Raw genomic sequence first — 121,896 nt, 5'->3', positions numbered from 1 at the left:
ACTACTGTGGTACCTCAGGTTAAGTACTTAATTCGTTCTGGAGGTCCGTACTTAACCTGAAACTGTTCTTAACCTGAAGCACCACTTTAGCTAATTGGGCCTCCTGCTGCTGCTGCGCCGCCAGAGCACGATTTCGGTTCTCATCCTGAAGCACTATTTCTGGGTTAGCAGAGTCTGTAACCTGAAGCGTATGTAACCTGAAGTGTATGTAACCCGAGGTACCACCGTATTTGGGGTTGTTGCTTTTGTTTACCTCCAAGCTGCCTTGGAGACCAATTTGAGCAAAAAAGAGGTAAAAATACAAGTAGGCTGTATAAAGCAATATTAATTTCTGGAGTGGCACCCCCTCCAAAAAAAATCTTTGGCACCTGAAAGTCTAGATTTACTGTCATAAGATTCCATGTGTTTCATTACAGCACACAAAGCATCAGCTTGAGTGACAGCTTTATGCATAAAGAAAAGAACGACACTCTGCACTTGCTCAGAGGTCCTCTCTTCTTATTTCTAGGTCTCAATCTTGGTGCTTAAAAGTGGATAGGCAAGGGGAAGTATAACTTCATTTGTATTTTAAGGGGATATGATATTGTTGTTATATTGTAATGTAACTACAGGAGCAGGAATTGATAAATTGACAGCTGATGGATAATGGGAAATAAAAAATAATACAAATTAAAAAATAATTGCAGATTGTATATATGGACTGAAATGTGAGTTAGAGATAAATATACAATATTTATGCAAGGGGGAAAACTAGGGATGCATCTAGGAGGAGGAAGCTATTTTGGCAATTTTTTATTAAATTTGATTTAATTTGGCACTGATCTGTTAAAAAATTGGAAAACTAATAAATATTATTTGGCAAAAAAAGAGAGGCTCCGGGCCTGAAATCCGGGTCCAACGAAGCCCTGCGCAAAGGAGGACTGAGTCCCAGCACCTCGCTTTTTAGAAACCAAGCCCCGAGGGAGAAGGGAGGGCGTAGGTGGGGGGGGGGCGGATCTCGGCGCGGAAAAGCGGGACGGCGGTGTGACTGCAACCCCCTTTACCTGGGAGTAAGCTCCGTTGAATTCAACAGGGCTTACTTCCGAGGAGAGGGGGCTCGGATCGCGCGCCGAGGTGGCGACCGTCTCCCCTCCGGCCTCCGCCGGCCGGGGAGCCGCTCACTCGCTCCCTCTCCCGCAGACCCGGGGGGCGCGGCTGGGGCTGGCGCTGAGCCGCTGGGGGCGGGCCGGGGGGCGGGCCGTCTCGCCGGGCCGGAGGGGGCGAGCTGGCGGCGGCGGCTGGGGTGCCGGAGTCGCTAGCTGCAGCTCCTCTCGGACGCACCAAAGGCGCACCATGGGCTCCGCTCGCTCCCCGACGGCGCTCCCTCTGCGCGGCCTCGTGCTGGGGCTCTTTCTGCTCGCCTGCTCAGGTAAGGGGGCCGGGGAAGACCCCCGATCGCGGCGCAGCTGGCGGCGGCGAAGGCTGCTTCTGCCAGCCGGGAATGGGAAGGGAAAGCGGGAGCCCGGGCGCGCGCGCCCCGGGGTGAGAAGAAAGAAAGAGACCGAGCGCAGCCGCCGGGAATGGCAGCGCAGCTCGCCCGGGATCTCCCTGCGCTTTCGGAAACCCCCTTCCCCAAAACACCTCTTTGCCCACCGAGGAAGCTTCCCCGGTCTTAATTCCTCAACCTCCGCGCGTTTAAGCGTCGGATCCACCTGCTCTTCTCCGCAAGTCCCTCTCTGCCCAAGTTTCTGGCAACTTTTACGCGTCCGCGGGAGGAAAGATTTGGTGGCGAAGAGGGGTGGGGGGGTCGCCTTGCACCTGCGATCTGCCCCCCTATTTTTGGAAGCATCCAGCCTGCCACCTCGCCCCGCAGAAAGGTCTCTTTTCTTTCTCCGTGCGTTGCGTTTTGTGGCAGATGATCCTTCTTTTCTACCCGATCCCTTTTAGCCAACCACCTTTCGGGACCAGGAAAGGCGCCATGCGTTCTCTTCTCCAATCCCAGCGAAGAGAGAGCCCCAAATGAATGGGGCGGGGTGGTGGGGTTGGCGGCGGCCAGGTTCAGTTCTAGGGGAGGTGGAGAGGAGGGGGGGGGGAACCTAGTAGATCAGGGTGGGGTGCAGGGGCTGGGAATAGTTCTCTGTGTTACTGGTTAGGTATCTCTTCTTTGCAAGGAATTCAGCTTAGTAGTTGGAAAAGTCTGGGGTTGGGGTGTAAGCGTCTCCTAATGGGGACCAGTCAAAGACCCCATCTGTGCCTGCCTTCTCCATCCTCCCCTCTGACACCACCCGCATTCTGCACCACCTCTCCAATTAATATGCCACAGAGCCCCTTGGCAAGATCTAGGGTCCCCCTTGGGGTCACCGCAACATAAAGTGTGTGACCCCCTTCTTTCTCCCCCCCCCCAACTCTCTGCGCTTCCATCTTCCCAGGACTGCTGCTGTTCCCTGCTCCCCCCCACCCCACTCATATCCTCCCCATTCTCTCTTGGCACCGATCCCCGTTTCCTGGCACTCTTTCTTGCTCAGCGGTGACTTGACCGTTCTTAAGTGACTCATGGGCAGGGTGAGGTGATTTGGAACGTAATTAAGGGAGGAAAAATAATGTGCGCGTTCCTTACCCCCCCCCCCGTCAAATACAGAAGAGGAAATGTGGAGAAGGATGCCATCCTGGACTCAGTTGCACCTCTTTTCGTCCACACACACACCAGATGGTGCTATTTTATTCCAGGCTAATTTAACCTGGAATAAATCCTGAAGCCCGGTTCTGTGCACATTCTTGCTCGCTTGTAGTAGGAAGCTTGCATTTAAAAAGCCCACCCTTAAAACCTCAGCCATCTGGATTATGAAAGGTGTTTAGTCCTTATCATCTCAAAAAAAAGCTGTTTTGAGTGCTCTCTGGAGCATGAGGATTAATACAGAAGAGTGCCTCTGGGCATGTGCAGAGTTTAAAAAATATATCTAAGGAACCGCTCAGCCCACCTTTACATATTTGGGATTAGGACACTGAGCTCAGAGGGTGTGGCTTTTACACAGGGGTGAGATCAAGCACCTCTAATTCTTGCTACTTGAAAAAAATAAACCAAAAACTACAGTCCTCCTCATTGGCTTTCAGTCTTCCTCATTGGAACTGTAGCAAAGAATGGCTCTAGCGGCCTGAGATTCAGAAAACAAGCTCTGCAGAGCCTTTTCGCTTGGGTTCAAAGTTACCCCTCAAGTACACTTTCCTCCCCCACTCCCTTTCAAATCATTTTTTTTGGGGGGGGGGCCTTTCTCTCAGGACACTGGGTTTTGCCCCACCCTGCCAACACCCCCTGAGTCATGACCTCCTCACGTTGGATTTTGTAGATGCTAGAGGCTGGCACACAGGGAAGGATGTTTATACAATCTGCTCTTAGGGAGGCGGATGGGCTCGGATGCTGGAATGGTGCTGGGTTGGGTGTGGAGGCCTCTGCTGGAATGAGGCAGGGGGTGCCCAGAAGAGTGGAGGAGGAGGAGGTGTAACTCAGTTGTAAGTCTCCCCCAGTCCCCTTCCCCCATCTTGGAGTACTGGGAGGGATGCTCTTACCCAAACAAGACTCAGCTCGCTGTTTGCTCAGCCCCAGCCTCTTTGCATTCCTGGTCCCCTGCGTTAGCTTTTCCCAGCCTCCTGGGCTCTTCAAGAACCGCTCCCTTTACCCCTCCGAGCAGTGGCTGAGATTGCTGCTCCAAGGCACCTCTGCCTCACCCCAGGCGGAGGCAACAGCAAGCACCTTGGGAGAGGATTTTGGGGGGTGTCCCTCTAGTCCCCCCCCCTTCCCATCCAGAGCACCCTTTAGAAAAGGAGGTGTTCTGAGACTTGAGCCCCTGTGAAAACCACATATCCGGTTATTATCAGTCGGTAAGCTTCTTTTATGGCAGGCCCCTTTAAGAACCCATTTTGTAAAGTGCTTAATTCATCTGATCTGGCGAGCTTAGTCTGGGCATCCTTCATAATCTTGAAGTATTTTCTCCAGGCCCAGAAGTATGAGATCAGGGTGGCTCTCCTGGTTTCCTGACTGGTGGGGAGGGAAAAAAGAGAAGTCACTCTGCACATGCTCACTACAGCCATCGCCACCATGTTCCAGAATTCAATCTTGGCTGAGATTTCAGTTCTCACGCAGCCCCTCTTTAGGCGTATCCTCCTCCTCCTCCTTCAAAGATTTTTACCCTTTTGTGTACATAAGAGCCACGAAAATCAATAAATTACAGCAATTAAAGCCTCTCCAGGTACAATTTCAGCAACTACAGCAGCCAGAACATTAAAAAAGGAGGGCAGAGAAGTCAATATCGATAGCAAATGCCAGGATAAACAGAAAGGTCTTTAACTGCCTGCGAAAGCAGCCCATTGCCACGGCTTTGCTGATTTCCATTGGTAGCTCATCTGCAAAACGGGTGCCACCACAGATAAGGCCATCCTCTGAACCCCTGGCCAACCAGGCTTCAGGAAACGGGGGTCCGGTCTGGAGGGCTTCACGCATAGATCACCCTGAGCTGTGTTGGGAAAGGTGATCTTGGAGAGAGCCTTGTCCCAAACTCTTTCAGATCTTTATAGGTCAAAACACGCACCTTAAATTGGATCTGTGGCAGCTAGCTGGCAGCCACGCCCTGGGTGGCATAATGTGTACTGGGCACGATTCCTGGTTTCTCTTATCAGCGTTCGCAGCTTCAAATGACAAGGGACCGAGATAAGGAGTTTCATTTACTTCAGTTTAAATTAATATCGGCAACTGCCTTTTGGATTTAAGGCTGCATTTTAAGAGTGTGTGTGTGTGTTTTATTAATGCATGCTGTCTTAGTGGTGTAGGATATTTATTACAAATTACATGAATATATACTTTTTAAAACAAATGTCTTATTGTATAAAATGGGAGGCATTAACTAAGAGTTCCAAATGCAATGCTATATGCTTAAAATGCATTAGTTGCTCGTGACGCCCATTGTAAATCTCCTTGCACTCTGCTAATGGTGAGCATCAAGGAGCTGTGCAGACAGAATTGTGGCATCAGCGCATGGGGTGAGGAGGGTTTTATCTAGTCCCCTGATTACTAATGGGGTGCAGACGTGCTGTGAAATCATCCCCAGCTACTGTGTAGAAGCAGTGCAGATGGCCAGCTCCCCATGAGGCCGTATATCTGCCCTAATAAGTCCCAACTTGCTGAATTGAGGTGGTTAAAGAGGTAAGGAGATTTGATTTCTTGCAGATGCAGGGGTCCCTGTCCTTGTTCATGGTGATGAGGGGCAGGATAAAGGGAGGAGAATAAAGAAACTGCAAAGCTCAAAAGCGTGATGCAGAAATTGGGTGTCGTGTTCTCCAGCGGTGCGCTCATACAAGCCTAAACGGGCTCCTCGACTGTGGTGCGTGTAGCATCGTGGAAGAAGCCTTGAGCCCTTGAGGGGGTAGATAGTTGTTTTTGCTCCCGCTGCTTCATTTTTTAAGCCTGCAGTTTACAGCTGCTGTGTTGTTTTTACGCCGTTGCGTTTTTATGACGGTTTTGGTGGGTGGGTTTGAACTACGTTGTGGATTCCTAACATTCTTACGGGAAGGCAGCATAAATAAATTGTTGTGGGAATTTCTGGCTTGTTTTTTTAAAAATGAGTTTCTAGTCCTCATGGAGGTGGAGAAAAATTTAAGAGTCGAAGGAGGGACTAGCTTGCAATTGGCTTCTCAGTAGTTATTTTCTTGCTTTCTTTATGCTGCTTCTCCTTTTTAGAAGTAGCTGCTCTGCTTACCCCGAACCCCACAATTCGGTCACTCGGTCTTCTGACCAGTGCCTCTCCTCACCTATAGTTTGGAAGAAAAGAGTGGAGAAAGAAAATGAGATTTGCAACCCAGTTTGTTTGTTCTGAAGTGAGTCCCCTGTGCTCAGTGAAACGTATTCCCAGGTAAATGTGCGTAGAACTGCAGCCTCCGTGTCTATTTTGGTTCTCAAGAGGATGGAAAGTTAGGAGTCAGATACCAAGCTGACAGATCTCTGCCTGGGGAGATGGTGGCGCTTGGATTCTGCGAGATGCCTCTTCCAGGCTCAGCCTCAGGGCATTGTGAATGAGACCGGTGTGAGCCTGCTGCCTTTTGCCCAGCCCATGTGTGTGACATTTGAGGTGTGAAAATTGCCTTGGCTCACTGCGTAATGAAACAAGACTCGGAGCAGCTTTCCACAAGTGGCATGAAGGATGCTAGAAATAATTGCCTCTGCATGGGAGCCGTGCATGGAGCACACCATGTCCTGCTGGGAGCTGCAAGCAGAGTGCATGCATGGCCACATTCGCACCAACCGTTGAAAGTGCTATGATACCACTTTAAACTCCGGGAGCTGCAGTTTGTTAGGGGCACCGAGATTTGTCAGGAGACCCCTGTTCCCCTCCCGGAGCTATAATTCCCAGAGAGGTTTTAACCGTCAATCCCTCTACACAGTGAACTTTGGGAACTGTATCTCCCTGAGGGGAACAAGCCATAACAAATGGCAACTCCCAGAATCCTTTGGGTGGGGAACCACGGCTGCTTAAAGCCCTTTAAACATGGTGCGCATGGGGCCTGTGTGTGGCAGCGAGGGGTCAGGCAGTCGTGGCAGCTCTTCCACACAAACAGCTTGCCTCATGGGCTGACCCTCACGCCCAAAGAAGCCCGGGTGCCGCAGGCCCATCATGGCTCCCTCAGCGATGGGGCTACGTTTTTGTCCATTCGGGGGCACCTCTCATTTCTTTTCCAAATCCTGCCCGCTTGCTTCACATCCGCACAAACGCTCTCCCCTGCCAGAGAGAAAATGTGCCTGCCAGGAGGCGGCTAAGCGGTGCCGGTGACAGAATATGCCGCTCTTGTGTGCCAGCCGTGGCACTCACAGTGCCATGCTGCCAACTCTGGGCTCTCTTCCTCCACCTTCTCCCCCTCAGCCTGATTCCCTGATAACATCTCTTATATCCCTGAGCCAGAGAGAGGGAAGACAACCGGTCTGGCCACTTCAAGGGGCCCTCAAAGCCCAGAGCAGCGGCTGGGGGCTGGGCGGCTGTCCTTGCAGAAGGGGAGTTGCCAAATCCGCCCTTCAGGCCTACCTAAGGGGGCAGCGCCCCGTCCCCTATTCCCTTGGCAACCGTCCTCTGCTTTGTTCCCCTGCCTTTCCCATCAAGGCCTCTCAAAGCCCCTTTATGCGGTGGCTTCTGTGGTTTCAGGTGTGTTGAGGCCTGTTCCGTCCCACAAGGAACGCCTTTCATTGAAAGGCACCTGCCCGGCTTCCTTCCTCCCTGGGGCAAGGCCTGTTTTCGTTCCCCTGCTGTCTTTCTCTGCCTCTCCCTTCCCGGCGCCCATTTCTCTCTCTCTCTTTCTTTCCCCCTCCGTTTCTCTCGCTCTGCCTGACTCCTTCTTCGCCCGTCCATCCCCTTCGCCGCATTGTGTTTATCTGACCAAGCGTGTAAACTTCTCTTCAAATCGCAGGCTAGAAATTAATGTGCGTGATTCCTCCCCTTCAAACACACATGCGTTTATCCGTGGAAGAGCCTGGGCAAAGATTGTCCGGTAAACTCAATCAGAAAGGACACTTGACGTGTGTATTTTGACTTCTGGAGCGCTTTTGTGCGCGAACTGGGCTTTGTGTGCTGCTTCTTCTAAGTAGCCATGCTGTCGCAGGGAACCCCAGGGTCCTGAAAATCCTGTTCCCAGACCTATGGTCTAAAGGCTCTGCTAGAAATTGACCCTGGAACCTTTTATTTTAAAACGCTAAGGCTAAATGCGGAGGCAGGTGTCTCTGAGCACGTGCAGAGTGCCTTTATCTTATCCATAGCTTGCAGGTTTTGCAAGGTTTTGGGAGCCGTGGTTGATAAGCGGTTTGAAGCCACCACACAGAAATATTTGCGTTGTCTTCTCAGAGCTGCGGAAAGAACCCAGGAGTTCTGGCTTTGATTTTTCCCCCGCTTGGAGCTCCCCTTCTTGCTCCTCCTCCTGCTCTCAAATTCCTGAAAGTTCCCTCTTCCTTTGCTCTATTTGGCAGCTCCCACACCAGGCAAACTCCAGTTCTCCCCCATGTTAATTAGCTGGCTTCATTAAGCGTGTCTGCAGGCGCCCCAGCCCGGCTGGGATGCTGAGCTGATGCACTGCCCTGGGAGCCAGGGAGATAAACAATGTGCCCAGCAGCACCGCCTTGCCTTTCATCCTTAGACTGGCACTGTGGGGTGGGGTGGGGTGGGGAGAAAGCTCAGAAAGTCCTTGCTCTAGCACCAGCTTGTGGTTATTTCTAGACCCCGGGGCTTTTTTTAGCTCCTCTGGGGATTTGGGGCTTATCCCCCCAGGCAGCTCTGGGCTGGAGCTATTCATAGCTGGGCATTTGGTCTGTGGGAGCTGGGAAAGAAAGCGTCCCTCGCTGTCATTTGCTCTGAACGTGACGCTGAAGAGCAAAGGAACTTTGTCGGATTCCAGCCCCCTTGCTCCCACCCTCTGGAATCCATGTGCCGAACATAGCATGCATGCTACCTGGCGTGCCCTGGATCCGCGGGAAAGCTGCGCCACGGGACTTGGTGTGCGCATGCAAACCGCAGGAGAGTCTGTGGCGCAGACACACATGTCACTACATGTACTTAGAAACATGCTTAGGTATGTGCCACAGGGGACGTTTGCTGTGGGTGTGTGCATGTTCTGCGCTTGATTTTTAAAAAAGCAAAAGCTCTTCCGAGGCAATCCGGATTCTGCAAGAGGATGAGCTGAATTCTGCGACCTGTGTACATTATACACATTAAGTAAATATTAAATCATGCTTCCCCGATCTTGCAGAATTTACTTTGCAGAATTGTGCAGAATTGACTTTGCAGAATTGTGCAGAATTGTGCTTCCTCTATGTCACACAGAGGAAGAGAAATCTGCCAGGCGCTGAAATTTACAACACATTAAAACGTGAAATAAAACAACCCGGAATAAAACAAGTTCAAGCTACCAGGAAAATATTTCAGATCCTTCTTAATAATAATAATAATAATAATAATAATACAGTGGTACCTCAGGTTACATACGCTTCAGGTTACATACGCTTCAGGTTACATACGCTTCAGGTTACAGACTCTGCTAACCCAGAAATAGTGCTTCAGGTTAAGAACTCTGCTTCAGGATAAGAACAGAAATCGGGCAGCGGGAGGCCCCATTAGCTAAAGTGGTGCTTCAGGTTAAGAACAGTTTCAGGTTAAGTACGGCCCTCCAGAACGAATTAAGTACCACTGTAATAATAATTTATTATTTATACCCCACCCACCTGGCTGGGCTTCCCCAGCCAACCTGATCCACAGACATTGCCAGGGAGTAATGATGCAGAACATCGCCTGCATTTTTATTTTTTTAAAAGCTGATTTCTGCAGATCAGTTGTTGCTAGAGGCATGGGGCAACTATCCCGAACCTGGTGTGGGTGGCTTCCAACAAAATATTAAAATACAGTAATGCATCAAACATTAAAAGCTTCCCTAAACAGGGCTGCCTTCAGATGTCTTCTAAAAGTCTGGTAGTTGTTGTTCCCTTTGACATCTGGTGGGAGGGCGTTCCACAGGGCGGGCGCCACTACCGAGAAGGCCCTCTGCCTGGTTCCCTGTAACTTAACTTCTTTAAGTGACATGTTGCTTTCTCCCTATTTATTTAACTACTTATCTTATAGAGCTGCCCCACAGCAAAAGGGCTCTCGGAAGGCAATGTGGGGTAGTGGTTAGAGTGTCGGACTCAGACCTGGGGGATGAGAGTTCAAATCTCCACTCAGTCCTGACACTCACGAAGTCCGTCACAGCCTCTTGACCTACCTTGCAGGGTCGTTGTGGGGGATTAACCGAGGAGAGGGACAAACTATGAACCCCTTGGGGAAAGGGGGGGGGAGAGAGAAAATGCAATGAATAAGCTCTTCTCCTTACCTGCTTAAGATCGCCAGAGGGCCAGCCAGATGGAGATTTCAGTTGCCAACCTGGCACCCAGAGATCTCCACGTGGTCGCAATTGGACCAGCGCCAGTAGCAAATTGGATAATTTCTAACACCCCATCAGGACCAGTAGCTCTGATGCTGCAATGCCGGAGGCTGCATCCAGCATTTCTTTGGTTGCACATGCTGTCAGGATGGGAGTCCCCAAACTTCCTCTCTCCTTGCTAAGTGAACTTTTCTAAGCCTGCTTTGTTCAGCAGCTGTTGCTAAGTAAACTGGGGAACTCACTATCTCCAGCCTTCCATCCAGCCTCCCCTTGACCTTCTTGCCATCTAGCCAAGATGTTTCTCTTCCACCATGCATCTGGCCTCTCAGGTTCAGTTTTTTAGCAAATCGACCTTTTTATTTGCACTGCATTTCTACGCTGCTCCCTTTTCTTGTTTTATTGATTGCCAACATGTTACAAATTGATTTTGCAGTTTTTAAAAACTGTTGTTAGCTACTCTGTGATTGCAACAGAAAATCAGCTCAAATAAAAGCGAGCCAAAGAATAAATATGAACATTGCAATATGTTTTTGTGCCAAAGCTGGACACCCTTCCTAACTGGCGCTGTTAGGGCTAGGGTGATGGTGAGAATTGCTCCTCTGGTGAGAATTCACCCTTTTCTAGATCAGGTGTAATATTATAGACTTGATTACGTGTGTGTGGTGGGGGAGAGTGGGCAGGAAAATGGAGGGATGGGTCTGTGGACTGCAAAACTGATTTCAGCTGCAGAACTGATTTCTTGCTTGTCCTTGGAATTATAGTGTTGTCGAGTTGGGAGGGACCCCAAGGTCATCTAGTTCAACCGCCTGCAATGCAGCTGTCCCTTGGTGGGCTCGAACCACTGACCTTCTGGTTAACAGCCAGACACACTGACCCATGGCGCTTTTGCCTGCACATCTGGTTTCCTTACATACCACATCAAGCTTTCTTTCCCTCTAGGCTGTGTGTGTATATGTGTGCAAGCATGATATTATCGTTATTCTTGTTATAAAAATCTTAATTTTATGGCAAGGAAATCTGGTTTCTGTAGAAGTGGAAATAAAAATCAATTGATTGGCACCCATTTTTATTTTCAGTTCTACAGAAACCAGATTTTTTTTTTAAAAAAAATTATACATATTTTATTATTTCTTTATTGTGTATTACGCCTTTCTCCCAAAGCAGGGCCCAAGAATAAATTAAGCAGATGCAACTTTAGAGTGGGGAAAAATCAAAGAAAGAACCCTATTAAACAAATAAGTACAGTGGTACCTCAGGTTAAGTACTTCCGGAGGTCCGTTCTTAACCTGAAACTGTTCTTAACCTGAAGACCATTTTAGCTAATGGGGCCTCCCGCTGCCGCCGCCAGAGCACAATTTCTGTTCTCATCCTGAAGCAAAGTTCTTAACCTGAAGCACTATTTCTGGGTTAGCGGAGTGTGTAACCTGAAGCGCATGTAACCTGAGGTACCACTGTAAATCGATCGTGCATTGTGCGATTTACGCAAAAAGATACACATGCATGTCTTCATTTTTGTTTTCAAGTGTCCAGATATTCAAGGCATCATTTCATATTCTTTCAAAGAGGACCGGGAAAATGATGGAGAGGCAGCTATGGAAATCCAGTTTCTGTAGAACTGGAAATAAAAATGGGTGCAAATCAATTGGTTTGCACCCGTTTTTATTTATTATTTCCCTAATGTGTATCACCCCTTTCTCCCAATGCAGGGCCCAAGAATAAATTAAGCAGATGCAACTTTAGAGTGGGGAAAAATCAAATAAGGAACCCTATCAAACAAATAAGTAAAACTATCATGCATTGTGCGATTGACGCAGAAAGATGCACATGCATGTCTTCATTTTTGTTTGCAAGGGCCCAGATATTCAAGGCATCATTTCATATTCTTTCATAGAGGACCGGGAAAATGATGGGGAGGAGCTATAGGACACTGTGGGGGAGGGAGGAAGCCTGTAGGTTATCATGGTTGGATACTAGGAAAGATAAAACAATGCGAGGGGGACTGAAGTTTGCCTCTTGATCTTTGGTACCTCTTCATATACTGCAAGGCTTCTCACCAGCCACGAGGGCTAGCCAGTTTTCTTTAACAAAGGAGGGAGGGAGAATCCCAGGATGCCAAGTCTTGAGCCGGCTGCCCAGCGCTGCAGTTGCAAGCCCAAATCCCAGTGGCGCAGAAACGTCGCGTTCTTTCTGCTCCCATTAGTCCTTGGCTGCTCGTCTTCCTCTGGGTTCTTCCTCCTTCTCCCTCGCCCCCCCCGCTCTTCCTCCCCCCCTCCCTGTTTTTATTCCTTGGTTGTCCCTGGCTCCTTTTTCATGGCAGGCCACAGCTGTTCCCTGGGTCAGCGGCACCTGTTACTGTTTAATCAGCCTCCCCTTTCTCAGTAACTCCTTCGTCTCCGCCACATACCCCCCGGGACGACGTGGAACCCACAAGGCTAGCAAGGGAGATCCCTCCCTCTGGGGATCTGCAAATAGAGAACGGCCTGTGTGATCCACTTCTAGGACTTCATCAGGATCCTCCCCTTTTGCTCTTTTTAGAAGTGACTAAATAGCCGTGCTTCTCAAGTCGCTAGGAGGCATGACATAGAAACATGTGCATGGCCTCAGGATATGTCCTTGGAATCCTGCACCTTCTCTCCTTCTGCCCCATGTTTCTTCTTTTCCTTTCCAGAAGTGGAATTCAGGTGCCTTTTGAAAATCAAACTGTTTCAGCAGGCCTTTGGCCTTGTTGGCTGATGATCAGCGTTCGAAACTCTCACTGTTTTAGGCGCATTTTGGGAGCATCATCAGCGCAAGCAGTTTCTGAGCTCTGAGCTCAGTACTGCGCCTAAGATTTCAGATGAAAACTGCAGAGTGGAAGGAAAGGGGGACCTTTTTTTGCCTCCCCACTTCCAGCTACTCTCTGAAGACTGGAGAAGAGAGATTCTCTTAAAAATATTAGGGGGGTGGTCAGGGAAAGGACTAGACCATGTGAAAAATGAACACAATATTTTAGCTGTAGTTCACTCACTTTCAACTTTGTATTCTTCTTCTAAAAAAGCTCACCTAGACATTCCTTTGTTGTGCCCATAACCTAGGTTTAAGCTGCCATATAGCCCCTAGCTTTCATATCTCACTTTCTAACACGGATGATGATATATTTATTCCTCGTGCCCCAAGAAGTCTCTTATCTAAGTGGCTGTTTTGCATTTAATTTTTGTGGGGTTTTCCTGGTGCATGTGTGAGAGAGAGAGGAAGAGAGAGAATTGTTCTGTACGCCATTCTGGGAGGCTGAGAAGCAGAAACAGACAGGCGACATCAATATTCTAAGTAAATAAATAAGCGTGCTGCTGGGCTCCCCAGCATCCTGCCTGACGGAGCTGTGTCCTAAACGCCTTTTCATGCTGTGACTGCAAGTCAGCTACTTGTAGACGTCTCCTGGCTATGCATGTGGCGGGGACAGGAATCACCACTCTTTATGTGTTTCTCTGTTCTGTCCCTCCTCCTCCTCCTCCTGTGACATGAAACCATATCAAGGTGCATGTTCAGAACAGCTAGCTTAACCCATGAAGCTGCTTTAGGGTAGGTCTGACCATCTCAGCACTCCTCTGGAGATTTGTTTGGCTAATAAAGAGTTAACACCAACTCACTCGGTGTGATTTACTGCGGCTCGCTTCACAGGCAGACGTCTTCTCCATCAGCCTTCCTCAACTGGGCGCCCTCCCAGCTATTTTGGACTATGACCACTCCTATTCCTTGGAGGAATTGTGGGAAATGGATTAAATCAACGAACACCTGGAGGGCACCAGGTTGGGGGCAGCTTTTCTACACCACCTGCTACCTGATCCTTGTAAACTGGAAATGCCAGGGATTTAAATGGACTGTGCCAGCTTGTACTCCCTACCACTGAGTTGTGACTGCCCCCTCTTAAGTTTAAGGGACACGGGTGGCGCTGTGGGTTAAACCACAGAGCCTAGGATTTGCCAATCAGAAGGTCGGCGGTTTGAATCCCTGCGACGGGGTGAGCTCCCGTTGCTCGGTCCCTGCTCCTGCCAACCTAGCAGTTCGAAAGCACGTCAAAGTGCAAGTAGATAAATAGGTACCACTCCGGCAGGAAGGTAAACGCCGTTTCCGTGCGCTGCTCTGGTTCGCCAGAAGCAGCTTAGTCATGCTGGCCACATGACCCGGAAGCTGTACGCCGGCTCCCTCGGCCAATAAAGCAAGATGAGCGCCGCAACCCCAGAGTCGGCCACGACTGGACCTAATGGTCAGGGGTCTTTACCTCTCAAAACCTTTCGATGAACTCTTGCCCGATGGGAATCATTGCAGTGACTTCTCCCACATGCCACCCTTGCAACTTTAATATATCTGCGTGTAAGCGGCTGGCTAGGAAAACCTGGAGGAATTACATGTTGCAATTTAACTAAATCTTCTGCTGCTGCAGCAGCAGCTCCCTGTTTGGAAGCCGAGTCATGTTTACGGTCTCTCTTTCATTCCCCTAATGCATTAAGACGCCGCGGCCAAGAAGGTTCGGAGAAACCGCAAGCCAAGCATGCCTTTCCATCTCGGTCCCATCCATTAGGAGCCTTCCCTCCAATTGGCTGATTAACCTGCAGATTATATGGTTTCAAGCTTTTCAAGGCCAGATAATATGGAGGAGTCCTAATCCGTGTTTGCAATTGGGGTGGTAATTCTGGATTAATTAACACAGAGCAGGAGAGTGTGACATTGAGGTTGCTAACAAATGCTTCCTCCTTGTTGATGTTTTCCAGCAACAGGTTTTCGTCATTGCTTTGTTTATGTGACAACTTGTTCTTCCTCCAAATTTGAGGATGTGTCTTCTGCTTGGCCAGAGAGGTGTTGTCCAGTCTCTGTCCCCTTTATCAGCTTTGCGTCCCCCCACAAAAAAAGGACTTGTTTGGGATGATAGCAGCTTGATGGGCAGGAAAAGCAGAGCATAAACGCTTTAGCGAATACATTAATGTTCAGTGGCAAGCATCTAAGCCACCCAGATTGTTTCTCTTTGCTTTGGAGAGAGTCTGTTTTCGTTCTGCGTTTCACACTACAGAGGTGTAGGGGCTACGCAGTGGCAAAGAAGAGCAGTTCCCTTCTGACGGTCTCCTTGTTTATCGTGGGATCTGTTGCTCTGCTGTGGCTATCGATTAGTTCCTGGGCTCAGTCCAAAGGGCTGCTTTTGATCTCTAAAGTCATTTATGGCTCAGGTCCAGCGTATCTCAGGGACCTGGGCTCCTCATATGAACCAGCCCAAGCCCTTTGTCAGAGGCCCTTCTCTGTGTGCCCCACCTGAGGGCTGTCACCTGGAGGATGGAGTGAGCTTGTCTTCTCCTGCTCCGGAGCGTAGGACCCGAAGCAATGGGTTCAAGTTACAAGAAAGGAGATTCCGACTCAACAAGAGGAAGAACTTTCTGGCAGCCAAAGCTGTTAAGACAGTGGAACGGATTCCCTCGGGAGGTTGTGGGCTCTCCTTCCTTGGAGGTTTTTAAGCAGAGTTTGGATGGCCATCTGTCATGGAGGCTTCAGTTGAGATTCCTTCATTGCAGGGGGTTGGACTAGATGACCCTCGGGTCCCTTCCAACTCTTATGATTCTATGTTTCTAAGTTTCAGAAAGCTGCAGTATGAGTTCTGACAGGAGTGAGGCCCTGTCAGCACATAACAACTCTGCTCAGAGAGCTGCACTGGTTTCTGATATAGGTAGGCAAACTAAGGCCCGGGGGCCGGATCCGGCCCAGTCACCTTCTAAATCTGGCCCACGGATGGTCCAGGAATCAGCGTGTTTTTACATGTGTAGAATGTGTCCTTTTCTTTAAAATGCATCTCTGGGTTATTTGTGGGACCTGCCTGATGTTTTTTACATGAGCAGAATGTGTGCTTTTATTTAAAATGCATCTCTGGGTTATTTATGGGGCATAGGAATTCGTTCATATATATTTTTTCAAAATATAGTCCGGCCCCCCACAAGGTCTGAGGGACAGTGGACTGACCCCCTGCTGAAAAAGTTTGCTAACTTCTGTGCTACCAGACCAAGTTCAGTGTGTTGCTATTAGTATATAAATCCCCACCTCTTCCCCTTGAAAACCGGCTCTTTAGTGCAAGTTCAGTTCCCCAGAGATGCAGATAAACCCTTTGTCATCTTTTAGGCAGCAGGCTAAGACCTTCCTGTTTCCCCATTAATGCCTTTGGTACGTTAATGTTGCATCTTTTTAATGAGGTGGGTAGAAGTGGTTGCTGGATTTTATTTTGTATGGCCGCTGACTTTTCCGTTTTTCCGCTTTTAAATTGCTCCGACGTGTTTCGTTGTGCCCAGCTGCTTTCGAGGCTTTTCAGTTGTATAAAGTGGACCGGAAAATGGAATAAACAGATAAATAACAGCAATAAGAACAGAAAGGGGCTGGGGATAATCAATACTGGGGAGTGAAAGAGGCACCGCACTCTGCACCAAAGCAAAGTGGATTCTGAGACTGGCATACGTGAAGCAAAACGCATTGTCAGCTGTTGTGCATCACATATCGAATCTCCTAGCCTTGAGGATCGACAAGGAACTAACTTCGCAGCGCCATAAATCCCTGCTCCCTAGAGATCCTGACCAGCCCCTACCCCAGCTTTTAAGACTTTGCTGGGCTCTGCCTGCACACTTGGAAGCATAAGCCTGCCTTTCCCCTGATATATAGCTATCTATTTTAAGCTGCTGCATTATGTCGCCATTTCAGAATATTTTAGCCCCTGTACCATGCAGTTAAGGAATATGCAGTTCTGGCTATGATGTCTGGGGCCCGATTGCATGTTTTGTGTCCATTCACGAGAGACGGAAGAGAAAAGCCCACTTTAGGGGTGAAGGTATAGGAAAACCTTGAACCTGCCTGGACAGCTCATTCGATTAGTATATGGTGTTGATAATGCCAAGGTTGCAGGTTTGATCCCCATATGGGACATATTCCTGCATTGCAGGGGGTTGGACTAGATGATCCTTAGGGTACCTTCTAACTCTGATTCTTTCCACTTGCCGCTGCTCCGCTCCCAGTTGTCTCTTCCAAAGATGTCCCCCCTTTTTTCTCTTTTGGAAAGAGCTTTCAAGCTGCAGTAACAGGCTTTTGTGTGTCTTGTGTAATTTGGCACTGACAAGAAAGGGGGGGGGGAAATGAGGCGGGGAGCTGACCTGGCTTTGGAAACTTTAGTTAAAAGAAAACCTCTCTTTTGGACGCAGGTTAGTATGTCGGAAGAGAGGGGTGATATGTCTGGATTATTGCATCACTTCCATGGCTCTCAGAGTTGGGACACTTACAACCTGACACTGTATTGTTTCGATTCCAATTCCCACCGGCACCAACCAACCAGCATGCCCAGTGGTCAGGAATGATGGGAATTGTAGTTCAGCAATACGTGAAAAAGGGACGCGGGTGGCGCTGTGGGTTAAACCACAGAGCCTAGGACTTGCTGATCAGAAGGTCGCTGGTTCAAATCCCCACGACGGGGTGAGCTCCCGTTGCTCGGTCCCTGCTCCTGCCAACCTAGCAGTTCGAAAACATGTCAAAAGTGCAAGTAGATAAATAGGTACAGCTCTGGCAGGAAGGTAAACGGCGTTTCTGTGCATTGCTCTGGTTCACCAGAAGTGGCTTAGTCATGCTGGCCATATGACCCGGAAGCTGTACGCCGGCTCCCTCGGCCAATAAAGCGAGATGAGCGCCGCAACCCCAGAGTCGGTCACGACTGGACCTAATGGTCAGGGGTCCCTTTACCGTTACCTTAATACGTGAAAAGTACCTAGTTCGCTATCCCTGCTGTAGGGGATGAATTCAGGTGGGGAGGAAGAAGGTCAAGATTTGCAACTGAGGTCCTTGGTTTCTTTTCCCACTTTTGGGAAGAGACCTGTAGGGTCTAAGGTGTGAATCTGCTTTGCATCAGGGCAGGAGTTAAGGATCACGTCTTTTTTTTCTTTTTTTCAAACCTGCCATCAAGGTGGGAGGTAGGACTCCTGGGTCCTCTTTTCCCCACTTCTGGGAGATCCATTATTTTTACTAAATGTTCACGCTTCAGGAGCTCTGTCTTCAATTAGCAAAAAGTGTGCTAGAGTTGCAGTTTTGTTTGTTCTGGTGAGGATGGGATTTCTTTCCCAAGTGCATTTCAATCTGTTTTGGCTCCAGTTTTGAAAATGTGCTTGGAGGCGTAGAGGAAAAAAACCTTCCTGTTTTCTTACGGATAGGATGGTTATCTGGAGAGTCCATAAAAGGTGGTAAAAGCTTGGCTGGAGTTGGCTGGACAGAGGTCAGGGCAGGAGAGATTAGGAACTTTCAGAGTTTGGGAAAAGGGGATTGTAGAAGCTAGCCGAGGCATTTGGGGCTCACTGAGAGGCAGTGTGGCATAGCGGTTAAAGCAGCTTTCCCCAGCATGGTGGCCTTTAGACGGTTTGGGCTAAAACTCCCATCAGGATGGGAACTGTAGTCCAAAACAGCTGGAGGGCACTTGGTTGGGGAAAGCTGGGCTAGAGTGCCAAACGAGAAATGACGAGACCCAAGTTCAAATCCTTCCCCAGTCACGAAACCTACCTCACAAGGTTGTTGTGAGTATCAAATTGTGTGTGCTGCCGGAGTGGAGGGTTGTGGAACAATGTGTGCTGACCGCCCTGAACTCCTTGGAGTGAAAGTGGGATAAAAATGTAATAAAAAACATTTCACCCCACATTTTCCTCCACGTTGGCAATGGTAAAAATTCTCTTTTTTGATGCAGGACACGGAGGCTGTACATTTGGAGCACAATCAATGCACACGTAAAGCCTTTAAACATACATAAAATCCCACCAAGAATCTAGGGAACTGTGGTTTCTTAAGGTTACTGGGAATTGTATATGTGAGGGGTGAGATTCTTAGAGGGGAGGCAGTGTGCTTTAAATGTCTGGTGCAACTGATAAAGTTAGATCAGGCATCAGCAAACTTTTTCAGCGGGGGGGCCGGTCCACTGTCCCTCAGACCTTGTGGGGGGCTGGACTATATTTGGGGGGGGGGGAATGAACGAATTCCTATGCCCCACAAATAACCCAGAGATGCATTTTAAATAAAAGCACACATTCTACTCATGTAAAAACACCAGGCAGGCCCCACAAATAACCCAGAGATGCATTTTAAAGAAAAGCACGCATTCTACTCATGTAAAAACATGCTGATTCCCAGACCGTCCATGGGCCAGATTTAGAAGGCAATTGGGCCAGATCCGGCCCCTGTGCCTTAGTTTGCCTACCCATGAGTTAGATTGTCCGCAGGGACTCGTTGCTTTTGCAAATCCCCCGCCCCTTTGCTTTCGCCTCTGCCCTGAGAGAAGTTGGCTATTCTTAGGAGACCCCTCCTCAATATGAATAAAGAGGCTGGCCTGGGTGCACGCCGGCCTCTTTCATCTGCCCTTCCCATGCCACTGCGGGCTGCGTCTGGCGCAGGCTCGGGGATTTGGGGTGGGTGTGGGCGAGGGGGCTCCCTTCCCGGCCTGGGAGTGTCCCCAGCACCAGCTGTCACTGGTCTGCGTCCCCTCTGCGGGAATCCCACTAACAAGGCTAATCTGTCACTCCGGCTTCTCTTCCCCGGCAGGGAAGGCCTAAGGGAGGACAGGGCAACCTGAACCCAGACAGGGCTGAGGGGGCTGGGGGTGGGAGAGAGAAAGATGGCCTGGTTGGGCTCAGATGGGACAGCTTTTGTGTGTGTGCCTCAGAGATGGGGCACCGTGGTCCCCCGGTCTGATATGGGGTGAGGCAGCTTCTGCAAGCAGACATTTTAAGCTAACCAGACAACCCTAACATAGCTTTTTGCAGTGGGAGGAGGTGGTGAGGAGTCACGGATTGGGGTTTGGCCAGAGCAGAGAAAGTTCCCTCAGAATTTGCTTTTAAAAACAAGTAAACAAAACCTTCAAGTGAAATGTAGGGGGCTGTTAAGCTGTCAGAAGTGGCTGGGTATTTACAGTTTGGATATGGTGGTGAGAGGAAATTTAAGAAAGGGGGGAAAAGCAATGCTTCGCCAAATTCTGGGAGAACTAGCACCGGATAAAATCCATTTAGCTGTTCTTTATATAGGGCAATGCGGCTTTAGATGGATGTTAAGATGCGCATTTCCTTATATTTTTGTTTTTCAAAGCACCAGGGGCTCATTTGACAACCAGGGTTCAGGGTCCCCCCCCCCCATTTTACCCTCACAACCACGCTACGAGGCCCACAACAGGCTTTTTTTGTTTGCAAATGTGCCCACTGGCCCCCTCAAAATGGTGATCCCTCGTGTAGCTGAATGTTCCCTTCTACATAAAAAATAAAATTCAAGAATGTGATAACTCCAAAAGCTAATCTGGTTGGAGGTGGCGGGGAGATGAAGAGATGAACACAAACATGGCTATGTGCACATTCCCAATGTGAAACTTGGCTGCTTCACTCTGTTCCTCAGTTTCAATGGAAGATGGTTTGGGGGCAGATGCATCAAAGTGCAGTGTTTCAAAAGAAACTGCAGGATAGAGAGGGAATATAGCAGTTATTTTGTGTGTACTGTGTTTCCAGAACAGTGGTGAGTGAACTCTGGATGCTGACTTAGGCTCCAAAATCTACGTAGTTTTTTCAGTGTTGGGAGTTAACACCTACCATCTCATTGTTCCGATGTGCATGAGGCTAATTTCCTTTGTGTAGTGGAGAGAGTGCCCCTAGGTACATGCAGAGTTCAGTTCCCTTGACGCAGCCACCACAGCCAGTCCTCACTCACCCAGGATCTTAGCAGGGCTAGGTTTCTCCACAAACAAAAGAGCCTTGGTGAATCTCGTTTTGCAAAGTTGGCAGCGTACAAAATGCGTTTCAAGGTCTTTTGCTTGCCCACACACATGGCTAGGAAGGGGGGGATTAACTGCGCACTATTTGCAAACATGTACATGTGCTCATACATTTGTTTGCATGCAGGCACGCAGAAGGGGGGCAGAAAACCATTTCCCCCCCAGTCAGTCACACTTTGGGTTCAGTGAGTTGTTACCAGAAGCACAAGCCTTCCTCTTCCGCCAAAGGGACACTTTTCAGCTGTAGAAGCTCACTTACAAGACGGACATTCTTCAAGGGACTGCCTTAAATCTAGCCTTTGCTTCTAAACCCAGCTGCTAAGATCTGAATCTGAGTGGCAAAACCCTTGCATGGTTCAGCATTTGAGTGAATGGGGCTTCCTTACCTTGCCCTTTCCCAGTCTCAGCTTTTGGGTGTAATGCCAGGAATCCTGGCTGGTTGAAAAACACATTGACAGTTGAGGTCGCTGCCTGTATGTTTTATCACTTGATCTTGTGTAGTTTTCATAAGTAAACATGCGAATTTGGCTCTCGTGATGAGTCAGAGCGCCGTTTCATCTAGCCCGGTGGTTTCCCCCTCTAAGCATCTCGGTCATTTTCTGCTTCAACTTGTCTTTCGAGTGATACCTATGCATTACCTGAACTTTGCTGTGTTGAAGTGGATTCTGGGCAGGTTTTTGTGCGAAGGTTTGGCTCACGCATGGCGTTTGTTGCAGACCTATTGAGTCTTGCTCTGGCCCTATGTAAATGGAAAGGTTGCCCTAGGCAGGAGTGTGTGAAATGACCGAGAGCTCATTTCTGAAAATAAATGCTCAGGCTGAGTGTGTGTTCATGTGTGCTGTGTTCTTTAATTTTAAGAGTGTGACTTGTCCACACTCCCCATTCTTCCCCATTCTTGTTTTGCATCTGGCTCCTCTTGGTGAATGAAGTAGATTCGACAAGCCTGGCATCTGCCCACCCCTTCCTCAGAGCACGCCAATACACCCTGAATCTCTCTCCATTGCAGAGGAATCAGAGAATCATCGAGTCGGGGGACCCCAAGGGACATCTAGTCCAACCCCCTGCAATGCAAGAACCTCAACTAAAGCATCCATGACAGATGGCCATCCAACCTCTGCCTAAACAACCTCCCAGGAGTTTCCCAGCCACAGTGTGAAAAGCCACAAGTCTAGCCTGGATCGCCATGTTCTCTGGCAGAGTTCCTTCCTGGTCTCGCTACCAGAGATATCTTTTAAAACAAAACAAAGCTTGGGGATGTTGCAAGCTGAGCCATGGGACTGTTTACCTACATGAGTAATGGTTCCTCTCCTATACAAGCGGAAGGGCCCATACATAGTTCAGTAGGAGGACATCTGCTTTGCATGTAGAAGGTCCCAAGTTCAATCCCTGGTATCTCTTGGTAGGGCTGGAAATGTCTCCCTTTCTGAACCTCCAGGGAGCTTTTCCTCATAGCTGGCAAGCGTCCCTTATTTGGTGGGACAGTCCCTTATCCCAGTGCCATGTCCCGGTGCTGTCCCTTATTGATGAGGCTTCGTTTGGCTGCTGGCTGGGCTTTCTGCCTTTGGCTCGGAGGGGCTCAGAGGTTGAACATACTTGTGCCTGGAAAATCCCTTATTTTGGCTGCTGATCCCTTATTTTCGAGGCTGCTGGCTTTCAAATCTGTAAGTTGACAGCTATGCTTCTGCCCTTCTGAGCCACGTGACCCAATGCTCTTAACTTCAAATAAAGCAGCTTCCAATAATAATAATAATAATAATAATAATAATAATAATTTATACCCTGGGGAGCACATGAACTTTCTCCCTGTAGTAGAGCGCAACGGCACCTTCCTCTGCCATGCTCTCAGTGCCGGCGAACTGAGAGGGAAGGAGGGAGATGTTCATGTTGCGAATGTGCTTTGCCACCACTCATACAAAGGCATGAAACCATGCATCCCAGTGGAGCCTTCTGCCTGGGCGCACCTGGTGTGCCACTATGGCCCTGTCTCCCTCACGGTGCGGACAGGAGACAAAGCGAGCGAGTGGCGCACGTCTAAGGCTGGCAGCTCACGTTTTTCTCACCATTATCTATACAGGCCTTTCGAGAATAACGTTCTTCCCACAGGGGAGCTCTTGAAAATCTCTTTCCCACCCTGCTTCTTCTATGCGCATGGCCCCAGGGGAAAGTGTGCTTCACAGGCCCGAACCAACAAGGCCCAGCCTGGCCAAAGAGCCTCTGGATGTGGGCCAGAGGTCCTCATTCTCGTCCTTTCTCAGTCACGATGGAAACAGCTGGTTGGCCTTCCCAAGTTTAATGTCCCCAAAATAAAATGAAATAATCCTCAGACAAAACGGGCCGGGCAGCGCACCCTGGGGACTAGAGAAAGGCGTGTGGGCCTGTATGGTTCCATACGGTTTTAGGCCGCTGGAGGCGCACCTCAGGTGGAGGGAAAATGGGTGTGTCTGTGTGTTTTTGATTCCTGGTGTCGACCATTCTTGTGAGGCATGGCATCACCCAAGCTTTGTTTTCCCTTCTGCAGGGTGGCAGCAAGCTGGCAAGCTGCCTTTTGGTACAGACTGCCAGTCGCTGGCATCTGTCTCAGTCTCCTTCCCACGAGAGACAGACTTGCACTCTGAACATCGGGCATGCAGGCAAACCCAATCCTAAGCCAAAGGGCATCCATTTTCAGGGTTGTTGTTATTGTTTTGGTAATGTTTGGTAATGTTTTGGTTGTTGTTTGTTTTGGTAATGTTTATTGTAGAATGTATTGTAGAAAAACAGAGCTTCACATCCACATTCAGTCGCAAGATACAGTCAGACAGGGGGTCTCTTCATAGCTCCATTGTTATCAGACATCGTAATATACCGATATATCGTGATGCTTAGCTGGTGATATATCGTGATGCTGAAAACCAGATATTGCCCAGCCCTAACTAACAAAGCACTGAAAGGAGGCAGGCGGGGGGGGGGGGGGGAAAGACACTGCCTTGTTTTCCATCAGTTAACCAAGTCGAAACTCACATATTATTATGTGCAAAGCCTGCTGAATGGTCTAAAATTTTAAAATATCTGTAAGCAATATAAATGAGAGACAGGGGAAGAGGGAGATTTTTAATTGCTTCGGTTAGGGCCATCAGTTTTCCACTACTGGGTTTAGAGGAGATTAATGTAACAATGCATATTTGCTGTTGTAGTTCAGCCTCGGCACCTCTGTGGCCGACAGTTGGTTCAGCTTCGGCAGCCACAATGTGAGCTGACAGGCGGCAGATAACCTGCCCATCTTATTTATACATAATTAACCTCATTTGCATACAATTAAGCATGTGCTCGGCGAGTGGAAGACTACAGCCGGTGGACATATTGCAACATTTCCGCGCCTGTCTTTTGTGTAATTTCTAGGCTGAGGCCAGGAGTGAGCTGTTGTTTATTTTCTTGTTGCTTAAGTGTGAGATTGCTGCACCTTCTCAAGCTCAGAGCAGTTACACCCCCCCACTCTGCAGTTGCTCATAATAAACCTATGTCACATTGGAGACAAGTGAGAAAATGGACGGTTTCAACTCTTTGCAAACGGAGGTCGCAAGTCTCCTTTTTTGCAAAGGCTTCCAGTCATATTTAACGGAGGCTGTGAGTCAGTGATTGTGAAGAAAGGTGAATGTAAACAAACAGAACATTTTTCACCTGGGCCAAGGCAAGGTATTTCTGCCAAAATGCCTTTCGTTGTTGGGGACAGGAGTGCCCTTCTTTCCACTGCCTTGCCCCAGCCAAAGTGAGGGTTTGTCAACTCAAACGTACCAATCCTAAGTTAACCTAAAGCATGGTTTGCAAACCCACTTCAAACTACAGTTTTGGATTCCAGTTTGCTGTCCAGTTGTGAGCCACGGTCTGTCAACTTGGACATTATGCCAAGCCATAGTTAAACTACAGTGAACCATGCTTTGAAGCTAAATTCAGCCAGAGTCATAAAGCTGTTGTCCCTAAACATTCAAAATCACAATGCTGTCTCTCAGCATTATAGGAGTGCATTATACATTTGAGGTTCTTCTGGGTTTTGATAATAAGGTGTTTACCCGAGTTGCATCTGCAACTCAGGAGGCTGAAAATTGGAGGGGAAATTGAGTTCTTTCCTCCTCTCACTGTTCCGCAACTAGAAAAGAAAACAAATTTCAAAGTGAAGAAATCAACTTGCTTAGTTTAGACAAACCTGTTAGTATGCCCCTATATGAGGACTGGATCACAGGACTTGCCTGTCACAGTCCTGATCTTGTGCATATCACTCATCTCACCATATGCAAGAGAGGAACGCTCAGTATTTTCTCGGCTCCATTTTGTCACTCGCTCCGGGGCAATTGCCTTCTCAGGAGCGTGTTTTAGCCTGCTGCAGGAAGGAGAATGGTAAGGGCTTGTTCTGTAACCATTCCTCCCCTTTCATCTCTTTTACCAAAGCTTCTGCTTCTCCTAAGAGAGAAACCCGAATTGGGTTTGCTCAGCATGTGCAGGGCTTGGGCATTTTAAAACAACAGCACGTGTTCTTTCTTTGAGAACTTGCCCCATGCCTTCATGTCTTTCTGCTGTGAATCACCCCTTCATACCTCAGCATGCAAAGCGGCATTATACAGAGAGTGATTATGGGTGTATCTACTCCAAAATGTTGCAGAACGCTCAAGAATGCTTGGCCTTGATTCATTATTTTTTTCTGATGTCCGATATTGAAGCTGTTTTGCCCAAGACCGGATTATTGCCCAAACTAACAAGGCCAAAGCCTCAGGGCTTTGGTTTTCATAAAATGGAGCTGGTGCATCAATTCGTTTTCTTCTCTAAATTTATCAACTAAAAGGCCTCTTCTCAATGGCCTGGCCAAGGGCCTGTGATATTTGGATAAATATGGGGCTGTTTTTAATGGTTTAAGCTGGTGCTGGGGAGAGGAGAGGAACTGTCTTCAGAGGTTATTCTTTCGGAGTGACCTAGGTTATGTTTTCTGTGAAGTTCCATTGGGCATAACAGAACTAAACGGGCTCGGCCCTGTATACCTGAAGGAGCGTCTCCACTCCCATCATTCAGCCCGTGCACTGAGGTGCAGCTTCGAGGGCCTTCTGGTGGTTCTCTCACTGTGAGAAGTGAAGCTACAGGGAAGCAGGCGGAGGGCCTTCTTGGTAGTGGCACTCGCCCTGTGGAACACCCTCCCAAATGTCAAAGAGATAAACAACTATTTGACTTTTAGGAGACATCCGAAGGCAGCCCTGTACAGGGAAGTTTTTAAATGTCTGATGTTTTATTGTGTGTTTAATATTTTGCTGGGAGCCACCCAGAGTGGCTGGGGCAACCCAGGCATATACATAATAAAATTATTATTATTATTATTGCACACCATTCTCTTGAAACCGAAACCACGTGTTTTCAGTGTTCCTAAAGGCTTAGGAGTGGCTACGAATCCCCACTTTCACACTGAGGTTGGAGACAGGGACCCCGTTGCAGAAATAGTAAGGGGTATTCGGGACACACATACCCTGTGCCCTGAACCATTACTCTACTGGTTGGGACCCAGGGAAAGAGAACGTTATGTGGTCCTGCCCATTCATCACCAGCCCCATGTCCCCTTATAAAGTGCAGTAGTTCTCCTCTGAGCTCCCAGAAGTTGGAGTGGAACAGAAACATCCGCCAAAAAGAGAGAGAAAAGGCTTAAGCACCAGGGGTATGAGGGGTGTGGGAGGATATTTGGGAATTTTTGGCCTTGAAGCTAAAATCTTTTTAAGTTGCCAGGCCAGCTGCTTATGCATCTCTTTGCCACAGGGTTGTTTGAGCTTTGCTGCTGGTCCTTTAGCACAAAGGCGTTTGCATCTGAATAATGCCAGGAGCTGAAAGCTTTGATTTGGCCTCTCTGTTCCTGCTGTGCTCTTAATTTCAATTTCATTTCCTCTTCTATCTGGGGGCACCTGTTTTCTCTTTCCCCATAAACATTCTAGGGTGGCAGCACTTAAATAATCCCCAGGGGTAGGCAGACTTCTAGAACCCCGGAATCTGCAAGGCAGAATTACGTGCAAAAGACTTGGAATTAAAGAACAGTGAACAGGATACCTGTGCTCAGGACCGCAGTACTTCAAGGACGGCTTATCTCTATATGAACCAACCCAGACCCTGCTATCATCATCTGAGGCCCTTCTTTGTGTGCCTCCTCCACGAGAGGTCAGGAGGGTGGCACCACGAGAACGGGGCCATTTCTGTGGTGGCTCCCCGTTTGTGGGATTCTCTCCCCAGGGAGGCTCGCCTGGAGCCTCCATTGCATATCTTTAGGCGCCAGGTGGAAACCAGGCCTTTGATTCTATGGCCTTTTAAATGTGTTTGTAGGAGGAGAGTTTTTGTCTTGTTTTTGTTTTATTATGTATTTTGTGTTCGCATTTTGTGTTTTCGTGTTGTGAACTGCCCCGTGAGCTCTGGATGAAGGGCGGTATACAAAATGTATTAAACAAGTAATAAATGACTCTGAGCACTTTCTCAGTCGAGGAAATTGCTTTTCGTACTGGAGCTAAATTTAGTTCACAAACCTTTCACATAAACTTCTGCTCCTTGCTGGCCTCCTTTTTTCTCCCCCACTTCAGCCACTTAATTTACACGGAAAAAGGCACTTTGTGGTTGCCGTTGTAAAACAATCATAATCCCTTGCAGCTCCTGGGCCGGAGTTTTATTTTGTTTTAATTTAATTCAGACTGGCTTTCGATGGCCAGAGAGATAGATTAGAGGGCATTGGCTTAGCAGTCGGCATGTTGTGATGTTACATTGCCACAATCCGCCCTGGGACCAGGTGGGTTGTCAATTGGAGAACTAATAAAGGCATTTGGACAGGTGCAGTTTATCTACATAATGGTTGACTTGGGCGGCCCAATCAACTCCCAGAAAACTGGTGGACCACGTGTTCTGCGTCATATCTACCAGCGGGCATTAACAAAACGGCAGTGTTGTGTTCCATGGCAATGCACAGGTTTGGGATGTAAAAAGCCTTTGGTTCAGTCCCTGATGAATCTCCAGGTAGGACTGGGAGAGACTTCCTGCTGGAAACCCTGGAGATCCACTGCTTCACGTTATAGACCGCACTAAACTAGATGGCTCAATAGCCTGACTTTCGTATTATGCAGTTTCCTAGATTTCCGTAGGCATGCATCTATGAAAGCTCAGAGCTCGCCCTCCTGCTGCAACAAGCTCCCCTCCTCCCTTGTCTCCCAGAACCAGGAGAGGCATGAAGAGGGTGGAGGAGAAATTAGCACCATGAAGGCGCAGTCTCAGATTGCTTGGGAAAAACTCCAAAGAGGAGGGAACCTAGGCAGCTGTGAGACGGCAGGGACCTTCAGCCTCCCCAACTGCTCCATAGGGACAAGACTTACCAAAGATGATTTGTTGTGCTTAGTAGACACACTTTTTTTCTCTCTGATAAAGTGTCCGGCTAGCTCAGGATTGTCTCACTAACAGGGACCTGCTTTCCAGAGTTTAAGGCAAGGGATGTTCTGAGCCTTACCTGGAGATTGCCAGGATTGAACCCGGCGCCTTTTACATACAAGACACATGCCATACCCCTGAGCTATGCCACGCCCCATCCCTCAGGAGGATTGTGGATTGCTGGAGGTGTTTCACACAAGGGATAGTTGTCCTGCAACACAAACATTCACCCCCCTTAGTAAGCAAGCTTTCCTTGCAAAACCTTAAGCAGCTGAGTGTAACCAAGAGGGGGGGGGGAGGCATTTGTGCGTTGTACCTCAGAGACAGTGATACCTCTGCCACCCCACTTTCAACCCTGGACACGCTTCCGCCTTCCCTTGGGCATTGTATTCATCCAGCATCCTTTAGACCTTGCAATCCCTCCCTGTCTCTGGGCCTTGTGCCTGCCTGCTCTGCAGTCTGAATAAGTTCCTTCCTTCCTTCCTTCCCAGAGAATCTTTTACAGAGGAGCTTATCATAGCCCTGTCTCTGCCTCTAACTTTGGGTACCCTTGGGGGGGGGTGCTTTGGTGGGGGGACTTGCTCCCTTCCTCCATCTGCCTTGGTTTGAGATGTTACGTGAAGACGAAGAGCCTTCTGTCTATGCACCAGGGTTTATGAATCAATCTCTTTTTCTTCCCTGGGTTTTCCCAGCTGGTTCCCTGGCGCTCAGCAGTTTTTGGGCATTCCGCCTTGCCAGAAGCGCCCCCCCTCCCTCTCCATTACCCGGCTGGGAGATGAAAGCTGGCTCTCTCCCCCCACCCCCTCATTTGGAGGGGCTTATCCTGGAACAAAGCCCTCAGCGCCAGCCTGGAATCCCAAGCAGCTGCCGGCTTGCTTGCTTCCTTGTGGGCCCTTTCATATCGCCAATTTCTCTCTCTCCTTTCACACCCCCCCAGTGCCAGATAGCTGCTTTAGTCCTCTTCTCTCTCTCTCCCCCCCCCCTGCCCCATATCAGCTCCTCCCAGCAATTCTCAATCAAGATTGCCTTAAGTGTAGCTAAAGGCATATAATATCTGATATTTGATGGAGGAAAAAGGGGCACGCTTCTCCTGTTTTGAGTGCATGAGAAATGCACAACATACAATGTAATAAAGCTCTCTCTGTGTGTCTTAGGTGTGTGTTAGGTGTTTGTGTGTGATGCTGCATGAACCAGTCCCCCTACAACGCACACACACAACGCTAAACTGTGGTTAACAGTGTTGTGATGAAAAGACCCATTGCTTAGTTCAGATGATCCCCTAACCATGGTTTGGAGGACTGGGGATAAACCATGGGCTCACACACTCCCCCTTCCCTTCTTCTGTGCAGCTTCACTTCCCCATTTCCTGTTTGGAGCTAACCATAGTTTGCTGTTTGGAGCTAACCATAGTTTGCCATGGCACCCGGCTCAGGAAACTATGGTTAGCTCCTGCTCTCCACTGTGCTGTTGCTTCTCTGCAAATTGGAAAGATGCAGTTTTGGTTCTGTGTGCGTTCGTGTGGATGTGCAGGAGTGCGAAAACCCTGTGTAGGCTTGCAGATTGTTGAGTTGCATATGAAAGGAGGAAAGGTGGTATACAGTGGTACCTCAGGTTAAGTACTTAATTCGTTCCGGAGGTCCGTACTTAACCTGAAACTGTTCTTAACCTGAAGCACCACTTTAGCTAATGGGGCCTCCTGCTGCCGCCGTGCCGCCGGAGCACGTTTTTTGTTCTCATCCTGAATCAAAATTCTTAACCTGAAGCACTATTTCTGGGTTACCAGAGTCTGTAACCTGAAGCATCTGTAACCTGAAGCGTATGTAACTTGAGGTACCACTGTATCTGGAAGGGTATTGATCATACAATCATCTGTAGCATCCATGACAAACGGTCACCCGCACTTTGCTTAAAAACCTCAAAGGAAAGTCCGTATAATAAAAATAGTAATATTTGGAGGGGTATTAATTAGTACACGCATACCAGCTACAATCCTATGTAGCACGGGAGGATTGAGTACAATTGTCAGGGTATCCTCGGACCCCACTTTACCAACTTTATTCTAGTAGTAAAACCGGAAGTTGCAGCAGCATACCTCTGGGACTTTAAGCTTAGAATTTGAAATTTCTCCTCAGGATGTTGCAAAGAACGTGGCTTCTGGATCAGAAGCATTAGGCGGTCTTGTGGTGGCCAGCGAGTGGAGAATAAAAGGATTGTGTTTTCCACTTAAAGCCAAGCTGCCCCAGCCCTTATCTGCTTCTAAGACACGGCAGCAGAGAGAGAGAGAGAACGAGCCATGGATATTTTTAGAACAGCTGAGGAAAGAGGAGCCGGGCATTCGGTGGTTCTGCTTTGCAGCTTAGAAACTTTCGAGGGCAAACTTCCCTTTGGAACCATTTCTCTCAACAGCGGTGGGGAAAACCGATGTTAGAAAACGTTGGTTGAGTTCTGTGGGGATCTGATGGTTTTCAACAGTTGTGGAGACCCCCAGCACTGCCCTCCTGCCCCTCAGGGGGTGAATGTCAAGGACCTTACTCTGCTGAACGCAGCATGTCTGCCTTTCCACATATTTGCAATTCCCAGAGTTGCTTGGGAAGAGAGGTGGATGGTTAAATTACCTTTGGAAGCGTAGTTCTGGGAGGGGAATACGGGGTCTCCTAAGAAACTCTCAGTGCTCTTAACAAACTACAGTTCCCAGGATTCTTTGGTGGAGGCTAGGGCCACATTCACGGCGTACGCTAAAATTTTATTTTATTTATTTATTACATTTATATGCCATCTTTATCTTCCAAGGATCTCAAGATTGTGTACGCGTTTCTCCTCCCCATTTCGTTTAATCCTCACAGCAACCCTGTTGTAAATCTCGCTCCTCATATCTCTGCAGCCACTTGCGGGGGTTTTTTTTAAAGCATGGAAGCCCTCCAGAGAAGTTGCCAGCGTTTTTAGTGGAAATCTGTCCTAATGTACATACATGTTCACAGGTTTGATAAATTACAGTCATACTTTTGAAGCCAAACACCTTGGCTCCCAAACAAATCGGCTCCCGAACGATCGAAACCCGAAAGTGAGTCTTCCGTTTTTCAAATGATTTTTGGAAGCTGAACGTCCGGCGCAACTTCCGCGGCTTCCGATTGGCTGCAGCAAACTCCTGCAGCCAATCGGAAGCCGCACTTTAGTTTTTGAACGGTTCCGGAAGTCAAACAGACTCCCGGAACGCATTCTGTTCAAAAACAGAACGCATTCTGTACACATTTGCCCAAGTGGTTTTCCTTACTATAATTAATGACTTTGTACACTTCGGTTGGTTGGAGAACTCTGCCGCAAAATTCAGAGAAGTGCAAATTTTGAAAGAATAGTCATGTTTTGAGAAGTGCAGATTTGGGGAATTTCTTGTTAAGATCAACATCAAATTTCTCCTTTCAGAATGGTCCCTGGTGATGACAGGGGCAAGGAGAGAATCTACTGAGGGCATTTATTTCACACACACACACACACACACACACACGAGGGATCTCACATGTTGTGAGAATCATAATTCTATACAGAACAAGTTTCACACCTTTCAAATCAAGGCATTTATAGGCCAGAGAGATGAATTGCATTCCCTTCAGAGGCCGTTTTACTTCCCTTTGGGAATGTTACCCATTGTGATAAAAGATGAGCTGCCAATTTCAATGTTTCTCCTCCTCCTCCTGTTGCCATGGATGGGGCAGAGGAAAGGGCCGCTGTTTACAAAAAAACAATAACAGCCCCGTGAAGGGGGGATGACCTGTTTGTTGAAAAGATAGGCTGGCGAAAGCTAAAGCTGCTGCTGTCACATAATAGATAAGAGCAAGTGCTGTGAGCCAGGAAGTACACGGTTCAGATTTCATCTCTGCTCTGAATTTATTAGATAGCTTTGGGCAAATAACCAACCACACACACCCTCCCCCCGCCCGGATATTTTTCTCTCCTCAGCCTCAACCTTTGCAATATGAGAATGAATGCCTGTCTTGCAGGATTTCACCGGCGAGGCCTGAGAGGAAGCACTTTGAAAAACACTTTGTGGGAGCTGCATAAATCCTAAAACACACTGCTGTTATTTGTTATTTAAAATGATGGGCGAGGGCCGTAGCTCAGGCGCAGAGCACTGCCCTTTCTTGTCGAAGGTTCAATTCCTGGCATCTCTGGGTCAGGGCTTGCCTGAAGGCCTGGAGACCTGCTGCCGGTCTGTGTAGGCAGCACTGAGGTAGATGGAACATTGGTCTGACTTGGTTTATTTACTTATTTATTGAATTTGCATTTTATTTATTTATTGTTACAGATAGGTAGCCGTGTTGGTCTGCCATAGTCTAAACAAAAAAAATTCCTTCCAGTAGCACCTTAAAGACCAACTAAGTCAGTTCTTGGTGTGAGCTTTCGTGTGCATGCACACTTCTTCAGATAGGGTTAGGGTCTTAATTGGTCTTTAAGGTGCTACTGGAAGGAATTTTTTTTGTTTTTATTTATTTCTTAACATTCTTATATTACATCGGTAAACGTTGTCATATTACATTACAGGACTTACTATAATATGATTTCCAACATGTATACATAAATTATATACAAATTTTATATACCTAGAAAGAAAATGAAACGAAAAAGGAGAAAGAACAAAGAGAAAAAACAAAAACAGTTCCTCAGCCCAAATCATATACATACCAACACACTAGACTTCTTGTCTTTCCCGTTTTATATTCCTTTTTTACAAATGAATATACTCTTATTATTGTATATTTCTTTACATATTATCTAATACATTCCTATATCAATATGTGCTCTTAGTCCTATTTCTGAACTCAGTCTCACTCCAACATCAATCAAATGCTAGCATAGATAGCGATCTTTTACTGTATTTTTGAACATATGTTTTATATCTATCCCACTTTTCTGTAAATTTTTGTTTTGAAATTTATCTCAGGGTATTTGTTAACTGCGCCATTTCAGCAAATTCTTGTAGCTTGTAATGTCAGTCCGTTATTGTCGGGGTTTCTTGTTCCTTCCACCCCTTTGCCACCAAAGTCCGAGCTGCGGCCGTTGCATGTAAGAATAAAGGCCTCCGAAGGTCTGACTTGGTTTAAGGCGGCTTCCCATGGATTTAAACCACAGGGTGAACTTTGAACATAAGGAGAACCTGCTGGGTCAAGCCTGCAGCCCGTCTAGTCCAGCATCCTGTTCTCACAGAGGCCGCCAGAAACAGAAACAGGCAAGCGAAAGAGCACTGTTCCCCCATGTAGTTTCCAGAAATTAGTATTCAGGAGTATTGCTGCCTCTGACCGTGGATGCAGAATATAGCCATCATGGGAAGAATCATAGAATTCTAGAGGTGGAAGGGACCCCGAGGGTCATCTATTCCAACCCCCTGCAATGCAGGGATATGCAGCTGTCCCGTACAGGGATCGAACCCGCAACCTTGGCATCATCAGCACCACGCTCTAACCAACTGAGCTATCAACAGCCTTATCCTCCGTTAAGCTGTCCAATCCTCTTTTAAGACCGTTATGTGGCCACAATAAAAGCATGTGTTTATGACTGCGATGTCCGAAAACGTGCTGTAATTAATTTTGGTGGTTAACGTTTTTGGGAAATTGAGTCTGTAACAAACGTGCCCCGTGAAAAAATGGTGGGCAGCACTGAGCACTTTGTGAGGATTACAGTGAATGATCTCTTGGCAACGACACAGCCGTTAAGATAGAGGTCAGCAACTGGTGGCCCCCAATCTGAATCCGGCCCCCCTAGAAGGAAGCCCAAAAGTTGCCAGCTTGGAGGCAAAATTACGGAATATGGAAGAACCATTGACGGTGCATATGGAGCTTGCTGGGACGCGGGTGGTGCTGTGGGTTAAACCACAGAGCCTAGGACTTGCCGATCAGAAGGTTGACGGTTCGAATCCCCACGTCAGGGTAAGCTCCCGTTGCTCGGTCACTGCTCCTGCCAACCTAGCAGTTCAAAAGCACATCAAAGTGCAAGTAGATAAATAGGTACTGCTCTGGAGGGAAGGTAAACGGCGTTTCCGTGCACTGCTCTGGTTCGCCAGAAGCGGCTTAGTCATGCTGGCCACATGACCCAGAAGCTGTACGCCGGCTCCCTCAGCCAGTAAAGCAAGATGAGCGCCGCAACCTCAGAGTCGTCTGCGACTGGACCTAATGGTCAGGGGTCCCTTTACCTTTTATGGGGCTTGCTTGCATAGGTCCTTACGCAGCTGGGCCTTGGGGCTATCAGTTTTGAGGAAACCTCTGACAAAATCTACTACTGAGCATGGTCTTAGGTTGTTTTCTGGTCAGTCCTGATCGCCATTCATTCATTCATTCATTCATTCATTCATTCATTCATTCTTTTTCTCCTCCCCTCAGCCCCAGAATGCCATGCAGAAGTGCAAGTGTCCGTGCCTTCTTTGTTGGAGGTCCAGCTAGGCCACAAAGTGTCCATCTCCTGCACTCACACCACGGAAGGTCACGATGGCTTGCCCCTGGTGGAGTGGTTCATTGTGAGTATCCTGGTCTTGGGAAGGCGGATAATGGCGGCTGGGGTGTGTGGTGCTTTTAGATGCCCTTAGTAACCAGCCTTTTTGTCCTTGGCCGTGAATACCTCTGCAGACGGACAAGAACGGGGAGCAGCGGCGTGTGGCCTACAGCGATCAGGGGCGGCAGGGAGTGGACAGAGGCACTGAGTACACGGACCGCGCCTCCATGGAAGCCGGCCACAGTTTGGTCATCAAAGCGGCTGAGGTGATTGACGAGAGAGCCTTCTCCTGCCAGGTGACGGCGGGCGCCGCAGGGAGCGGAATGGGAGTGACACAACTCAAGGTGTACGGTGAGGCTCCTGCCATCGCTTCTCTCGCCATTCGGACCACAAGGCACTCATGCCGCCATCTTGTCTCCTTGTCCTTCCCTCGTAAAGCTCTCTTTACGGCTTGCCCTTGTTTTCGCTGCCTGCCCACAGGTTTCCTGGCTCCACCCTTGCTCCCCTTGCACCTGAAAGTCTCCTTTGGGCCGGCCCTACCGTTGGGGCAGTGTGAAACGGCTGCCTCAGGGTGCTGGTTTTGGCGGTCAAAGAAGGCTAGCAAACGACCAGCTATCCAAATTATTGCTAGTAGATTGGCAAGGAGGAGGAGAGGTGCTTGTAGGATTTTCTGCCTGCAGGACCAAAATAATTTGTCTACCCTCAGGCTTTGTGCATGTGAATTGCGGGCGGGTGGAGATTTATTGCTCTGCCTCAGGCGGCAAAATCTCTTGGACCGGCCCTGCAGATTCCACCTTCAGATCCCAACCTTGCCTTCAAACACACCGTTTTTTGGTTAACCCTTAGGCCTCCACATGAACTGGCGCAAAGCCTAAATAAGTCCCTGCGGCTGGGATTTAGATCCTTGGAGCCAGAGAGCTCTCTCCCTTCCCTTAAGTTATCTGCATAAGCACCTTGTGAATCAGTAAAAATGAATCTTGCTCTTCTTGGCTTGGCTAGCCCTTAAAAGCACCGTGTGAATCAATCGATAGAAGAAAAACAATCCCTGCTGCGCAAGCCTTCTTGGCCAAATGTGTTTTTTTTCTGTTCCGGGTGTCTCGGCCCTTTTATGTCATCTCCGTATTCCCTTTGCCAAGCTCTGAAAGGCTCCTAAAGAGGAAATTCTAGGCCCTGAGATGGCCCAATATATTTCTGGTACCTGAAGCAGAACATCCCTAATGGTGGTAAAATATTTCATGCTATTATTATGATTGGCAGCTTAATGGTGCCCTCAGAGCAGCAGCCTGAGGTGCCCCTTCTTTGCCTTGCGTAATGATAAGACCTGTCCTCTCTAGGTGTCGTCCTCCACATTAACCTGTGGCTAAATTAGAACTAAGCCGGTGTTTTGTGGAGACAGGACACACAGTGTTAAGATATTGTGAAATGCCTGCCTTGCATCAGTTCAACCTGTGTCAACCTGTTTCCTTATCTCCTTAGAAGGCCCCTGTTTTTTGTGTTCCTTTTCATTTCGTTTCACTTTTAATTTGTATACCGCCTACTTATATTACTATACGCAAGGCGGTTTACAAGCTGAAGAAACAGTACCTTATATCTGATCCAATACAAATAAGTCTCAGTAGAAACATAACTTTAAAATAAACAACTTACGTCAAATAATATAATAATCCTTTGGAATATAATAGTACGCAATGAAATTAAATTATCAGCAAATGACAATCAAATAGCAATTCACTCTAAACAATTACAATAACAAATTACTGTAATCAGTAAAAATGACAGCGAGTCACAACACATAAAATACCACAATATGTTCAGGACCGCAAGGAAGGATCAAATCGAGAAACCAAGACACACAACCTGAGCCTGGGTTTGTGGCAGCCTTGCCTTGCTTAACGCTGGTCCTGCTTGAGAAAGATATAATATAATTTCTTAGAGATAAAATAGCATTGTAGAATTGTGGGGCTGGAAGTGACCTGTAGGGTCACCTTGTCCAATCCCCTTGCGGTGCAGGAACCTCGACTATCAGAACACCAATGGAACATATTGTCGCATTGCAAGGAAATCACTCAACCTTCCCATTCTGAACTGGCGAGAAATACCTTGTGCCCCCATCTCTTTGCTATCCTGGTTGATCTCCCCCCATCTAGGACTATCTAGGACTTCTCATAACTCCCTGCAACCCAGTCCTCCTGGGCCAACCTCTTTCCCTCCAGCACCCAGCTGCTTCTTCGCCGGATGATGCGTAATTCCTTCCCTTACGAAATTGTTTCCCTGCCTGCAGCAAAACACCTGGAGATGCCACCTCCGCTCTTTTTTCCAAAGGTGGCTTGCATCTCTCATTCTGTCTGTACTTTCCCCCTCCAGCAACCTAATGCAGATGGGTCTTGTATGCTCCGAGTTTTCACGGCCATGGTCTTCCAGTGGCCAGGTTCAGGTCAGCCTCCCTGACTTTGGGACATCAAACGGCTGCTTGCAGCAACATCCCAGTGGCTCTGTCATGCACCTGCAAACACAAATGGGACAAGGGAGGCAGCTGTGTTTGTCCACACACCTTCCATGCTAATAAACAGAGACGCCTGATCATTTCCCCCTCTCTGATAAAGAGGAAGCAATGGGGTTTGTGGTCCCAGAATCTAGCTCAGTGCTGGTTTGTTTTGGGGTCCACTCCTCCCCCCCCCACCAACCTTGCTTATTGAATAAGATAACTTCTATTGTGTTTGTCCTTGAACCGCAGCAGCACCAAGCGAGATAACAAAATTTAAACCAGATAACAGAAACTCACACAAAAAAATCAGTACTCTTGGAGAGCCAGTGTGGTGTAGTGGTTAAGAGAGGTAGTCTCGTAATCTGGGGAACCGGGTTCATTTCCCCGCTCCTCCACCTGCAGCTGCTGGGTGACCTTGGGCCAGTCACACTTCTCTGAAGTCTCAAGTGCAATATTAATAACTTCCATTCGTGTTGACGCAATAAATGATTTACAGAACTACAAGTGAGGCACTCAGACTATACCCTTGGTCTTCTTGTGTGTGGCAATTATTCTGTCCTTGTAAAACATTATATGAGAGCTAGTGTGGTGTAGTGGTTAAGAGCGGTAGACTCGTAATCTGGGGAACCGGGTTCGCGTCTCCGCTCCTCCACATGCAGCTGCTGGGTGACCTTGGGCCAGTCACACTTCTCTGAAGTCTCTCAGCCCCACTCACCTCACAGAGTGTTTGTTGTGGGGGAGGAAGGGGAAGGAGAATGTTAGCCGCTTTGAGACTCCTTAAAGGGAGTGAAAGGCGGGATATCAAATCTAAACTCTTCTTCTTCTTCTATTTATAACCAGTAATTCATAAAGTTAATAATTAGGATTAGCAAAATGAAAAGATTCACACTGAAGCATGAAACATATTAAAACATATTCTTTAAAAAAACAACCATTTGTGTAATACAAAACTGATATCAAGGTATGTCGTTTGTGTTTTCAGCTCTCCATGGTACCTCCACACTTATTCCTATATAAATAGCAGCCTTTATGGCAAAATAAGCAACTCTCCGTACCACATACTGATTAGTGACTTGTAGCAGGAAACCCAGCTTCCTTTTCGCACCACAAATTTTTGGAAACCTGTTTACTGATGGGGGGAGGGCTGCATTTTGTGGGTGAGATCACCCTGAATTTTGTTCCAAGACCAGAGCTCCTCGCTTGTTTTCCCAATCTCTTCATTTCCTTTTGAATCTGGGGAATGAAGATGGGAGGAGGCGGGACTTCCTAGGAAGGAATTTCCGCAGTTTGGGTGCCACTGGTGAAAAGCCCCCGCCTTGCATAGTCACCCACTCAAAGAAAAACAGGGATGTACACACAGAACATGGCAAGTCTTGTAAGTGAGCAGAGTAGTCAATGGCCCTACTTTGTCTGACCTCTACTGTCTCCTCGAACAGGTGCACCTGAAGCCCCAGAGGTCATACCTAACAGCAGGACCCTCTCTGTGACTGAAGAGGATGCCTCAGAGGTGAGATGCTGCTATCCTTTTCTTAAAGACAAAAACAAAACCTTGGAAGTGCCTGAAAGCCTTATTTCCTGACCTCAGGGCTTGGAATAGGTACACTGACTCTGGTGCCTTTACACCAAAGGGAGAGAATTCTGTACATGCTCAGAGGAATTCACCCTTCTCCAGCCCCTTTCCTGGTGCTGAAGTGAAATGGCTCAAAGTGATAGATGAGGATGAGCTGGAAACAGCCTTGAGAGTGTTCCCTGCCCCGTAATTATTATTATGAGGGAGGTTTTTAAGCCTTTCCTTGGGTGTGTGGATCTAGCTTCCCTTCAAGTTGGAAGACCCCACAGTTCCATGGGAATTAAATATGGCATCAGTCTCAGATTTCAGCTACTTGAACTTCTCCGTTTTGAGTTCCATTTTAAAAAAGAAAGAAAGCATCTTTCTAGCTCTCGTGCTTCAAACTGTGTGGGCTGTGCCTGGTGAATCTCAGGGGAGGCCACTGAATAAGATTTCCCGTTGTCCAGAGTCAGGCTTCTCTGCCCTATATAGCTTTGTCTCTCCTCATAATCAGCAGAAAGAATAAATCATGCAAAACACTCACTGCGCTCGGCAGGAGATGGTGCTCCAGCCAACTGCCATCTCCTCAGGAGGTCCCCTCCAAGTGACGTAAAAATTGGGCCTTCAGCCTTGCCAATATTACCTTATTGGTTCCTATTGAATGCCTTATTTTTTCAACAAGACTTTTAAAATAGAGATTATTTTAACCCATTCCGTATCCGTGTTGCAGCTAAAACTTTATATATATATACATATACATATATATATATATATATATATATATATATATATTAATTGTAAATGGCTTCGGGGTGTTTTATGCCAGGAAGCGATTAACAGGAAGTTAGGAAAGGTTGCAGAAACCAGTGCAATTTAGCGTTTCCTCTTTTTTTTTTGTACAGCCCCGCTGGCAAGGTGGGAGACTGTGACTGTAAATAAGGCTAGCTAACATCCCAGGTGGGAGAACTCTCCCAAGGAGAGTGAGGGAGAGTGGTCACAGCAGGGCCTTAACAGTGATTCACCGCCTTTCCTTCCTCCCCAGATTGCGACGTGCACCAGCAAAAACGCCAACCCAGTGCCAACCATCAGCTGGTACAAAGATGGCCGCTCTCTGAATGCTTCCACAGAACGCAATAAGGGTAAGGAAGCTGTTTTTCTGCTGTTGTCCTTCCTTCGAGGACATGAGTTGTCTGAGAAAACATAGCTCTAGGTCCATCCCCGACTGCCACTGCCGTTTTCAGTCTTACGTTCCTGACTGCCATTGAGCATCTTATGCCATCCTGAGGCTAATTTGGAATAAGTGTATAGACAAACAGGTGCTCTCTCTCATCCTTTCCTCAGGTTGCTCTGTGCTAGAGTGCTGCCTGTTTAAATTTATTTCCCCCCTCAAAATAGGCCTGCATCACTCAAATTATGCCTCTGTTCCTGCAGAACCTTAAAACCACCCATTAAAACAAAACTGTGGGTTAAACCACAGAGCCTAGGACTTGCTGATCAGAAGGTTGGTGGTTCGAATCCCCGCGACGGGGTGAGCTCCCATTGCTCGGTCCCTGCTCCTGCCAACCTAGCAGTTCGAAAGCACGTCAAAGTGCAAGTAGATAAATAGGTACCGCTCCGGCGGGAAGGTAAACGGCGTTTCCGTGCGCTGCTCTGGTTCGCCAGAAGCGGCTTAGTCATGCTGGCCACATGACCCGGAAGCTGTACGCCGGCTCCCTCAGCCAGTAAAGTGAGCGCCGCAACCCCAGAGTCGGTCACAACTGGACCTAATGGTCAGGGATCCCTTTACCACACAGCTGAAAACTATATAGCTGCTAAATCCTTAAACTACACAAAAGTTGCCATTTTATACACCGTGGTACCTCGGTTTTTGAACGTCTCCATTGACAAACATTTCGGTTTTCAAACACGCCTCGGAAATCGAACATGCAACATAGCCTCCCCTGAGTGCAACATTCTGAGGCCTAGCTGTTGGCTATTGAGTTTTTGGTTTTCAGATGTTTCAGAACTCGAATGGTCTTCCGGAACGGATTACGTTTGAAAACCGAGGTACCACTGTATTTCTTTCAAATCGCCAAAACGATGCGTTGGAAAATATCCTTGTGCTGCCCTGTTTCCAGAGTTCTCGCCTCCCCATGTAGCCCTTGGCCAGCTGGCCTCACTCTCTGCATCACCTGTATACCTGTGCTCCTCCCCAGAGCTGTATGTCGTGTCACGGACAGTGAAAGAGGCGTCAGGGCTGCTCTCTGTCTCCAGCACGCTGTACCTGCGGGTGAACAAATCTGACAAGGACTCCAGCTTCCTCTGCCACGTCAGCTACGCAATGCCGCATGGAAAAGTCGGTACCGCAGAGTCGGACCCCTTCCACCTCACGTTGCACTGTAAGTTACGTGGGAATATTGGGAGCTTCTGTGGAGCATTCATCCTGTATGGTTTCAGGTGTGGTGGCCTTCAGTAAGCATTTTCCATGTGACAGTGTCAATGTTATCATTATTTCTTTATTAATTCCCTTCCATACCACCGTTCCGAGGCGATTTACACATGTTCGTGTCCCTGCCCAAGTTTTAAGATCTCCTTTGGAGGCCTACCTTTGATCCTCAGCGAAGGCCCAGTGGATGGCTGCAGGGCCTTTTTGGTGGTGGCCCGCAGACTGCAAAATTCCCTCCAGCAGCTTTCCTCTTTGACCTGCTTTTAGAGGTACAGCCAGAAGGGGTCGGTGCCACCTGAGGGATAGGTCATTCGGGAGAACATGGGACTCTTAAGCTCAGGGTTGTAGACTTGAGCCCCATGTTGGGTGAAAGATGCTGGGGGGGGGGGCTAGAGATGACTCTTGTGGTCCTTTCTAATTCTGTGCTTCTATGAAGATACCCGCCTTTTGGTTTTGCTTTCAAAATTATATTTGTTGCAAGCTGCTCCGAGGTTGCTAGTCAGGTAGAAGGTGCGGGATTACAAATATTGTTCAGAATAAATCTGTTCCGGCAGGCTTTTAATTTGCTTTAATCCTGGCTGAGGGCTTTGATGTATGACCTTAATGCTCCTGCTTCTAGGATCTTGCTGCGCATTGGTTCTAATTTTATTGTATCGTGGTCAGGCGTAGCTAGGTACTTAAAGGAATTGGTGCGCGGTCCCATGGCTCAAATTCTCACAGCCTAGCGAGCCTCACAGGGTCGTTATGGGGATTAAAGGAGGAGAAGGAGGAGTACCGTATAAACTACCTTGATCTCCTTGGAGAAAAAGGTGGGGTTATAAATGCAAGAAATAAGCAAATAAATACTGTGTAGCAGCAGGCTTACGAGATCTTTGGAACGTGCAGGAGAAACTCTTCCACAGACTGCAGAGATCTACGATTAATAGTAGTAATAATAATAACAATACAGAAATAAATAGCCATGTGGTTTCAGTGTGACCCTCTTTCCTCAGACTTCACAGAGAATGTGCAGTTTTCTGTAGATTCCCCAGAGGTCATCAAGGAAGGGGATGATATCGAGTTGCAATGCCAGGCAGACGGCTATCCCCCGCCGGAGTACGTCTTTTACAAAATAAAGGTACTGTTGACCATGGCGCATTATTCATGTCCAACCTCTTCCTTCCTGGGGGAAGGCAGTGGGGGTTTGAGACGATCTGTGTGTTTTGGTTTTATCTGCTGATATGAGTTGGAAATGAGGGACGTGGGTGGCGCTGTGGGTTAAACCACAGAGCCTAGGACTTGCCGATCAGAAGGTCGGCGGTTCGAATCCCTGCGACGGGGTGAGCTCCCGTTCATCGGTCCCTGCTCCTGCCAACCTAGCAGTTCGAAAGCACGTCAAAGTGCAAGTAGATAAATAGGTACCGCTCCAGCAGGATGGTAAACAGTGTTTCCGTGTGCTGCTCTGGTTCGCCAGAAGCGGCTTAGTCATGCTGGCCACATGACCCGGAAGCTGTATGCCGGCTCCCTCGGCCAATAAAGCGAGATAAGCGCCACAACCCCAGAGTTGGCCACGACTGAACCTAATGGTCAGGGGTCCCTTTACCTTTACCTTTATGAGTTGCAAAACAAGGACATCCTTTCTGACAGCAGTGGGCATGAAGTCACTTCTCCAGGCCTCAGGTTGGGTGGTGGTTGCCATTGCTGTTTCGCTCCAGATGAAACTGGCCTCCTGACCTTTTTTGGGGGGGACCTCCCCTTTTTGCCGCCCTTGCAAATCCAGAGTGAAGACACACAGGTAGACCTGGGGTCCCGCGCCAACGGAATTCTGAGCCTTCCGCACGTGACCAAGGCAGATGGCGGGACGTACCGGTGTCAGGTGCTGGACTTTGACAGCCCCAGTACCGTAGAGCTGGAGAAGGAGGTGACCATCTATGTCAACTGTGAGTGGCCCGTGGACTGCTGGGGGAGGGGGCAACAGGGCCTCGTGCTGGGAGACAGGTTGGTGGGGGACGACGGCAGCGAGAAAAGTAATCCTGACAACACCTTAGAGAAGAAGCAAAAATGGTGTAGAATTTGAGGAGAATGTACATAGCAGGGAGATGTACAACCAAACATACAGAGGAGAAACTTCCTCCAAACTACACAGCCAACCAGAGCACTCGCTGCTTCATGGAAGATCTTGCCAATCTGTCTGGTTGCCAAGCAACACCTCCGCATACGCACATGCCCTTCTTGGGTAGTTGACTATCACTGAGAATGGAATTAACCCTTTATGTTACAAACTGAATGATCCCTGCTGTTGCACTTCCATCAAAACCCTGAGTATTGTCACCTCTGTCACTCTTTCTCTCTCTCTCTCTCTCCCCCTTACCCTTCCCCCTGTTCCCACTTTAGATCTGGACCCCCTGGTTCTGAACCCAAACAAGACGGTGATGGCAAGATTGGGTGAAAACATTGAGCTGACCTGCTCTGGTACTGGCTCCCAGATGCCCACCTTGCTATGGAAGAAGGTGGGTGGAGGCGCCACACGCTTACGAAATAACGCATGAGCTGCGATCTAGCTCAGCATCGCCATTTGTTGCGATTCAGCACAAAACATCAGGTTTTCCCGGGGGAAAGTGGGGGAGCAAACGGAAGTTGGACTCATGTCCCTGCTCTCTTGCAAAGCACAAACTCCGCAGGTGCCGTGGGCGGGTTGTGATGGTTTCCACACGTCTCTCCCTATTGTCTTCATTCCTCTAGCGGCTTAACTCAGACCTTATCTCGTCTCGCAGAACTGTGTCTTTAAATTTGCAACTTGCAAGGCTGAAACGGCACTTCTCTCGAAAGGCGCAGCTAGCAGAACAAAGCCTAAAGTTGCACGCTCAGAGGAATGCAACGGTTCTCTTGCCCAGCTTCCCATAGTTGTAAATGGAGCCTGTGCAAGAGAACCACCCTGTTGGGTAGCAGACTGTCCTGCTGGTCATAAGGGTGGAAATGGTAGGCAGTCAGAAGTGATGAATCTCCAAATACCAGAGTCTTTTCAAAAGGCACCCTGCCTGTGGGCTATCAGACCTGCTGCAACCACACTGAGGGATAGAAACTTGCATTTTAAGCGTAAGACTAGAGATGCTTGGAAAATTCATCTGGCGGTGGGTGGCGAGTCTAGGAGCAATCTCTCCGCCTGGTTTGTTTTTAATTGTACTTCGCCTTGTAGTTATTTATTTCATAAAATTTATATACCGCCTGATTGTGGAAAAAGCCTCAAAAGCGTTTTAGAAAAAAAAAGATAAAGCAATAACCTTATCACTAAAAGATTTGCAACCGTAATTTAAAACATACAGAAAGTTTAAGCCACAGTAGAGTAGAATGAAACAAATCAAAACTCCTACAAACTTTCTGGGTAGGCTTGTCTAAATATGAATGTCTTCTGAAAATCCTGCCCATTCTCAAAGGCTCGAGGCAGGTGACCCCACTTTCAGAAGTAATGATGATGGTTTAAGGTCATTTACGTCCGGCCTTTATCCCAAGTTGGGGTTGAAGGTATGGCTTACAGCGTTTGAAAAGGGCGAGCGAACAAACTAGCTAAAAACAATCATTAAAATGCATTGGAACACATTTAGGACCAGCAGTTCAGATCCACTTTGCCTGGACAGCAGCTGAGTGAGCAGATCCCGTCTTCTGCTCTGTTTCCTGAGCAGGGAGGTCTCAGGCTGCCGGATGACAAAGAGGGAGCTGGGCTAGCCTCTCTTGGGCGGGAATTGCACCATTCAGACGCAGTCCCTTGTTTTTCCTCCCCCATCCCCCTGCAGGGAAAGACAAAGGTGGGAGACAGCGAGACTTTGCCCCTGAGTTCACTGAACTACCACATGGCCGGCGGGTACACGTGTGAAGCCTCTGTGCCCAGCATACCTGGGCTGCAACGGACCCAGACGGTGGAAGTCGTGGTGGAAGGTAGGCTGGTTGGGGGGCGGCGGAAGCTAAGAAAAGAATCAGGCTGACGGCCCATAATACTCCAGCATCCTTTTCTCACAGTGGAGACAACCTGATGTCCAAGAGAAGCCTTATTTATCTGTCTTGATACATTCCTCCAAGGCGTTGTTGTTGTTTGTTGTTATTATTATTAATTAATTAAATTTGTAAACTGCCCTTCATCCGTAGGGCTCAGGGCAGTTCACAAACTACCAAACTTTTAGAAGACATCTGAAGGCAGCCCTGTTTTGGGAAGCTTTTAATGCTTGATGTATTACAGTATTTTAATATTTTTTTGGAAGCCGCCCAGAGTGGCTGGAGAAACCCAGCCAGATGGGTGGGGTATAAATAATAAATTATTATTATTATTATTATTATTATTATTATTATTATTATTATTTACAACATAAAAATACAGGACAAAAGCACAAAATACAGAACAAAAACAAAAAAGGACACCCCCTCCCAAAAAACCAATAACCTCCACCCCTCTCACAAATACATTTAAAAGGGTGTCAGACGTTAATTAGCCAAAGGCCTGGTTGGAAAGGGACATTTTTGCCTGGCTCCTAAAGGTGTATAGTGAAGGAGCCAGGTGGACCTCCCTGGGGAGTGCATGACACAAACAGGGAGCCACCACAGAAAAGGCCCGTGGTCATCTTGCCACCCTCCAGACCTTTTGTGGAGGAGGCAAATGAGGAAGGGCCTCAGAAGAGGGTCACAGGGTCCAGGGCAGTTCATGTGGAAAGAGGCAGTCCTGGAGGTATTGTGGTCCTGAGCCGTTCAATGTGGCTTGCATGGTTCCCCCCCCCCAATAACCCTGTGAGGTAGGTTTGCCTGAGAGTCAGAAACTGACCCAAGGCCACATGGTGAGCTTGAATCCTTCCTTCCCAGTTTCTCTTCCAACTCTCATCCGTTGCCCTTTTAAAAGTGTTGTGGGAGAGGGGGGATTATTTGGTTTGTTGTTTTTCATATTTTTACTGCGTGCTTTGTGGTTTTGTGTTGTAATGTTACGTCATGAACTGCCCTGAGATCTGCAGATGAAGGGCGGCATACAAATTAAATAAGCATTAATAATATCAACCACCGCAACATGTACTGCACGAGTGACGCAGTCTTCCAGTCACTGCCATTCAGGCGTTGGTTGACTGCTTGGGATAGGCTTGGGCCTATGGCTGTCTCTCAGCCCAGCCTACCTCAAAGGGTTGCCGTGGCGATAAAAATGGGAGCTCCTTGGAGAAAAGGCCAAGATTAGGCAAATCTTGGACACAAATCTTGTACATGATTCTGTGAAAGGGGGACGGGGGACAACGTTTGCTGTTGGGATTCCTTCCTTCCTTCCTTCCTTCCTTCCTTCCTTCCTTCCTTCCTTAGCAACTTTCCAGTCCCTAAGACTATGAAGACCAGCTTGAAGGTGTATAGGCCATATTAGAAGCTCACTAGAATACATAGATGGATATAATTCATGCTGGCTGGCATTTTCTGTGCATGTTGCAGAATCCATCCTTTTCCTCGGCCCAGAACTTAAAAGCCTTTGGGGGGCAGGGTTCATGTGCCCCCTCCTGGTTGTCATGTCCTGACTTCTTCCTCCTTCCCGAAAACAGGAACCCCGCAAGTGGAGCAGCCCCAGTCCACACGCCATTACCAGAGCCTGGGCCAGAAACTGACTTTTACCTGCTCTGCTTTCGGCTACCCTGAGCCAGAGATCAAGTGGAGCGTCACTGGGGAAGAGGTGAGTCCAGCGGCGAAGAGCTTTGTCGGGGAAACGCAGGGGACCAGCTGGTGAAGATTGTGCAGCAATTGTAGCACCCTACAGGGACGCTGGGGACGCGGGTGGCGCTGTGGGTTAAACCACAGAGCCTAGGACTTGCCAATCAGAAGGTCAGCGGTTCAAATCCCTGCGACAGGGTGAGCTCCCGGTTCCTCGTTCCTGCTCCTGCCCACCTAGCAGTTCGAAAGCACGTCAAAGTGCAAGTAGATAAATAGGTACCACTCCAGCGGGAAGGTGAACGGCGTTTCCGTGCGCTGCTCTGGTTCGCCAGAAGTGGCTTAGTCATGCTGGCCACGTGACCTGGAAGCTGTACGCAGGCTCTCTTGGCCAATAAAGCGAGATGAGTGCTACAACCCCAAGGTTGGTCACGACTGGACCTAATGGTCAGGGGTCCCTTTACCTTTACCTTACAGGGGCGCTGGACCTTCCCCTTCACCCTACTCTGGGCCTGAGGGCACAGAGGTTTGCAGAGTGTGTTTCTGCTGGATTTCTTGGGAGCTGGTCAGGTCTTTCTCAAATGAGGCCATTGGCCGCAGATCAGCTTCCCTCAAGGGTGTGTGAGTGTGTGTGTGTTGGGTCTCTTCTTTTGATTCTGTGGAGCAGACAATTTGCTGCCTTAGGCCAGAGGGCTTTGTTCCCACGTGGCTGGCAGTGCAGTGTGCAGCTCACCCCACAGATCACAAGGAGACCTGACAGGACTGCTTGGGGGCCCCCTATTCAGCACCTGTGCCCCAAAACGAACCCAGATAATCCCCTGCAACATCCTGGAGCTGAAAAGCAGGCTTGCAAGGGGTTCATTAGTGGGCGAGTCAGCGTCCACAGGATTCCCTGCCGGAAGATGATTTGCAAACCGCTGCTTGTAGGGGTCCTTCTCTCCCCCACACCCTTGCCTGCTGATACCCAGCTGCTCTCAAGCTGTCAAGCTGGGGGAAGCGGACTCCCTGGGTGGCCTCTTTGTGCGCCGAGATGAACAGAGGGAGTGGGCAGGGGCTGCGAGAAAAAGCCCAAGGTCACGAGTAGACACAGAAGAGCTGTCTCTGCTGTGACTTCGCCCCAGTCCGCCCCCTCACCACCAACACGCAAGGCACACTGGGAATTGTAGTCCACAGGACAGCGCTGAGAATTCTCCCTTCGTTTTGTGAGAATTCCCGTTTGTCCATCTGACTGGGTTGCTCCAGACGCTCTGGGCGGCTTGCAGCCTATACAAAAACATAATGAAACATTAAACGTTAAAAACTCCCCTATACAGTCATACCTCATGTTAAGTCCGCTTCATGTTACGTTCTTTCAGGTTACGTCCCGCGGCGACCCGGAAGTACCAGAAAGGGTTACTTCCGGGTTTTGCCGCATGCGCAGACGTGCAAAATGACGTCACATGCATGCGCAGAAGCGGCAAATCGCAACATGCACAGATGCGCCACTGCGGGTTGCGCTCTTTTCATGTTGCGAACGGGCCTCCAGAACGGATCCCTTTTGCAGCCAGAGGTACCATTGTACAGGGCTGCCTTCAGATGTCTTCCATAACTTGTATAGTTACTTATCTTATAGTTATGCAGGTTTGGGGACACATATTGGCCAAAGTAAGCTGTAGTTCTGCCCTTGGGCATCCTTGCAACAACCTTGCGAGGTAGGTTAGTATTTGTAATGAGGTCGGATCCAGCATTGCACACGTCAACCTGGTTCTCAGCTGAGTGTCTTGACCCCTGCTCTGCAGCAGCAATCTTGACTGCTTTCATTGTAGCTCCTTCATGGAGAAGGGCCTCTGGCATCCCAACTCACCTTGTTCAGGTAGAAACAAAGGTGTGTCAGGTGCAAGACAGAGAGCTGGGGATGGAGAGAGACTCCGTCCCATGCGAAACGCTGCCATTCTTTGCTTCTCTCTTCCCAGCCATCTGCGAGGACCTTTGGCAACAGAGTCGTCAGCGAATTGTCGGTGGAGGTGACCCCTGAACTGGCCCAGAACGGGGTCACGTGCTGGGCAGAGAACGAGCACGGCAAGGCCGAACAGACGTTCCTGTTACAGATGGGTGAGTGTCCACAAAGGGAAGTGCAGGATCTTTCACCCTTTCGCTCCAGACGCCTCTGCTCATCTTTGTTCGCAGATGACTTGTAGTAAATAGTCCAAGCAGCAGAATAAACCAGGGTCCGAATTAAGCAGAATGTTCACTGCACAATTGCAATTTAACCTGCGTGGTTTTTAAAATTTAAGTGGCAGCAGTAATGGTCGTGGGAAGAGCAGGATTGCCTCCCCAAATGCTCACCACGGCCTTCTCCTCACCCCATACTGCTACCTATCCAGAAATCACAGGATTGTAGAAGGGACCCCAATGCAGGAATCTCAACTAAAGAATCCATGATCAAAACCTCCTCCCTCCCACAAGCTGCTGTCCCAATCCTGACAGCCGCTACCGACATCTTTAAAAGCCGGGCATGTTAAATTGCAGTCGTGCAATTAATTACATGCTCAGTTTGGCTCTGGCTTAAATTGGTTTTGGGGATGCCCAAACCCTTCAGATGAGTGGAGGTTTTTGGCCCAGGTGTGGTGCTTAGTCATTTGCAGCGCTCAGGCTGCTTTCTTCCCCCGCAGGCTGGGCAGGTGTAGACAGGTTGGCAGGGAAAGGGAGCACATGTCAGTGGTTAGACAACCACAGACATCGGTTGAGGCCACTGCAAGGTGTGTTTCCACCCCCTTTCAGTAGGTTTGCCTCTTGTTCTAATTTCCTGGCATTAAAGCTGTTGACAAATTACCGTATTTTTCGCACCATAGGGCACACCGGACCATAGGGCGCACCCAGTTTTTAGGGGGGGGGGGAATCAAGAAAAAAAAAATTTCCCCCCCCAGCCCCAAAGAGCAGCGTACAGGCTGCACACAACCTCTCCCTGCTGGGGGGGGTTGCGCGCAGCTATGGAAGAAGGCAAGGCAGCGAGCGGGATGGATCCCGCTCGCTGTTTTGGCTTCCCCTTTAGCCCCGTGCAGCCTCTCCTTGTCGGGAGACGCTGCGCAGGGCTAAAGAAGCCATAGTCCCGTGCAGCCTCTCCCTGCCGGAGGGGTTGCGCGCGGCTATGGCACAAGCTTGCATTCGCTCCATAGGACGCACACACATTTCCCCTCAATTTTTGAAGGGGGAAAACTGCATCCAGTAGAGCGAAAAATTCGGTATTAATCTTTGCATTTAAACCAGTTGTGGGGACCTGGTGTGTGACGATGGGCCTCTCTGTGAAAGCATGCTCTTGTCATGCCTTGAGCCAGGACCAGAAAGGAGTTTGCATTGAATCTGCTGCTAAAACAGAGTTTCCCTCTCCGTATTAGCCAGGAGTTCAATGCGCACGCCTCCCCAGTTCTGGAGGAAGCTGCACTCCCAATGCCCAATCGCCAGTTTAAAAATCGAAGCCATCAAGTGCACAGCCTCGTGGGTAAACTGGTCCCAAGCTGAAATGTGGGATAATCTTGTGAGGAGGGGTGTTGCAATTTCTGTGCAGGTTCCCTATCTTTTTGGGGGGGGGGCATTTGTGCGCAGGGGTTGTGGACGTTAGGGTTTGACTTGACCCCTAGACAAACCTTCCCCAATCTAGCACCCTCTAACATTTTGGACTACAAATCCCATCAGGCTCCTAGTCCAAGGCCATCTGGGAGGGGACACCAGGTTGGGAAATGACCCAAGGAGACTTTTCCATGGCTGCGTGAACTCTGCACAAAGTCACGACCCAAAAGTGTGCGCTTAGGAAGGCTCAGTTCTGCCGCAAACGTCTTGCAAGGTGTGTGTTTACTTCTGCGAAAACATGCCTAGGTCCTTCCTCTGCTAGGCCACGGATGGGGCAATACTCCTCATTCCTGGAGCAACAGAAATTGTACTCAGCTTCTTCCTCCTTCCCTCAGCATCTACGATTTCGCCATACGTTGCCTGTATTCTTTCAACAGCCATCTCTCCTCCCCCCACCTTCCCAAAAAGGGAACAAAACAAAGGTGCTTGTTTTTATTTAACTGTCCAACAAGCCCCTTGGAACGGAAAAAAACGTACAAAGCCGTTTCACAACAACACGGGGGCACTGCAGATAGGGAGAGCCTCTCTCGTGAAATCCAAGCACTAGTGGGCCGGGCAGTTACAGAATCGTAGAGTTGGGACCCGGAGGGACATCCAGTCCAACCCCCTGCAAGGCAGGAATCTCAGCTAAAGTACCGTATTTTTCGCACCATAGGACGCACCTTTTCCCTCCTAAAAAGCAGGGGAAATGTGTGTGCGTCCTATGGAGCGAATGCAGGGGGGAGGCAGGCGGGAAAAGCCCCCAAGAGCCGCACACAAGCTTCGTGCGCTCTTGCGGGCTTTTCTGCAGGAGGGAGAAGGGACTGACTGGCCGCATCAGTCCCTTCTCCCTCCTCGGGGAAAAGCCCCCAAGAGCGCCGCCCCCCCCCCACCTCCCAGAAAAGCCAGGAGAAGCCGTGCAGCCCCTTTAAAGAGTGTGTGGCTTCTGCGGGAGGTGGGGGAAGCTGCAGCAGATTCCCTCCTCCCGGGCTCCCTTTGAAGCGGCAATGTGGGAGGGGAGCAGCTTACACTCGTGTAAGCAGCTCCTCTCCCACTTTCCTGCTTCAAAGCAACTACGGAGGAGGGAAGGAAGGGGACCATGGAAGCAGCAAAGTGGGAGGGGAGCAGCTTACACTCATTTAAGCAGCTCCTCTCCCACTTTCCTGCTTCAAAGTGGAGGGAATCCACTGCAGTTGCGAGCAGAGGATCCATGGCTCCGCTTCCTTCCCTCGAAGCAGGGTGCGGGGGTGCAGGGGGGAAAGAGGGCAAGAAATAGATGCCGGGCAGGAAGACACAACCACACTTTGACCACTGGAAAGTCCATCTCAGCCTCCCCAGATTTCCACTGAGACGGCCAGGCTAATCTCAATGGCCATAAGTCAGGGTCAGCATTATTAACTGGACTTAGATAAGCCATGGTTCCCCTTCCTACCCTCCTCTGAGGCTCAATTTAAAGCAGAAAAGCAGACAGGAGCCGCCCGCTTTGCTGCTTTAAATAGTTTAGTGCAACATTTGATTCAGAATATTTCCCCCCGTATTTTCCGCCTCTAAAAACTAGGTGCGCCCTATGGTCAGGTGCGCCCTATGGAGTGAAAAATACGGTATCCATGACAGATGGCCGTCCAAACTCTGCTTAGAAACCTCCAAGGAAGGAGAGCCCACCAGCTCCCGAGGGAGAACGTTTCACTGCCGAACAGCTCCTACCGTCAGAAAGTTCTTCCTGATGTTTAGTTGGAATCTCCTTTCTTGTAACTTGAATCCGTTGGTTCGAGTCTTACCCTCTAGAGAAGGAGAAAACAAGCTTGCTCCATCCTCCATGAGATATTCCATTGAGATATTTGAAGATGGCTATCTCCTCTCAGCCTCCTCTTTCCCAGGCTAAAAATACCCAGCTCCTTCAACCATTCCTCATCAGGCCTTGTTTCCAGACCCCCTTTTTTTAAAAAAAGTTTTTTATTAACAATTTCAATATAACAAAATATGAAAACATACCATATTCATTATTTCCCTCCTTTTTTCCCCCACCTCCCCATCGAACCCTGCCTCCTCCCCCCCCCCCGAGACTTCCCTCAGCTCCTCTCTGATTTATCAACACATATTATTCTCTGCATACTGTTAAATTGTATAAATCCTTATATTATCTGTCTACTATGTTAACAATCAATACATCTGTGTATGTTTATTCAAAACCTGCCAAGGAGTCCAATTCATTTTGTTGTCTTTTTAAGTAATTTGTATAAAGTTCCCATTCTTCTTTCAAGTCACAGTTGTCCTTATCTCGCAGTTTGCATGTCAGTTTAGCCAGTTCTGCATAGTTCATCAATTTCTCTTGCCACTGTTCTTTTGTTGGGGTTTCCTCATTCTTGCATCCTTGTGCTATCAAGACTCTAGGCCTGGTTTCCAGGCCCTTGATCGTCTTGGTCACCCTCCTCTGCACACCTTCCAGCTTGTCAATAAAGTATTGCACTTGGGCAAAAAAAAATGAGAGGCACAAATACAAGATGGGTGACACCTGGCTTGAGAGCAGTACATGTGAAAAGGATCTAGGAGTCCTGGTTGACCACAAACTTGACATGAGCCAACAGTGTGACGCGGCAGCTAAAAAAGCCAATACAATTCTGGGCTGCATCAATAGGAGTCTAGCATCTAGATCAAGGGAAGTAATAGTGCCACTGTATTCTGCTCTGGTCAGACCTCACCTGGAGTACTGTGTCCAGTTCTGGGCACCACAGTTCAAGAAGGACACTGACAAACTGGAACGTGTCCAGAGGAGGGCAACCAAAATGGTCAAAGGCCTGGAAACGATGCCTTATGAGGAACGGCTAAGGGAGCTGGGCATGTTTAGCCTGGAGAAGAGGAGGTTAAGGGGTGATATGATAGCCATGTTCAAATATATAAAAGGATGTCACATAGAGGAAGGAGAAAGGTTGTTTTCTGCTGCTCCAGAGAAGCGGACACGGAGCAATGGATCCAAACTACAAGAAAGAAGATTCCACCTAAACATTAGGAAGAACTTCCTGACAGTAAGAGCTGTTTGACAGTGGAATTTGCTGCCAAGGAGTGTGGTGGAGTCTCCTTCTTTGGAGGTCTTTAAGCAGAGGCTTGACAACCATATGTCAGGAGTGCTCTGATGGTGTTTCCTGCTTGGCAGGGGGTTGGACTCCATGGCCCTTGTGGTCTCTTCCAACTCTAGGATTCCTCCTTAAATTGTGGTGCCCAGAACCGGATGTGGGAGTCTTTTGGTCCTCTGAATGATGAAAGGGATAAGGGGAAGTAGGGATTTGGGTGCAGGCTGAGCGACTGCAGACCGCAGCAAGAGTTCACCCTGTACCTTTGCTAACGTACCTGTCTCTCTTTCCAAGCAGTTGTGCCGACGACGTCTGCTTCTCCAGTGCCAGCAGGTAAGTCTCTCTTTGCCTCCCTCCTTCTCCATTCTCTTCCTGCCCCGCTGCCCCCAGACTCTGCACTGCTATTACAGTGGGTGGGCAGGGTGGGCAGTGACAGCACAGTTTAGCTGGGTGGGCTTGCTGACAGTTCAGGTGGCTAACTGCTTTTTCCTTCTCATGCATGCTGCCTCAGGGAACCCCGAGCTCCGGACAGGTGGGTGTTTGAGGATGAGAAAGCAGGGCAAGAGTCACATGCACAATTGCCCTATGGAAAGGGTAGAGACAGGGCCTTTTTGGTGGCGGCTCCCTGTATGCGGAACTCCCTGCCCCAAGAAATCGGGCTGCCTTCTTCTTTATTTGCATTCAACCAAATAAAGGAAACAGCCTTAAAAATAATGACAATTCCCTTTAAACAAGCTTTCGAGTCTGTTGCTGCTTAAAGGTATCAATTGTCTATGCTGGTCTCTGCGGTTTTCACTTTTTTGCCGCCGTTTTTAAGCTCGATAATTTATGTCTTAACAGTTGGGTCCCTTTGGCTTTTCTGCTTGCTTTGATACTTACAAGTCTCTTTGAGCAACTGCTCCGTGAAGGGGAAATAGTGGAGTATAATCCTTTGGGGGGGTTGAGGAGAAGCCTAATAATAATAATAATAATAATAATAATAATAATAATAATAGGTATTCTGGGTTTGACTTATTTCCAATTCTCCCTCCCCACGCGAGGGGAAAAACAGGCGAAATAAAAGACGGAAGCTTTTCGTGGAATCTCTTTCCACCGCAGAAAGATCGGAATAGATTAATTTCCCAGATGTTTTTGCTTGCAGGTTTCATTGGCTTTCAAGTGGAGTAAGGTCAGGGAAGGTTCATTGTGTGTAATTTCGGAGCTCAGAAATGCTATCCAAGTTTGAAGTAGTACATGATTCACTTACCACAGTTTATTTCTCCCTGAGGTTTTGGGTTTTACTGGTTTTTTAAAAATCCAAGATTTCAGTGGTGTGTGTGTGTGTGTGTGTGTGTGTGTGTGTAACACACCACATGAATAGGTGTGGCCTTGTGCTGTTGGTGCCCTGTGGCTGAAACTACACTGTGGAGCGAGTTTTTCCTCAGGTTCGAGTCCCTAGCTGTTGTTGGACTACAACTCCCATCATCCCTACCTAGCAGGGGTCAGGGATGATGGGAGTTGTAGTCCAGCAACAGCTTCAGAACCTGAGTTTGAGAACGTGGCTAGACCTATAGAAATTGCCTTTGATTTAAACGAGTGGACACAAGATTGTAAACAAGATGATAATTTGCTTGAAAAACCTTTTAACAATGTAAGTGGGAGCAGGAGACGTGAGGAAGTCCAAACAAGTTATGAAATTTTGTGTGTGATATAAGCAATGTTGTTTGTTACTTATGCGTTTCTCTTATAAAAATCTTAATAAATATTTATATATTAAAAAAATAGAAATTGCCTTTGGCTCCTCTTCCTCCTGCACTCCAGCCCAAATTCTGAGAATTGTGGTTTTGCCCCACCTCCTTCAGAATAACAGTTCCCATGGTTCCCTGGGGAAGGTCCAGGGCAGATAAAAATAAAGCAGCTCTGCACGTGGCACGTAGTTAAACTCTGGAACTCGCTGCCTCAGGAGCCAACCAACTTGGATGGCTTTAAGAGGCAAATTCATGGGGAGGATAAAGGCTACGATTGGCTACTAGCTGCGATGGCTGTGCTCTGCCTCCACAGTAAGATTCCTCGTAGATCTGCTGCAAAATGTAGCTTTTATGGTGTTTCCTGTTTTAACGTACACCGCCCTGATGCATTACAAAATGGCGGTGTTGAAATAAATAAATAAGCAAGGGATCTCTACCAGCAAATCCTGAACTACATTCATTCATTCTTCATTCATTCCCTGACCAACCTTCTGACCTGCTTTAAATGGTCAGAACACAAAGTACCTGTTGGAATAGTAACAATTGACTGTAACCCTCCTGCAATTTTATGAGAACTCATGGGGTCCTTCAAAATGGCCCTCCTGTTCGGCATTAGTAGTGATCAGAACTACAGATGATCACACGTGTGTGTGCGTGTGATTTTCTCTAATGAGTATTTAGTTTAAATGGCATTGTTATAATTGTCAGGAATGCAGTTTCCTGTTCTCGTTACAAGCTGAACAACATTGTTGTTGATCTTATTAATGATACAGTTGTACCTCAGGTTACATACGCTTACGGTTACATACACTTCAGGTTACAGACTCCGCTAACCCAGAAATAGTACCTTGGGTTAAGAACTTTGCTTCAGGATCAGAACAGAAATCGTGCAGTGGCGATGCAGCGGCAGCAGGAGGCCCCATTAGCTAAAGTGGTGCTTCAGGTTAAGAACAGTTTCAGGTTAAGAACGGACCTCCGGAACAAATTAAGTACTTAACCCGAGGTACCACTGTAATATGTATTTCATTTATACGTATTATAACAGTAAATACATAGCAGCAAAAAGTAAATAAAAATGTTATCGAATAATACTGTTATTGCGGCACGTTTAACAACAGACGTTTCTCTGGTGAACCGCTCTGTGATCTTGCGATGCAGGGCTGCGTTTAAATCTAATAAATAACAACAACAATCACAACGCTTTAAAAGCAACAACAAAAGTTTTTATCTGTAGCAGTGAACAAAAATGTGGGTAGAAAAATGGTACCACTGTTCAGGCAGTCCTTCGCAATCTTTGCCAGACAGAAGCGGGCTACAGGCAAGGAGGCTGGGGAAGGATCTGGTGTCTACAGGGCCTCAAACCTCCCTTCACTTTTTCTGCTTCCTTCCCTCCAACAGTGGACGGGGAACAGAGCCAGGGCGGCAGCACCATCGCCGTGATTGCCGTCTGCGTCTGTGTCTTGCTCCTTCTCCTCATCGTGGGCTTCTTCTACTTCATGCAGCGCCGCGGCCAGCTGCCCTGCGGCGGAGGCGAGAAGAGATCTTTGTAAGTAATAATAATAATAATAAAAAATTTTATTTATACCCCACCCTCCCCGGCCAGAGCTGGGCTCAGGGCGGCTAACACCAATAAAAACACCGTAAAAACATAATAGGGGGGGGGACCAATTTAAAATACAATTTAAAATGCAGCCTCATTTTAAAAGTTGCCGATAAATCAAGACCATAAGGGGAGGGAAGACATAAGGGTCAGACCGAGTCCAAACCAAAGGCCAGGCGGAACAGCTCCGTCTTGCAGGCCCTGCGGAAAGATGTCAAGTCCCGCAGGGCCCTGGTCTCTTGTGATTCCACCAAGTCGGGGCCAGTACTGAAAAGGCCCCGGCCCTAGTTGAGACCAATCTAACCACCTTGCGACCTGGGACCTCCAAAATGTTATCATTTGTGGAGCTTAAGGTCCTCCGCGGGGCATACCAGGAGAGGCGGTCCCGTAGAAGGCTTATGCTACAGCCCTTCAACGGTGCCACACTTTTTTAAAAAAAACCTACCTGCCAGCTCAGAGGTCTATGCAAATCTGGTTCACTTTATGCTCATGTGCAATTCAATGTAGACAAACCAGTGGCCTCTGGTTCTGTATATGTGGGTGTTTCGTTGGCATCTGTCTGTCTCGAGAGACAACAGAGGGGTCCTTCGGGGGCGACATAAAAGCATTGCATTAGCAGCACCTAAGTGACAACTCCGGAGTGCAAGCCTGGGCGGTGTGCATGGCATGGAGGTCCTGGGCTGCCCCAATGATATAACCACCGCCACCCCCTCGGCCTCGCTGATGTGGTCCAAAGAAAAGCAGAGCAAGGCGCTGGGCACCAGCTGAGCTGCAGGAGTTGCTGGAAGGAGGCGTGCAAGACTCCATCCAACCGCCTTAGGGTTTCCACTCTGGATTTGTGTAGGGTTTACTGCTTAGCCCTTTCTTAGCCAGCATGGTGTAGTGGTTAAGAGCGGTGAACTCTTAATCTGGTGAACTGGGTTCGCGTCTCCGCTCCTCCACATGCAGCTGCTGCTGGGTGACCTTGGGCCAGTCACACTTCTCTGAAGTCTCTCAGCCCCACTCACCTCACAGAGTGTTTGTTGTGGGGGAGGAAGGGAAAGGAGAATGTTAGCCGCTTTGAGACTCCTTAAAGGGAGTGAAAGGTGGGATATCAAATCGAAATTTCTTCTTCTTCTGAAGATATCCTGCAAGATAGTGGAATTTTAGGATCAGAGTTTCCCTTCCCTTCCAAGGTGGCCATTGATAGATGATAGATAGATAGATGATAGATAGATAGATAGATAGATAGATAGATAGATAGATAGATGATAGAGAGATAGATGATAGAGAGATAGATGATAGATAGATAGATAGAAAGATGATAGATAGATAGATAGATAGATAGATAGATAGATAGATAGATGATAGATAGATAGATAGATAGATAGATAGATAGATGATAGATGATAGATAGATGATAGATAGATGATAGATAGATAGATAGATAGATAGATAGATAGATAGATAGATGCCCCCCTTTTTATATGTAAATCTTCGCCACACTTCCCTGGGCTGCAGAGCCATAAATGGATGAAGGACTGGGGAGTTGTGCCGTGTGGGGTGGGTTCAGGGAGAGGCTGGACGTAACCGTACCCTGTTGGCTTTCTTGACCACCTGTTCCCGGAATGCGGCGCTCAGATATATCTGTTTCCTCCTCTCGCCAGGACCCCCAAGGAAGGGAACCCTGACGACACCGTGGTGGAGATGAAGACGGACAAACGGAACGAGCAGACGGGGCTCTTGAGCCCTGGGGGCGGCGGTGGCGGTGGGGCAAATGAGGTGAGGAATGGAGGAGAAGTCGGACGACAGTAACCCTGCTCCCTGAGCTTGGGGCAAGGGGTTCTCCCTGTTTCTTGAGGGTGCCAGGAATCGTAGCTTGGGAGGCCTCGAGCTCAGTGGGAGAGAAGGTGATTTGTATGCAGAAGGTCCCTGGCAGCGTCTCCATCTGGGGCTGGGAAAGATCCCTGCCTGAAATCCCACCTGCCGGTCCGTGTGGACAGCACTGAGCTGAGTGCGGATCAGACGGTTTCCTACTCCATTTGCAGACCTGGGGTGAAGCTGGGGCCTGCTTTGAGGAACAGGGCTGCGTACATCTATTTAAAGCACATTTAAAACTTTGAGCCCCTAACACCAAGGTGGGGTGAGGGGTGGTGGATGGTGATGGGAAAAGGAATTATCTGTGGGGTTGAGTGTAGGTATGTTTGAACATTTTTAAGGATTGCATGAAATGTATGTTTGCATGTTTGTATATTTGCAATATGTGTGTATTAATGCTGAATTATTTTAACAATAAAAACTTTTCAAAACAAAACAAAACAAAAAATTTGAGCCCCGCGTCGGGCAAAAGATTCCTGCATTGCGGAGGTTTGGGCTAGTGTTTGCCCTGAGGGGGTCCCTTCCAACTCTGTGATTCCATGAAAATATATTCTGCCCCCCGAGAATCCTGGAAACGGTGGTTTGCTACTGGGAATTGTAACACAGTGAGGGGTAAGCTACCGTTTCCAGGATTTCCTTGGTGTGCTTTCAAACGCACTGTTACAGCCCGTGTCTCTGTGGCAGGACCGCAATGGGTCCCCTAGGGAGAAGGCTGGGGGGTGGAACTGAGGGGAAAGTCTGGGGCGCAGAGTCCCTGTTTCATCCTCCCTCTCTTTCCAATCCTGTCTCCCTGCAGTGCTGAGAGCAAGCCTGGAGTTGCCTTCTTCCAGAGGATCTGCCTCTTGCCTTCTCTGCACCACACAAACCACGGGGCAAAGAGGACGCCAGGGCTGGACTGTGCGAGGGGACCCGGTCCCTCCGGGGCCCTTCCTTCTCCCAGGGCAGGGGAGCCTCCTTCCTTGCGTCTGGACTTCTTTATTTTTTTGTGCAAATGGGCTGAGGTGAGGGGGTTGTGCTGCCGCTACTACTTCTTCCTCCTTGAAACGCCTGATTGTTATTATTGTTCTTGTAATTATTTTTGAAGAAACTGACACTTGCCCAGACCCCTCTGGCGTCACGCCAGCGACACACAGGCCCCTGTCTCTCCACACACCGGTTTGCCTCTTGCTGACTTGCGGACCTGAACCAAGCCCACATGTGCACTTATGTCCTGAACGCGGAAACATGGCCTTGGAAGAAAATTCACACAAGCTGACTGGCCCCTTTCTGCTGGCACACGACTGTTAGCCGCTTGTGGTCTGAAAGGACCCGCTTTTTGTAAACCTTCCCCCCACCCCACCCCATCCTGCTTAGTCGCTTGGAGGCAATTCTCGCTCGCCATAGGTGACCAGGCTAGCAGTGTCTGTCTTTTGCCATTGGGCAAGGACATGTGGACACCTATATTCCTGCATACACTTCTTCTTTATCCTCCATGTGAAGCATGCAATGTGAGTGAACACATATAGGCACACCCTTGTTTCGTCACGCATCCACACCCCCACACCCGCTGAGCATGCAGTCGAGAAGTTGTGCGAAGACTTGCCAAGTTGACACGCTCCCCACATGCATGTGGATGTGTCTGTCCATACATTAACATGTTCGTCTGTGTGTGTGCGCACCCAAGGCTTTGCAAATTACGTGTGGGCATCGTAGCTGAGTATTAATTTCTACTAGACAGCCCCGAAGTCCACTCCACAATAACAGCACAAACAGCATCCTATGCATTTATCAGCACAGAAACTGTCTGATGAAGTGATATCGCTCAGGCTGCAATTCTGTATATACTAAGCTCCATTTATCTCAATAATGCTTGCTTCTGAGTAGATCATGCTGCCACGCTTTTATCTAGGTTGACAAACACATGGCATCTTTTTTTTAAAAAAATTCCTTTCAAGTTGTGATTCATTCCACAGCTTCTGCCTGTTTTTGTCTCCTTCAGATTCATAGGGTTGGTCTTCACACACACACACACACACACACACACACACACACACTCTTACTTATTTTCTGGCACCAGACCTCAAAATACAGGAAAACTTTGGGTTTGGCTAATCAGTTACTTGTTTTTAATTTTCTGACTGAGGCGTTTTAGTACAAAATTGAAGAGCGGGGGGGCAGTTTTTGAAAGAGGACTTCTATGGCCGCTTGAAAACCAAATCTTTTTTTGGTGGCCTTGACTGCGGGATCTACCTGGGGAGTTTGTTCCTTTGAAGTCAGCAGTAAAACTAGTTAGGTACCCAGCTTTAAGAGAGTCCATCTTCAGCCAGCCAAGGTTCAACTTTCATTTAGGAATGTGTACAATCTCACAAAGAGGTGTTTATTCTGTTTAAACTGCTGGCCTGAAGTAGAAATCCCATCAGTTAAGAAAACAATTTCCCTTCTCTTAATGAGCGCAAGCAAGGATCTCTGACTCTGCCGTCCTGCTTGCTCACCCACCATCCCACCCTCCTGTTTTTAGTTCTGGATTCTTGGCTTGACACACTTGTTCTGCATGGATAAGAACAAGCATTGCCCTACAGAGAAAAGCTCTCTGTTCCGTACTTTTTTTTTTTAAATGCAGCGAATATGTCACGGACAGTAGTGGAATTTGAAAGCCTCGTTATCACTTAGTCGTAGAATTTGAAAGCCTTGTTATCACTTGCCAGAGGGAGAGCCTTTTGCCACAATTGCTCTGCTGTGTGGTTTTATGGAAGCCTTATGCATGTGTGCCTACACACACACACAAACACACGTGTGTGCTCACCCCATAATAAAAACAGCTGCCACCCACATACATTTGATACGTTTATTTGTGTTTCTAGCACATTCACAAGCCAGCTGATGGGCATATTAAAGCAGCCAACTTCTGGAACCAGGCTACCCCTTTTAAACAACCGTTTGATTTGCAGCAACAAGTAAAGGAGAGTGTTTAGGGCACCACGCCATGGAAAAGAAATAGAAGAAAAGCTTGGCTTGCAGATTTCTCCTGCAGATCAATACTCCATTGCAGCAGCCCAGGCCGGTTTGGGTGTGCTTGTTTCCCTGCCGTAGTTACACGGCTGGCAACCTTGCAGCATGCCGGTGCCAGATAAAGCATGCCAGCAAACACACACACACACACACACACACACACACACACACACACACACCCAATGCGGAATAGGTGCACAGGTTCCCAATCAGTTGCGTCAGGATCTTCCTTTTTTAAAAATCTCTGTTCCCGAAGGCTGGCTATTGGAGAGCACTTCCCTCCCTCTCTGCGTCTCCCTATGCAAAATGCTCCCATCCCTAAAGGCAGCCTTTAGGGTTTGACGGCGGGGCCTTGCCACCAAAGCTTCTAGGCAGCTTTCGACGGCCGCCATCTTTCTCGCAGATTCAGCAGCAAATCTGTGCCTGCGTTCCCTTCTCTGTGTACACATCCACACGCCACTTCTGACGAGAGTGAGTGGTGCCCTGGGATTTCAGCTCCCATCATGTCCAGCCAGGGATGATGGGCCTTGGAGGGCTACAGCCTCACCCTGCCTTAACGTTTTTCCACGCACAAGGAAAAAACCACGGCAGCTGGAGAATGGGCGACAAATGCCCCCAAACACCCGAGTCTTACCACTAGGCAGCCACTCCCATTTCGTCTCCGTCCGTGCTCTCGTCGTTCACCACCCCTACCTACAGGGGGCGTCCTGATCTCTCGGCGTCCTGATTTTCTTCATTGAAATGCATTGGGTTGTGTGTGTTGTTTTTTAAAAATGGCATCTATTATCGGTCTGTACGGGACAAGCCTTTTGGGGTTCTAGTCTTCCTACTCTCCCCTGACCCCCCGACGGCTCGTGTCCTTTCCCTGTCCCTTGCACTGTCTTGTCGAGACACTGGCTCTGTTTTGGGTGGGTGGGTGTGGGGAGACTTGGGGCTTTTTTAAAAAATGTAGTGTATTTAATGGTGTTGCATCTTAGAGAGCAAGCTGAGGCCACTGAGCTATGGCAGAGCCCAGGGTGGAGGTGTGGGAGAAGGCAGCAATGAGGGCAATATTCTGGCCACTGACCTTTAACCATCCTTGCAAGAAACGATGGTGGGGCTTTTCCATAATGCCCCTCCCAGTATGGCAGCTGCAAGACTCCTTAGCAACCCCTTCTTCACGCCCTTCCCCACATTTTCCTAGCGAGGGATGGTGTTGTGTCTCTCTTAAACACAGCCCACTAGCCCAGACTGCCCCCTCGTTACACCCCTCCTTGTTTCATGACCACTTTTTACTTGTGCCTGCTGCAGTTTTTAGGTTTTGCCACCTTTTAAACAAACAAAAAACGAAACAGATACCTGACTCCTCTGCCTTCCACAGCTGTTCGTTCTGCAAGCTGCTAGCAGGTAAGACAGCTATGAAAAGATTCGCCTGCCATTCTCCACCCTGTCGACCCACAGACTTAAGTTTCCTGCAAAAACCACGCAGGAGGAGGTCAGTTGGCAAACACAGCCACTTGGAACCCCCGGGCCGCCCTCTCTCAGCTCCTGCCATAGCTCCAGCTTCTCCCTCCCCATCCCTTCGGATGTCTCTGTTACCTGCTGCCCCCCCCCCCACTGGGTTACACTGTACATTAGCAAATAAAAAATATTGTAACCTCTGTTTGGCTCCCGCGTTTGTTTCTTCTCCCTGTGGACCTTGTGCCCCTTCCTCTAAAGTCCCCCTTTTAAACTGGATTTCAAAAAAAAAAAAAAATGCAACCTCTTTCATCTGGGACGTACCATTTGGAGTCGTCCCTAGTCATGGACGGAGCAAAAAATTCTGTTGGCATTGGCTTTGGAGATGTTAAGGCTTCCTTCCTCCTGGGAAGGAAACTTCAGCTGGGAGCGGGAGCGAGTTTATGTTTTGTTTTGCTTTGTTCTTCTCCCTGCAAGGTGCTCATGGTCGGGTTTGACCTTCTGCCTTGCATGACCTGCTTATTTTTGGCCCTGGATTCCCACAATTCACTGCTGTTGTGGAAAACGCTGAAAGCGCAGGCTTGAGATCTCTTGAGCAGTGGAACGAGGGACGCTTGATATTTGTTAAGAGATCTTCCTTTGGTAGGGCAGATCCCTACTTTTAAAGCACATTACTCTCTCCCCTACCCCCAATATCAAAGAATCCCAGGAACTGTGGTTTGTTAAGAGTGCCGGGAACTGTAGCTCTGGGAGGGGGAAACTACAATTCCCAGGATTCTTTGGGGAAAGTTGTGTGCTTCAAATGTGTATTAGGTGTGTCTCTTCTATTTCTCTCTATCTTTGGCGACCCCTCCCCTCGTAGCCAAGTAAGATTGTCTCCCATAAACACGGTTTTAACAGTGAGTCCGTAAGTGACTGTGGATGCCAATTCTGGATCCACACGTCCTTCCATAGTGGGGACATTGTTGGAATCCAAAGGGTGTTAAATTATACTTTATTCATTTTTCTATTTTATTTTAATCTGTTCTGCATATTAAAGAGGGGAACTCGTGGAAGGGAGCGGGGTCGATTTTAGGGGATGGAAAAACATTTTTAACATTGGGTTAATTATAATAAGTTTAAAATTTGGGGTAAGAACTTGCTGAATCTATTTGAAGGAATTGGAATACAAGAGGGGGTGGGGTGGGGAAGTCCTGGAAAGATGCTAATGAAAATAAGGTTATAAAATGGATGTTTTATTTCTTTTCTTTTTTCTGTTATATTTGAAAATGTTCAATAAATATTATTAAAAAAAAAAAAAAAACATAGTGGGGACATTGGTTTCCAGGCGGGAGTTGATCACAGTGAGGGTTTGCCAAGCGTGCCTTCCTCTTAGTGTGTTTCTCCCTTGCGCCCTAAGTTCGAGCATCTTCAAAGCCCACGACACCTTTGGTCAAGGCTATTCTCCCACTGGTGCGCTCTCAGGCCAGTGTTTCCCAGTTGTCGGTGTTTATACTACATTTTTTTTTAGATTTGCATTGAGAGAGTCTTTGAACCTCTTTTGTTGACCACCAGCATTGCACTTTCCATTTTTAAGTCCAAAATAGAGTAGTTGTTTTGAAAGACTATAATCGAGCATCTGCCCAACATGACCAGTCCAACCAAGTTGATGTTGAAGAATCATTGCTTCAACACTGGTGATCTTTGCTTCTTCCAGGACACTGGTATTAGTTCTCCTGTCTTCCCAAGTGATATGTTACCGGTAAATTTTTCAGAGACACAATTGATGGAATCTTTTGAGGAGTTGGAGATGGCGTTTATAAGTGGTCAGTGTTTGACAAGTGGTCAGGTTGTTAGTACAATACCTTTGTAAACAAGCGTTTTGGTTTCCCTGCAAATGTCCCGGTCCTCAAACACTCTGCACTTCAGTCGGGAAAAAGCTGCACTTGCAGAGCTCAGGCGAAAAGGAAAGTCACTGCTTTGATTTCAATAGCACCCCATCCCACAAGATGAAGCTTTACAGGTGAATCTTTACCTAGCATGGCACTAAGTCATGGGGCAGGTGTTTCCAAGAAAGGTTGCTCAATTAGAGAAGGACCCAACTTGGTTGAGTGCTGCTTGCAATAATCTCAGTAACAGGCAGGTGCTAAGTGGTCCATTGGAAATTCAGCACCAGCCAGAAATTCTCAGCTGGAAGCATCTGTCTTAAATATTCGAATGGGAGTCCAAGTGTAAAAAGGTTCATAGAACCATAGAATTCTGCAGTTGGAAATTACCACAAGGCTCATCTAATTCAACTCCCTGCAATGCAGGAATATTTTGCCCAGCGTGGAGCTTGAACCCAAGACCCTCAATTAAGAATCTTGTGCTCTGCCGACTGAGCTATCCCAGGCAATTATAAGATCATTGTATAATCTTAGACGGAGGCATGGCTGAGGGAAGGAACCCTGCCCTTCTGAATTCACCATTACACTACTGACAAAGAGGGAAGGTCACTATAGGCAGAGATTGGTGAAACTTGCTTTGGGGGTGAGCAGCAGAAAGCTGAAAGAAGCCCAAGGAAGTGTTATAAGAATTTTAAGGTCTTAGATATGTAATAAATGTTCATAAATGTACCAAGCAAACACTTACATAAATATATAAACAACACGTCTGAAACCCCACAGGAAAAAAGTCCTGAACAAATTGACCTCAAATATTTCTCTGCAAGGTCAAAGTGGGAAACCTCCCCATTGTCTCTTTCCTCACAAATCCTGCCTTAAGGGCACATTTAAGATACGAATAGGGTGTGAGCCAGTGACCTGGCTCAGGAACGAAGTATTTATGATTACAAAAGACTGACCAGGCTCCCCAGGCAATCCAATCAAGTGACCATTAAACAGGTAACCTGCCAGACAGGAAATAAACAACACACTCAGATTTCTGTTGTCGACCGCCTTTTCTGTGATGTAGGCATGATGTGCCTGGGGTGGTGGTCTTGGGCTACACCCCTTCTGTGATGTCTGTATAATGCTTCTGGGGGTGGTCTTGGACTCGAGGGTGGGCAATTTTAAATGTCTATATAAGGGCAGGCACGCTTTTGTGCCTTTCTCCTGTCTGTGAGGGGGCACCCTGTTGCAATTGTTGAATAAAGATCGAGTTTACTAGCTGCTTTGACATCTGGATAGCTCAGTTGGTTAGAGCATGATGCTTCTCAAAATTCTCTGGTTGGCCTCTGTTATTTTTTCCTACTGATAGAGAACCTACAAAGGACTCTACAAGGGCTCTTATGTGTACCCCATAAGGGAATAAGGGCAGATTTTGTTTATTACAGAAAGAAGCAGCAATGAAAGGAGGGTTAGATTTCTTCCAGCAGAAAGAAAACTGGGAAGAGAGGAGCTCCACACCTCCCGGAGCTCCAGAGGTTCCTTTCTGCTAGTGGTTTGCCTTGGTGCAAGCTAAGGTCAGGGCCAGGCTGGGCAAAGTACAGGGTTGAGAGCCCAGGAACCCACAGAAACAGAAGGAGGAAACTTTTTTCCCCTTTCCAAAGCCCTTTGGCAGCTCCTGTTGCTGCTGCCGGTCTGAACGGCTGCCAAGGTTCCTTCTCAGGAAGCAGGGATTTGCCTGCAGAGACCTGAACAAAGGAGAAAACGTAAGCCGGGACTGGGAGGGGAAGCCTAGGGGATGCATTGGCTTGGAAATGCCCAGCCATGTTCTGTAGGAGCCTGGTAGACAGTGACATTTGGGGGCTGCTAGAGCCTGTCCTATTATTGCCTTGCCTTGCATTTATATCTCACCTCCATCTCCAAGGTTCTTCCCCTCCTCGTTTAACCCCCTGTGAGGTAAGTTAGGCTGAGAGTCAGTGACTGGCGCAAGATTGCCATTTGAGCTTCATGGCCGAGTGGAAATTTGAATCCTGGTCTCTTTTAAGAGTCTGACACTAGTCTAAACGCTCTATCTCACTGCTACTCTTAATGCAAGGGAAAGCCCCAGTTACAGTACAGGAGGCTGCCGGTTTGAGTCGACGTCTGTCAGGGGGAGACATGTCTGCTGTTAAATTCTGGCAACGGTCCCTGCTCAAAATCTTCCCCAGCTGTTTCCCCATCCATTAGGGGAGTGAGGGAGATAAAGAAAAGGCAACCAGAGGAGGAGGGAAGGGGTTATGAACAGAAGACCCCAGAGGGGACAGGGTTAAGCAGCCTGCACTCTCAGTGTGCTGTAGGACAGGCATGGCCAAACTTGGCCCTCCAGCTGTTTGGGGACTACAACTCCTATCATCCCTAGCTAACAGGACCAGTGGCCAGGGATGATGGGAATTGTAGTCCCAAAACAGCTGGAGGGCCAGGTTTGGTCATGCCTGCTGTAGGAGATGGAATAGGTGAGGGAACTACAGGCCACTTAAGATTGTTGGACTCCAGCTCCCATCATCCCTTGCTATTGGCAGTGTTGACTGAGCCTGATGGGAACGGGAGTCAGTCAAGCACACAGATGGCCAGAAATCTTCACCGCAGAAGTAGGGGACCGTTCTTTCAACCTGAGCAACCTTTAAGAGGCCGGGGGGGGGGGATGTTTGGGGCAATGGATGCCTTTCTACAGTCGGTGACTTTCCAACCATGCAAAAGGCAGATTTTGAGACAGCCCCTCTCTGCCCTCCATCAGGTATTGCCGCAGTTCCCGGGCACATTCTAGCCAGTCGAAAGCATTTCAGGAGAGGCCAGAGCAGCGCCACTGAGGGCTGCAGTACTCTGAGCAAGTGTCATGGCCTGACGGCCACATAGGGAGTGCTAGAGGGCCAAATCCGGCCCTGAGGCATGCCCTTCCCCACCCCTGCTTTGCAAGGAGTTCCCACCCCAGCGCTTCGGTTCTTGCCATATCAAAGGAGGACCAGAGCAGTCAAAACATGGATGCCCATCACAGGTTCGAAATGGCCTATCTCTCCTGCTTTGGGACATCACAGCCACTGCCTGTTAGGACTTCAAAGGGAGGTTGTGACCTTCATGCATGTGTGAACTTGTTCGGAGGTCCCACCTACCCTTCCTGTGGTTAGAACAGGGGTGGGATAAAACGTGGATTCTGGAGCTGGATCTTTCTATGCTGCGGGCAGCCGCCACGGCTGTACACACCTTTTCGAAAGTGTATTAGACTCTCCCATCTTTTGCACCTCTTCTGCAGGGACTCTCTCAGTCTCTGGAAGACTCGTAAGCTGCTAATTAGAGCAGTTCCTTCCTGCCGTCTTGGTCAGACATCCTTCCTTACTCCCTTGACTCCCCACACACCCTTTTTGCTTTTAACTCATTAGCTCTCCTCCTTGTTTTTTTCCAAGGAATGTCCAGGGGTACTCGCCTGCCCCAACTCAGCCTGCTCTGCTTCAGGGGCGCCAACTTACTTCCTGGCCTTGGCTCCGGTGCTCTTAAAACCAACCAACTTTTTTCTGTAGACTCCAGATAAGAGGAGGTTGCGAAATGGGAGTGCATTTGGTAAGATGGTGAGATGGAAACATTGGTGCCAACTCCCCGGGGTTCTGGGTGGCCCAGCACCCACAAAATTCCACATGAAGGGGCCGGGCACCCACAAATTTCAGGGCTTGCATGGCACCCACGGCCCCAGGCACTCACGGTCGCAGGGCCAAGTTGGCACTCCTGGCTGGAAAGGACCCCCCTCCCTGGCCGGCCACGGTGGCATCCCCTCTGGGCCATTCTCCACCGCCAGGGAGTTTCTGAGAATGAAAAGACTTGACATTGGAGATCATTGGCCAGTATCTTTGGAACTCTGTGCTGCTGGGCCTGTGAAGAGAGACAACAGTCGCACTCAGCAGTGCCCTTGGTTTCTTACCCTCGCTGTAAATCTGGGGAATTATCATGTGGGTTGTTGTTTCTTTCTTTTTGCAAAATTAATAAAAAGTGCATGCATCAACAAGTTTGCACCTCTGCAACCAGCTTTCTAGGTGGTCTTGCTCAGGGCAACTGCTGTCAATCAGGCCCCTCCTTGCCCTATGGGGATAACAGCAGTGGCACAACCTACAGGCCCTGTTTTGCAATAATTTAGGAGAATACGCACAGGCTGAGGATTAATCCCTCAGAAGGTAAAAAGCGTTGCTGGGGGGTTGCAAGGAGATGGTGGTTCCGAGTATTTTTCTCCAGCTCAGCTGAGGAAGAGGGTTTCTATTAGTGATATATTCCATGTCAGCATATAACACCTGTGCTCAGAGATATACCTTGGTTACGATCTGCTACCTGGCCAGGTTTTAGGTGCTACTATTAGTATCTAAAGGGACACGGGTGGCACTGTGGGTTAAACCACAGAGCCTAGGACTTGCCGATCAGAAGGTTGGCAGTTCGAATCCTCGCGACGGGGTGAGCTCCCGTTGCTCGGTCCCAGCTTCTACCAACCTAGCAGTACGAAAGCACGTCAAAGTGCAGGTAGATAAATAGGTAACGCTCCGGCGGGAAGGTAAATGCCGTTTCTGTGTGCTGCTCTGGTTTGCCAGAAGTGGCTTAGTCATGCTGGCCACATGACCCGGAAGCTGTACGCCAGCTCCCCCGGCCAATAAAGCAAGATGAGCGCTGCAACCCCAGAATCGGTCACGACTGGACCTAACAGTCAGGGATCCCTTTACCTATTAGTATCTATGGTGCTGGAGGAGACTCTTGAGAGTCCCATGGACTGCAAGAAGATCAAACCTCTCCATTCTTAAGGAAATCAGCCCTGAGTGCTCACTGGAAGGACAGATCTTGAAGCTGAGGCTCCAATACTTTGGCCACCTCATGAGAAGAGAAGACTCCCTGGAAAAGACCCTGATGTTGGGAAAGATGGAGGGCACAAGGAGAAGGGGACGACAGAGGACGAGAAGCTACCAGCATGAGTTTGACCAAACTGCGGGATGCAGTGGAAGACAGGAGTGCCTGGCGTGCTCTGGTCCAGGGGGTCACGAAGAGTCGGACACGACTAAATGACTAAACAACAACATTTTCATTGGAGAAACATTGGAGGGTATGGAATAGGACGTCAACAACTTTAGTATCTAAAGCCCTTGGGACCAGTTTACCTATGAAAGCACCTCACCCCACCTCTGGCCAATTGGCTGGACCTGCTGAATTTCTGCCTGCTGTGTATCTGTTAAAGACATGGGGGAGGGCGAATTGGGAGTCCCCTTTCTGACCTGGAATCCTTTCTGGCTTGAAAACCCTTAAGAGGTGAGGGCTGTGTGTGACTACTCGGAATAGCACTCTGTACACGCTCAAATGAACTGATACTCTAGTGCTGAAGGATTGAAAGTGAGAAGAGCAAGCTGGGAGGCTAGGTCTCGAGGGCGTTCCTTGATTTCGTTTAAGCCTCCTGCTCACAAAAATCCGGGGGGAAGAGAGACAAGGCTTAAACATGAAGCTTTCTTTGTGTTTTACATGTACCTAAAATCCTCTGGGGAGCCAGAATCTAGTAAATAATGTAGGGACGTTTATGATCTCAGTTTTACAGCGTTCAATAATGCAGTGTGTGTGATCTGCAATTTGAGACCCTGAAAACATTGTGAAAAATTTGTGTGTGTGTGTGTGCCAGAAAACAAGCAAGCGTCTGTGTGACACAGAAATCTTTCGTCAGGCAAAAGACAGCAACACCTCCTAATTTATGGTTAGTAGCATTGCACACATAATTCAACAGGTTCGGAATTCAACAGCATGGAGTGAGCAAGGAAAGCGCAACCTGTTGGATTTCTGCCTGCCATGGGGAAGGGGGAAAAAAGAGAGAGAATGGAAGAAGGGTGGTGGATGGAAACTCTGTCACTTCCTGAACTCTATAGGTGGTCCCTGACTGGATGTGTTACAGCTTCCTGTCTGGCTCTCTCCTGTACGGATGTCGTTCAGCTGGCTAAGTCAGATGGACACAATGGTGGCTGGCAACTTACTTTGGAAATAATGGTTAAACAGGTGTGTTTGTGGGAGACCGTGGTAGAAGGACACATGCTTAGCATGCAGAAGGACTTAGCCCCCATCATCAACACCAGCCTAAAGGTTTCTGAGATCAGTGGGGTCAGATATGGGGTCTTTGGCCAAGTTCCCATAGAATCATAGAATTCAAAGTGTTGGTGCTGACCTTTAAAGCCCTAAACGGCCTCGGTCCTGTATACCTGAAGGAGTGTCTCCACCCCATCGTTCTACCTGGACACTGAGGTCCAGCGCCGAGGGCCTTCTGGCGGTTCCCTCCTTGCGAGAAGCCAAGTTACAGGGAACCAGGCAGAGGGCCTTCTCGGTAGTGGCACCCGCCCTGTGGAACACCCTCCCACCAGATGTCAAAGAGAACAACTACCAGACTTTTAGAAGACATCTGAAGGCAGCCCCATTTAGGGAAGCTTTTAATGTTTGATGTATAACGGTATTTTAATATTTTGTTGGAAGCCTCCCAGAGTGGCTGGGGAAGCCCAGCCAGATGGGCGGGGTATAAATAAATAAAGTATTATTATTATTATTATTATTATTATTGAATTGGAAGGGACCCTGGGGTCATCTAGTCCAACCCCCTGCAAAGCAGGAATCTCAACTCAAGCATCCATGACAGGTGGCCACCCAACCTCTGCCTAAAACCCCCTCAATGAAGGCGAGTCCACTGCCATTCCACGGCCAAACAGCTCTTACTGTCAGAAAGTTCTTCCTGATGTTTAGTCAAAATCTCCTTCCTTGAGATTTCTCAAGTCCTGCCCTTCAGAGCAGTAGAACTTGCTCCATATTCCACGTAACAGCTCTTTGGATATTTGAAGATGGCAATCACGTCACCTCTCAGGGGATTTGGGGAGGGCTGGGCGTGTCCCATGCGATCTTTGCCAAAACGCCGCGCCCAAGAACAAGCAGGTTGGCATAGATGGCAGAAAGCAAAGGGTGATCACACCCAAAACCCGGTGTATGTTTGCATCTCTCGCCATCGTCCTCACCTTGCCAAATCACCCAGGCAGCTGAGCACCCAAGTTGCCATGTGGGTGCCTGCTAAAATAAATCATGGGGTGCAATGACTGAAGAGCCACTGGGGACGAAACGAGGCTAGGAACTACATGCCGCCAAAGGAGTTATTTTATTGAACTTTTGGTCGTCATGGTACAACGACACAGTCCTTTCTGTGGAGCAAAGTTTCCTACAGATGCCCTCAAGCTGTGGCCAGTCCTTTAAATATAACTGTTCCCCGTTGATATCTGGCTTGATGGAGGTTTGCACAAATCTTCATTGAGGTATGAGATAAAGGACCACCGTATTATGTCAAGTTTATCTCTCTTTCCTGTCTGCAATGCTTCTCGCCCGCTTGGGTGTGATACACCAATTGCTCTGATAACACTGTGTCCCTGTGTTGGGGCTAGCCAGGGTGTCAAACTGTCTGGCCTTTGGTGACCCTGCCACCTCCAGCTGTTTCTAGTCTAGCTGCTGTCAGCAGCAAGGCGGCCAGTTCCCCAGGAATTATTTGAAAGCCATCAGAACTTGGAATCATTAATAAAGCTTAAAGGTAAAAGGTAAAGGTACCCCTGACTGTTAGGTCCAGTCGCGGACGACTCTGGGATTGCAGCGCTCATCTTGCTTTATTGGACGAGGGAGCCAGCATACAGCTTCCGGGTCATGTGGCCAGCAGGACTAAGCCGCTTCTGGCGAACCAGAGCAGCGCACGGAAACGCCGTTTACCTTCCCGCCAGAGCGTTACCTATTTATCTACTTGCACTGCGTGCTTTCGAACTGCTAGGTTGGCAGGAGCAGGGACCGAACAACGGGAGCTCACCCCGTGGCGGGGATTCGAACCGCCGACCTTCGGATTGGCAAGCCCTTGGCTCTGTGGTTTAACCCACAGCGCCACCCGTGTCCCTAATAAAGCTCACCCTGCCTCAAAGCCTCGGTGGGCCATTTGGCTCTGCATAAACACCAGGCATTTAAAGCACACCCAAAGACACTCTTGCCAGAATCCTGGAAAATAGTTTGCTAAGGGTGCTGGGAATTGTAGCTATCTGAGGGCTAAACTGCAGCTCACAGCAATCGTTTTTGGGGGGTGGGATGGGGGTAGAATGTGCTCTAAGTATGTTGCATACCAGTTTCTTCGAAAAGCCCCAGCTCTGAGAGCGATGTGAATTTTCTGCCTGCGTCCTTTGACCTTGAAAGGTCTTTTATCCCCAGCTTGAGGCGCCTGAGGAATAAGCCTGTGTTTAATGGGACCCGTTCTCAGCTCCCTTCACTTCGTAAAGAGGTGTTATCCATCATCGCACCACAGTGCTGTGCCTCTTCTCAACATGCCCTGCACAGTTGGCGCACACATATGCCAACTCTGGCCCCTGGGGGATTGTGCCGATGTGCTAAATATGACATCCTTTGCTGAGAGGCGGGAGAGATAAAGGATCACTGGCGATTTCTGAACCAGTCCATAAAAGGAAACAAGGGAGTTTCTGCCGAGGCCTGGTTGCGGTAACTCTTTAAAAGGGGACTAGCACTCTGCACATGCTTTAGCGCACTTGAGATCATCAGCATCCCCACTGCCAGCTTTTGGGGTTCTGTTCCTGGTTCCTGGGCAGCAGGGTTTAGAGCAGGACTCCCGGGCGGGTTGCTGCCCTCTGATAAAGGCACAGGAGACCCAGCAGGGAAAAACATGGCCCCACTGCCGTCTCCCCACAAACAATTAGGTATGCCATGCTCTTTATGGACTAAACTGCATTGACTTTAATACTTCTTTGGCGATCCCTCGTAGCCTGGTAAGATTGTCTTCCATAAACACGGTTTTAACAGTGAGTCTGCAAGTGACTGTGGAGGCCAATTCTGGATCCACACGTCCTTCCACAGTGGGGACATAGGTTTCTGGGCAGACGTTGATCACGGTGAGGGTTTGCCAAGCGTGCCTTCCTCTTAGCATGTTTCTCACTATTGTCCTGAGTTTGAGCATCTTCAAAACCTATGACACTTTTGGTAAAGGCTGTTCTCCAATTGGAGCACTTGCAGGCCAGTGTTTAGATGACATTTTTAAAGATTTGTCTTGAGAAAGTCTTTGAACCTCTTTTGTTGACCACCAGCATTACGCTTTCCATTTTTAAGTTCAGAATAGAGTAGTTGCTTTGGAAGATGATAATCAGGCATCTGCACAACATAACCAGTCCAACCAAATTGATGTTGAAGAATCATCGCTGGTGATCTTTGCTTCTTCCAGGACACTGGCATTAGTTCGCCTGTTTTCCAAAGTGATATGTAAAATTTTTCAGAGATACTGTTGATGGAATCTTTTGAGGAGTTGGAGAGGGCGTTTATAAGTGGTCCATGTTTGACAAGCATACAGTCAGGTTGTTAGTACAATAGCTTTGCAAACAAGCGTTTTGGTTTCTGTGCAAATGTCCCGGTCCTCAAACACTTCAGTCAGGAAAAAGCTGCACTTGCAGAGCTCAGGCGAAAAGCAAAGTCACTGCTTTGACTTCAATAGCACCTCATCCCACAAGATGAAGCTTTACAGGTGAATCTTTACCTAAAGGTAAAGGTGAAGGTACCCCTGACCATTAGGGTCCAGTTGCAGACGACTTTGGGGTTGTGGCGCTCATCTCGCTCTATAGGCCGAGGGAGCCGGCGTTTGTCCGCAGACAGCTTCCAGGTCATGTGGCCAGCATGACTAAGCTGCTTCTGGCGAACCAGAGCAGCACACGGAAATGGCGTTTACTTTCCCGCTGGAGTGGTACCTATTTATCTACTTGCACTTTGATGTACTTTCAAACTGCTAGGTGGGCAGGAGCAGGGACCGAACAACGGGAGCTCACCCCATTGCTGGGATTCGAACCACCAACCTTCTGATCAGCAAGCCCTAGGCTCAATGGTTTAGACCACAGCGCCACCTGCGTCTTTACCTAGCATGGCACTAAGTCATGGGGCAGGTGTTGCCAAGAAAGGTTGGCAGCCTAGGTAGTTCTAGGGATGCCAACCTCCTCTCCACGCAAGGAGATTGGAGGGATTCAGGTTTCGGTGGCCGATCACCTGTTTTGTATACAGAAGATCCTGGGTTCAAATCCTCAACACCTCCAGATTGGGCTGGGAAAAGACCCCTCTCTGAGACTGCCTCCGCTTTGAGAAGTTGCGCACGGGATGCTGGCAACAGGGTGTCGTCGCTTGAGAGCCAGTGCTGCGTAGTGGTTAGCGTGTCGGCCCAGGGTCTGGGAGACCAGGGTTCAAATCCCAACTTGGCCACGTAGGATGGCCTTAGGCCAGTCACCGTCTCTCATCCCAACCTACCTCACAGGGTTGTTGTGGGGAATGAAAGAGGAGGGGAGAAGGATGTAGAGCCCTCTGCAGGGAAAAAAAGACGGGATATGAATGCAGTTGATTGCACGATTGATGCAAAATACAATTAAACGCGAGCAGGTGGTACAATCTCAGCGGTCCTGATTGCAGACATGGAAATCCATCAAAGGTTTGTAGAAAAGGGTGTTTGTGTGTGGGTTAAGTGATCCTGCACATGTGTGCGTTCATGAGCAAGACACACACACACACACACACACACACAGAGAGAGAGAGACTTTTCCTGATTATTAAGTCAACCATGGTCCTGAATCTGGGCTGGGTTCCCCTTTGGACGGAAGGGCTGGGTGGGAGCGGCGGTGAATTTCCTTCCCTTCGTGGGCAGCCCTGGGATGGAGCTTCAATTCCCTAGCAACTGAGTGCTTGCAAGGGGTTGAGTGTGCTTTGCTCTGTGTGTGTCTGTGTGTGTGTGTGTGTGTGTGTGTGAAGGTTCACTCAGAGGTGACACACACAGAGAGAGAAACATAGGGCACTTTCCCTTCAGGACCTCGGCTTAGTGTGATGTCAAAACCAAGAAGCCCCTACTTATTTCAAATCAATACATGAGCTGCAGCCAACCCACACCAGTGGGGGTGGGCATTTGGGACTGGTAGGGTGGAAAGTGGGGAGCCCAACAGCACGTGGCGCCAGAGCCAACATGAGGCAGGGGCAACCAACTCTCATTTGGTCTCCATCCTCCTGCTCCAAGCTGAGTCCTACAGGGGGCAGCACTGAGACCGACCGCTGTTCTAACTAGGCAGATTCCTGTGTGTGCTCCATTCTTGGTTTTTGCTAGGGTATCGATGGTGCTGCGTACCCACCAACATTTCTCTGATGAAAATAGGGACGCCCTATTCCATAATAATAATAATATTAATAATAATATTTTTTATTACTTATACCCTGCCCATCTGACTGGGTTGTCCCCACCACTCTGGGTGGCTTCCAACATTTATAAAAACATAATAAACATTGAACACTACATTTCCCTCCCTAATCACAGCTGCCTTCAGATGCCTTCTGAAGATTGTATAGTTTCTTATCTCCTTGGCTCGGGGGGTCGCATAACTCTTACCCTCCAACATTTCTCCAATGAAAATAGGGACGTCCTTAGGAAATTCCGGGATCAAATCAGAAACCGGGACGGCTTCTGTAAATCCGGGACCGTCTCTGGAAAATAGGGACACTTGGAGGATCTGGTGCTGTTCAGGCCTCAGCATTGAATTCTCCAAGTATATACACCCTACAAAAATGTTCCTCCTGAGCATGGGCACCTGGTGCCCGCAGAAATGGTAGAAGCATGTGTATTGTCTTTTGAGACGTGGCCTTCGTGCAACCATTGATTCCTTTTCCTTGACGGTTCCTTAAATGTTAACTTCTGCAACGTACTTGAACTTTCACACGGTGTAAAAGCCACTTTTGGAAATATAACGCAACAGTGGCACAAATGTGGCACTCGTTTTCGTGTTATTTCTTTCCGGGGTGGGGGGGGGAAGACCCGTTTGCAAAGAACATAGAAATGAGCGCTGGGCTTGTGCTATATATTCCTCTTTTATGTGGCACAAACGCAGTGATATTTTCCGAAGGAGGGGGGGGGAAGCCGCCGGATCTCTCTCTGAATGCCTCCCTCGTTCTCTTAGAACGACAGCAGTGGCATTGGAGTACAGTCATGCCTCATGTTACGTCTGCTTCATGTTACCTTCTTTCAGGTTATGTCCTGCGGCGACCCGGAAGTACCGGAAAGGTTTACTTCCGGGTTTCGCCGCTCGCGCATGTGCAGAAGGCAAAATGACATCACGCACATGCGCAGAAGCAGTGAATTGCAACCCACTTGTGCACAGACGCGCCGCTGCGAGTTGCGCTCTTTTCATGTTGCGAACGGGCCTCTGGAGCCAGTGTGGTGTAGTGGTTAAGAGCGGTAGACTAGTAATCTGGTGAACTGGGTTCGCGTCTCCGCTCCTCCACATGCAGCTGCTGGGTGACCTTGGGCCAGTCACACTTCTCTGAAGTCTCTCAGCCCCACTCACCTCACAGAGTGTTTGTTGTGGGGGAGGAAGGGAAAGGAGAATGTTAGCCGCTTTGAGACTCCTTCGGGTAGTGATAAAGCGGAATATCAAATCCAAACTCTTCTTCTTCTGGAATGGATCCCATTCGCAACTAGAGGTACCACTGTATTCTGTGAGCAGGGATGTGCCCTCTATGTGCTGCGTGGAGCCGGGATGTTCAAGGTGAAAACTGAGATGAGCAAGACGACATCTGGCAGCTCCTCTTCCCTTTGGGCATCAACCTGACCTCCAGAGGAGCATATGGGAGAGGTCTCGTCCGGCGAGCGCTAGTCAGCCCCTCACCCCAACACAAAGAGCTCGCCGGCTGGGTCAGACCAAAGGTCCTTCTCTCTAGGCCCCTTCTCTGGCTGCTAATGGTAGACAGCCAGCTAGCTGCCTCAGGGATGCTCATTATCAGGAAGGGATGGAGACAGACCTGTGTCCCTGGTTGGAAGCCATTGACGCTGCCTGCTATTAATGCAGCCCTGTCAAAGTGAAATTCAGGAAGCGCCGCCTGGCAGGCAACTTTGACCAGCCTTGCTGCGTGGACTTGCGGCAGAGCACTGGGGCTCTGAGCACTGCCATACCCTAAACTGGTGGCAGTCGGGGGGCAGTGGATGTGACCCAGCCCAAGATTGGATTTGATATCCCGCCTTTCACTCCGTTTAAGGAGTCTCAAAGCGGCTAACATTCTCCTTTCCCTTTCTCCCCCACAACAAACACTCTGTGAGGTGAGTGGGGCTGAGAGACTTCAGAGGAGTGTGACTGGCCCAAGGTCACTCAGCAGCTGCATGTGGAGGAGCGGGGAATCGAACCCAGTTCCCCAGATTACGAGACTACCACTCTTAACCACTGCACCACACTGGCTCTCTTCAAGATGAAGGCCTTTCAAAGTGGGTTTGTGTTCTGAATTCACAACCCTCCAAGTGCCCTTATTTTTATACCCTGCCCATCTGGCTGGGTTGCCCCAGACACCCTGGGCGGCTTCCAACATATATAATAATAATAATAATAATAATAATAATAATAATAATAATAATAATAATAAAACATTTTTTTTAAATCTTCCCTATACAGGGCTGCCTTCTGATGTCCTAAAGATTATATGGTTACTTATGGTTACTTATATCAATAGCAATGTCCTAAGCAGAGGTGCCCAAACTTTACTTTTTTCAAAGAGGGCCAGATTTGATGAAGTGAACATGCGTGAGGGCCGAGCCGACCAAAGTTGTTGAGCATATGGAGAATGGAAAATATTTAAGGAATATATAAGATTATATTGTAAAAATGACACCATCTTAGCAGAACTTGAATGATACTTGTAAACAAAAATAAATGAAACAAATACTCTAGTGGAATGTATGAAAAAGGGTATAAAGTAAATCTGTGCGATAAAACCATGACAACAGAAACAGTATAATGAGAACGATTGGAAGTTTTATGCAGAAATTTTTATTGGAGAGACATGATTTTGTATAACTTTTTTGTTCTTTTTCTTCTTTTCTTTTTTGTCTTTTTAATTTTTTTCTTACTTTTATGTCTTGATGTTTTCTTTTTTTTCTATTTAACTTTTCTATACTTACCTTCGTTGTACGTTTGGATTTTAAACCAATAAAGACTTACTTTATAAAAGTTGTTGAGATTTTTTTTAAGATTTTACCCCAGTGGGGTCTGGTGTGTGCCTTTTTGTGTGTGAAATGCAGCCCTCCACCCCATTCTCTCTCTGTCCTTTGGAAATCTCTCAGGCCCCGCTCCCTCTCCCACCAGAACACACCTGTCCCCTAGTTTGGGGGTCCACAGCAGTGCAGACACTCAGGAGCAGCAGTTGTCCTGGGATGAATCTTAACCTCCAGATTCCCAGCTCCTGGATCCCTCCCTCCCTTCCTTCATCTGAGAGAGAGAGAGAGAGAGAGGTTAGCTGGCTCTCTCCTTTCAGTGCTTCATCTTGCTGCTCGCTAGAAAAATTCCTGCAGGTGCCCATCTCACCCGCCCTCCTTCCTCCGCACCCTCCTTGAGTGTTTGCCAGCCTGGAATGTGCTCTTCAGCTCCGATAAGGCCTCTCGCTTGCCTGGGTGGAAAATAGACAGGAATGTTTCAGCGTGTGTAGAAAGTCGCCAAGCGTGAGAAGGTGAACTTGACATCCGTTGCTCTCCCTACTTTTGCCCAACACTGCCATGTGTGTCCCCACAACCCCGTGCCAAAGGTTTCCCCCCCCCCACCTTTCGGCTGAAAATGGCTCCCCGTCCCTGGCCTAGGGCGCTTTGGCTGGCTCGAGGAAGTGAGCCAGGCCGCATGCTGCAGGAATGAGTGCTTAAGCACCTCTCCCTCATTTGGCTCATTTCCTGCGTTGAGTAGAAAGCGAGGAAACTTGTGACGAGCTTCGATCGCCCCCTTAAAAGCAAAGGCATGGGTGGGGGGGAATGAGAGACATGGGCCGCTCTGCTCCGATTGCTAGAGCAGGAGGCGGGGAAGAGCTGCAGCGAGTGGCTAATGAGCCGTCTCAATTTAATGGACTCAGAGAAAATCAGCATCCGCCAAAGGGAGCCAGAAAACCCCTATTAAGGCTGGTGAGTATCCGGCCTTTCAGCGCCATACGGGGACTGCCTGAGTGTGATAGCAGAGAAAGACAAAGAGGGGTTTCGTGTGCATGTCCACGAGGGACAGGCTCCTGGGGGTGATTGAGTAGGGGGCTTAGCCATCACGCGACCCAGAACTTGGGGGACAAAGCATCTTCCAGGAGATTGGGTGAGCGAAGTTCAGCGAGCACGCAGAGGCAGCCAGAACTTTGCTGCTGGATTCAGACTTGCCACTCAGTGATGCAATGGAATGATTGACGAGGGTATACCGTATTTTTCGCTCTATAAGACGCACCAGACCATAAGATGCACCTAGTTTTTGGAGGAGGAAACAAGAAAAAAAATATTCTGAATCTCCGAAGCCAGAACAGCAAGAGGGATCACTGTACAGCGATCCCACTTACTGTTCTGGCTTCTGGAATAGCTGCGCAGCCTGCATTCGCTCCATAAGATGCACACACATTTCCCCTGACTTTTTAGGAGGGAAAAAGTGAGTCTTATAGAGCAAAAAGTATGGTATATACAGTTCCCTGGTCGGGCTCTTAACACAGGCCTGCGACAAAAAGCTGCCTTTACATCAGGGAGCCAGTGTGGTGTAGTGGTTAAGAGCGGTAGTCTCGTAATCTGGGGAACCGGGTTCGCGTCTCCGCTCCTCCACATGCAGCTGCTGGGTGACCTTGGGCCAGTCATACTTCTCTGAAGTCTCTCAGCCCCACTCACCTCACAGAGTGTTTGTTGTGGGGGAGGAAGGGAAAGGAGAATGTTAGCCGCTTTGAGACTCCTTAAAGGGAGTGAAAGGCGGGATATCAAATCCAAACTCTTCTTCTTCAGGGCTGGGGAACCCCTGCTACCAACCACCAAGTCATAGCTGGACTTAACAGTCCTAACCCACATGCGATGATGGGAGATGTAGTTCAGTGACGTTGGGGTGTGTGTTCCGGCTCCCCCTCCCCACCGTACAGGAGGAGAGGGGAATCTGGGATGTTTTCCGCTGACTGAGGCTTCAAGGGGACCTGGGTGAGGAACGACGTTCCCCTAGGAACTTGTGAGGGAAGCGCTGAGCAGCCACAGGCAGTGCCCTATATTAGGATGGTTGCCTCCCTGCCCCCCCCCCCGCAGCTCCCCAGTTCTGTCAGACCCCATCTCTTCCCCTCACTGAGTCTCCTCTGTGGTGCGTCCCTCCCGGCAATGTTGCCCCCTCCCAAATCCCACCCACCCACCCACCCATCCCAACCTTGAAATCAACTGTCCGAGCAAGACACTTCATCTGTTGCCATAGAAACCGCCTCTTCTCTCCCTGCCAACTGGACCATATCCTATAGATGCTGGGAGCAGCAGCAAGACTAGCCTGGTTCATAATAGGCTCGGAAGCCATGGCTGCTTTCCTCAGGGGAGGGGAGGAGATAATCCCCCCCCCAATAGTCCAACAATATTATCTCCCAGTTCCTTCCCATATTTTATTCTGTGGGATGTGGCAGCATATATCTCACCCCAGGCAGTAGAAGTTTGACTCCCGTTTCTGATAAATGCATTCCCTGGTCCTGTCAGTCGCACCAGGCCCATGCGGTTTGTGTTGTGTGGGGAGGAGGCCATTTTGGAAACCTCTCAATGATTTATCCATCGCCTACCCCTCCCTAATGTCCTTCCCCACCTCGTTTGCTTCCAGCTCTCGCTGAGGGGAAATTGGATGGGAAATGGAGCGTGGTTACAGCTGGCGCAGTGGCGTCTGGGGGGGTGGGTGTAGGATGCCCGGGGGGGGGGGGATTGATGGAAAGAAAATAAGATCGCAGGAGCCAGAATGGAGGAGAAGAGGCAGGAGCTATTTAAATCCCCCACACGCCGCCCAGTTTGCCTCAGATGGAGAACAGAGTTAGGAGTTATGAGGGAAAATGGCAGATCCGTAGCCCGGCCCCGGCAGTGATCAAGGCTTCTCCCTCCAGTGCCAGTCTGTTAGGGGTGTCGGACCTGGGTTCAAATCCCACATCCTCAGCCCCAAAATTCAGCTGGGTGGCTTTGGGCCAGTCGCTGCCTCTTCCAGCTCAACCTACCTCACAGGGTTGTTGTGAGGAGAATATCAAGAGATGAGGGGGAAGACCACACACGCTGCCTTGGGCTCCTGGGATGAGAGGTGGGGCAGAAATGGAATTAAGTTAACAGGTAAAACGCCAGAGGCAGGTGGGGAGAAGGAGCCAAATGGGTGGCAGTGGCTTTTGCTGGGATCAGGGCAGCGGGTTGCAAAGGGTTAAACTCCCCCTCCACACTCACTGGGATCCTGATCTTGCTTCCCCCTGCCCCCCACAAGCTCAGTGATTGCTATATACATTTTAAAACATATATACTGCAAATTACATCCATGCCATTAGCATCATTTCTGCTTCGGCCACAAAGGGTGAGCACAGGAGATCTAGAGAGCTGTCCTATACCTTATTGGCTGCTGCTCTCCCCCCAAAAACCCCTGGGAAATGTGGTTTACCCCTCACAGAGCTACAGTAAAGGAGCAGGTGCGTAGATTGGGGGTGCATGTGTCCACAATTTGGAAAACCCCAAATTGATGTTTGCTCCAGTCGAGCGCTAAAGAGAGGGTTTCCCCGGGGAAAACTCCCCTAAAAAAACCAACAGCGCTCAGACACTGAGCTATTAAGCATGTCCCTATGAAGAAGCCCCGAGTGGTGATGGCATGGGCACTGCCCAATAGGAGCCTCTGACAGGATCACAACTGCTATTCCCCCCAAGGAAAGGGAGGGGGGAAAGCAAGTTGCACCCCACGAAGCCACCTCTCATAATAGCACCTCATCTCGGCGGTCCAGAGGAGGGGGTTTCTTCTAAGCCTCCTCTGTTTTTGCACAGATTCTGTTCTGCTCGCCTCCTGAGCTCTTCATTCCACCACAGAGCATCGATCTGTGCTCTCAACAGTTCCCGGAATAGGAGCTGATCTCACCAAACCACCCGGAGCCAGTGAGCCACCTCTTCCTTCCCCCTGGGGAAGCCAGATCAATACTCTCGCCGGAGGAGCAAATTGCCACACGGGTCAAGGTAGTGGAGAACATCTATTGGGGGTGTGTGGAATCCCCCCTCCAACAAACTGTAACCTCCAGGTCCCCAGCTTTTTTTTCCCCCTAGCAAATATTCCTAGCATTTGCAAAAATTGCAATATGAGGCAAAATGCATTGCCCCTTTTATTTTTCTCTTTTTTGGTGAGAAATTACCGGTAGTTGTTCCTGCTCTTTCAGTGTTTTGTTTTGCTTCCCCCCCTCCTTCGGATGTCCTGCCCGATATTTTGGGCACATCTCAGGGCCATGGTTCCGTTGACAGGCTCAGATCCTGCAGCCTCAGATGGAGGAATTTCGCCGACAAAGTATTTCCTCGTTGGTAGTGCCAGGGGTGGGTGGTGGTGGTGGTGAGGTGGGGTGGGTGCTGGCAAAGCTTCACATGAAAACATCCTTTTTCACGTGCGTCTAAAGGGACAGGAGGGACGTCAGTTTTAAAATGGCAGAAACCCTAAACCGTGGACACTTTCCAGGGCTGCATTTGAAATTTAGAGTTACTGTATTTTTCGCTCTATAAGACGCACCAGACCACAAGACGCACCTAGTTTTTGGAGGAGGAAAACAAGAAAAAAAAATATTCTGAATCTCAGAAGCCAGAACAGCAAGAGGGATCACAGCGCAGCGAAAGCAGCAATCCCTCTTGCTGTTCTGGCTTCTGGGATAGCCGCACAGCCTGCATTCACTCCATAAGACGCACATACATTTCCCCTTACTTTTTAGGAGGGAAAAAGTGAGTCTTATAGAGCAAAAAATATGGTAATCTAACCTGGACTTGTTAAAGCTATGGTTTTTCCCAGTAGTGATGTATGGAAGTGAGAGCTGGACCAAGAAGAAGGCTGATCGCCGAAGAATTGATGCTTTTGAATTATGGCGCTGGAGGAGACTCTTGCAAGAAGATCAAACGTATCCATTTTTAAGGAAATCAGCCCTGAGTGCTCACTGGAAGGACAGATCCTGAAGCGGAGGCTCCAATACTTTGGCTACCTCATGAGAAGAGAAGACTTCCTGGAAAAGACCCTGATGTTGGGAAAGATGGAGGGCACAAGGAGAAGGGGATGACAGAGGACGAGATGGTTGGACAGTGTTCTCAAAGCGACCAGCATGAGTTTGACCAAAACAGTGGAAGACAGGAGTGCCTGGCGTGTCTGGACAGTAGCATCCCACATGTAATGTATACCTCATGGTGAAGGCGGCCAATAAATCTGATAAATAAAAATAGTAAGAAAATCCCTGGTCCCACCCAAAATCCCTGCATCCATCAGCACCCATAATAAACAATGCAAGCTTTAAAAATCTGAAAGGAGACTCTGGTCGCTTCCAGGCGACCTGTTTATTACACTTTCATCCTGATTTGTTTGCACAAGGTTTGCAAGGAGGTTAGACAACATGTATATTTACCGAGTATACATTCTGATTGGTTTGAGGGGAGTTTGCACAACGTCAGGTCAAGCAATCGTCACCTCACACTTTACAAGGACATTTTCCCTATCATTTTCCTTATTGCAATAAAATCTGATTTTGGGGGAAGCAAAACTGCTGCAAAACAGCAGCCCAATCGTTTTTAGAAGTGCAACCTGCATTTGCGGGCATGAGAATGAACCCCACTTAGAAGCAGCAGTAGTCTGGAAATGCCCTAGAAGTGCACAAGTGTGTGTGTGTGTACACAAGTTCGAACTTCAAGTTGTGGTATTCGCTGCCTCTATCACTTGAGTGTTGACACCACCTTGTGGATGTGGCTAACACAGCATCCATCCAACCAAGAAAAGGATCATGCACACACAGCTAGATTGAAATGCTAACCAAAGCTAACTCTTTACCACTTGTAACACAGGCCAGATTCAACCCTAGCCTCAGAAGGTTTGAAAAAAAATTTTTGGACCCTTCCTTCTGAGTTTGCACCCAAAAGGAAAAAACAAGACATCAGAGCAATTTACAAAAACCAGCAGCCTGCCAAACAATGACGCAGCTAGGCAAGGAATGGGATGGGGCGATGACGGCATGGACACTGTCCAGTCAGAGCCCGCGGCATGAGCACCACTGCCATTCTCACAAGGAAAGGAGGAGGTTCTTGTGATGCATCAGCAGGAGCGGGAAATAGCTGTTTCCCAGCAGTGATGCTTTGAGTGCTGAGCGACTTTCTGCTGGCAGGAGTGTCTGTCTGTGTGATGTGGTTTGCGGAGGTTGTGCCGTTCTCCTGGGAAAACCGGTACCCGTCTGAAAAGGCACCCAGGAGTCGCTGAAAAATACAGAGGATCCACTTGGCTCTGTCCTTCGTCCTCAGCAGGGGAAGTCTGTGTGGTTGAAGGCTGCGAGGCAAAGAGTTGCAGAGGAGCAAACCCGTCTTTCCTCCTGGGAAAAACAGGGAGCAGCAGAGTGGGTGACAACCAGTACGATGGAAAGTTCAGTCTTGTGTGGCTGCTGCCCCCAATGGACGCAATCCAGGCTGGCGATGGGATGCCGGAGGCAGAGGGACAGCGGAGCAGATTGTGCGTTGCAGATGGCATCAGCTGTGCAAACACAAAAACGGGTTAGGCGACATCTAGCCTTCTGGCTGCTTCTGTTGGCTCTGGAGAGGGCGGAAGCTTTGGAGTCGGGTAAAGGAGGCACTGCCTGGCCAGGAGCACCCTAGAGAGCCAGCGTGGCTTAGTGGTTAGAGTGTTGGACTAGGACCTGGGAGACCAGGGTTCAAATCCCCACGCAGCCATTATTATTAATTATTATTATTATTAGAATTTATATCCCGCCCTTTACCCGGGGGTCTCAGTCATGAAGCTCTGTTGGTGACCTCGGGCCAATGGCTATCTTAGCCCAACCTACCTCACAGGGTTGTTGAGAGGATAAAAAGGCAGAAAAGACCCACATACCCTATCTCAGTGGTGTAGCGTGAAGGGGCTAGGAGGGGGTCCCGTGGCCCTGGGCACAGGATCTTTGGGGGGGGGGCATGAACCTGCATACCCTGCAGAGATCCTTGTTGCACCCTGCCTGGCTCCAGCAGCTCAAAGTCACTCTCTTTCAGCCTGACCAAGCTTACTGGGTTGTTGATGAGGGGCAAACGAAGGAAGCATTTAAAAAAATATATACTGAAAAACTGCAGTGGGGTTCTCCCACCCCCCTCCTCCAAGCAGCTTGGGGGTGCGTTTCAGCTGCTGCACAACGATCCTGCGAGGTGGCTGAAGCCAGAAGATGGATGCTTACCCAAGGCCACCCATAGCTGGTTGGAACAGGTTCTGCTGAAGGACTCTGTGTAACTTATGAAGCTTGCACCCTTCCACCAACAGACATTGCTCCGATAGCAGAGAGGGCCTTTCAGATTTCTCCCTTCCCTCTTCCCCCCTTTCTCCTCCCACTGTCCTTTTTCATTCTGCTCTTCACTAGGTGGAGCTTTGATTCAGCACACGGGTCTCATATTCTCCTGTGATATTCATATGCCATCGGCCTAACCTTCCCTCCTCAGTCAATCAACTCCAGTCTCTGGTTGATTAATCTGCTGGCGATGTCTCTTACCCGTCTCTGCTGCCGTCTCAGCCACAATCAGCTCAGCTGCTGCTCCCCAGGAAACGGCGAAGTTGCCAGGGTGTCCCAGGGCGCTGCTGAAGGGGGGCTGCCCTGGGGGAGACTTGGTAAGGGGCGATGAAGCATCCAGTGGCCAGAGGAGGAGGCCTGGGCAGAGAGTCAAAGAGTTGGCATCAGCTGGCCGCCAATGAAGTTTAGAACTCATGGCAAGGCTGGTTTGATGAGGCCCTAAGCTATTGAAGGGGATGGAGCCCTTTATATGTCCAGCTGTCCTTTGCCAACAACAAATTGTCGCTGCTTTTGGTGTTGAATATATGCTCTATGGTAATTTATGGACCTAATAGGTACCGGTATGTAAAGCCATTTGCACATGTTGCCATGCAACCAGTCCATGCAGAATGTAGGCACCCTATACATAGAAATGAGCAAACTAGTGATATTTTAGGGAGCAGGCTAGCAGGCGGGGCCCATGACTTACATCCTAGGAGCCTACAACAACACAAAACACTGTTGCTGTATGTAGGTTTTATTTTATTTGTTTTTTATCTTATATTTTGGAAATGTACATCCAGGTATTTTCCCCCTTTAAATTGTCTTTGGGCCCCCGAGAGACAGGGGTCAGCAAACTTGGGCTTTGGGCCAGTGTCTCCAGCGCTGATTGCGCAGCGGGCTGGAGGGTGGGGGAGTGCGTGCCCATACGCGTGCGCACACGCTATTTCTGGCACACTTACGGGTCAGAGGAGCACCGGAAACAACTTGTGCGCATGTGCACGGGCCTCCTCCGAACTGGATGTGCACCGGAAATAACACTTGCACATGTGCAAATAATGCTTGCGCATGCGCACAAGCTATTTCTGGTGCTCCTCCGACCCGGAAGTGGGCAGCCGCACAGCACAAGCGCCGGTAAGAGTAGATGGCAGCAGCGGGCCGCGGGCCAGATAAATGAGTCCCTCTGGCCTTATCCGGCCCACGGGCCTTAGTTTGGGGACCCCTGGTCCAGGACATCCCTTGCACCTCCCACTCCACATAAAATGCAAGAATAGCTTGCCGGATGAGGCCAATTGCCCCATCCAGTCCAGCATCCCGTTCTCACAGTGGCCAACCAGATAAGCTTCGGGGAACCCTCTAGTTCAGTGTTTCCCAGACTTGGGTCGCCAGCTGTTTTCAGACTACAACTCCCATCATCCCTAGCTAGCGAGACCAGTCATCAGGGGTGATGGGAATTGTAGTCCAAAAAAGCAGCTGGAGGCCCGAGATTGGGAAACACTGAGCTAGCAGAATCCAAGCACCAGAGTCTTCTCCTGTGGTTTCCAGTGGTTTCAGAAGAATCTAAGGAAAAGCTTAAGGCCAGAAAACGTGGGGTTTGTTTCCTCCTTCGGCTTGCCTCCAGCGATGGAGGCAAGTGCATAGCCCTCATAGTTAGCAGCCCCCAATGGCCCTCTCTCCTCCATGAATGTGCCCCAATCGTCTTTTCAAACCATCCAAATTGGAGTTCCGCAGTTTAACTGTATGCACTGGGTAAAGGAAAATGCTCCTTTGCCTGGTGTTGAGAGAGAGAGAGAGAAAGAGCAAAACTTAAGAACTGGGTACCACTCACCTGGTAGTCGGGAGTGGGTAGGGGGGTCTTCTTCTGCCTCTGCATGTTTAACCGAGGTGGCACTGGTGGTTTAGCCGAGGTTTGCAACTTGGCGGTGGCGCACAGAGATGGGGCAGCATTTGCTGCCTGGAGCTGAGGGTTGGTGCAGAAGGGGAAGGGCAGAATTAATCCAGATCTTCTTTTTTTAAAAAAAATTATTAAAAGTTTAAAGATTACAGAAAGAAGAAAGAAAAAAATATTAAAAAATTAAACAAAACAATTCAACACATTACAATACACAAAAACACAAAAACCCCCAATACATCCAAAACAAAAATAAAAGCAAAAACAGTTGAAAACACATCCAATTTTTCCATTTCTTTGTCTTTCATTTACTTGTTTCATCGACCTCCTCACACCTCCCTTTTTTGTATTCTAGTTGTTAATTATTTCAGCAAATCCATTCCATCTTTCTCTGTTTTCTGTTATATAATTATCTTAATTCATTTTAACCTTATCTTACCATTAATACCATAAAACTTATTTGTACTTAACTCCTTATATCATTTCTACTAAAGCCATGTAATTTCATTCCAACATTTTTCTAATCCGGATCTTGCCCCATAAGCTGCACTCCCCACCCCGCCCCGGCCAGTATTGCACCTTGTTATACCAACCTCTTTCTCCTGGCGCATCATGGCCAGTTCCTGAAGCACCACCTCCACGTCTTCCAAATCCCCCTCGTCCCCCTCGTCCTCCAGGCTGGCACTGCTGTCTTCTTTGTAGCTGAAGGCGTCAATGAGGATGTCTTCGTGGCCCCAGATCTCCCGGCGACAGAAGGGGCAGGTATGAGCTTCGGAGAGCTAGGGGACAGAGAAGGCTGAGTTAGAATTTGCCAGGCTGCTGTCAAGGGCAGCTGTGCACCCAAAAGGGGAGTTGGGAGGTGGAATCCTGTCCAGGTAGCTGATAAAGGCGAATCTACATAATTCACACACAGACCTCCCATTAAAACAGGCCCCTTTCTGAATTTTACAGCCAAGTAACATGTACCAAAAATGCTGGGATAATGTGCATTTTTTAAATTGCATGTATTAGTGAAAATAATGATGGAATTATAGGGTTGCGGAGTTGGAAGGGAGCATTATTATTATTATTATTATTATTATTATTATTATTATTATTAATACCCTGCCCATCTGGCTGAGTTTCCCCAGCCACTCTGGGTGGCTCCCAACAGAATTAATGATAATAATAATAATAATAATAATAATAATAATAATAAGGCGATAAAACATCAGAATTAAAACTTCCTTAAACAGGGCTGCCTTCAGATGTCTTCTAAAAGTCAGATAGTTGTTGACATCTGATGGGGGGGCGTTCCACAGGGCAGGCGCCACCACCAAGAAGGCCCTCTGCCTGGTTTCCTGCAACCTCACTTCTCGCAGTGAGGAAACTGCCAGATAGCCCTTAGAGCTGGACCTCAGAGTCCAGGATGAATAATGGAGGTGGAGACGCTCCTTCAGGTATACTGGGCCGAGGCTGTTTAGGGCTTTAAAGGTCAGCACCAACACTTTGAATTGTGCTCGGAAACGTACTGGGCCATCTAGCAAGAATAATAGCTAATCTCCCCAAAAATCCACATGATATTAAGGAAAGCTGCATTGTGAAAATGTGCATATTACGTAGAATTGCATACAAGCAAATTTGGAGAACTTCACATAAAACGCTGGTGAATTTTCATGAGTTTTTTGTTTTAAATAAAGCAGTCGCGAATTGTTATGGAAATATGGGGAACAGGATTTAAGGCTGCAAAGTTGAGAAACAGAGAGGAACCGATTTAGGCAGATTTGCCCCACTTTTGCCCAAAAAGGCGGGTAGTAACAGTGGCAGAAGAGAGTGCAGCAGCTGATGTGCTTTTGCAACACATGTGAACAGTGTTAAGAACTGGGAACTTCAACAAAGTGTTGCTGCATGGAGCCCTGCTGTCCCGGATTCTAATCGCACCATTCCATTCCCTCGGGTTGTAATTCCCCCACTGTCAAGTCAGCATTCCCTGACTGCTGAGGCTACAGAGAGGCAGCATAGTGTAGTGGTTAGAGTTTCGGACTAGGACCTGGGAGGGACCAGGGTTCAAATCCCCACTTGGGCATGAAGCTCACTGGGTGACCACTGCCTATCTCAGCCCAACATACCTTGCAAGGTTGCTGTGGGGAATCAGATGAGGAGGGAGGCCTCAGTAATAATAATTTTATTATTTATACCCCGCCCATCTGGCTGGGTTCCCCTTGAGCTGCTTAGAGAAAGAGGTGGGGAAATATATGCAATAAATAAACAGTAAATACTGAGTAAATACTTTGCCAACAAAGGCCCATATAGTTCAAGCTATGGTTTTCCAAGTAGTGATGTATGGAAGTGAGAGCTGGACCATAAAGAAGGCTGATCGCCGAAGAATTGATGCTTTTGAATTATGGTGCTGGAGGAGACTCTCAAGAGTCCCATGGACTGCAAGAAGATCAAACCTATCCATTCTTAATAAAATCAGCCCTGAGTGATCACTGGAAGGACAGATCCTGAAGCTGAGGCTCCAATACTTTGGCCACCTCATGAGAAGAGAAGACTCCCTGGAAAAGACCCTGATGTTGGGAAAGATGGAGGATGCAAAGAGATGACAGAGGACAAGATGGTTGGACAGTGTTCTCGAAGCTACCAGCATGAGTTTGACCAAACTGCGGGAGGCAATGGAAGACAGGAGTGCCTGGCGTGCTCTGGTCCAGGGGGTCACGAAGAGTCGGACACGACTAAACAACAACAAAATACTGAGCACGCTCAGTCTTCACTGGGTTGAGTTTTTTTTTTAGTGTTTTCTCTCCTTTATGGTGTTTGTGGTTTGCGCTCTCTTTTATCACCCCTTGTGAGGCTAGGAGGCAGTGACATGCCCAAATCAGGCACCTAAGGGTTGTGGCTGTGTGGGAATTTGAACTACACAGTCCCTTGTTTAAATCTGACTCCCTGACTGTAAGAGAGAGACACACGGTCTCCGAGTTTGTTAAAATACGATGGGCCAGAGAATTGGTTTATGCTGCTGAACGATAAGGAGCAGCTTATCTCCGAAATGTGCTGAGGAGAATTAAGAGAGCGAGAGGGATCCTAATGAACTGTCTCATGCAAATGGGCCATTAAGACTGATGGAACTGATAAATCCAGATGTGTGGCGGATGAACTTGTCAACTCCCTGTACTGCCGTCTCCAGTCTCAAACGATTTTCTTAATGATTTATGGAAGCTTGACGAGCGGTCCGGGGGTTAGATTACAAACTCAGGGCCGTATTTCAAAATGGAGATACGTAGATAGAGATATAAAACGAAGAAGACGCATTTAGAAATAGCAAACCAGGGATAGAGAACCTGAAGCTCTGCAGACGATGGTGGAGTACAGATCCCATCATCCCTGACCAGTGACCATGCTGGCTGGGGCTGATGGTAGTCAGAGTTTGGCCACAACTGGAGATCAGCAAGTTCCCCATCCTTCTACAGTGGTACCTTGGTTCTCAAACGCCTTGGTACTCAAACAACTTGGAACCCAAACACTGCAAACCCAGAAGTAAGTGTTCCGGTTTGCAAACTTTTTTCGGAGGCCGAACGTGCTACGTTTTGAGTGTTATGCTTCCAATTTGAGTGTTACACTGAGGCCTGTGAGTTTTTGCATTTTTGTTTTTGCGTCTCTTTTTTTGTGACTGTGTGGAACCCAGTTCAGCTACTGATTGACGGATTGTGTGACGGCAGTACATTTTTTATTGCTTTCATTTTATGGATCAATGGTCTCGTTAGAAAGTAAAATTCATGTTAAATTGCTGTTTTAGGGGTCATTTTTAAAAGTCTAGAATGGATTAATCCATTTTGCATTACTTTCTATGGGAAAGTGCACCTTGGTTTTGGAATGCACTTCCGGAACAGATTAAGTTTGAGAACCAAGGTACCACTGTACTGACTGTATGAACACTTAAGCAAGATGGAATCAGTATTATGGGCTGGTTGGAAGCAGAGGAATGGAGGGAGGAACCAGCTGGGGATGGGACAGTTCATTTTGTGGAGCACATCAAGGAAAACAACAAGGGGCTCAGCCACACCATCCAGTCTTTTGCCAAAAAGCATTGCTTCCTCCAAAGAATCCTGGGAACTTTAGTTTGCTTGTCACAGAACGACCTTGCCCGCTGACCGGTTTAACAGATGGTCCCTCCTTCACAGGGAACTCTGGGAACTGTAGTTCTGGGAGGGGAATGGAGGCCTCCTAACAACTCTCAGCACAATTCCTATAGTGATATATTTTTGTTAAGGGTGCTGAGAAGGGACGCGGGTGGCGCTGTGGGTTAAACCACAGAGCCTAGGACTTGCCGATCAGAAGGATGGTGGTTCGAATCCCCACGGCAGGGTCAGCTCCTGTTGCTGGCTCCCTTCTCCTGCCAACCTAGCAGTTCGAAAGCACGTCAAAGTGCAAGTAGATAAATAGGTACTGCTCCGGCGGGAAGGTAAACGGAGTTTCCGTGCGCTGCTCTGGTTCGCCAGAAGCGGCTTAGTCATGCTGGCCACATGACCCGGAAGCTGTACGCTGGCTCCCTCGGCCAATAAAGCGAGATGAGCGCCGCAACCCCAGAGTCGGCCACGACTGGACCTAATGGTCAGGGGTCCCTTTACCTTAAGGGTGCTGAGAGGAGGCCCCTATTCGCCTGTTGTTGTTGCTTTTTAGTCATTTAGTCGTGTCCGACTCTTCGTGACCCCATGGACCAGAGCACTCCAGGCACTCCTGTCTTCCACTGCCTCCCATAGTTTGGTCAAACTCATGTTAGTAGCTTTGAGAACACTGTCATATTTGCCTACAGAACTAAAATTCCCAGAGTCCCCTGGGGAGAGGGACCGACTGTTAAACCACTCTGAGGAACTGTAGTTTCAGGAAGGGGAATAAGGGTCTCCAAACAACCCTCAACACCTTTTACAAACTACAGCTCTCAAGATTCTTTGGAGGGAAGCCACGACTCTTAAAAGCGGCATAATGCTGAACGTGGAATGGCATTAAGAGTGGCTGAGGGTCAAGGAAAGGGCGAGGAGACAGTAAGCTGGTAGTTCACAAAAGAAGCAGCTGCTTGCATAAGGCAGTGAGGCCCAGCCAGGCAGGGCGAAGGGGCAGGGGCCTGGGAAAGGTCAGGGATCGGGCCCTCACCTGCCATGTGTTGAGGCAGCCCCGGCAGAGGAGATGGCCACAAGGCTGGATGCGGACATCCTTATCATTCTCGGCGCAGATCTTGCAGAGCTGGAAGGTGGAGCCCACCTGGCAGTAGAGTTCAAACTGCTCCTGCGGGAAGAGCAGAGAAAGGGGCATGGGATGGCGACTTGAGAGAATGAGAGGCAGTGTGGCTTAATGGTTGGAGCACTGAACTCGGAGACGAATGTACCAATCCTCACTGAACCCTGAAGCTGAGGTCGCTGCCTCTCAGCCTAAACTACCTCACAGGGTTGTTTGGAGGGTACATTTGGGAGAGGGGAAAGCTAGGGATAGGCATGCACTGTTTTCCACCAAAGGTCTGGTGAAACGCAATAGTTTTAACCTGCCATTTTAAATGTTAAAGAGGAAGAAAGTGGTGCCAGGTGGATTTCTCCAGGGAGTGGTAGGCCACAAACAAGGTGTCAGTACCCAAAAGTCCCCTTATCCTGGGTGGATCTAAACACAGGAAACCCGCCCCCCGTGCTATACATAAGTCAGAAATTAGATCATTTTAACAAAAGAGTTAAAAAAATCTCTATGGAAAATCACATTTTTAAATTTTTCTGCTCTCTGGCGCCATCTGGTGTTGCATGTTGATAGCACATTCAAATTGCTGTTTCTTTACTATTGTAGCTGAGTCTCCAGGTGGGACCCACCTAGAAGCTGTAGATATGGGGGCTGGAAACCAGGCATTTGATGATCCTGTTGTCCCTATACTTGGAGCACTTAATTTTAAAGTCTTAGCGACCTGCTCAGGTTGAGGGAAGAGAACAAGGAGACTTACTTGCGAGACCTGGATTCGATTTTGGGATGACACCTCCGTCAACTCGGCCAGATCCGGATTTGCATTCTTCCCATCAGCATACAGATAGCTGCAGAAGGGGGATGAGGTAGAAATTCAATCCAGGTCTTGCCTGAAGCCGAATTTAACAAATCCGCCCCTTCCCAAAAAAACACCATGTGAACCGAAACACAAAAATGTGTGCAGTGATCTGAATTTTGCTCTGCAGCTTGCTCACCGAACCATGTTTGCAAATTTGCATATTTGGGGGGAAGTTTGCATAAAAATGAATACACTTTTTGCTACTTGGACGAAAGGTGGTATATAAATATAAAGAAATAATATAAATTGGACTAGTGCAATGCGCTCTATGTGGGGCTACCTCTGAAGGTGACCCAGAAACTACAACTGATCGAGAATGCGGCAGCTAGACTTGTGACTGGGAGTGGCCACCAAGACCACATAACACTGGTCTTGAAAGACCTACATTGGCTCCCACTACGTTTCCAAGCACAATTCAAAGTGTTGGTGCTGACCTTTAAAGCCCTAAACGGCCTCCGTCCAGTATACCTGAAGGAGCGTCTCCAACCCCATCGTTCTACCCAGACACTGAGGTCCAGCGCCAAGGGCCTTCTGGCGGTTCCCTCCCTGCGAGAAGCCAGGCTACAGGGAACCAGGCAGAGGGCCTTCTCGGTGTTGGCGCCCGCACTGTGGAACGCCCTCCCACCAGATGTCAAAGAGAACAACAACTACCAGACTTTTAGAAGACATCTGAAGGCAGCCTTGTTTAGGGGAGCTTTTAATGTTTAATGGATTATTGTATTTTAATATTCTGTTGAAAACTGTCCAGAGTGGCTGGGGAAACCCAGCTAGAAATACATATATATATATATATATACATACACATACATACAGTGGTACCTTGGGTTAAGTACTTAATTTGTTCCGGAGGTCTGTTCTTAACCTGAATCCAGTGGCGTAGCGTGGGTTGTCAGCACCCGGGGCAAGGCAAGTAATTTGCGCCCCCTAACCCGTGGATTTGCGCCCCCTAACCCGTGGATTTGTGCCCCCTAACCCATGGATTTGCGCCCCCTAACCCTAACCCCCAGATGTTGCTCCCAGTGCGGCCGGCCCCCCTTGCACCCCCCACACTACGCCACTGCCTGAATCTGTTCTTAACCTGAAGCACCACTTTAGCTAATGGGGCCTCCTACTGCTGCCGTAGCACGATTTCTCTTCTCATTCTGAAGCAAAGTTCTTAACCTGAAGCACTATTTCTTTTTAGCGGAGTCTGTAACCTGAAGCGTATGTAACCCGAGGTACCACTGTAATATAAAATCAGTAACAATAATAGAACACCCGCAACTCTGGCCCCACCACATCCCCACTGCCAATCCCCATCACCTACAAGCCCTCCTTGCGTCCGTCAATCAGCGCCTGGAAGAGGGGCTTGTTCTGTGGGATGGTTTGCAAGATGCTCCCATCTTCCGTCACGTAGCCGATGGCCCACTGGCCCAGCCTGGTGCAGCTCAGGCGGAAAATATAGCTGAGATGGAGAGAGACCCAGCGAGAGGTCAATAGCGTGGCAATACAGCAGTTAAGAACTGGCGGCACAAACGGAATGGCGGTTGTCAAACTGGGGTGGAAGAGACCTGGAAGGGGGTGGCTTGGGGAGTTTCACAGAGGGAGGTGATCTAGAAGCATTTTTAGCTGGGAGCATTTAAGCGGTAGCTGGTGGGGGGGGCGTTGGCTGGCATCTGCTAGGGGTCCTCAGAAAACTCCCTGATACCAAGTCAGAGCCTTTGTCCACCTAGCTCAGTGCTGCCCACTGAAGCTCTGCAGGACTTATCTGGGGGGAAAGGAGCATGGCTCAGTGGTTAGGGCAACTGCCTTGCAGATTTCAGCATATGACACCAATCCTGGTCTGACCACACTGGCTGCCAATTAGTTTCCGGGCCCAATTCAAAGTGATGGTTTTGACCTATAACGCCTTAAAAGGCTCAGGACTGCAATATCTCAAGGACTGCCTCTTTCCATATGAACCTACCCGGACCCTGGGATCATCTTCCGAGGCCCTTCTTCATGTGCCGCCTCCTCGAGAGGTCTGGAGGGTGGCAACACAAGAACGGGGCCTTTTCTGCAGTGGCTCCCCATATGTGGAATGCTCTTCCCAGGGAAGTTCACCTGGTGCTTTCATTTTATACCTTTAGGTGCCAGGCAAAAATGTTCCATTTTAACCAGGCCTTTGGCTGATCTGATTGACTTCCTATGCCCTTTTAAAATGTGGGTTTTTTGGGGGGGGTGTTTTTATTTTGATTATATATTTTGGGGATTTGTATTTTGATTTTGTTCTTTGAATTGCCCTGAGGACCTCTGGGTATAGGACAGTATAATAATAATAATAATAATAATAATAATAATAATAATAAGCCCCTGGATGAAATGCAAAACAGCCGCTGCCAGTCAGTGTAGACAATACTAGATGGACCAATGTTCCAATTTGATTTAAGGAAATTTTCCTGTGTTCCAAGTAGTAGTCTACCTGGAGTTGCCACGAATTGAACCAGGGACTTTTGACATGCAAAGAAGGTGCTCTAACCACTGAGCAGTAATGTCCTTGCTTGGGGTTGGACAGCCACACCTCCTCCTCCTCCCTTTGCTCGCTGAAGGTGCCTCGTTTGTCAAGGGATTCCAGAGCAAGGCAGGATTTTAGATTTGGGCAATTAGAGCACATTAGGGCACACTGTCGCTCCAATGCAATTAATCCACCACCACCACACCAGTCCCCAAACCCCCAAAACAACACTGGACTTTTGAGGTTAGGAAAGCAATGAGAAAAATGGAGGATGAATGAACAATCAGCAGGAAATTGTGTAAATATCTCACAAATCCTACAAGGAGCCCAGGAATGCACACAATGTGGAGTTATTCAAACCTTAAGTTGCATTTTCCTCGAAGTTCCATTGTATGTGACAGAAGTCAGCATTATCTTGAACCCCAAACCTCTTGTGTTTTCCAGCGTTCCTAAACAGTTAGCTTGGGAGCATACAGAGCCACAACTCCTGCATCTCCAACACTGCATCAGTGTTGCTCCTGCATCTCCTCTCCAGGGTGACCCCAGGAGCCCGTCCTCAATGGCCGACTCGTCTCCTTTCACTCCGATTGGTTCCAATCAGCACAAAGGGCGAGAAGACTTCTTAGTGGCTGGATATCTCCCCATTCATTCTGGCTGGGCGCCTCCAGGAAGCTAGAGGCAGGGACCCCACTGCAGAAGTGGAAAGGGGATTTTGGCCCTCCCGTGACCCCAGACCACTACACCTCGGCCCACTAGCATATCAGGAAAGAATGCTGAAATATGTTGAAATATACATTTTTTAAAAAAAACCAGAAGCATTTTTACTTCTGGACATTAATAGGCAAGATGTTAAATTGTTTTTATATGCAACAACTGTGGCAAGAGTATTGTTAGCCCAGAAATGGAAGCAAGAAGAAATTCCGACGAAAGAAGAACGGCAGACAAAATTGATGGACTATGCAGAGTTGGACAAAATGACAGGAAGGATTCGAAACCTGCGGGACCAGCGATTTACAGAAGATTGGAAGAAGTATATGAATTATTTGAAGAGCAACTGTAATCAACAAATTATGCTAGTAGGACTACAAGAAGTTTTGTAAGGAGAAATATACGAAGTGTTACAGAGTAGAAAAAGATAGAGATATTGGTTATGAGTTTGAAATGTAATAAGGAAGATAAGAAATGCATACTGAGAGATTAGATTGGGAAATATTCAGACAGGATTGATGGAAGTCAAAAATTTGAATAATATGTAAAAGTATGTTTAATTACTGTTGAAAATGATATGACAAAAAAATTATACATAAAAAAAGGAATGAATTCGGGACAGACGCTCCTTATTGTATAACTGCCCCATAAACAAATCTGAACAAAGGCTTGAGAAAGAATGGAGCTGGTCTAACCGCCGCGTACACTTTGTGCAAGCGAACTGGAATAAAAACTGGAGGGTCCCTGAGAAAACCAGTTCTCAAGTGATGCAAGGAGGCCTGATGGTGTAGAACCACTCAAGGGAGCCATCTTACCTGCCGGGCTTGTTGGTGTAAGCCTGCAGGCGCGCCTTCACTTCGTCGTAGGTGAGGAAAGCCATGTACCCTGGGTGCGTGACCGCGAGGTACGTCCAGTTCTTGAGCAATGTCGGCCAAGGCTGCAGGGGAGGGAGCAGAGAGAGGCATTAGCAAGCGGCCGGGAGCCGTTATAAATGTAAGAGAGGGGGGCGGAGAACCTGTTTCAGCCTGAGTGCCAAATCCCCTTCTGGATAAACCTTCCAGGGGCCACATGCGGGTGATGGGTGGAGCCATGGGCAAAGTGGGCAGAGCAAAAGATGCAAATTTTCCCTTCCGGAGTAGACTTAGATCTACACACACGTTGTCCTCCATCCGGGTATTATTAAGGGGGCATTTCCAGGCAGGCTGAAATATACTTGGAGTCGAGAGTGGATTTCATGCTCTTTATTGAGCTCATAGTGTGAGGAGGAATGAAAGTTCCCCCAGAATGCCTGCTTTATATACATTATTTACACAATGGGCCCCACGTGATTGGCTAATTCCGGGATTCACTTGTAGGCCAATCAGGTCGCAGATTCACTTCCACCTGGAGCTGGATTGCGTGGCTCCTGTGGACCAATCAGGCTGCTGCATTCTGGAGCCTATTGTTCTAGGACCGATCAGACTGCTGCATTTTGGATCCTATTCAACTCAGTACATAACACAGGCAAAAGCACTCACAGAGGATGCAAAGCAGGGAGTTTGACTAGAGAGGAGGTGCAGCCTGCAAAGAGCCCTGGGGGCCAGAGAAAGAGGTCCAGAGGACCACATTCCCTACCTCTGATATAAGAAAAGTCCTTCTATATCAGACCAAAGGTCTGTCTAGTCCAGGGTTTCTCCAGCTGTTTTGGGACTACAACTCGCATCATACGGGACCGCCTCTCCTGGTATGCCACGCAGAGGACCTTAAGGTCCACAAATGACAAAATTTTGGAGCTCCCAAATGAGGCTGCATTTTAAATTGCATTTTAACCTGTATTTTAAATTGGTTTTTTCCCTATATACTTTTGAATGGATTAGTTTTTGTTACTATTGATTATTGATTTGTGAGTAGGGACCACTCCCACTACTGAAACTTACATTGGCCTGAGTTCTTGGTGTGCTTTTTTCTTGATATCTCAGAATATAGGACGCAGTATTTGGAAGGAAGGGAGAACTGACTTGCAGGAAGCTTTCAACGAGAGCTTTGCAAATGGGTCAGAGGGCTGCCGGCTCCACCTGACAAACAACCAGCTGCCTCCTTCACGACATCCGTCCCCCCTCCCTTCCTCCACACCCCTCCATGGAAGATCTTTGTCTTGTGTGCACCGTTTGCGTTTTTCGCGCCTCTTGCAAGGAGAGCTGCTGACCACAGGGCAGGATGTGGCTGGTGTGCGTCCATCGCTCACTCAAGGCTGCCCTGCATGGGTGGTGATAGCAGAGGGGGGTCAGCAGAGGTGGGTAAGGAGCCAAAGTTTCCATCTCTTGGCTCGGTTTAATTTTGCAAAGGTGCAGGGAGGAAGTGCGTTCAGGGTTTTTTTAAAGCAAAAACACCTCCCCTCACTGAACATATAAAGGCCACAGGCAACACAACAGAATACGTGTGCCATATTCCCTCTAATAGCAAACTTGGGGGGGGGGTTGCATGACAACTGGAAATGGAGATAAAATAGGACCACCAAGAGCAGTTTTCCTAAAATTAGCCCTGCCGTTCCTCTGATTCATATCATCAGCCCCCATTTTCCGTGTTTGCACCCCCTATATTCCTATTCTGGGTTTTTAAAATATATATATACAGTGGTACCTTGGGTTAAGTACTTAATTCATTCTGGAGGTCCGTTCTTAACCTGAAACCATTCTTAACCTGAAGCACCACTTTAGCTAATGGGGCCTCCCTCTGCCACCGCGCCGCCGGAGCACAATTTCTGTTCTTATCCTGAAGCAAAGTTCTTAACCTGAAGCACTATTTCTGGGTTAGCAGAGTCTGTAACCTGAAGCGTATGTAACCCGAGGTACCACTGTACCATTATATTATTGTCTTCTTGGTTTTATGTTGTATTTTTGTTTTAAATATTTTTTTTTGTTTCACTATTGTACACCATTTGGAGTTTTCTTTTGTTTTTAAATGCTAAGCAGTTTGTAAATGCTTTAAAACAAATACATTTCCGTGCCCAAGTATTCCGACATTGCTTATTTTGAATGTGAGGAGTCAAAGCAGAGCAAAACGTTTCATTTTCAGCGTTAAACTTCCTCCCCCCCTGTCCAGGGAGGGATAACAGATATCCATGTTAAGAGTGTTTGTTTTTATTTCATAGACTTTCTATTATATCAAAAGCCTGGAATGTATTACTGCTGTCTACACCCTCCACACCCAATTCTTTGTCCCTGCTTCAATATTTTGCAAAATAACCTGCACCTGAGAGTGGATGACAGGCCAAGACCGGCCATAGAAGGAAGAAGCCACAGCCAAAGAAGATAAAGAAGATTGGTAAAATAATCTAGTGAACTATGCAGGACATATTAGACAATATGAAACCCAAAAGGACATTGGTTTTTCCTTTCTTTTTTTTAAACAAGGGAAATGTTTAAAGCATAACCTTGTGAGCTTTGTCTATAGGTTTATACATTATTTGAACTTTTAAAAGTCACTTGTAATAAGATGAATAAGGTTAAAAATTAGATTATTAAGAATATAAGATTTTAAGGACGTGCATGAGTAAGAGTAAAATAATGGAACCAGGAGGGGCGGTGGAGGGAAGTCAATTAAGATTTATGGTTGAAATTGTTAATTGTGAATATTATTGTTTTTTATTATTGTTGGAAAATTAATAAAATGTTATATTTTGCAAAATGATGATTCTGTTTTGCGTTTGATTTTTCATTTTGATAAAACAGTAAATCAATATAAAATAAACAGATTTCTGTTTTCCCTCCCCAAGTATTCCGATTTTGTTTCTTTTGAAGGTGAAGAGGGCAAGATGTTTCGTTTTCAGGGTTAAAACCATTTCCAGGGTCCCACCAACTCCCCAGGTGTACCTGAAAGAGGCGGGTGAAAATGTCAAACTCGAATACGGAGATGTGCCCATTGCAGGTGAGGTCGATGGTGGATCTCAGGGCTAAGGCCATTGGGCCGGGATCCACAGGGTGGACCCGATCGAGTCCTTCCCGAAATTCAGACCAGGATACGAGGCTCCTGCAGAGAAATGAAAGGGTGAGGCCAAATTCAGATTAAGGAGGGTCACTGGCCAATTGGAACATGCCCAGACGATGTCACTTTCGCTACACATGGCTTCCCCCAAAGAATTATGGGAGCCACGGACTGTGAAGGGAGCTACAATCCCCAGAGTGGTTTAGCATTCAATCTCTCCTCACAAGGAAACTCTGGGAACTGTAGGTCTGTGAGGGGAACCGGGGTTCTCTTAAAACAGCGGTTCTCAACATGTGGGTCCCCACATGTTGATGGACTACAACTCTCATCATCCCTGAGCTCTGGCCTTGCCATCTAGGGATGATGGGAGTTGTAGCCAAACAACACCTGGGGACCCACAGGTTGAGAAAGGCTCAAAACTCTTATCTACTTGCACTTTGACATGCTTTCGAACTGCTAGGTTGGCAGGAGCTGGAAATGAGCAATGGGAGCTCACCCCGTCATGGGGATTCGAACCGCCAACTTTCTGATCGGCAAGTCCAAGGCTCTGTGGTTTAACCCACAGCGCCACCCGCGTCCCAGTATATTAATAGTGAAATAATAGTCTATTAATAGTGAAATAGTTATTAAGCTCTAACTTAAAATGACTTTTATTCATAACAAATGTAATAATGTAAACTCATTGGCATTTGGCAATAACAAAAGTTCCTTTAGAAACACAATTTACAAAGACTTACAATCTAGTCTCCAGAAACTTGCTATAACACGTAATAATAATAGGTGTAATATATGATGCAAACTACTAATAATTATAAATAGCAGAACGTAGGCACCCTATATATAGAAATGAGCAAACCAGTGATATTTTAGGGATGAGGCGAGCAGGCGGGACGCATGACTTACATCCTAGGAGCCTACGCAACACAAAAATGTTGCTGTATGTAGGTTTTATTTTATTTGTTTTTATCTTATATTTTGGAAATGTACATCCAGGTTTTTCCCCTTTAATTCCCCCCCCCCCAAGAGAGTGGGGCCCTAAGCTATAGCTTGTTTAGCTTATACGGGTGACGCTGTGGGTTAAACCACAGAGCCTAGGACTTGCCAATCAGAAGGTCGGCGGTTCGAATCCCCGTGACGGGGTGAGCTCCTGTTGCTCGGTCCCTGCTCCTGCCAACCTAGCAGTTCGAAAGCACACCAGTACAAGTAGATAAATAGGTACCGCTCCGGCGGGAAGGTAAACGGCATTTCCATGCGCTGCTCTGGTTCGCCAAAAGCGGCTTAGTCATGCTGGCCACATGACCTGGAAGCTGTAGGCCGGCTCCCTTGGCCAATAAAGCGAGATGAGTGCCGGAACCCCAGAGTTGGCCACGACTGGACCTAGTGGTCAGGGGTCCCTTTACCTTTTTAAATCTGGCACTGGTGTGTTGAAGTAGAAAGAGTAGAATGTTTGTACCAAGCCCGAGCAACCCGCAGGGAGGGTCCTACCTTGATCCCCACGTCTCCCTCCAAAAGGTCTGGGCCTCAGGCTTGCTGAGCTGGTAGGTGCTGCCGCGGTCCTGCCCATCGGGGAACAAAGCCTGCAGTTCGGCCAACATGTGGCTAAAGATCAGGGACAGCTTGGTGAGATTCCTCCTGCAGCAAGAGAAGGGGAAATGGGGAAGGCCAACCAGCCAGTCAGTCAGTCAGTCAATCAATCAATCAATCAATCAATCAATCAATCAATCACACACACACAACTGGCCTTAGCTGTAGGCACAAATGATAATCATTTACCAGCGGTGCCCGGGGAGGCAATTTTTACAAGCACACACAACACAACGAAGTATCGGCACAGGGGGTGTGAAATATAAAGCCATTTCCTGCTTCTCACAATACAGTGGTACCTCTGGTTAAGAACGTAATTCGTTCTGGAGGCCCATTCTTAACCTGAAACTGTTCTTAACCTGAGGTACCACTTTCGCTAATGGGGCCTCCCGCTGCCGCCGCACAATTTCTGTTCTCAGCCTGAAGTAAAGTTCTTAACCCAAGGTACTATTTCTGGGTTAACGGAGTCTTTAACCTGAAGCGTCTGTAACCAGAGGTACCACTAATTTATCTGAAATAAATGTTGCCAGTTGTGGGCTCTCCTTCACTGGAGGTTTGTAAGCAGAGGCTGGATGGCCACCTCTCATGCATACTTCGGTCGATATTCCTAGATGACCCTTGGGATCGCTTCCCGCTCTGTAGTTCTATGATTCCAGTTGCCCCCCCCCCTTGACTCATAGTCTTGGAAGCTGTTCAGAAATACGCCATTCATAAAAACCACACCGTGCAGTAATCAGCCTCATCTTGCTAATAATAGAATTCAACAGCACGGGCTTTGAACGGATTTCCCTTCAGGTTTCACGACAGCAAAGCTTCACCGGTTGGATTTCAACTGTGCCTCTGTCAAAGCCCCGGCCAGGACAGAAGAAGCAACCTAGCAGCCAGGCATTAGGGCTTGGTTTTTTGCAGGGGACATGGAGGAAATGTGGAAAATGTATGGGTTGTCGTTTAACAACAGCAGAACAGGCAGAAATATAACAGGTGAAGCGCTTTCCTCCTCGATGCCTCTTGGGGCTTGTGCATTAGGTATATGTTGCGGTGGGAAGGGCTGGGTGAGTGGCTTCAGCAGGGTCCAAACAGGGTTGCCGAACGGCCAGAAAAAATCCAGGCCTGGCCTGCTCCTGTTCCTTTAACAGCAGGCTGCCATGAGGGAATGAGACAAAGGGACATTATCTGCAGATTGCTGTAGATCAAAAGGCTGCAGCTCATGGGTTCAAAAGGCAGCAATAAACTTTTACTCATAAGGTCCAATTGTGGCCTTATAAAACAGGAGGGGATAGGCACTGGTTACTAAACAACCAGCTGATAAATGAGGAAACAGAGCTCACTGAGGCCGCAGGTGGATGGGAAATGGCCAACTGTTTTCTTTCACCTGCTCCTGTGCTGCTATCAGTCCCGTGATCTGCACACCTTAGCATGAAATAATTCCCTGACGAATTTTGCAGTCAAGTTGTTAAACCAGGCGGAGGCTGTACACTTCTGAAAGCACACTTCTGAAAGGTATCATGGGAACTGTAGCTCACCTCCCTCAAAAAACTACAGTTCCCAGCACCCTTAAGGAACCGCAGTTCCCAGATTCTTTGGTTGTGTGTGTGAAAATTTAAATGTACGCAGCCCGCCATCCCCCCCTCCCAATTCACCACCCTGGTTGCCATTTCTGCCACAGCATCTAAATTAAAATTTGGCAGTGCCCCTCTTGGAGGGAGATTTTTTAAAAAATGCAGCTCCCCTTTAATGATTGGGTTGAAGATATGTACAAAAACTCACTATGCACGAACAAGTTGCGTGCAAACGTAGGCATGCTATGAACAAATTTAACGATATTTGGATTTCGTTTTTATAAATACCATAAGGTCTGGTTAACTACAATAAGAATTTCCCCTCTTTTTTTGGGGGGGGGGGTAACGTACACAATATTTGTTGTTGTCCTGCTTTGTTTTCTACATGGGTACTATTTCTTGTTTCTTCTTTTTTGTGTCTTACTTTACCCTGTGCACTCACAATTTTGTACTTTTCTTATTTTTCAGTGAATAAAATAAAACAAAAAAACACCGCTCCTCCACCCCTCTTGCATATAAGGCTCGTAGGTCCAAGATTTTCTTCTGTTCTGCCTTCTCAGGATTTACAGGCACAGTCCAGATTCTCCTGACCTGGTGTTAAAAAATGCCTTCCATGTAGGCACAGAATTGTGCCCTCTCTCCTCACCCTGGTTGCAATGTTTCAAAGCCTAAAAGAGCCCCAGGGACTAAATGATATTGATCTACCCCAGCTTTCGAGGTGTACTTGATCTTAAACTAACCACAGCCTTTATTGCAACTTTTAATCCAGGACTTTCACACCTGAGATGTGTACTTTCAAGGCCCACCCTATTCCCGTGATTGCAATCTGCTTTAAGCGTTTTTAATTTTAAATTGCTGTATCCCACCTGGGAGCTGCTGGTGAAGGGAAGGTAATAAATGTAATAATTATTACTAGCAAAAATGATAATTCCCCGTGTTTTACCATGGCAGAAACTCTGTTTCCCTTAACAGCTGCCGTGTGACAGGCAGAAATCCAACCGATGCAGCTTTTTCTTGAACTTGGAACAAACTGCCCTGGTCAGATTGTTTAGTAGAATACGAGAATTGAAGAGTTGGAAGGGACCATGAGGGTCATCTAGTCCAACCCAGTGTCCACAATCCTGAGATCAAGAGTCTCATGCTCTACCTATTGAGCCAAAGCCAGGTTGTTATTTCATAGGGTTTTTGCCATGAAAGAAGCTGGCAATAGAAACAGTGTTGCCTTATCCCAGAGCACCAGCAGGATTGCAAGTTTGTAAAACTCCTTCTGGCCAGAAACCTGGGTTTTAGCCAGGCAGAAACCTAACAGGTGTAGCCTTCCACCAGCATGCTTGCAACCTGGGAAGGAAGGGATGCGAAAAACGTGCCCTTGCATCTAAATCTGGGGGAGCCACTGGGGTGATCTCTAGATGTTGCTGAATGACAGCCGCCGCCATCCCTGACCATTGGGCATGCTGGCTGGTGCTGATGGGAGCTGCAGTTCAGAAATGCCAGACTAATCCATACTTTGGGGTGGTGGTCTTTAGCTTTGTCAAATTGGAGGAACCCCACAGCACTAACTATTTCCCCAAAATGTGTGCTATTCCGTCAGAAAACAGAAATAATGAACTTTCGCATTTGCAAGCTCACAAGCCGGCTGAAACATAATTGCAGTACCATACCCTCCAAGCTTTCTCTGATGAAAACAGGGACATCCTATTCAACAACAACAACAACAACAACAACAGCAACATTTATACTCTGCCCTGGCCGCTCTGGGTGGCTTCCAACATATATAAAAACATAACAAAACATTAAAAAAACCTTCCCTATACAGGTCTGCCTTGAGATGTCTTCTAAAAGTTGTATATTTACTTATCTCCTTTCCTGGGGGGGGGGGGGCGGTCACATAACTTCATACCCTCCAACATTTCTTCAATGAAAATAGGGACGTCCTAAGGAAAAGCGGGGCATTCTGGGATCAAATCAGAAACCGGGACATCTTCTCTAAATCTGGGATTGTCCCTGGAAAATAGGGACACTTGGATAGCCTGCAATATTTGAAAGCTTAGCTGATTGTTGTTGTTGTTTTAGAGACCCTGCATAATCGGAGGCCCTAAAGCATCACAGAGTTTCGCTCGCTGGCAAATCCAGCACTGGCGACCACCCTTGTCCCAGAAAATGGGGGCAGCCTAGGAAGATGTTGCAGAACCTAGGGTAATTCTGTTGTTGGCAGAGCGTGAGACTCTCAATGTCAGGGTCTTGGGTTCTGTGTTGAGCAAAAAATTCCTGCATTGCAGGGGGCTGGACGAGATGAGGCTTGTGGTCCCTTTCCAATGCTACAATTCTACGATTTTACGATTCACCCTCTTTAACGTGCAAAGATTTGACCCGTTTCTTGACGTTTACCTGGCAGCCGAGCCCTCCTGGAAGATCTGTTCCTTCTCCCTCTTGAAGAGCCTGGTGGCTTGCTTGATCTTCTCTAGCAAGTTGGCGAGGAAGACCCGAAAGTAGGTTTCTTCCCAGAGCTGGGCCAAACCTGCCCCGTAGTGTTCCCGAACAAGCCTCAGGTGTTGGTACGTCTGGGGCAGGAGGTAGGGCAGGTGAGGGGGGCTGTTGCGGAGGCCCAGGCGAGGCTGCTCCACCAGGTGTTGCAACTTCGCCAAGCCCTGCAGAGCTTTCTCTAGGGTGCGGTGGGCCGAAATCCAGCGAGGGAGCCGGGACGGCCCGGGAAGCGTCTCCATGGCAGTCGAGGGGAGGAAAGGAATCGGAGAAAGGCGAGGCCCAGCCTTTGCTGGAGTTCCCCAGTGCCAGCCTGGGAGCCAGGCTAGCAGGTTTCTGAGCGGGCACTGCCTTGCGTCACCCAGAAAGCAGGGAGGAGGGAGGAAAGGTAGAGAAATAAAGAGAGCCAAAGAGCAGGGCTGAGACGTGGAGGGGAGGAAAAAACCTCTGACAAACCCCTGAAAAGGAAACAACAAACAGCGCCGGAGAGCGAGCGAGGCCTTGACAACACACCACAGGGCTGGCCACAACACACGGGGGAGAGTTTTGCAGCAGGAGTGGACAAGCTGATGCCTGCGCCGAGCAGGCTTGTTCGTTTGCCTCAGGGCATAGCACACTCACCCTCAGCACCCCCCACACACGCAAAAGTGCTCCGGTTATTCACCTCCCGCTGCCTCTGAATATTTGCCGGCTGCATATTGTGCACTGGGCGTTGTTGCGCAGGCCGCAGCAGGGGTGCGGCAGCTCTCTCTCTCCCCCCCAGGGCCGCATTCGCTCCCGTGCAAGCTTCCGAGGGCCGCATGCATACCCTCCGACATTTCTCCGGTGGAAATAAGGGATGTCCCTGAGAGGAAACGCAACAGGAAAAGTGAATAATTGGAATGGGCCATATTTCAAGAACACCTTAAAAAGTACACGGGTAATGTGAATCTCCTGGCAGACGCAGAATAGATCTTGAAAACGTAGAGCAAAAATTGTATAGAAAAAAATATAGGAAAGTAGAATAACAAAAATGAAATGCATATAGATGAACAAATTACAAAACAATATTCACGGTGTGTTTATGTTGTGTTTGTATATATGTAAATTTTTGTATTGTATGTACAGTGGTACCTCGGGTTACATACGCTTCAGGTTACATACGCTTCAGGTTACAGACTCTGCTAACCCAGAAATAGTACCTCGGGTTAAGAACTTTGCTTCAGGATGAGAACAGAAATTGTGCGGTGGCAGCAGGAGGCCCCATTAGCTAAAATGGTACCTCAGGTTAAGAACAGTTTCAGGTTAAGAACGGACCTCCAGAACGAATTAAGTTCTTAACCCGAGGTAGCACTTTATTTTATGTATTGTATTATCTAGGTTCTATGTAAATTAAAGTATAATAAAGAATATATATATTTTTTAAAGGAAATCGGGACGTCCCGTTCCATAATGGTAATTTTACTATTTATTCCCTGCCTGTCTGACTGGGTATCCCCAGCCACTCTGGGCAGCTTCCAACATATATCGAAACATAGTAAAACATTAAACATTTTTTTAAAAAAAACTTCCCTATGCAGGATTGCCTTCAGATGGCTTGCGGGGGTCAGATAATTCCATACCCTCCAACATTTCTCCGATGAAAATAGGGACATCCTAAGGAAAAGTGGGATCAGATCAGAAACTGGGATGGCTTCTCTAAATCAAGGACGTCCCTGGAAAATAGGGACACTTGGAGGGTCTCTGCATGCCAGAGTGGTGAGGGGACGGGAAGGCGGGAGGTGGGGGATGGGGCCCAAGTCGAAGGCCTGCGAGGCTGTCTGCACACAGAGACGTCTGGAGCTATCCTCCCCTCGGGCGAGGAAAAGGCTTCGTGGTCACAGTTGAAGGACATGTTTAGGGCAGTTTTTAATGTTTGATGTTTTATTGTGCTTTTAATTCTGTTGGGAGCCGCCCAGAGTGGCTGGGGAAACCCAGCCAGATGGACGGGGTATTATTTATAATAATGATAATGATAATGATAATTCATTATTTATTATTTATACCCCGCCCATTGGGCTGGATTGCCTAGCACTGTTTCATCCTTGGTCAGGAAAACCTTCAACAGTTATGTTTCTGGCTTCAGGGTGGCCGTTCAAGGCAGATAAGCCCCGTCAGTAGAAAATCCGGCCACTTTAACCATGACTATTTTGCATACATATGACCTTTAACTGCAATCATTTGCCTCTTTGGAAGGCCCATAAGCTAACTAAGGCCTCATCTCCCCACTACATTAAAACAGTATCATGTCTTCTCCCAAAGAATCATGGGAGCTGTAGTTTGTTAAGACTGCTGAGAGTTGTTAGAAGGCGCCTACTCTCCTCACAGAGCTACAATTCCCGCTGATTCTTGAGAAGAGGGATTGACTGTTAAACTGCTCTGGGAAACCAGCCTCATATAACCAGCATGCTCAAGTCAAATTAATGCATGAAGGGGTTAAGACCATAGAGTGAGCTGTCCTGCCAGGCTTAGCTAGGCCACACCCACTCACCTTGGGAGGAAGGGTTATCAAGCTCCTTGTTCTTCCATTCCACCATGTGAACCTTACCAGTAAGGAGGTCTATGCTGGTTGTTCCAAGATCAGACTGTGGCTTAAGCAAGCCACCCTTTGCGATTCTATACGAACAATTTAGAAATACTTGCCACTTGGAAATCGAAGTTTTGATGCCTGTGTTTTCTGACTGCTGTATGGAGAAGCACATGAATTTGACCTTTGAAGAGTTTGTAAGGAAATCATTTTTCACTTACCAAACCTATGGTCTCTTTCTGTGCTAAGGGAAAAGAGGAACTTTGGGAGCAACTTAGAAGAGGATATTTTAAGGGTCTAACAGCCTATATTTCCACGCTTTCCTTTGCTGCATGTTTTGTGGTTTTAATTCTCTCACCAAAGACTACTAGCCCCCAACTTGGATCTTAGGCACCCAGCTAATTCTCTTTTTATTTATACCTGCATGGCCTGCACAAGAACCTTCTCCCCTCCAGTGGTTTTCAGCTGCATTTTTTCAAAGATTTGCTTATAGATTCTTTTGATTTTTGGCCTGTTGCCTAGAGAGTCTGTTTTGGTGGAAAGGCGTGTACAAATGCCATTTTATTTATCTTCCAGGGAACTCGAAAGCTTCCTTGCTGCTTTGTGATGTTTTAGTTGGCCCTGATGCAAGAGATTATCATACTGATACTTATCCAAAACATGGTTGCTTTTCATTATTCTCCTTACTACTTTTTAATCTCTGTCGTTTGATGTTATTTCAATGTACATAGCTCTTTGTAGGGCAACACAAGGAAAAGCAGACCTTCCAAGTGTCCCTATTTTCCAAGGACAGTCCCAGATTTACAGAAGAAGCCATCCTGATTTCTGATTTGAACTCAGAATGTCCCACTTTTCTTTTGGACGTCCCTATTTTCATCGGAGAAATGTTGGATGGTATGGAGTTATGCAACCCCTGAGCCAAGGAGATAAGCAACTATAAAACTTTTAGAAGACATCTGAAGGCAGCCCTGTACAGGGAAGTTTTTAAATGTTTAATTTTTTTATTATGGTTTTTATATATGCTGAAAGCCTCCTAGAGTGGCTGGGCAGGATATAAATAATAAAATCATCACCATAATTCTTAAGGACGCTCCTATTTTCATTGGAGAAATGTTGGAGGGCACGGAAAAGGTCTCTGCACGCAAGCAGATTGCATTGTAAAGTTAGAACGGGGTTTTACTTTGGAGGGGGCGGGGACAATGGCAGTGGGAGCAAAACGTGGAATTGTGTGGAATTGTCCCTTCCTGATTTGCTGGCCAGCAGCCGGACAGAACATATGCGGCTCAAGATATCAGAAAAGGCAGAGGAGTTCAGGCAAATATGAGTAAACAAGAAACTTGTCTTTGCTTTGGTTGCAGGTGAGGATGGAGGGGGGTTAGGCCAAAGGTTGTTGGGTTTGGTGGGGGGGGGGAGTCTTGTTCAAAGTGTTATAAGAAAAAAACTGCTCCCTGGGGTACCCAAAAGCCTGTATAGAGTCCTTATGTAGGTTCTCAGCCTCGGTCCAGTATACCTGAAGGAGCATCTCCACCCCCATTGTTCTGCCCGGACACTGAGGTCCAGCTCTGAGGGCCTTCTGGCGGTTCCCTCCCTGCGAGAAGCCAAGTTACAGGGAACCAGGCAGAGGCCCTTCTCGGTAGTGGCACCCGCCCTGTGGAATGCCCTCCCATCAGATGTCAAAGAGAACAACAACTACCAGACTTTTAGAAGACATCTGAAGGCAGCCCTGTTCAGGAAAGCTTTTAATGTTTAATAGACTATTGTATTTTAATATTCTGTTGGAAGCTGCCCAGAGTGGCTGGGGAAACCACTGGGGTATAAATAATAATAATAATAATAATAATAATAATAATAATAAATAATTATCAGTTGGAGAAAATAACAGAGGCCAACCAGAGAATATTGAGAAGCAAAGCAGCTAGTAAGCCTGATCCTTATTAAACTGTTGCAGCAGGGTGCTCACACCTCCCATGCAGGAGGGAGGAGGAACCCAGAACATTGGTGTGCAAGCTCTTATATAGACTTTTGAAATTGCCCGCCCTGTATCCCAAGACCACCCCCCTGAAACATCATACATAAATCACAGAAGGAGGCGGTCAACAGCAGAGAACAGCAGAAATCCTGTTTCCCAGGATACCTGATAACGGTCACTGATTGCATTACGTGGACAGTCTGGCCATTCTTTTGTGATGGTAAATACTCAGTTCCTGAATCCAGGTCACAGGCTCGTCCTATTCACACGCAGATACGCCCTTAATACAGGATTTGTGAGCAAAGAGACCATGGGGAGGTTTTCCTCTTTCCTTCTTCCTTGCAGAGGAACATTTGAGGTCAATTTGGGAGAGTCAAAAAGGTTTAAGGACCATTTGCCTGTACTGTTTCAGACAGGTGGTTTCTATATTTATGTATGTGTTTGCCTGGTACATTGGTGAACATTTATTTTATATCTTAGACCTTACAATTCTCATAACATTTTCCTTTCATATAAAACATGAATTGTAAACATCGGAAAACGTTTGTAGTTTTGAGTTGAAATGTCTTGTAATGTGAATGTAAGGAACTGATTTACATATAATGGGGTGAAATGTAAAAAGAAGATAGAAGGTAAAAAAGTTTACTAAGAATTTAGTAAAGATGTTCAGAAGTCAGAAAGAGGGAGGGAAGGAGGTCGATGCTCTGTTTGAACAATGTTTTAGGCTATAGAATTATGTAATAAAATGTGGTTATGATAAATGTGGAAAACTCAATAAAAATTATTATTAAAAAAATACAATTCTCATAACAAAAGAAAAATGCAAGGGCTCTTCTGGCACCATGCAGTGCTTTGTAACACCAAGAATGTGTGGGGAGTCTTCATGTCATTTGGATGACACACAAAGAGCAAGCTGGCTTCGTGGTTACCCACAGAGAGCTGTTTAATGGGGAACTCCGAAGATTCACCCATCAACTCCTAGCGCACTTCGCAAACTGCAGCTCCAATTATTCTGTGGGGGAAGTGTGCTGCTTTAAAGTGGCATCACGCAGTGCTTTAAATATACGGTGGAAATCATAGAATCATAGAGTTGGAAGGGACCCCAAGGGTCATCTAGTCCAACCCCCTGCCATGCAGAAATCTCAGCTAAGAAAAAAGCACACCAAGAACTCAGGCCAATGTAAGTTTCAGTAGTGGGAGTGGTCCCTACTCGCAAATCAATAGTCAATTGTAACAAAAACTAATCCATTCAAGTTACAGATAGGTAGCCGTGTTGGTATGCCATAGTCAAAACAAAAATAATTCCTTCCAGTAGCACCTTAAAGACCAACTAAGTTAGTTCTTGGTATGAGCTTTCGTGTGAGCTTTCTTCAGTGTATCTGAAGAAGTGTGCATGCACACGAAAGCTCATACCAAGAACTAACTTAGTTGGTCTTTAAGGTGCTACTGGAAGGATTTTTTTTTTGGTTTCCATTCAAAAGTATGTATTCTGACAAGGAGTACAAACTCAAATAGAAAATTACAAACTCAAACAGAGATTACAAACTCAAACTCATAAGGAAATGTATAACACAATAATTCGTTACAGAATTAGCGATAAGAGTTTATGAGTAGAGATAAGTTCATATTAGTCCATAGTTAGATTCGACGGGGAGGTTTCACATCCATAATTGACTTCTGACTTCTGCTCAATGATTGAAACTAAGACCTTCACGTGTACTCCTTGTCAGAATACATACTTCTGAATGGATTAGTTTTTGTTACAATTGACTATTGATTTGTGAGTAGGGACCACTCCCACTACTGAAACTTAAATTGGTCTGAGTTCTTGGTGTGCTTTTTTCTTGGTATACAGTGGTACCTCAGGTTACATACGTTTCCGAGCACAATTCAGTGTAGGTGCTGACCTTTAAAGCCCTAAACAGCCTCGGTCCAGTATACCTGAAGGAGTGTCTCCATCCCCGTTGTTCTGCCCAGACACTGAGGTCCAGCGCCGAGGGCCTTCTGGCGGTTCCCTCCCTGCGAGAAGCCAAGTTACAGGGAACAAGGCAGAGGGCCTTCTCGGTGATGGCACCCTCCCTGTGGAACACCCTCCCACCAGATGTCAAAGAGAACAACTACCAGACTTTTAGAAGACATCTGAAGGCAGCCCTGTTTCGGGAAGCTTTTAATGTTTGATGCATTCCTGTATCTTGATATTTTGTTGGAAGCCGCCCAGAGTGGCTGGGGAAGGGGTATAAATTAATAATAATAATAATAATAATAATAATAATAATAATAATAATCTTGGTTGTCCTCCTCTGCACATGTTCCAGCTTGTAAATACAGTGGTACCTCTGGTTACGTACTTAATTCGTTCCGGAGGTCCATTCTTAACCTGAAACGGTTCTTAACCTGAAGCACCACTTTAGCTAATGGGGCCTCCTGCTGTTGCCGTGCCGCCAGAGCGTGATTTCTGTTCTCATCCTGAAGCAAAGTTCTTAACCTGAGGTACTATTTCTGGGTTAGGGGAGTCTGTAACCTGAAGCGTATGTAACCTAAAGCGTATGTAACCCGAGGTACCACTGTATCCTTAAATTGTGGTGCCCTGAACTGGACACAGGACTCCAGGTGGGGTCTGACTAAGGCAGAATAAACGGTGTTATTACTTTCTGTGATCACTAGACTTGTTGATGCAGCCTAGAATAACATTAGCTCTTTTTTTGGTGCTGCATCTCATGTTAATCTCCTGGTCTACTAAGACCCCTAGATCTTAGTACTGCTGGCAAGCCAAGTTTCCAGCCCCGCCCTCTTGTATTTGTATAGCTGTTTTTTCCTGCCTTAGTATGTAGAACCTGGCATTTGTCCCTATTGAAATTCATTTTGAGACTTCCGGGTTGGCGCCATCGCCGAATGGCGGGCTCCCTCCGTGCTCCGGAGGGAGCCGGCTCGGCAGGGGTTGGGTTCTACCGCGCCGGCGACGCGGGGACCCTCAAAAGCCATGGGCACGGAGCCCCATGGACATGGTGACTCGGCTGGCACCTTTGCGCCCCTCCCCGGCCCGCGAAAGAGCCTTTTTAAAGGCTAAGGAACGGGCGCCTGGGGGGGGGTGGTGCTTTGAGTCCGCCGCTTCCCCTGCCGAGCGAAGCCGCATGCCATTCGGTGGAGAGCGCTAGCTTCTTCTATTGAAAATTTGGATCCAAAAGAAAAACCCGTGAGTAATTGGACTATGGACTAAAAAGAGGGATAAATTTTTAAAATTTGATGCGAACGGGGGAGGTGGAAAAAGGAAGTCAGCCCCCCCTTTATTGTAGAAAAGATAAAACAAAGGACTTGACAACTAAGATCGAGTGTAACCCTATCTTGATGAACTAACAACTTCGCGAGGGAAAATTATAAGTTTGAGCTGGAGGAGAAAAGGAGAATTTGCATTAAAAAGTAACCCCCCCCCCCCGGAATCCCTGGAGCGATCTGCGAGAATACCTGGAGAAGAGTAATGGAGGTTTTGACAGCTGTCAAAGAGCTGTCAAAACGGAAGAACAAAATAGAGACGGTGTTTTGAGGACTTTGCCAGTTACATTTGGATATAAATTGGATACAAATTGTTTCAAATAAGGATTAACAAGCTATTTGGACTGGTGGATGTGATCTGGAAGGGAACTCAGTTACTGTAATCCATCTAGAGGAGCTGAGGGATATTGCATGTGTTTTTGCTAGGAAACTTGAACAGTTGAACAGAACTTTCAACCTCCTGGGAAACTGCAGAAATGGAACATTATTTTGTCTACAGAGGTCTACATACTACAAGAAACAATGGATTTATCTGTTGGTAAATGAAAGGGACATGAAGGGACATGACGTAAGGTTTTGCTCCTGAATAACAAGCCTCTGCAGAGGAATTAGAAGCTTTTGGAAAAAGAACCTTTCTGCGGGAGAACAGGGAAACAAAAAGGAGAGTGACCGACAAGAATAAGGAAACAACAAGAACTGGACAGAACTGGAAGTGGGGACATTTGGGATATCCAGATTTGACAAGCTTATGGAAATAAAATTGGAGTTTTTACTCCTGGATACAAAAATCTGGATAGAAGAAATGAGCCCCTTTTTGAGATAGACTCCTTCTAAGATTGGACACTTGTGATTAAAAATGACTGGTAAAGAATCAGAGAGATATGGGTTTAGTGAAATGTGGGAACACCAGGAAGATATTAGAATTGGAGGGATATAAGGAACGCAACAGGGAAAGAGGGGAGGGAAATTTGGAATCCAAAGGCTGTAAAATTATTCTTTCTTTCTTTTTGTATTTTTTTTTTTCATCTGCACTATATCTGAAAGGGGGGAACTCGTGGAAGGGAAGACAGATCTTAGGGGATGGGAATTTGAAAAAATTGGGTTATTGACGATGAGTGTAATTTGGGGATAAGAACTTGTTGAATTTAATTGTTTATTTAGAAGATTTGGAACACAAGAGGGGGGGGAGGGGGAAGTCCTGGTTATTGGAAGAAGTGTATAAATTGGATTTAATTTGTTTTAATTTGGAAAATCTTAATAAAAATTATTTTAAAAAAATAATGAAATTCATTTTGCTGGTTTGGGGCCAGTTCTCCAATCTGTCCTGGTCGTCCATGTGGCCTGAGTGTCCGTTTTACCTTTGCGCAACTCTGCTAGGTGGTTGGATGGGGACAAACCCAGGAGGAGTTGGCTCTGCCTGTCACTGGCTCTGGCGCCACCTACTGGTGGCCTCCCCTCCCTGCTACCCAACCCAGACCCAATGGAAATATGCAACCACTATGCTGTGGGTTAAACTACAGAGCCTAGGATTTGCCGATCAGAAGGTCGGCGGTTCGAATCCCCGCGACGGAGTGAGCTCCCGTTGATCGGTCCCTGCTCCTGCCAACCTAGCAGTTCGAAAGTACGTCAAAGTGCAAGTAGATAAATAGGTACCGCTCCAGCAGGAAGGTAAATGGCGTTTCCGTGTGGTGCTCTGGTTCGCCAGAAGCGGCTTAGTCATGCTGGCCACATGACCCGGAAGCTGTACGCCGGCTCCCTCGACCAGTAAAGCGAGATGAGCACCACAACCCCAGAGTCGGTCATGACTGGACCTAATAGTCAAGGGTCCCTTTACCTTACTCACCACTACTCACTTTGCAGAAGCGGCCTACCGTGGGGACAAGATAATGTATCATCTGGCCCCTGGAAGAAACAGGAAGGAGGGCAAGTGGGACAGATTATTTTCTAAGACAGCGCCCTGTAGTGGTTAGAGTGTCAGACTGTGACTGGGAAGCCCCAGATTCAAATCCTCACTTAGCCAGGAAACACTCGTTGTGTATTTGTGCAACACATTCTCTCTTGGTCTAACCTACCACTAAGAGATGGGCCAATATGTTAGTTTTGGTTTCACTCAGTTTCTCATTTTTTCCATTCATATTTCCACATCGGGGTGTGACGCTGTTGTTTTTTTAGAGTCCTCGCGAAAACTTGTCAGCATCTTGGTATGTGTTGTCTCCTGTTGTGCCCTTTTTGTATGCCCTTTTGCCAATATTCACATTTATTTATTTTTTGAGAGCAGCTCTCCTCAAACATGGCGTGTGGATTTCAAAGAAAATATACATTTCAATTTGCGCACTTTTCGGAGGAAGTGCCGTTTAGTCGGTTTGCATTCAAACGTGAATCGAAATTCTCCTCCATCCGTACTACCCAACAAGGCTTCTTGTTGTGAAAAAATATGAAGGGGAGAATCATGGCCACCACACTGAGTGCCTTGCAGAAAAAGGATGGGATAAGAAGGGAATTAATAAGATAAGAGGCTCTGGAACTAAGCTGAGCTTTGTTTGAGCAAGGTCTTCCCCAATCTTTGCTCCGAATCTTAGCTTTTGATATTAAAGAAGATGATCTTTCCGTCATAACAGATCAACCACCACATTCATTCCCGTGGCACCTGGCTCTGGGCAGTGGACAGATATCAGAGCCTCTGAGGTAAAATCAGCAGACAGGCTTTGAACCCGATCACCTTCCTTGATCTCTAAGAGGGAATTTCCCTGGCTCTGATACTGTCTATTCCCGGAAGCATAAGGGTTGGTGGTGATTGGAAAGGGAAAAGCACTTTGTACCTGCTTCTTTATGCTCCGGCCTCAATTAATTCCTCCCCACACCCAAAAAATGTTATACGGTGGGAAACGTTTTCTTTCTGTGTAACGTGAGAAAAATAAAAGCAGAAACCTTGGGAGTCGGAGAAGAGGAGGCGAGTCGCTAGGTGTATTTGCAAAGAGTGCAAGATACATGGAATAAAGGTTTGGGACAATGGGACTTGTAGTCCAGGCAAGGTTCAAGGTCCTTGTGTTAATTCACAAAGGGCTAAACCACCTTAGCAACCATCTGATCCCTCAAGCTCCACCTTGATCGATGGCATCTTCTGAGAGGGCTTTTCTGCTGGTTCCCATATCCCTGAGGTTCACCAAGGACTGAGCCTTTAGTGTGGTGAGCCCTGCCCTGTGGAACTCCCTGCCACAAGAGGTTTAGCAGGCACCGCCCATGCCTACTTTCAGACATCTCTCAAAAACGGTGCTTTTTCCCCAGTCAGAATTCTCAACCAGTGTTTTCCATAGTGTTTCCCCCTGTTTTCCCTAACATAATGTCACAATGTATGGTTGCATAAGTTTTGCAAAAGCTCTGGAGAACTGATTTAAACAAAACTTGATACATTCCCTAGTTCATCTTGCTTTCTTCTTACTCTTGCAAAAAACACACAACCCTCCCCTGCAATCTTTCCCTTTAACTGACTGAACTTTGTTCCTTACAACATTGTCTGCTGCTATACACCTGTATTGAAGCTACTGCATGGAACTGTACTAAAAGCTGGTAGTCTTTTAAAATTAATAAAAATTGTGCTCTAATGAATTGCAATGTGACTTTTGTGGTTATGTAAAATAAAGTTTGCCATGCCTGTTTAATAAAAAGACAAAAACAAAACAAACAACAACAACAAAACGGTGCTTTTAAAAAGAGGCCTTCGCAATAAAAAGAGTTTCTCTTTTTAGCCAACATAATTTAATTATGTTTCATATATGTCTATGTGTGTGGGGTTTTTTTGCATTTTGTGTTGCAAGTTGCCTTGATCTATTTTACGATGGGATGGCGCTGGCGGGCCTGAATACCAGGTGCACCTGGGGTCTAATGGGAGTGGGGTCTTGTCTTGCGTTGAGCCATTTCGGTGTTCCCCCGGGTCTTGGCTGACATTTTGAAGAGAAGAGGTGGTGGACGTGACTTGCTGTACCTGTCTATCCAGCTGCTATCTGCTCACCTGGGAACCCCACCCTACTCTCGGCTTACCTTGGAGCCTGGCCCAAAAAATATTTGCAGAGAGGGAGGAGAGTCCCAAAAGAGATTATGTCCTCGCCACATTGCAGCAACCACCATGGGGCGATATTGCTCTGGTTTTTGTTTCCTTCTCGCATGGACCCGAGAGAATTTCTGCCAGATTTTGCTTTCCCACATCAGCGTGTGCAATGACATTGAACTTGAAAGGTCCTAGCACGTGAAACGCCACCGTGGTTTTATTTCTGGTCTGTGTCAGACTCACGTGTGTGCACTGAAAAGTCCCTTTTGTCCAGTACCTATATTAATCTGCTGATGTTAAAAAGAAAAGGAAAAAACTCACAGCAAAAATATTTTTTTAAGCCACATTCTATCGCCATTTGCCAATTTCCTTCCTTGGAGGTTTTTAAGCAGAGGTTGGAAGGCCACTGTCATGGGCACTTTAGCTGAGATTCCTGCATTGCAGGGGGTTGGACTAGATGACCCTTGGGGTCCCTTCAAACTCTATGATTCTATGAAATGCATATTATCCTAAAATGCACATGTTGGTGCATTTTGAGAGCCAGGGACTGTACTATCAGACCTGGTGAATTCAGAGTTTGAACTCTGACAGATCATTTTGATTTGCACATTAATCTGGGAGGTGGGAATCAGGTCAGTTTACGTCAGAATGGAGAGGAATAAATTTCCTTAAGCATCCTTACTTTACTGCGTCTTCTTCTTTGCCGATCCCTCGTAGCCAAGTAAGATTGTCTTCCATAAACACGGTTTTAGCAGTGAGTCCGGAAGTGACTGTGGAGGCCAATTCTGGATCCACACGTCCTTCCACAGTGGGGACGTAGGTTTCCAGGCAGGAGTTGATCATGGTGAGGGTTTGCCAACTGTGCCTTCCTCTTAGCGTGTTTCTCCCTTGCGTCCTGAGTTCGAGTGTCTTCAAAGCCCATGACACCTTTGGTCAAGGCTGTTCTCCAATTGGAGCGCTCACAGGCAAGTGTTTCCCAATTGTTGGTGTTTATACTATATTTTTAAATTTTTTGCCATGAGAGAGTCTTTGAACCTCTTTTGTTGACCACCAGCATTACGCTTTCCATTTTTAAGTTCTGAATAGAGTACAGTTGTACCTCGGGTTACATACGCTTCAGGTTACATACGCTTCAGATTGCAGACTCTGCTAACCCAGAAATAGTACCTCGGGTTAAGTACTTTGCTTCAGGATGAAAACAGAAATCGTGCTCCGGCGGCGTGACAGCAGCGGGAGGCCCCATTAGCTAAAGTGGTGCTTCAGGTTAACAACACTTTCAGGTTAAGAACGAACCTCTGGAGTGAATTAAGTACTTAACCCGAGGTACCACTGTAGTTGCTTTGGAAGACAATAATCAGGCATCTGCACAACACAACCAGTCCAACAAAGTTGTTGTTGAAGAATCATTGCTTCGACACTGGTGATCTTTGCTTCTTCCAGGACGCTGGCATTAGTTCGCCTGTCTTCAGAAGTGATGTGTAAAATTTTTCGGAGACACTGTTGATGGAATCTTTCGAGGAGTTGGAGATGGCATTTATAAGTGGTCCGTGTTTCACAAGCATAAAGTAAGGTTGGTAGTGCAATAGCTTTGTAAACCAGCATTTTGGTTTCGCTGTGACCCTGCTGGGAGTACGAGATTCCCGACGGCTTCACTCACTAGGGTTCTAGGAACATGCAAGCCCACTCACCATGACAAGGGGGTGATTCAGCAACTGAGACTTTACTATAAGTACTAGAAGGCGACATGAACGGTCTTTGCTGTGGGAGTAGGGGAGAGGTGATAAGGAAGTCAGAAGAGCTGTACTGAATACCTGCAGCTCCTCTGGTTTTCTTCCAAGAGCCCAAACTTTGGCTATGAGATACAGCCCTACCAGAAAGATGTTTAAAATAGCTATTCCCAAGCATTTCTTCTAGGGATTATAGGGGCAGAGGTTTCAAAAGAGATGTTTAAATTGTTTATGTATGCCAGAACTACAGCCCAGAATCCTGTCTGGACAGAAGGAGAAGCAGTCCCAATGATTTATCGGCTACTTTAATATGAGGCTGCATTTTAAATTGCATTTTAACCTGTATTTTAAATTGTCCCCCCCCCTCTTTTTCCCCTATTATGTTTTTATTGTGATTTTATTGGTGTTAGCTGTCTTGAGCCCGGCTCTGGCCCGGGGAGGGCGGGGTATAAATAAAATTTATTATTTATTTATTAATGAAAGAAGAATGGGTTTTGAAGTCAATGGACTATGCAGAGACGGCAAAGGCGACAGCAAAAAAATAAGAGAATTTTGTCAAAGAGAGGAGGTTCTTTTCGGGTTATTTGGGGGCGGGGACTACAGTCAGATGAAATCGCGAGCCTGATTTGAATGATAGGCAAAGGAGAGAGAATAAATAAATGATTACAATATAAGTTATAAGGCGGTTGAAAATAAATGGCAGTTGTGGCAGCAGATCAAGGAACACAAGAGGAACGTCACAGGCGTAAAGATGGGAAGTGAAAATGTAAGAAATGATTATACTGGAATTGAATTGAATAATGTCAAAGTTTGTGTAAAAGAACCCTGATAAAAATCCATTTAAAATAAAAAGAGAGAGACAGACCTATCAGCACTGGTGAACTTACTGGATTCTACGTTCTGTTTAGGATACTGAGTGGTGCAAGTCCCAGTACATTGTTCCCTGGCATATAACATTCATATCCAGAAATAACTGTGTCCTGCTGCGTCTCCCCAGTCTGCTACAATATACCTCTCCTTTTACTTAAAACCAAGCAGTCCAACTCATCCCAAAGGATACCCTCTGTTGTTGTTGGTGTTGTTGTCAGTGGCGTAGCGTGGGTTGTCAGCACCCGGGGCAAGGCAAGTAATTTGCGCCCCTAACACGTGGATTTGCGCCCCCTAACCCTAATCCCCAGATGTTGCGCCCCCTGCACCCCCACGCTACGCCACTCGTTGTTGTTGCATTTTGATCCCACCTTTTTCTCCACGGAGCTCAAGATGCGGTACATGGCTCTCCAACTCCTCGTTCATCCTCCACAACAACCCTGCGAGGCGGCTTAGGCTGAGAGGCAGTGACCGGACCACAGTCTCTTAATAATAATAATAATAATAATAATAATAATAATAATAATAATTTATTTATACCCTGCCCATCTGGGTGGCTTTCAACAAAATATTAAAATACAGTAATGCAACAAATGAAACGGATTTGTAAAAAAAAAAAAGTGTGTGTGTGTGGGGGGAATACGAGAGAGAGAG

General features: G+C 47.7%; 2 protein-coding genes and 1 long non-coding RNA gene across 4 annotated transcripts; 1 reads left to right on the top strand and 2 right to left on the bottom strand.

Annotated features, from left to right (window-relative positions):
* The first annotated feature begins 1,214 nt into the window (after positions 1-1,214).
* BCAM (basal cell adhesion molecule (Lutheran blood group)) lies at positions 1,215-63,137 on the top strand. 2 transcript variants are annotated; one of them, XM_083753896.1, is made up of 16 exons: positions 1,215-1,408; positions 34,468-34,601; positions 34,711-34,927; positions 38,498-38,568; positions 39,653-39,749; positions 40,806-40,988; positions 42,028-42,152; positions 42,795-42,954; positions 43,409-43,524; positions 44,806-44,947; positions 46,570-46,697; positions 48,625-48,763; positions 53,623-53,658; positions 56,451-56,598; positions 58,299-58,413; positions 59,306-63,137. In XM_083753896.1, exons 1-16 carry the CDS (start codon positions 1,333-1,335, stop codon positions 59,309-59,311), a joined length of 1,893 nt encoding a protein of 630 aa, XP_083610022.1. In that variant the 5' UTR covers positions 1,215-1,332; the 3' UTR covers positions 59,312-63,137. The 2 variants fall into 2 exon arrangements, with proteins under 2 accessions (XP_083610022.1, XP_083610021.1); XM_083753895.1 differs by having other exon boundaries at positions 1,235-1,408; positions 53,620-53,658.
* A 1,417-nt stretch (positions 63,138-64,554) lies between these two features.
* On the bottom strand, positions 64,555-66,027 carry LOC310851824. The gene is made up of 3 exons (XR_014567847.1): positions 65,902-66,027; positions 65,539-65,849; positions 64,555-65,457 (listed from the first exon to the last, which is right to left on the bottom strand). It is a non-coding gene; the product is annotated as an uncharacterized lncRNA (long non-coding RNA).
* An 18,091-nt stretch (positions 66,028-84,118) lies between these two features.
* CBLC (Cbl proto-oncogene C) lies at positions 84,119-107,509 on the bottom strand. The gene is made up of 12 exons (XM_083753837.1): positions 107,484-107,509; positions 106,727-107,266; positions 102,681-102,827; positions 101,084-101,240; positions 98,048-98,169; positions 95,358-95,495; positions 93,953-94,040; positions 93,127-93,258; positions 88,590-88,775; positions 87,934-88,065; positions 86,328-86,483; positions 84,119-85,330 (listed from the first exon to the last, which is right to left on the bottom strand). The coding sequence occupies exons 2-11, from the start codon at positions 107,059-107,061 to the stop codon at positions 86,355-86,357; spliced, it is 1,566 nt and encodes a 521-aa protein (XP_083609963.1). The 5' UTR covers positions 107,062-107,266; positions 107,484-107,509; the 3' UTR covers positions 84,119-85,330; positions 86,328-86,354.
* Positions 107,510-121,896: the final 14,387 nt, after the last annotated feature.

This window comes from Podarcis gaigeae, assembly GCF_964106915.1.
Source record: "Podarcis gaigeae genome assembly, chromosome: 8".
Classification (NCBI taxonomy): domain Eukaryota; kingdom Metazoa; phylum Chordata; class Lepidosauria; order Squamata; family Lacertidae; genus Podarcis; species Podarcis gaigeae.
The sequence above is the reverse complement of the archived record's forward strand: the minus strand, read 5'-3'. Positions and strand labels throughout refer to the sequence as shown.

Bases quoted from the DNA above. Each gene is read 5' to 3' on its own strand.
- BCAM (XM_083753895.1), top strand. From the start codon at position 1,333: ATGGGCTCCGCTCGCTCCCCGACGGCGCTCCCTCTGCGCGGCCTCGTG. The intron at 38,569-39,652 runs GTGAGATGCTGC...CTTCCTCCCCAG, and splicing joins CTGAAGAGGATGCCTCAGAG to ATTGCGACGTGCACCAGCAA. The intron at 44,948-46,569 runs GTAGGCTGGTTG...TCCCGAAAACAG, and splicing joins GGTGGAAGTCGTGGTGGAAG to GAACCCCGCAAGTGGAGCAG.
- CBLC (XM_083753837.1), bottom strand. From the start codon at position 107,061: ATGGAGACGCTTCCCGGGCCGTCCCGGCTCCCTCGCTGGATTTCGGCC. The intron at 93,259-93,952 runs GTAAGTCTCCTT...CTCTTCCCGCAG, and splicing joins ATCGAATCCAGGTCTCGCAA to GAGCAGTTTGAACTCTACTG. The intron at 88,066-88,589 runs GTTGGTATAACA...ACCAACCCTCAG, and splicing joins TGATGCGCCAGGAGAAAGAG to CTCCAGGCAGCAAATGCTGC.